This window comes from Moesziomyces antarcticus (genome assembly GCF_000747765.1).
Source record: "Moesziomyces antarcticus DNA, scaffold: scaffold_v10007, strain JCM 10317, whole genome shotgun sequence".
Lineage (NCBI taxonomy): Eukaryota > Fungi > Basidiomycota > Ustilaginomycetes > Ustilaginales > Ustilaginaceae > Moesziomyces > Moesziomyces antarcticus.
The window spans coordinates 1-127,728 of record NW_014639003.1 but is presented as its reverse complement, the minus strand read 5'-3'; the positions used below and the strand labels follow the sequence as shown (position 1 = coordinate 127,728).

The following is a 127,728-nucleotide window of genomic DNA, read 5'->3' as shown; positions in this document are numbered from 1 at the left end:
CTTTCTGTATTCTTCTCCAACGTCGGGCTGGTCCCCACTCAACACTCTTTTTCAACACTTCACAGCCTTGACGGCTCTCTTACTTCAAAATGCGTGCAACTCCTGCTCTCGCATTCCTTGCGGCGTTCCTGGCTTCGTCGGCGGTCGAGGTGCTTGCTGCTCCCCAGGCTGGTCTTGGGCTCGCTGCTGTCGACCGTAATGGCGGCTACAAGCACGATGCGGCTATTCAGAAGCGCATTCTAAAGAGGCAGGCTGAGCCCGACTGCGCCGCGGAAAGCTACCCTGGCTCGGCCCCGAAGCCGGTCAACGCTGCTTCTAGCAAGCACCACAGCAGCGGTCACCATGGCGCCAACAGCCATGTCGTCAAGCACCACAGCAGCGGTCATCAAGGCGTCAAGCACACCAGCGGACACCACAACGCTACCGGCAACAAGGCTCCTAATGCGGTGCCGGTAGGATCGGTCATTGCTCCGCCTGGCTCGGCTCCTGAGGGATACAGCCCTGCTCCTGGTTCTGGCTCGCAGCCCCAGGGCTACGGTCCCGCTCCTGTCAACCAGCCTTCCAGCCAGGGCAACAAGCCCTCGAATCAGGGAAGCCAGCCTTCAAGCCAAGGCAACCAGCCTTCAAGCCAAGGCAGCCAGCCTTCGAACCAGGGCAGCCAGCCTGCGCAAGGTGGTGCCGGTGCGGGCTCTACTCCTGAAGGCTACGGCCCCGCTCCTGGCTCCAAGCCGGATGCGGGCGCTGGCAGTTCGCCCGCCCAAGGCGCTGCCGGTGCACCCGACAAGGACGGCGGCGTTCACTGCAGGGGCGTTCTGGGCAGCACGACGCTCCCGTCCAACGGCCCTGTCAAGCACGAGTGGTTTGACCCTGGGCTTGTGCATCACGGCCCGGGCACGTAATTCGGCGGCCCGACCGGATTCTGGGAAGGCGGAGCGTGCATGCTCGACTCCCTCCCCCACGCGAACCTTCCCTCCGTCGCCATGGATCAGACGTTCTTCCAGGATGGTCTTGCGTGCGGCACCTGCGTGGAGATCGCCCCCACGAGCGCATCGCTCTTTAGCAACGCTGCGCAGTGGAACGTCGAGCAGCCCAAGCGTGGCACCCTCCCCGCGGGTAAAAAGACGATTGCGATTGTCAGTGATCTATGCCCCGGCGTAAACCAGTGCTGGTCGGGACTGGATATGCACCTGGATGCGTGGAACAGCGTCACGAGCAACGCTAATGGCAGCAAGCTGCCGATCAACTGGAAGTTCGTCAACTGCAAAGAAGCTTTCGCCTCGTCGGGAAGCGGAGGTAGCTCGCTGCAGGTGCACTGGAGAGAGGGGGCCAACCCCGGCTTCTTCCAGGTCCAGATTCGTGGTGCCCACGAGGCGGTGGTTAGGGTCGAGATGAAGATCCAGGGCGAGACGTGGAAGGTGGCGACGCATGTGGACAACAACTGGTGGAAGTGGGACGGTGTCGCCCAGGAGGCCGGTACAAAGTCGGTCGTATTCAGAATCGTGGATTGGCAGGCTCAGACCATCACGACCGAGGTGCCCACCAAGATCGGTACGGATGTGTTTGTGCAGGCCAACTTTGACCGTGTCGAGTCGTCCAACTAGAGCGCGCCTCACCTTTGGGCCTGCGCAATATCAAACCCTCGACCCCGCTTTTTTCTCTCACCGAACGCAAACTTGTGCGTGTGTGTTGTAGCTTCCAATGAGTCGACGAGGTGGATAAGGGCAAGTCGGGGTGGTCTGACGGGTAGGTGCACGATGAGTTGTGCTTCTGCTCGGCGGCGGATGCGCGGGCTGTCAGGCAACGCTGTGTGGAAGCGGAGTTGCGAGGCATCGCTTGTTCTAGCCTTGCATGCCCTCCTTGGCCTGAAACGCCACCTCGCAACCAAACCCCGCAGCGAACCCATACCATTCGATCTCGCTCGTTGACGGGGGGGCAATAGCACTTTTGTGAGGGAGGGTGGCCAAGATCACGCGGTCGCATGCTTTAAAGCGATTGCCGAACGGGGATCACGCTTTCGGACCGAAGCCAAAACGCATGCCCAAAAGGGAGCGAAACTGGGTGGTGGCGGGGAGCTTGGCGCGGCTCGCGTATGAAGCGTCGGGACTGCCCAGACCCGCCGAGTAGCGAGCTCATACTCATACCCACCGGGGAGCGGGCAAAGGTGCGAAGCCTGTTTCTCTTGGCACAGCGAGGTGGGGGTGCGCGCAAGAGGCAAAAAGCACGCGGTCACGCTCGCTTATCCGCGAATCTCTTCCAAAAGTCACAACCGGCTTCCAGATGTGGACCCTGTCGGAGCGACCCGCTTCTTTTCCGCGGGCGAGTGTTACGGTTGGGTTCTAACAGTGTGCAGCGACGTGCAAGGGGTTGGAAAAGGGTCCACGCTCGCCGGGGGCTTTCGATCTGGAAGATTGCATGGCGCCGATGCGGGGTGATGTCATCCTGCGATCGACGCTCTCCATCTCGGCAGCTCCATCTCGAGATCCGCTCGACCATATACCCATACCAGCAAGTGCATTCCAGTGTACAGCATGTGTCATATATTGAGAGCTGCTTTCGGCGATTGCACCATCGAGACGACAGCGATGGGTATGGAGCGTCGATTCGAAACTGATTCGAGACAGCGTGCAACACTGCTGAGCGATCTCGAGAGCAGTCCGAGCATGCACCGAACCAACGCAACGGGGGTATTGACCCTGAAAAAAAAGGAAGCGCATGCTATTCTAGGCTCTCGACTCGTCCACTCGGCTGTTCTCCAGAGGCGAAAGAGCGATCATGACGGGGTGATTCGAAGATGCTGGAAAGGATCGGCCGGGTAAGCACGAGTGTGCATCGGGTAAGCGTCGAGACGGCACCGGCCAAGTTTGAAAGCTCCGAATGGCGAGCATCACCACCACCGAAGATCGACGGTGCTCGGATCGGAGCGCTCGAGGTGATTTTTTTTTGGCATGGCCATCCATGCTGGTAGCAAAGCTGCAGGCTGATTTGCGGATGCAGCGGCGGATTTTTTTTCTTGGCTGTCGGAGGATTTTTTTGGCACTTGCTGCTGCTGCCAGGAGCGCGAATTTCGAAAAGCAATCACGCTGGGCTACCCTAGCCACCCAGACTTTTTTTGGAAGCGCGCAGATCCGCAAGGTGAAACCTCACCTGCATGTTGCGATTGACAGCGACTTGCGCGACACTTTGCTCGGTCCAACGCGGCCCTGCCAGCCTTGAGGGCAGAATCGCAATCTTACATGACGGTGCAGCGCAGCGCGGCGCGTCCCCCCATTGTCCCCGGGCCGAAGCAAGATGCGCGAACCCTTGCCACCCCCGTCGCCAGAATAAGCGAGTCCCCCTCCCAGCTCGGTACAGTAGGGCGTTGGAGTGGGCTTTTCCAACAAAAAAGTCAGGCCGCATGTGGTGCCCGAACCTTTTTTACGAGGATCAAGGGGCGTCAGAATTGTTGCCTTTTTGGCGCGGCGCGTGCAAAGAGTTCAGCGAGGATCCAAGCGGGACAGTCGTGGATTGCGATATTTCGGACGCGTCGAGCTTTTTGGCCAAGAAGCCGCCTCGTTTTTTGGAACAGACGGCATTCCGGGGCTTGGCTGCGCTCGCTTGCGTTGGGGAGGTTGGCCGTGAAGGCGACCGATTTGCGTCTCCGCCCCTCTCCGCCCTCGCTCTCCCGCCTTCCCGGCCTTCTCACGGGCAGTCCGCTTTTGCTCTCCAAGCCCTCAGCTCTCAGCTCTCAGCTCTCAGCTCTCAGCTCTCAGCTCTCAGCCCTCGGATGGCAGCCGTTGATGATGATGCGCGATCGGAAGCTTCCCGTGGCCAGAGTGCCGTCCGTGCTTTGGATTGTCGCTGTGGATTGGGATTGGGATTTGGGAGGAGGAATTTTCTGGATGACTGTGGGTGGGCTAGACGGCACTTTGGCCGCATTCCATGCAGCAGCAGCAGCTGTGGTCCAACGCTCAAACTGGGTGCGGGCGCCTCAAAGCTGGGTTCGCGATCGTGGGCTCGCTTGGCGGATTTGGATGGCATGGAATGGCGCCAGATTCCAACGCAACGCAGCAGCAGCGCACCGCAGCCCAACGCAACGCTTTCGGACCACCTGGGCCGCAGCTCCGGCGTCGTACAGCTGCTGCCCGCCCATTCCCCCCTCCTTCTTTCCTCCACCACCATCCTCTCTCTCCTTTGCTTCCGCGGCTTCCATCTGCTTTGTCTGCTTCGCCATCACCAACCGTCTTTACTTCCTTGCCAAGCCCGCTCTCTACCATTCACTCTTCAAGGACGTACAGCCAGCCAATACCCGCCGCGCACCTCGTGTCGCTCCCAATACCCTTTCCAGCACAAGCTCACAAGCTCACACGCACACCCTCGACATCCGCTACCTTCGCCAACGTCTGGAGGCTCCCGACGACATGCTTCTATCAACCTAAGCACATCTGCACCGCGCCAATCCAAACCTTGTTCTTTTGCTCAATATTCACCCCCCAACCCGCCGCAAGCTTCTCGCCAACCAGCCTCAAAATATCGCACACTCCACTTCAGCCACTATAACCATGCACCAATTCGAGCACTCGGCGGCTGCACACGCTTCCTCCTCACGAACGCCTGCCATGCCCAGGATATCCACCGCGGTGGCCTTTCCGCCCTCATCCACCAGCTCGCCTGACACGCTCGCATCGCCCGCTACTTCCACTCCCCGCGCCACATCGCCGGACAACAATCCCAGCGAGTTGATGCCCATGCCAGCCGGAATGGCCGGTCTCGCGCTTCAGGTCCAATCCGCCGTCTCGCGCAACGTCACAGGCCCGCTCGTCCAGGTGCTCACCGACGCACAAGAGGCTTCGGCGCTCCATTGCGCACAACACGACGCCATCCGCACTCACTCTGCAGAAGCAAGCGCTTCCAGCTCCAGCTCCGGATCCGCATCCAGCTCCAGCTCGCGTATCGCTCCCATGCCACGCCAATCCTCCGCAGGCTCCAAATACGTCTCGGCGCTCAGCTCGCCAGATCTCGTGCCTTGCCATGTCGCGGCACAATCCTCCGCTGAGGCGCTCATGGGCACCGATGCGCAAGCAACAGACGATCCGCTCGCCTCCCCCTCGCCCATCGTCGCACCACTCCTCCAACAGCGCGATAGCGGCAGCAGCGACGGCAGCGGTAGCGGCAGCGCCAGCGGCACAGAAGCTTCTCTAGCGCAGTCCGACATCTGCCGCACGCCATCCACTTCAACAACAGGCTCCAGCCATGCAGGCAGCCTCGACACCGCCATCAGCTCCGTCCCCTCCGGCACCGAGTTCGAGTCCAACTACAAGTCCCACGTCGAGGAGCAATCAGCAGACACCCTCCGCGTCAACGTCGCCGCGTACGACCCCACCACCGCGCCCAGCCAGGCATCGCCCATCTCGCTCAGCTCCGAGGCCGACAACGCCCTGCTCGACTACTCGCCCCTCGCACACGACGCTTCCGCCGACGCCAGCCTCGTCGAGGCAAAATTCGCCACCGCAAAAGTCCGCCGCTACGCCGCCCTCCTCGAGCTCATCGACACCGAGCGCAACTATGCAGACGACCTCGCCACCCTCGTCCTCGTCTTCTTCGACAACCTCTGCATGATGCCCTTCTTCAACGACCAGCCCGCGCGTCAGGCGCTCGTCATGCGCAACTCCGAAGACCTCCTCCGCACCCATCAAAAGCTCTCGGCAAAGCTCGACGCCATCCTCGTCGACCTCGGCCTGCGCAAGTCCGGTCAGCGTCACGCCGACGACCAAAAGACCGAGCTCGAAAAGGCGTTGAGCCCACAGGCGGACGAGGCGGTCGTCCGCGCCGCAAAGCTCTTCAACCACATGATGCCGTCCCTCCAGTCCTACAAGGCTTTCTGCTCCAGGCACGGCGAGGCGCTCGCCCTCATCCGCGAGGCAGAGAAGCGCCATGCCGACTGGGACGCCTTCGAGAGGCACTGCGCCGATATCCTCCGCCTCACACAGCGCGCCCACAAGCACAACTCCTCCCGCCCACCCTCGGGCGCGACCACGCCCAGCGTCTGGGCCACCAACAGCCCGGCGTCGTACTTTGTCCCCGTCGCCTCGTCGTCCGCAACGCCCTCACCCAACCTCGCGTCCGGCTCCACCTCGACCCTCACCGCCACCACCGCATCGGGCTCCAACCCGGGCAGCGCCGCCGTCACGCCCGGCACGGCGCCCAGCGTCATGCGCCAAAATTCGTCGCGCCTCCTCTTTCGCGATTTCCTCATCAAGCCCATCCAGCGCCTGTGCTTATACCCGCTCGTTCTGCAGACGCTCCAAAAGCACAGCTCCGCCACGGGCGACTCGGTGGATGAGCTGGCCCTCGCCATCTCGCTCATGCGCGAGGTCGCAGATCAGGTCGACGAGGCCGGCAAGCGTCGCGAGTCCGAGCTCCGCGCCGACCTCATCTCGTCGCGCATCGAGCCCAACCAGGGCGTCACGCTCTCCTTCCTCAAGTCTCTCGGCGACTGCCAGCTCTCGGGCACGCTCGACGTCTTGCACCACCACCGCGTGCTCAATCCGCTCACCGCGCCGCTCCGCTTCAAGTACTTTGGCGTGTTTGTGTATCACAGCTTCCTCCTCATGGTCAAGGTGCGCAAAAACTCCACCTACGAATCGCGCCACTGGTTCCCGCTCTGGGCCGCGCGCCTCTCCAACGTCGAGGACGAGCAGAACCTCATCCCCAACTCGTTCCGCCTCTCGGTGCGCGATCACCACTTTGAGCTCGCCGCCTCCAACGCAAAGGAGCGTCAGCTCTGGATCGACATGCTCTCGCTCGCCATCTCGCGCGCCACCTTCTCGCCCCCCGGTTCCGAGGCCGCCTTCCCGTGCAGCCTCTTCTTTGGCGATGCCCAAGATGGCGAGTCGCTCGAGGCGTCCGAAGCGCCCACGCCCAACGCCAGCCGCCCCGCCGAATTCCAGGGCTACTTTGAGACCGCAAAGGCAGGCACCGTCGACCCGCTCATGGAGTTTTTGGCCATGCATGCCGCCGGAGCCGCACAGGCCACGGGCACCAACAACCGCGGCCAGCGCGCCTCCTCGTCCGGTCCGTGGATGCCCACCGAGATCCTGCTGCGCCACGCCTCGTCCAACTCGCGAGCCATCGTGGACCGCGGCATGGTGCTGTCGGATGCCGTCATCTCGGCGAGGATCGCTCGTGATGGAGGCGCGCTTTCGACCTTGTATGCAGCTTCGGGGTCTGGCATCGGCTCGGCCGTCGGATCGTCGCTCGGTCTCAGTCGCCTTTCGGCCAAGGACACGGCGACGGTCAAGATCCAGCGCCGCAAGAGCTGTGCCGGTCTGCTCGAGAATGCCGATGCCGAGGATGATTCCAATAACTTGGTGTTTACCGCGACGCTCGTGCAGCCTGGCTCGCGATCGCGCTCGTCGACCAGGGGTCAGTTGGATGCAGTCTCGGAGCGCGAGGGTTGGAAGTCGTCGCTGCTCAAAAAGGCCAACCGCGTGCGACCGACGAGCATCTTTGCCCCTACGGGGCTCAGCGTCAACACGGAGGGATTGGCGAGCCCGGTGTGGGGCCCTGGGTCGGTGTCGACGCCTAGTTCGCCCATCACGGCTGGACGCGATTTGCTGGTGCACGAGTTTGGAAGCTTTGGGATCACGGGTTCGGTGCCGTTGAGTCCGACCACGCCGACGTCGCATGTGGCGGGTGTTGGTGGGGCCGAGCTGGCGTCGCACTCGCTCACGTCGTCGCCGAACTCGGGGTGCAACTCGGCGGCCAATTCGACGGCGAATCTGCGCGCCCAGGGCTATGCGATGCCGACGCGCTCGCGCACGAGTCTGTACAGCATGAAGGACTCGCTGACCATGACGTTTGGCAAGCGCGTGCGCACGCGCTCTGTCCAGGGGGGTATGGGGGAGGCAGATCCGATGCACGAGTTCGGCGTGGGATCGGCGCTGTCGTCGGCGGCGGCGTCGCCCATGGCGAGCAACGTGAGTCTGCCGCATGGCGGGGTGGTGGATAGCAATTCGAGAAGGCCGTCGGCAGACGAGCTGTATCGAGGCCAGAAGGCGCGCTCGCGCACCAACTCGATCTCGTCGGTCACAGGGTCGATCCGCCGAGTTTTTACCGGTGCATCCCTGGCCACGCTCAGCCACAAGCGGGGACAGAGCGAGGCAGTTAAGGTCGGTGGGTCGGTGCAGGCTGAAAGACAGCTGGCGGGGACGGTGGTGGAGGAGGAAGCGCCCAAAGCGGGAGGCACGCTGCGCAGGTCCAGGACAATGCTCGATTATTCCAGGAGCTGGTTCCGCGGCTCAGCGACTAGTGTCGTTGAGCGTGTGAATGCGCAGGCTGTTGCACCTGCTGCATCACCGGAGCAGGAACACAAGCCACGCAGCCTGGGTAATGAGGGCGTTAGGAGGGCCTCGGATACCCAGATGGGCACGGTCAACGCGCAGCCGAGGGGTGCAAGACAGTCGTCGAAAGTGTATAACAAGTTGAAGTTCTTGCACAACAACAAGCTCAGCCCCATGCAGTAGGTCGAACTGCCCCCCGCGCAAGCTAGTAGCACAGCCCCAGCCGACAGTAGTATGCATAAGCACAAGCCGGGTAGCTAGCACCGTAGGCCGTCGCAATCGCAGTCGCAATGCATGCTTTTGTTCTCCAGTCGCGTCCGCCAGTAGGCCATGTAAGCAAACACACATGTGCGTTCCAGCCAGAGTGGCGGATCCCCGTCGTCGTGCGGATGTCTGCCGCTGTAGGCATGGTGGCTGTGAGGCGGTCTAGTATGTGCGCGATCACAAAATCAGCCCCATCGGCGGACTAAACAGCCCCACCCCGACGCGCCAGGTTGCACGCACAGCAAGCAGTCGCATTCGCAATTTTTGCTTCTGTTCTCGGCCCCTTCCGCCAATAGAACGCAAAGTAAGTAATAGCGGTCGCAGTCGCCATGCATACTTTTGCTGTTCAGTCGCGCTCGGGCAGAGTCAAGGATCATCGTCGTCCAGCAGCACGCACAGCACGCACAGTACGCAAGCGCAATTGCAACGCATGCTTTGATGGTTCAGACGCATGCACCAGTAGGTGCAACGGCCGCAGAAGCCAATCAGCACGCACAGCCGCATGCACCAGTAGCACGCTCAGCCACATGCACCAATGAACACGCACAGGAAGCTATCGCCATACATGCTTTTGTTCCTCAGCGGCGTGCTACAGAGCCAAGGATCGCCGTGCAGAGCGTGTGCAACGCTCCAAGGCTTGGACGCGACAAACATGCTCAGATCCATGCACCAGTAGGCCAAAACAGCAAGCAGATGCGTGATTCAGCCAGAGCCGCGATCCTCCGTCGGCGTGTGGATGCGCGGCGCTGTAGAAATGACGGCTGTGAGGTGTTCTAGGGCACAACCACCAATCAGACTCATGCCTGGCATGCGCTCTGGGGTGTAGAGTGCGCATCGCATGCTTGCTTACTGGGAAATGTGGGCCATTTGGAATAGGAATGCCCGTGGCGAGTGTGCGAGTGCAACGGCGGGAGTCTTGGTTCGCAGTTTCGACTCGCGCCGCGTAGAGGGTTGCGCTGTGAAGAATCGCCATCGTCGACTCGAGGTTGAACACAACCTATGCCCGCCAGACCGCACAGCGCTCTGGACACGATATCGTGCTCGACACCATGCGTGCATTCCGTCGTTCAGATTCGCCATCTTGTAGACTCACGACCGTGACCGTGGCAGAGGCGTCGGCAGAAGTTCTTGTTTGGGCACGATAAAGAGATCAACGCCCAGCTTGAAACACCCGTTTGGGGAGGATGGTGAGCGGTGCGCATAGGATCGCTTGCGTTGGGAAGAGTGGCTGTCGGGCTGAAGGGGTGGCCTGGGGAGTGTATGCGAGTATACCTGCGGTCAATGCATGCATTCGTCGTCGCTCACAGTCCCGATCAAGTGTGGCAGATGTCCGCGCGCTGCGAAAGGCCGTCGTCCAGAGTACGTGCATGCGACAAGCCCAAGGCCAGCAAGAGCAGTCCATGCGACGCATCCTTCGGTCCATGGTCTATATTCGCGCCGTGTAGCTGGTCTACATGCCCAAATCGAAAGTCATGCCTGGCTTGGCGCGCTGGGAAAAGTAAGGTGTAGAATGTGCGTAGCAAGGCATGCTTGTATTGCGAAAAAAGTGGCCGCCATCTGGCAGAGTAAAAGGATGAAACCCCTTCCCCCTTGCAGAAAGTTGTTGGACCCGGACAAGCTCAGCTGCGTTTACCAACCCACCCGACAGTCCTACACGGCGCAACTGGTGCAGATGTGGTTCAATTCCTCGCACCGGGCTTGTTCGAATGCATGCGATCTTGGTTTGGAGAGGCTTGAAGAGCAATGCTCTGTGAAAGAACTACCGTGCTCTAGGGCGTATGGCGTGCGGCTGCCAAACCAGCGATCCGACTGAGTGCTTGAGCACATAGTCAATCGAATTGGCACAGCCGACCGTGGAGCTACAAGCAGCTCAAGGCAGGTAGGAGTAGCTCAGCGCACCAGGCTTAGTACAACGCACATATTGGCCGTTCGGATCAGCACAACAGGCGTGCTTCAGCTCATGCATTCGATCGCTCCCAGTCTCGATGCGCATCTTGCACAAGTTGCTGATTTGGAAGGTGGACATGTGGATCGGCTCGGCGCACAAGGCTTCCTTCAAGACATGCGCTTGCTGGTCAAACCAGCGCACCCGGGCTGTTGCGGCCGCTCACAGTCCCGACTCACGACTGTGGCAGAGAGATGCGCTGGTTCAGTGTGTGTGACGCGACAAGCTTTGGAATGCAAGCTCATCGTGGCTCGGAGCTGGAACAGGCTGTGTGAGCGTGGCAGTCAAGTTTCTCGCGAGTCGAAGCCGAGGCGTAGCTCGGAAGGATAGAGTAGGGTCTCGTAGTGAACGTCGCGTGAAGCGCAACAGAGTGTTTATGATCACCGCTTCTGTTGCTGTGGCTCGTCTCGATCAGCCAGCGTCTGGCCTTGCATCACTGGTGCCTCCTTCTGGCGGCACCATGGCAGCCACGTCCAACAGCGCCAAAGTGGAGCCCGACGGAATTACGTCAGCACGCCAAATGCGCTCGGCCCCCAAACAGGGTCCATGCTCGGCTCTTCGAGTCGAGGAATTCCTGGGCATCTTGCACACCACCTTCATCGTCTCTGCCAACACCACTTTATCTTTCAGACAAGCAACGCTCGAGCAGGCGCCCGCTGCAAGGCTGAAAAGCTTCCGTGCCATGTCGCACTTTCGACCACGGGCGCGGGGATGGACGTCGTTTCTGCGGCGGCCGCTGGTGGTGCGTGCCGCGCGCACATCAGCCGCGACGCTGCAGGTGGTGTGTGCGATCCACCTGATCAACGAGCACGTGTTCGAGATCCGCAACTCGACGGGCGCATCGATGCTACCCACCCTCGCGATGGAGGGCGACTTCCTCCTCCAGCTCCGTCTGCCCTTGTCGTCGTTCCTCACCTCGCTCACCTCGGCCTTTGGCGCGAGCTCGGACGATACGGTTAGACATCCATACCACGGCAGGGAAAGGATAGGCGGCGCGATGTTTTCGAAGAACGATCAGGCGCAGGGAACCGGGTTGAGGGTGGGCGACTTGGTGGTGGCACTGTCGCCGTTTGATCCGACCAGGACAGTGTGCAAGCGGGTCATTGGGTTGCCGGGCGATACGGTGTGTTTGGATCCGAGGATGAGGCCGTTGCCGATGCACGCTTGGCGTGGGCGTGGGGCACACAAACCACAGCCGAAGGATGAAGGGCTGGGTGGGAAACACGTGCGTTTCGAAGACATTCTTTCGGGCGGCGACTCCTCGCCCACCACGACGAGCGCAGATGCAGAAAAGGAGCTGGGAAGCAAGATGGTGAAATACGAAGAGCTGCTTTCGAGCCTGGGCGTGCCGACGCAACCGGCTCGGGGCGAGGTGGACGTGTTTGCAAGTATGGACACCGACGCCGCGCCGACGCAGGCGGATACGGTGGCGCATAATACGGCGGCGCTGGAGGATCTGGAGCATTCGTACGTGCGCGCGCGCGGCGACGTGCAGTACGTCACCGTACCCCTCGGCCACGTGTGGCTGGCGGGAGACAATCTGGCCAACTCGACGGACAGCAGACACTACGGACCCGTCCCGCTCGGCATGGTGCGCGGCAAAGTCGTTGCGCGCGTCTACCCCAACCCGCGCTGGCTCGGCAACAATCTCAGCTCCATAGACTAAGAGCCCCAATTCCCAAACCAACCTTTGCGAGGAATGCGGGTGCGAAATTGAAGTGTGGGTATCGAGGTATGCAGTGTAGTGTACAAGAGTGGGGGAGTTAGGACCAGCCACATGATCGGCGGAGGGAGGCGGACCACGAGTGACGCTGCCAGTCGAGGATGATGGGCACCATGTCTGCAATGCCGAACTGGGGCCAGAACTTGTCGACAAAGTGAAGGTGGGTGTGCTGGGTGCATTGCCAGAGCATAAAGTCGCTCAGCCTCGACACGCCCGATGTGCGCACGAGGATGTCGAGCGGAGGCGAATGTGCCAGCTGCATCGCCTCGCCCAGCTCCTCGGGCGACACGTGCAGATCCACCTCGTCCAGCACCTCCTCCAACTGCAACTCCTCCTCCGAGGCCAGGCGTGACTTTTGGGCCACGGCGACTTTTTCGAGCGCACGCAGTTTGCGGTCGAGCACGCAGCGTGCTGCACCCGTGATCTCGTCTCTGCTTGCATAGGGCATGCAGATGTTGAGCGTCGCCTTGGTATTGTTGCGCGTCATATGCTCGACCTTCTCCACTGCCTCGCGTACGTCGTCGGGCAGAAGCGCCTTGCGGCCTGCGATGCGTACGCGCACCGAGTAGCGTGCAATCAGCTCGCCGTGCCCCGCGAGCTCGATCAGGCGCGTCTTGGCGATCTGCATGAGCGCATTCACCTCGCTCTCGCTGCGCTTGAAATTGTCGATGGCGAAAGCATAGACAGTGACCGTGTCGAGCCCGCGCAGGTTGAGACACACCTCGAGCACCGACTTGAGCGTGGCGAAGCCGGTAAGGTGACCGTGCTGGATGGTGTGTTGGGACGTGCGTGCCCAGCGACGGTTGCCGTCCATGACGAATGCAATGTGGCGCGGGATGGGGCCGAGCGAGAGCGTGTGCAGTAGCAGCTGCTGCGGCGTGGGGATGGGAAGCAGCGACAGGAGCGAGAGCGGCGAAAGCGCCGCCTGCTTGAGCATGTCGCGCTTGGAGGGTGGAGCGGTGCGTGTGGAAGAAGCCGAGGTGGCGGTGGAAGCTTGGACGTCGACGGACATCGTGGATATGATGCGTGCACACCGCGATGCCCTCGAGATGGTGGTACCGTGCTTGGTCGGTGGTGGTGGAAGCGCACAGAGAGGACAGAGCGCCAGGGTCTAAGTTAAGCCCCCGCAGCGCTGAATCTTCTCAAGCTTGGCTTCCGACTTCCGACACTCGCCAACCCAAATTTCGACGCTCGACACCTCCAAATCCAAAAAAAAAAATCGCATCGGGATGGGATCGGCGCACGGCTTTGGGAGAACATGGCGCGGTCGAGCCACCGCGCCTTTGCCCATCGGCGTCCTCGTCATCGCCTTGATCCACGCCCACCATCGCCCCCCTTTCATCACGCGAGCGCGTTCGCACACCACCATGGATACGGACCCTTTCGCGGTGTGGGACGATCCCCAACCGGCATCATTATCATCATCATCCACACAGCCGACGGCTAAAGCTCAAGGGGCAGCAAACGCAGCAGACGACGCGCGCATCTCGCTCGAGTTTGAGCAAGAAGATCCCGGATGGGGTGTCGCTTCGGCATCGACGTCGAGGGCGACTAGTCCCGAAAAGTCGCGCAAACCAGCAACCCAACGATCGAGGTCGCAGGCGAGCATCTCCCCAATGGCGACCGCAGTGCCGGACACTGCATCGGAGGTGCCGACGCTCGTAGAGGCCGCGCAGCCTTCGAATCAAGCAGACTCAGCAGAGGAGCCGAAACCTCAGCGAGCATTGAGGGCAGAAGATGCAGAAGCAGCTTCGAGCGCTGCCGGACATGAAAGCGAAGAAGACAAGGATGTGTTCGAGGATACAGAGGACACCCTGGCCACACCACAAGACCCACACCCGGCGCAACCAGCGCAACCAACGCAGACAGAACCGGTGCACGAAAATTTTGACGTGGAGGACTCGGCTGGAGGCGAGGAGAAGGGCGATGAGGACGACGACGGATTCGACGACTTTGGCGAAGCTGCGGGATCAGGAGGTGGAGCAGCGGAGCACGACGATTTCGGCGACTTCGACGACTTTGAAACGGGCGACGCACCGGATGATGACGCTTTCGGCGACGACGGCTTCGACGACCAAGACTTTGACGAAGCAGCAGACGCTTCTGTCCCAGCACCCTTGCCGTTGCAGGCTGCTGCGCCGACGCGCACATGGACGCCGCTCGACGTCACGCCTACATCGAATCGGCTCGATCTTGCTGCGGGCGTATCTGCGCTATTGCCGCTGTCTTGCGCAGCGGAGAAGGAGCTGACGAGCACGGCGTTGCGGCAGGTGGAAGGTGCGGCGCAGGTGCTGGTGAGCGGCGGCTCGCGCGAGATGTGGACGGAGCTGTCGTCGGTGCCCTCGGTCAAGCCGATCGACTGGGTGCGCAGCAAGACTCGACGCGACTACCTCATCTCGATGGGCGTGCCCGTGAATCTGGACGAGATCCACTCCTCGTACGATTCGCAATCGGGCCGGTCAGGACAGCTTCCACCGCTGCAGCTCAAGTACGACTCGGGACGTGGCGGCGAAGGATTGCAGAGGAGTTCGAGTCTCAAGCTCGCGGGGAGTGCGGCTGGATCGGCTGTGGCGCAACGCTCGGCGTCTACATCCAACAGTCCGCGCGATGGCAGCTCGCCGGCTCTTGGTACGAGCACGAATCGAGAACGTATGGCCGAGCGACGTCGGGAGGAATTGGGACTGGGTCCAGCGCCGCAGGTGGATCTGCGTCGTGCCGAGGAGCTGGTGAAGAAGAGCGAGGATCAGCTCACGCTGCTGTCGTTGCCGGCACTGCAGGCGATGGTGCGCGAACTCAACACGCTCACCACGTCGACGTCGAGCCTGCTCACGCACCACCTCACGCTGCGCGAGAGCTTCCAGGCGGATTCGGAGATGTACAATGCCATGATCAAGGAGCTCGTCACGGGCGCCGCCACGCGCTTTAGCGGTGCAGGTGCAGGCACCGGCTCGGGCGGCAGGGGCGATATGAGGAGATCCACCACCATGGGTGTAGCTTCGTCCGGCGCCGCAAAGACCAGGGTCAACAGTTTGCCCCCGCCCGGTGCGAATGGAAGGTCTAGTCCCTCGCTCTCGCTCAGAGGCGGTGCGGGGTCAGCCGCCAGTCCCCGACGTTAGGGTGAAGAGGTGCAGGCAATATTAAGCTCTTCATCCCAGCTTGACTCTGACCAGCCGTGTGGCGTGGGTGAGAGAGAGTCAATGCCATGTGCACCACCAACGGCAGGCGTGGTCTCTGGTGTGTGGGGTGCATGGCGTCAACCAATGGATGGACCAACCCCAACCGCGACATGACCATACCCGCGGGTCGGGTCGGGTCGGGGCTGGGCTGAAGCTGGGCCGACGGAACCAAAGCGGCAGGGCAGCGATGTCGGGTGTGTTTTGTTTTGACAGCTTTGTGAGAGGCATGAAATTTCGTCTCGAAAATTGCTTCCAACGAAGAAAAGCAAGTCGCACCAACCCCGCATGTTTCACACGAAACCCCTCTGCCAACCCCCTGCTTTTTTGGAGGCGGAATTGTGTGATGCGCTGTCATTTTTGGCCACCACACTGCCTAAAATCGCCTAAAATTAAAACGCGGCAAAGGGAAGAAAATTGCCGCGTGTTTACAGCGCTGGCAGAATCTACACCACCGCGTCCAATCGCAAAACACCCCCCGCTCACCACGGCCAGCCTGTTGGAAAGTCTGTAGACAGGCCTGTGTTGAAGAGAGAGAGACGATCGTGCGGCGTGCCAATCTCCCAACTCCGACCCGAAAATCTGCATCTCCCCCATCCCAACGATGATCGTCGGCTGCCAGTCTGTGCCTAGGTGTGCACACAGAGCTTCCCCGCCCAGTGCGATGGCAGCAGCTCGGCTATAGGCTCGCTTCCAACCTTGCAGATGGTCTACTGTACTGCTGGCTGCATCTCATCCGCTTGCCCCCCCCCCCCCCCCTCCCTGAAGGACCCTCCCTGAGTTGGTTCCTCCTCCGAGTGTCTCTGAATGAGGATGGCGTGTTTGGCCCCGCAACCTTCCCTCTTTCCGTCCTACCTCCATCCATCCCTCCCCCGTCCACGCGGAAAGTCTGAAATATACCCCTGTCAACCCGTGGACCCTCCCCTACGCTATACCTTCCCTTCGCCTAAAACCTCAGCCAAGAGCGAAATGCCCACTGCTACTCGAGCAAGGCCAACGGCGCCCTCGGCGAAGCGCAGACCGTCGGGCGCGGCTAGAAGCGAATCCGGATACTCGCGTCGATCGTCGCTGGGATCGTTCAAGACCGCGGCGGGCGCGTCGGACTACAACCAAGCCATCTCGGCGTCCGAGCAAGACGACGACAACAATGACGACGAAGACGAGCTGGCATCGGACGAAGATGCGACCATGATTCGCAACCACCACACTACACGCGACCTCGAGGACGACGACGAGACCGAGACCGTCTCGCACCACGAGCCGGCGTCCAAGGGACTCGTGGCGCCCAATGCAGAAGATTCGTCGAGCATCGACTCGCAAGAGTCGCCGGCCATCTTCAACCACAATGCCACCAGCGATAGCGAGACGATCAACAAGTCGCCCCCCACCTCGCACGATGACGCGGTCGACCAGCGCAGTCCGCTCGACAAATCCAAGCCCGCCAGACAGCTGCTCACCCCCGACAGGGCGCTGACACCCAAGGGTAAGGATCGCAAGAATGTGCGTGCCAGCCATGCGAGCCATCTGACGCTGCCCTACCAGCGATCCGAAGCCGGCGATATGGATGCGTCTAGGAGGCTTAGCAAGATGACCATTCAAAGTTACGGCAGAAGAGCCCCTTCGCGCGCAGAGAGCTTTGTCGATGACATCCCCGACATGAGCATGCGCGACGCGCGATACCGTTCCGTATCCGAACGCGGCGGCGGTTCGAGGGCGAGCAGGCTGGCCCCGCCAGCATCGGTGCTCGAGTTTGGAGGAGCATCGGCGCGATCTTCGTTCCAGTCGCAGCGCGGACCGGGCTCGCGATACGCGAGCAGCTACATTGAGCCGCACTCGCTGCGCTCGCCCTCGAAGCGCGACTTCGGGTCGCCCGCAGGCATCCATCACCGCGATTCGGACCGACTCAGCATCAGCTCGCGTCGCACCGCAAGGAAGCCGGCATCGGTGGTGTCCAAGATGCTCGATGCCGACACGCAGGTGTACCCGGGCACGCGCATCCGCAAGTACATCGAACCGCAGCTCAACGAGGCCATGCGCCGCGTCATGAAGCAGTTTTCCGGTCACGGCCTCCACGACCACCGATGCGACGGTTACCCCATCGCCGTCTTTGTCGGCGCCACCGCCATCGATACCGGCAGCATCATTCAGCCCCACGTCTCGGGCGCAGTGTCCATGTACTTTGGCCCAGGACATCCCAAGAACATGGCAACCCTGCTCCCCGGCGAGGATAGAGTGCCCAGCCACATTCCCAACCCCAAGGCGCCCACGCCCGCATCGCTGTCGCGCCGCGCCGAGTTGCGCTCGGCCATCACGGCGCTGCATACGATCTATGAGATGTACCGCGGGCGCGCGTGCGCCCACGTGTGCATCGACTCGGCCTACGTCGCCAAGGCGTGGGGAACCTGGATCCCCACCTGGGAACTGCGCGGCTGGCCGGGCGAGGACGACCAGGAGGCCGGCGATGAGGAGAGGTGGGAGGAGGAGTACTACGAGCGCAGGAGGAACCAGCGCAGGGTGTACGACCGTTATGGCGCCAGGTACGAAGATCGCAGGGATGGATATGCCAGCGATGGTGGAAGGTTCCGTCGTGATGCGCCGCGACGACGATATGACGACGACTGGCTCGCCAGCGATCCGTATGCCGACCGCGACCGCAGCAGGAGGCGTGGCGGTGGACAGCGAAGGTCAAGGGCCGCGCACGATTACTCGTCCGACGAAGACGAGTACGACCGCAGGGACAGGAGGAGGTACGACGAGCGCGACGATCGACGCAGGAGACCCATGCGCCGCGCGCCCGGCCGTCGTCTGGTCGACGAGGACCTCCTGCGCGAGCTCGCCGATATCCGGTACGAGTTTGCGCGTGCCGAGCGCGGCCGCCACGGCTCGGCGCATCTGTACCTCATCGACCGCAGCAACAACCCCGCCGACCGCATGGCGCGCGCGGTGGCCAAGTCGGACGGCAACCTGCTCCGCCAGGAGCTCGAGGCGCTGCATGTGGACGATGCGGCGTTTTCGGACGACGAGCTGCTCGACCCCGAAGAGGAGGAGTGGGAGGAGACCAGGAGCCGCTTTTCGAGCACGTCCAACACCAAGGGCCGCATGAGCAGCCGCAACAGCTCCAGGGGCAGCATCATCTCCAACGCCACAGGCAGGCTGCGCGCCAGTGCCTCCATGCCCTCCGGCCGGCTCAGGGAGGGCGCCAGAAGACAGCTCGATACGTTTGCAGAGGAGGATGAGGACGAGATGGACGATGCGCGTTCGGTGCGCTCGGCAAGGTCCGCCAAGTCGGCCAAGTCGGCGAGGTCCAAAAAGTCGACGCGCGCCGAGCGCGAGCGCGACGAATACCTCGCGAGGCAGGAGAGGATGGATGTCGAAGCGCTCGCGGCCCAGCGTCGGTCGGTGGCGGGCAAACGATCCGCGTCGCGTGCGAGCCATCTTGCGCCGCCTGCTTCCGAGCGCGGTGGTGGGTCGCGACGCTCGATGGAGTCCAGGGCCGGCCGAATGTCGACCGACATGCTCTCGCCCGAGGCGGCGTCGAGGCGCGGCTCGATGGACACGCGTCGTGTGTCGGCGGTGCGATCGCAGCCCGACATCCGCGGCAGCGGGCGTGTGTCGGTTCGCGGAGCGTTGGCGTCAGCAGCCATGCGTGAAGACGACGAGTACTACCGATCGTCAATGCAGGTGCACAGGGATGTATCGGGTGGACCGAGACATCCGAGCCACATGGAGTATCCCGAGATGGACGACCTCGTGCCGCCCGCACGCGCGTGGGATGGCGCCTCGATGCGCTCGCGCTCCAGCGTAGACTCGCGCAGAGGAGGACTCTTTTCGCGCAAGCAGGAGTCGCCCAAGCCGGAACGAAAGTTCGGCATGTTCTCCAACAGGTCCACGCCCTCGCTGCGTGCTCCGGCACCCGAGGATCCCGACTACGAGTGGAAGGCCAAGCGCAAGGCGGGCAGGAAGCAGAGAGACTGGAACGCCACCACCGCCGACGACGTCGCTCAGAGGTCGCAGTGGGATGCAGACGAGCGCGGAAAGAAGCCTGGCTTCTTTGGCAGGATGTTCGGACGCAAGTAAGTAAAATGGAGTGCTTTGTATAGGTAATGGACTCTGTTGGATCATGGACGAGTGGACTGTGGCCGCGCGAGTGATGAGAGGACGGATGATTGAGCGCGTGCGACGAGCAGATCCGCGGTGGCAAAGCGGCGATGGGTGGTCCAGCGACGAGAATTGCGTCAGTCCCGATGAGGTTCATCTTCGAGTCGGCGCGCAAAAGAGTGCTGGTGGAGCGTCTCGAGTCGGACACATACGAAGGCGCGCGCGACCCTCTCTGGCATCCTTGCCTTCTTCCCTACTGCACCCTGGGCTTTCTGCTTTCTGCTTTCTGCTTTTGCTTTTGCTGCTGCTTGGACAACAACTTGATCCAGTGCCGTGTGGGCGTCTCTATCGGCACTGCTTGGTGCAGCGTCGACACGCGGCCCGCCGCCACGGCGTTCACATTCGCCTCAAATGGGCATACGGCACTTCGTGGAGTCAATGTGTCGACTCAGCGATCGAGCAGTTGCTATTGGCCTGGTGAGCATCTCTGTCCGCAGTGATGCCGCAATGCCAAGCGATGTGCTTATCCGGAAAGCATTGCCATCCAATCGGCAGCATGGAATCTCAACGGCACTCTCATGGCGTTTGCAACGGGCAGGATGCTGGTACACGGCAAAAGGCGGCACGCGCTTGTATGCGATCGAATTGCGAATGAGATGCGACGCTAGCGTTCGGCGACTGTGCGAGTGAGAGCGAAGCCAAATGAGGAGATGACGGAGACGTGGGCACACCTTCCAGCGCAGTGTGGCGTCGGCCAAGTGGCTCCAACGCCAGATGCGGGCGTAAATTTACATGGAGCACCGCGCTGGACAGAGTCACAGGCCCTTCGACATCTCGTATGAAAGAATCTCCTTGCGATCGCACACCGCGCACTAGGCATTGACGAACGTAAAAGCGCCCACCTATTTTGGCGTGCAGTAGAGTACACTAACCAGCGATGCCGAGGGTGAAGATGCGAAAGTCGTCAGCGCCTCGCCAGTCGAACGCGACGACAGTAGCATCGCCGGTTCCGTCCGGCACAAGCGCATGTGGGGCAGCGGGCGCGACTTCGTGTGCTCCACAGCTGCGCGCGTCCAGATCGGCAGGAGGCAGCGTGAGCAACGGCCCGCACAGATACTCCAGCTCTTGACCCAGGCTATCCGCGCGAACCGACGTCCCTGCCCCAGGATAGCTGCCCGCCTCCGAAGAGACGCTCGAGTGGCCGCTTTCGGTCTCGACGTGCACTCGAGAGTATGCAAGGTCCGATACGGGCACCAGCTCCAGTTCGGTCTGCGCCGACAAACGAAATCCTACAGAAACGGGAAGCTTGAATGATACCTTGCGCGATTCGATCCGGCTCGCAAGGAATGCTACACACGTAACACCCACGTGCAATACAAGCTGCTCGTCGCGTCTCCCGCCCTGCGAGCCGCTTGGACGCTCGGAGAAGCTCGATTGCAAGCCCGCGGGCTTGAGGTGGTTCAGCGGCATCGCCCCCGTCGAGCTGGCGCGCTCGACGCCCAGCACGCGCGCCCAGCCCGACACCGCATTGGGCGTGTTGGACCACTGCATCACCGCCAGCGGCACACTCGATTCGGCCGCCACAAGCGGCAGCGCCAACACGTGAGTAAAGTTGGCCTTGGACGCGATCGCCATTTTGGCAGACACTAGTTCGGCATCCGGACACGACTGCGAGCGCTTCGTCTGCTGCGCACGCCGGTCTCGGCGCTGCATAGGTCCAGGATCGGTTAGTTGGTACTTTTTGCCGATTGGGTGCGGATAGTCATCATCGGACGAGTCGGAGCCACTGCCGCTGCTGTCGGCCGTCTGGATCGCATCGTGGTACTGCGCGTTCTGGTCAGAGAGGTGGATACGCGAAAGGCGTTTTTCGAATGAAGCGTTCTGGTTCACAGGCGCGAGCGGAAGCGCCTTGTTCACGTCAGCATGGCCCAAGCTCGAGGTGCTCGAAGTGGGCTTCCTGAGTGAAATGCCCGTGGGGGACAGCCTTGATGCCGACTCTTGGCGGTAAGGGCCTGCAGACGCGGGATCCTCGATGTTGGCCTCCCGTTGAACTCGAACGAGGATTCGCGCCTCGATGGTGGAGAATCCGATCCAGTGATGCTTGTTCGAACGCTTGTCCAGGATCGCTTCGCGGATCCTCTGCTCCACCGATCCCTGGCGGGTGTGGCCGATGGTGCTGAGAGCTTGAGCGTCTGCGCGCGTGGAGCCTTCACTCGGAACGTGGAGCAGTCTCGCGCCATCAGCATTGACTTGCGTCTCGGGCCTTTGAGCCTGCAGTGACAGCTGCGGTGGTGGTAGCCCGTCAGAGCCATCGGCTGCCGCTGTGAGCTGCGCGAGAGGCGTGAGGTCAAAGTCGCGCACCTCTGAATCTCGCAGCCGAATCAGAGCAGCTCGGCGGCCAAAACTGAGCAGCAAGCACAGATCGGCCTTGCGCCAGGAAGCGGGCGCTGCGCTACCTCTTGGTACTCTTGCCGGCCCCACGCCATGAATCCCCGGCGCAGCGCCGGCAGAGTAGCTCAATTCTCGCTGCGGCCCTTTCTTGGACGTGAGCAGAGGCCCGTGAGGAGATGCAACCCTGAGTTTGGTTGGGCCTTTGCCTGGCAGAAGAGCAGCTGGTGATGTGGGATTGAGCGGATCGTCGGAGACCGCGGCGGGTGCGAATGCCACCGCTTTGATTGGGAAAGGTGCATAGAGTTCCTTGACAAACGACCATGCCCTTGAAGTGCCAGTGGTGGGCAGTGGAGCTTCGTACACCAGGACGCTCCTGGCGTAGGTGATGGCCAAGTACCATGTGCCGGCTCCTTTGGTGTCGGCGGTTGCTTCGTGGACGGAGAAGAAGAGAGCTCCCTGCGAGCCTGTGTCGCGTTCTTTGGCTTTGTGGCCAGCCTGTCGGCCGATGGAGGAAGCGGTGTCTGCAAAGCTGGAGCTGGAAGCATTGGAGCTGGGTGAGACCGAGGCGGCGTGCGAGGGTTGCTGGATGGGCACTGAGCCCATGGCCAAGGAGAGAGCAGCTGCGTGTGCTGCGTCTGCCTGGCGGCTTTCGGCGGGAGATAGGGGTGGGCGACCATGCCGAGTGGGACCAGCGCTTGCCTGGCGGTCAGTGTAGGAGGCTTGCTGCTGGTGCGCGTCGAGCGACGACCTTGTCGAGGAGGAGCCCGACATCCTCTCACGTGCAGAATCAGCGTGGGCATTTGGCAGAGGCATTGGATCGATGGTATCTCCAAACGATGCACTGGAGCCAGCGCGACTGTGTTGGCTGGATTTGGCGGTGTTGCGCACCTTTTGCCTGGAGAAAGTCTTTTTGAGAATGGTGCCGAGGCCGTCTCGTTTGAGGGGTAGTGATTCGGCTGGCGTGTCGAGGTGGATGGGAGTGTTGGCGTGGGGAGTGTCGAGCGCGTAGATGAGAAGCTGCCTGATGGCCTGGAGGTGCCACATGCGGACAAGCCCTGTGCCTGCCGGGGGCACGGCGCGGCCCGAACCTCCGCCGGTGGCTGGACCGAAGTTGGCGGCGGCGATGCTCTCGTCACCGACGGGCAAGGCGTGTGCGGAGTGAGTGGAGCTGGACGAGGTGGATGCGGTGACACCGGCAGCGGCGACGCTTTCGAGAACGGAGCCAGCATGTGCGCTGAGTTGCATCAGAGACGAGGAGAGGAATCCATCCTTGGCCGAGGATGGACAGGTGAGTGCGAGCAGGACGCCTGAAGGCGGGGCGCTCGGGCGCGGATTGGCGTTTCGTGTGGTGGCGCCGCGATCGTCGGAGGCCAAGAGACACATCTGGTAGACGGCCAAGCCGGACCAGATGTGAGTGCAGCGGATGGCGTCGTTGGCTGTTTGCGAAGGAAGGGATTGGGATGGGTAAAACTCGACGGCAAAAAGGCCGAGGTGGGTGCCGAGGAGAAGCACTTGGCGGGGTGAAGAGTGGCTCGGGGATGGCAAGCTGACGAGGATGGAGCACAGCGGTTTGGCTGGCAGGTGCGGGATGAAGCGGGAGCCAAAGTGGTGGAGATGGAGAGGAGGAGCGTGCGTGGCATGGCCTGAGGCCTGAGGTTGGGTTGTGCTGTGCGAAGAGGCTTCATCGTTGATAGCGTCGGGCCCGTCGACCCAAGCGCCCCAGCTCTTTTTCCTGCGGTTTGGGAGCTCGTCGCTGATTCTTTCTGGATGATTGTGCGCAGAGAGTTGCTGATCGACGTCGGCGTAGTGACGTTCGAGCGCACGCTTTTCGAGCCAGGTGCCCCATCGAGGAAAGCGGGAGCCGAAAGCTCGCGGTGGTGAAGGTACATTTGCAACGGCAGGATCGGTCGACAGGCCAGGATTTGCAGGGCTGTGAGGATTGAGCTGGAAGTAATCGTGGGAGGCGTGATGTGTGGCTATTGCGGGCGGAGTTGGTGGGAACTGATGCGAGTCGTATCGAGGGGGGAGCTCGTGGCTGGAGGCTGATAGCGGTTGGGGCGGGAGCAGCGGAGAGACGAGTTGGTCGTCTGACCGAGACTGTGGGTCGGTCATGGGCGAAGGAGCCGATTGACCAGGCTGTGCGGAGGGCGAATTGTGAGGATGCATGGTTGTTCAGGCGGCGCGGGGCGTAGGATGCGTGGATAGCATTTTGAGGGTTGGTGCCGCTCGGTGCGTCGATGCGCTACGACAGACGTGCGTGCTGGCGAGTGGAGAGCATTTGTGTGTCCAACCGCGCTGCGAATGGGATGGTGGTGGTGGTGGTGAGCAGGAAGGCCAGCAGCGGGGGTCCGCGAGAGAGAGAGAGGAGAAGGGTGTCCGTGCGTCCAAAAGCGCTGCCCTGCATTTCACACCAAAAAATCCACGCCTCGGAATTCTCAGCACAAAGGGCGGCGAAAAAGTGACACTACTTTGGCGCTCCTCCACTCGAGGAAGGCTGTGATGGTGTGACGAGTTGCAGACAAGAGTACAAATACAAGGTTGCGAAGACGTGAGACTCAAAAGTTGAGACGCATGTGGAGCGCATCTTCTCCGTCGGCGTAGTAGCCCTTTTCGACGCCGTGCACCTCGAAGCCCAGCGTATCGCGGTAAAGGCCGATTGCGGCGCGGTTGGTCTGTCGCACATGGAGCGAGACAAACTTGGCGCCAAAGACGTCGCGCATGGCCTCCTCTGTGGTGGCATTCGAGGGAGAGTGGTTAGACGGGTGTGATGCGAATTTGGGATGATGGTGGGGCACAACTCACGACTCTGCTTCATGAGCTTGTTTGCGAGGCCGAGACGGCGGTAGGAGCGGAGGACGCTGATGCTGGTGACGTGACCGTGCGGGATGCCGTCGGCGGGCTCCTCCTCCATCTTGCCGAGGATGTATCCGACGACCCTGTGCTTCTCGTCTTCGGCGACGTACGAGAGCTGGGGCCATGTGAGCGCATGGTAGAGGTAGTATCGGAGCGTGTAGTTTTCGGGCAGGTTGTGCAGGTTGCAGTTCTGCATGCCCAGCAGGTCGTCGATCTGCGAAGTGGTAGAGCATCGAGGTCAGATTTATCTGAGCAGTGAACTGGTGACTCGTTGCTGTGTCTGCTTACCGTCGCTTCCCTGATGTTCATGATTGCGGGATGGTGATGGTGGAAAGGCACAACGGCTCGTCGGACAGTCGCAGTAGCCGACGGCAGCTTCTTCCAGCTCCGAAGCGAGTCACGTGCGGCGAAAAATCGGGAGATTTTGTCAAGATGTTGGGGATCTCACATCGTGTGAAATTCGGTGTTGTTGGACATTTTGTTGGAATTTCCCCCTTTGTGCCGTGGTGGGTTGGGGCCGACGTCAGACCCCTGACGTGTGTGTGTGTGTGTCTGAGAGAGGCAGAGAGTGGGCGGTGGCTTGCGAAATACGACACTCTCTCCCAGCCAAGACGCGGCGGAGGTCCCGGCGCATCAATCGCGCACCCATCTTCCACTCAGCACCAGCAGCCGGCGCCCACCACCAACACACACTCTCTCTCTCTCATTCACTTGCCCACCTCATCTCGTCCATCATCCGCCCAGTCGACGCTCGGACCCCCCCCCCCCCCCCCCCCCCCCCCTTCTGGCCTTAAAACAGCCGCACCCGCCTCACCCACGCCCATCACACCACCACAGCATACACATCTTTCTCACCCGTCTACACGCTCCACCCACACACACGCATGTTTCGCAAGCACGACAAGGACTCCTCCTCCACCACCTCCAAGGGATCCAAGAAGCAATCCAAACCAAAGCCAGCCATGACCGACGCAGCGAAATCAGGACGCCCCGGCAACCTCGACGCTTCCCAACAAGAGGCGCTCGACACCTTCCGCACAACCATCCAGCACAAGGGCCTCTTCAACCCGGAGCGTCACGACGATGCCTGCCTCTGCCGATTCCTCCGCGCACGCAAGTGGGACCAAGCCGCCACCGAGGCCATGTTCACCGAGGCCGAAAAGTGGAGATCCGAATTCAACGTGGAGCAGCTCTACCACAACTTTGAGTATCCCGAAAAGGCGCAGGTAGACCAGTACTACCCGCAATACTACCACAAGACCGACAACGACGGTCGCCCCATCTACATCGAGCAGCTCGGCAAACTCGACCTCAAGGCGCTCTACCAGGTCACCACCCCAGAACGCCAGATCCAGAAACTCGTCGTCGAGTACGAAAAGTTCCAGCGCGAGCGTCTCCCCGTCTGCTCCGCCCATCGCGGCGAGCTCGTCGAAACCTCGTGCACCATCATGGACCTCAAGAACGTCGGCATCTCCGCCTTCTGGAAGGTATCCACCTACGTACAGCAGGCCTCCAACATCGGCCAGCACTACTACCCAGAGACCATGGGCAAGTTCTACATCATCAACGCTCCTTACATCTTCACCACCGTATGGTCCGTCATCAAGGGCTGGCTCGACCCCGTCACCGTCGAAAAAATCAAGATCCTCGGTCACAAGTACCAGGACGAACTCCTCCAGCAGATCCCCGCCGAAAACCTCCCCGAGGCGCTCGGCGGGAAGTGCAACTGCCCGGGTGGATGCTCCCTCTCCGACGCCGGTCCCTGGAACACCGAAGAGGGCCGTCAGATCATCGAAAAGGTGCGCGAGGAGGAGAAGCAAAAGAGGGAGCACCACGAACGCACCGCCTCGGCTGCCGCTCCTGCCGCCGATGCCAACGCTGCGCCTGCTGCGCCTGCCGCTGCTCCTGCCGCACAAAACGGCTCGGCTCCCGCCGCCTGATCCATCCCAACCCCCCACCTTGCTTGCTCGTACATACTTTTGTGTCTCTTTTCGCCCCTCCTTTCGTGAACTGCACACTGGCTTTGAAATAGAGTCGATCCTCAAACATCACTCTGCGTGTCTCGCCTGCCTCAACCCAAGTCTTGTCCCTTGCTCCGAGATCAGAGCCACGCTGAACGGGTGAGCATGAATTCCCGGCCTCGTGCCAAGTCATTTGAGCGTTAATATTGCATATATTTTCTTAGCGCGATATGCAAGGCTCCATAGCTCAGTTGGTTAGAGCGTAGCACTGTTAATGCTGAGGTCGGCGGTTCGAGCCCGCCTGGGGTCGCTTTCCTTTTTTTTTTTTTCTTTTCGCAAAAAAACCCATACCCCAGCACGGGCGCACCAGTCACCTTTGGCCTTCATCTAAAACCAGAGATGGCGGCGCATGACACTGCACGCCATTCATCGCCGCTGTCAGCCCAGCCTCAATCCGCATCCACAAACCTTTGGTCTGAAATAAGAACAATTGCGAGATTAAACACAGAAGAAAAATGCTACTTTGGCTCGTCCGCTTGGTCGGCTGAGCTGCTGTGCGCCTGCTCCGTCGCTGGCTGCGACTCGCCGGGGCTGTCTTGACCAAAAGGGCTTAAGATGGGCGAAGCGTTCGAGTCGGACCGATTGCTGTTGCTCTGTGACGACGACCGAGTGGGCAACGGTCTTGCCTGGCCCGCGTTGCTCTGCAGTCGTTCTAGCGGGCTGTCCTCTGCCCTGAGCAGGTGCGGATCAATCGCTGCCGTCGAAACCAAATGCGCAGGCCGTGCCAGACTCCCAGCACCAACCGACTGCATTTCCGGAGCTCCGAGCTCCTCTGCCTCCATCACGGCCGAGCCACTACTGCTTTGAGACGATCCCACAGCGCTGGGTGTCTCGCTCTGCCGCGTAGGACCCGACCTGAGGTACTGTTGCCTCTGATTCGCGCGTGCCGCTCGTCGATCCCCCGTCTCGGTCCAGATCAATCCGCTCGTAAACTCGTCCACCGATCTATCCCTTGCCAACCCCCTCGGTTCAGCCATACCGCCGAGTGGTTGCGGTGGGACAATCTGGATCGAGTCGCGGTTGCGTGGCGAATGCGGCAGGTACGATTCTCTCCGCGACGACGCAAACGAGTGCGAAGAAGGTGATCGCAGATACGAGCGCTTCAAAGTCATTGTAGACGACGAACTTGACATCACCGATGTACCGCCAAATTGCGGTTCGTAGCCGCCCGGTGTGGAGAGCACAACCGAGTCCAACGGTCGGATCGAGGGAGACGGCATCTCGCTGGTCGAAGTCGAAACAAATCCATCCTGCGGCGATGTGGATATCGACGAGGCAAGGTGATCACTCGATCCATCGCGCCGATACGATGGTGCAGCGATGGTGGGCAGCGTAGCGACGACCACGCCGCCGCGGTACGCCGTGGGTGGCTGGCTGATGGGTGGAAGCTGCTCGGCCCGATGCATGCAGTGCCACAACTTGCAGTAGACCTTGTACGACACAATGATGAGCGCGATACCGCCAAAGATGGCGCCCACCGCAATGGCAGCCGTATTGGGCTGCGACATGGTAGCGAGCGCAATAGTGTAGACCCGAGTTGAAGCTCCAAATTATCAAAGCGAGAGCTGGTTGCAGATGGAAGCTGCCATGCTGAATCGGATGATGCTGACGATGTCGATGACTTGGAGGCGAGAGGTGGCTAGGCGAGTGCTGATGGCCGCCGTCGGAGCTAGGCGTGTGTCAAGGGGTCGCCGTGCGCGTTTGGATGTTTCGGGGATCTAGAAAGCTTGCAGAGAGGCCACGACTTGGGATGCGAAGAGCGTCTGGATGCGAATGCGAGAAAGGTAGTGCAGATAGAGGCGCTGAAGGGTTAAGCAACGAGAAGAAAAGGATGGTGGAGGCTCGAGGGCAAGATGGTACCGAGCTGATCGGAGGACCTGAACGGACCGTCGGAGTTGCAAAGGGCGGCGGTAAGAAACAACCGGCTACGGCGTCCGTCTGCCAGAGTTGACCGATAAGCTTACGAGGCGGCGAAAGGGGGAGTGGTGAGGCAGAAGGTGGGAGCTCAAAGCAGCGCCGTAACGTTCTTCGCGCCGATCGAAGCCAAGACGCTCGGAAGTGCTTCTCGCAAGGGTAACTGGATGGGCTCAGCCTGGGATGGGGGAGTGCGAATAGACGGAATCGGAACGACGGGATCGACAAGGACATTTCAGGTGTCCACGGACACACGGGAGGCCAAGGTGTGCCAAGGGTGCAGGTGCAAGCGCTCATCGGCAGGGGGGGCAAACTGACACACAGGTGCCAAGCGCAGCCCACACTAGCATGGCGTGGCATGGCATGGCGACTGGAGCATCAGCCAACGCCCGTTTCTTTGGGTGCAGCTCACGATGGCGGGCGGGCGGGCGAGGGAGCGAGCGAGCAAGTTGCGTGCCAGGAACCTGGCATGCCGTGGCTCGTCGAATGTGTGGGACGAGTGGGCGGGGGGCTGTCTGCGCGGCATCGCCTTGCATCGCATTGCACTGCATCGCAGCCGCCCCTCTGCTTTGGCCAAACGGACCCAAGTGACAAACACAAACGGATGCGCTCTTCCATCGAAAAGGGCTGCCTACGAAATCTCGGCAACGCGCGGCGGGCGGGATTGCGAGCACATGCTCGCTCGCTCGCTCCATCGCAAGGATCGTCACTGCACAGATGCCAGAGCACTGACATCATGGTCCGCCTCGCTTGGTGCGGAATTCCAGCCTTTTGGCGAAATTGTCCAAAATGTCCCGCTTCCGGCACACCGCCTCCGAAGCTCATTTCTCCAGCCAATTCTGGGATTGGCCGGCAAAACATTGCGCGAGCGAGTTCAGGGTGCAGCCAGCTGTAGATCGATGTCAACCCGTCGAGATGTCATCGCCGATCTTTCAACCGTTGAGTCGCCCCGATGGTGATCCCTGGAAGAAAGTTGTGTGAGGAAGGTTTTGGGCTGGACCCTGAGAAGCCATCGTCCTGCTGTCCGAGATGGCCAACTCTGCCTTCCACACCGCTCGCAACCAAGCGCGGCATGTCCGTATCCACCGACTTCCTGCCAAGTCGCGACCTGCGCCAACTGAAGGCGCTCGACTTGGCCTCGCCCGAATGCCTAGACGATGTGACCGCCAATCTCGACAGTCTCGCCACCGTGCTCGGCGCCAGCGGTGGCCAGATTCTTCACGCTCCCCCACAACCTACGCACAACGACACGCAAGCTCACGATGACTTGCAGTCTTCCGTCGAGGATCCACCGCAAGAGACGGATGCATTCGAACAGCGTTACATCACCCGCTGGCTCACCCGACTCGTCTCCGAGTTTGCTATGACCAGCGCCGATTCGCAAGAAATGCAGGACAGGTGCGAACTTCTCTCACAACAATGTGCCGAGCTGCTTGCCCTAGCAGCGGGCAAGATGGCTGCGGGTGCTTCGATTCAGGACCACATCTTTCAACTCTCTGATGGCGAGCTCACCGTCAAGCTCCGAGACGGTGCACTTGTACACGACTCGCTAGGCACACATACGTGGGGGGCTGCCCCCATCCTTTCGCAGCTCCTTCTCCCCATCGACGCAGATCCTCAGCGCGACCTCGACGTTCTCGAGCTCGGGGCAGGCACCGGTCTGGTCGGACTCTCACTTGCGCGATGGTCGCGGCAACACCGTCGCGATGCAGGCACTCGCGTGGTGTGCACAGATCACCATCCTACCGTGCTCGAGAACCTGGCGCACAATATCCAGCTCAACCGCTGGCCAGAGAGCGTCGCTCAAGCATCGCAAGCCCGGGTTGATGTTACAGCCCGCTGTCTGGACTGGCAGAGCGTGCACCAAGCTCGCAGTGGCCAAGCTAGCTCGGCGTATCAACTGTTGACATCGCAGACCGTGCCGAGCCATCTAGTCGCTTCCGCGCAATCCGACTGGGCGCGAGACCTTGACATTGGCACCTGTCAGCGTAGCTTTGACTTGATCGTCGCAGCAGACTGCATCTACGATCCCGTCCATCCTCTGTGGATCCGCTCGGTGGCCGAGTCGCTTCTGAAGCCTGCCGACCCCTCGAGCGGCGTTCAGCCATTGCTCCACATCATGGTGCCGCTGCGCCCCACGCACCAGGCCGAGATGCAGGCAGTGTATGAGGCCTTTGCAGCGGACCGTCCAGGCGACCGCGGTCTGCGTCTCGCCATCCAGGCCCAGAGCGACTACCAGGGCTACGAGAACTTTGGCGCCTGGAACTCGGTCGTCCGTGCAGCCGGCCCGGTCCAACAGAGCCAGCCAGAAGGTGGACTGGCTCGAACCTATCGCTGGTTCATCATCGGCTGGCAATCGGCGAGCATATAGTTGATCGGCACTCCCAATCGGTGATACAGAATACTGCGCAAGGATCCACACCGAAACACCAGCGATCTTGAAGCCTCAGAGGCGGCCGAACCCGATTCGAAGCCTCGACTGAATTGGATTTGAAATGAGCCTTGAAGTCACGTTCTTGCGGGTCGGTGGGTCCGTGCTGGACAGCCGCAAGGTTTCGCCGACTTTTTTAGCGTTTCGCACTTTCGAGCTCGTGCAGGTTGGGCCGATGTGCCCGCGTGAGCAAACGAGCCTCTCGCCTGGTCGAACCTTGGCTGCTCAAACCATGCATCCAGGCTCAGCTTGCGCTCAGCTGGCTCTCGGCTGCGTTCGTCGGGTGCACGCGCTCACCCTCATTGTTGCGTCTCGGCTTCTCGCCCGCCGTCGAGAGGCTTGCCCTCCCGGATGACCCGTGCGGCTTGCAGTGCAGTGCTGGGCTGGGCTGGGCTGGGCTGGGTTGAGTACAAACGCTGCACTGCACCTCGATTGGGTGGGCACCTCATCTCGCCGAGGTGGTGCGCCCAATTCCAAGCGTCCCGAGCCGCTACACCCCCCTTCGCTCCCACCACCACCGCTCCTCTGCACTCTGCGCCCCTGTTGGTTATCAACAAAAAGGTACGTTGCCTCTGTCTCTGCCACTGCTGTCCTGTGCCCTCGCTCGCGCTGGCGTGCATCAATCGATCTCCTCTGCCCACCTGCGCCACCCTCCACCGCCAACGCAACCATCCCAGTTGCCTTCTGGCTTGCCTCCGCCATTGGCTGCGTCTGGCTCGGGTAGAGCCGCCCTCGTCGCCGTCCGTTTGCCCTCCTCGACACCGTCCAGCCGCCGCCCACCGGCTCCTCGCGGCATCTCCTGCCTCTGTATTGCTCCGACTGTGTGCGCCTGCCATCTGCCCCTGCCCTCTCCCTCCCTCCCTCCCTCCCTCCCTCCTAGGTGGGCCGCGTCTCAGGTCACCATCGCTGCCTGCTGCACGAACCCGCCTGGTGGCTGCCGGCCAGGCCACCTTTTTCGAAACTTCATTTTGCAAGTTTTCAAACGCTCCCTCTCTGCTTGATTGCCCTTGCCTCGCACTTTGGCCCTCGCCGCGCTCCTCGCCGCTGGACAAAGCACCACTTTGGCGCCGCTCGCACTCTGCCTCAGTACTACATCACATCTTTTCGCCTTGCTCCTCCCCCATTTTCCCCCTTTACAGTCACACGCAGCAGCATCCGCGACCCACCGAGCACTTCATCCGCAACTCTTCTGCGAAGGTAAGTCGACTCGCCTTGTCCCCCTTGTGCTCTCCCTCCCGTATGGCCCCCGTCCCCTGCTGCTGCTGCTTCTGCTGCTGCTCCTGCTGCTGCTGCCGTGCTTGCGGTTGCCACTGCGTCAGTTGCTTTGCGTATCCGTTGCCGTTCGAGCCTCTGTGAGCGAGGCCCAGCTGCCATCCTGCCTGCCTGCCTCTTGTTTCCGTCGTCGGCCGCTCGTCCTGTCGTGCGCTGCTCCTCACCATCCTTGGCAGCTGCCACACACCGGGCGGCTGTTCCTGCGCCATGTCGCATCTTCGAGTTCGGCTGCGATTGTGCGTCGACACGAGCTCGTGACAGCCTGTCCGTCCTCTATCGTCGGCGTGCACATCCAACTCAGGCGATACGCTCTCGTGTCATTCGTCGCGCCCTCGCCCGCCTGCCCGCCGCCTACCTCCGACACGCACACACACGTGGTGGTACAGAGCTGCACGTCGAATGCACAAGCTCTTCGTCCCGTCGCGCTTTGTTCGCCGTAGCTTCGACGGGAGGCGCAACAGCAACCATTCGTCTCGACGCCACCGGCCGGATGGATGGATGGATGGCTGCCCCGCTCGACGGCTCAGTCGCGCGCGCGTGTGCCCCTCGATCGCGGCTCAGTCGCCAACGCGAGTGGCGTCGATCGGGTACGCTGCGGTCTAACACACTCCGCATGTGCCGATCGCGCTGGCCGGGGCGCACGATTTTGATCCGGCCTTTCCAAGCCAACCCGGCGCGTTGTTTTTTTTCCACGGGCGGCCAGGCTGCGCTGATGCGACGCGTCGGCCAGTGCGTCGCTCACTCGCTCGCTCCATCCATCCATCCGCGTCGCCGCACGCGCCTGATAGGCACGCCCCCACTTCATCGCGCGTCGCATCCATCCATTCCTCCTCCACCTTTGCCTCTACTTCCGGGTCTCTCACCACCGACCCCTTCCCCGCCTTCATCTTTGCCTCGGTCGACGCAGTCATTGACCCGTCACCACCTCGCTGTCTCCACCCCTCTTCGACTCACTGGCAGGCCTCACCGTCGCCACCTGATTCGTTCCTTCGCTCGTGCTGTCGTCGTTCGAGTTCACTCCAGACGCGCGTAAGTATCCCTCCGCGCGCGTTCGGGCGTGGTGACGGCGCGCCTCGCTCGAACATCGGCGTCCCTGACACCTTTTGCTACTGCCCCTGCGCGTCCCGTCACCGCGTCGTCGTCGGCGTCCGTCGCGCTTCCGCGTCGCGATCTGCAGTTGCGACTTGAAGTGGTCCGCGAGACGCCACGCGACGAGTCCATCGTCCTGACGAGCCGACCCTTCCATGGCCTCGCAGCACCTCGTCTCGCCGCAAGAAGCGGCTGCACAAGCTCAGGCGCGAAGGATGCAATCTTCTGACACTCACCACAATCATCACCATCACCCTCACGCAGGCTCCGACGACGCTCAAGGTAGCCAGTACTTCAACCCAGCAGCTATGGTACGTTGCCCGCGCGTCAGAGCTCCCACTCGTTGCATCCCTGCAAAAACACTGGCTGACTTTGTCTCGCTCCCTTCGACGACCTCCTTACTAGCACTCACGAAACCTCGGTATGGACAACGGTAACGCCCCGTCTCACTACGGAGGCATGCAGCTTCCTCCCCTCGGCGCCGGCCAAAGCAACGGCGGCCACGGAAACATGGGCCACCACGCCTACGGCTCCCACTTTGGCGGCCAAGGTCACGCCATGCCTTCCCAGCTCTCGTATCCCCAGCACTCGCCCAACCCTTCCCATGCCCACATCTCCGGCGGCCAGAACGCCGGTCCCATGTCGATGTACGGATACGGCGTCCACCACTCGTCGCCCCAGCAGCACTACTCGCATGTGCCCGGCCAGGCTGCTCACGGAGGCATGGGTGGCATGGTCGGCGGCGCCGGCTCCAACCCCATGATGGGTGCGCCCGGCGGCGGCTCTTCGGGCAACGACTTCAACCACGGCTTTGGTCAGCAGTCGCACTACCACCAGTACTTCCAGCCCCAGAACCTCCAGAGCATCTCCCCCAGCCAGGCAGGTGCACCCCCTGCGGCGTCCAACGCCGCCTCGGCTCCTGCCCCCAACGCGGCCGGCTCCGCTGCTGCCAAGGGCTCCGCCAAGGCCGCCAAGGGTGCAAAGGCTCCCAAGGCCCCCAAGGCCCCCAAGGCTGACAAGAAGAGTGCTGCCGCCGCCGCGCCCCCTGCCAAGGCAGCCCCCGAGCCCAAGGGCAAGGCCTCCAAGAAGGGCGCGAGTGCCGACGCTCCCAAGGCCAAGTCCAAGGCCCATCCCTATGCGCAGCCCGAAGCCGCCGCCGACACCAAGCCCGCCAAGAAGCAGAAGAAGGAGGACCCGCCGAAACCGTCGGCGCTCAAGTCGCGCCTAAAGCCGCCCAAGCAGGCGCCGTCGGCTTGGCAGATCTTCTTCACCGAGGAGCTCCAGAAGATCAAGGCTCAAAGTCCCGACGAACGCCTCAACGTCGCGCACGTCGCCAAAGATGCAGGTCAGCGATACGCCGCGCTTCCCGAGTCCAAGAAGCAAGAGTTCCACCGCCGCAGCCTCGAGGCCAAGGAGCAGTGGGAGCAGGAGATGGCCGACTGGAAGGCCAAGCTGACGCCCGAGGACATTCGCCAGGAGAACCTCTACCGATCCGCCCAGCGCAAGGCCGGCAAGTCGAGGAAAGGCAACCTCAAGGACCCTAATGCTCCCAAGAAGCCCCTGTCCGCCTACTTCCTCTTCCTCCGCGCCATCCGTGCCGATCCCAACATGACGCAGGCGGTCTTTGAAGGCGAGCAGGAGACGACCAAGCAGAGCGTGCTCGCCGCCGCCAAGTGGCGCAGCCTCAGCGAGACAGAGAAGCAGCCTTACTTGGATCGCGCCGAGGCCGACAAGGCACGCTACGAGCGACTCCGCCGTGAGTACGAGAGCAGCAACGGCCTCGAGTCGTAAGCGCCCGCCCCTTGAACGCCTCTCTGCATGCGCCGGCAAGCTACTCCACGTGTGCTGGTGACCTCTCAGGCTCGATCCAAGGAGGCCCTACACCTGCCCAGGTCGGACGTCTTTTGCCTCCTATACCACTCGCTCGTCTCGTCCATTCCGTGTCCTTTGTAAATCCCCCGTTCGCCAGGCCTGCGGACTTGCTTCCCCTGTCGCCTCGTCGTCCTCGTGTCAAGTCCATCCCCGAACCCCCTCAGCAGGCCTGCTGGCTCGATAGCCCTCCGTCCCGGTCTTGCCTCGTGTATTCTCACTTCACTTGGCGACTCTGCCAGCAGCTGATCTGAATGTATTTTTCTGTGATTCCATGATTTGCATCTGGCGACGCGCGTGATTCTGAACGAAGGAACCGAGGATGACGATGCGGAGGATGGCCTGTCTTGCATGAAGGCCAGGGATGTGAGCCGCTTTTTAAGAGATGGTCGTCGGCAGTCATTGGGCAAAGCGAATGACCATGATGGAGGTGTTGTCGGTGCTGAATTCGCTGAGAGCGTGCTGGACGAGCTTTTCGGCGGCTTGCTGTGGATCTTGGATGTCGCGGATCCTGTCGACTGCTTCCTGGTCCTCTGCCACGTCCCAAAGCTAGTGAATGAGGGAATGTCAGCAACGAGCGATTGGCAGTTTGTGGGAACGGTCGGTACTTACGCCATCGCATGCAATGATGAGGAAGCTGTCTTCGCTACCGAGCACGGTCTCGGTAGTGTAGGGCGAGCCGACGACAAACTCTTTCATATTGGAGTCTCCGAGCGACCGTGTGACGGCAAGCACTCCGTTGACGCGGTTGTTCATCACGAAGCCTCCGGCGTCCGTGATGCGCTTCGCCTCTTGAGCGTCCGAGCCCTTGTGGTCGTACGTGAGACGAACGGCCTGGCCATTCCGACTGTGGAACGTCAAAGGAGTGTCAGCAACGTGAGCGTGTACAGCGAGTGAACGATGTTTTTGCACTTACCAGAGCACGGCCCGAGTGTCACCGACATTGGCAGTGTACAGCACCCTCCTGGCTGCTTGGCTCGGCTGGGCCTTGTCGGCGTGATCACTGGATTCGAAGCGCTTCGAGATCTTGCCCCACAGACCAGTGCCGGACTGGGCTCGCTCGGTCGTACCTTCGGCAGCGGGAGCCGTGTCTTCTGAAGATGCCTGGTCACCTTTTGAGCCGGCGTCGTCTTCGACTCGCAAAAACGCCACGGCAGCAGTGCAGCCGCTCGAGGTGCCCGTTTGCGCAGCAAGGTTCGCGAGCTCCTTGTCGACCGAATGGAATGTGGAATTGAGCAGATCAGGCACGGGCTTTTCCGGGCTGCTGCTGATGTTTGCCAGAAGTTGCTGTGGCAGACAAACGTGAAAAGGGTCAGCAGCGTTTTCGGTTGGGCCGTCGGGGCGAATCGGTGCCGCATCCAAGGACTCACCTGATGAAAGTTCCGTCCGCACCATTCTGCCGAATCTTTTCCCGCATGTCCATCGAATATACCAAAGAAGCCTTGGCCCGGAACATCGCCAAAGTCATAGACAAAGGCATGTGCATCTTCCATCGCCCTTCGGAATCGTGAGTTGGGATCCTCGGCAAAGCCTATGCGGAAAGCGGGGCCCGAGGGCACTTCCGGCTTGGAAGCGCCACTGCCATCGCTCGAGCCTTGGGACCGGAATGAGTTCGGATGTTGGTTGAGCACCTTTTAAGAAAGGATCGTGGAGCGGTCCGTGTGACAGGAGCGACAAGTTTAGTGGTCGAACGGAATGAGGCTGGTACCGTTGCTGCAGGCGATACTTACACCATGGGTATGCATGCCCTCTGCCACGGTCACTGGTGCAGACTCGGCATCGACCTGCCTCCTGTCATACGAATGCGAGTCGTGAGTGAGTACGAGTTCAAGCGATCGAAAGATTCGGTAGGAGCACGACTTACTTTTTGCGTGCGGCCATGGCTGCTGGCGACTGGCCTGTAGAGCTGCGAGCGGACGTGCTGGTGGGGCCCGAAGCGGAGAAGCAGCGGTGTGGGTGATGGTGATGGTGGAGGTGGGGACGATGGCCGAGTGCGTTGGCGCAGTTGCGGAATTTTCCTCGTGAATCAAACAGCCTCGCCGGCGCACGTCACGCTCGTGTTGCGCTGACTGTGCTCGACAGGTCGCGGTGTGGAGGTCGATATCTGAAAAAGCAAAAGCGTGTGACGTGCATGGCCGTGCGCGACACCGTTCCAGCCGCACACTGGTCCAACACACGCGACCGCAACACAACACACACCTGCGCCCTCCTGCCGCCTTCCCCGCTCTGATCGACACTGCATCCTCGTGCCAAGTCAGAGCCTCACCCTGTGTCTTGCTGTCGCTGTTTCTCGCTGGCACGAGTCCATCCACTTTCGTCATGATGCTTCGGATGCGTTCATGACCTTCACGTTTCATCACAGATGATGCGTGCTTGTAGTATGACTCCAGCCATGAAAACTACAAATGAGATATGAACGCTTGAAATCTTGACACCTCATGACCATAAAATCACAATGAAAATCCCCGTTCTGAAGAAACACGAGCTGGTGAATCATGAATGTCAGCCAGGTCAGGTGGGCTGGCTGCTGCCAGGCTCATGTCGGACAGCCAGCTAGCCACCTTGTCGCGGAGATTTGTCCGTCATTCAAATGCATCACTTACGATATTACAGATCGTGTAGGACGATCATTTTTCGTGATTTCTGTCTCGCTAATGGGCCTGTTCCGTCAATGGGCCACTCGCGTGATCCATATGACGCTCACAGTCAATCCTCGCTGCAAGCCCACCACAAAGCGAACGAACTTATGTGTGCAGGACTGACTAGGCCTTGCTTTTGAGCGTGCAAGCGTCCATCGTCTATGATAAGATTCGTGTTTTATTTTTATGGCGCGACTCGCGACCCATGTTAATGAACTTAATTGTGGAATTTCATTATAACATCGATCTTTGAGCCACCGATGACCCGACACTCGAGCCCTAGGTGTTTCATGATTATTTCTCAAATCACAGTTCTTTCTGAATTCCGTGAGACATGAATGATGTTGTCGTCGCAACTCTCTGTCACTAAAATCAAGTTAAGTCAACCAGTGTGTACTGAGTAGATTTGGGAATCCATGATTTCTCCGAGGTGATTCGCTTTGATGATTCTCAGATGATTCTCAAGCCGTGACCAAAGGTAGCGAAGATGAGGTGCGTATTAAAATCGATACCAAGTACGGCGCTCAATAAACAACGACACAAAAACAAAGGTAAGTTAGCGGCAAATCAAATCCTAACAAATGGGGTGGGTGGCGACGAGCAGCCACCCATCAGCCACCCCGGGTGGCTGTTTGGGATCAGCCGCCCCACAGCCACCCACACACACTTGGGTGGCTGATGGGTGGCTGCTCCCGAGAAGCCACCCCGGATGGCTGCTGGGTGGCTGCTAATTACCAGCCACCCGGGGTGGCTGCTGGGTGGCTGCTCCTCGCCAGCTCGCGTTTTCTTAGGATATGAATTACGACCCAAGCGGGCAAACAGACATTTCCTACCATAGCGATGCCGGCAACATGAGCTCCGGCTCGCCCAAGGGAAGCGACAACAACTCAGACGGCATTGGCGACTCTGACGGTAGTGACGACTCTGACCTCGAACATCGACGCCGCGAGGTGCAGGTGATCAGGGGGTTTGACACTCAACTATTCCTTGGTTGTCACGCACTGTGTGTAGGCAATTGAGTTCACGGCATTTGTCGGGCATGATTGATAACTTAACTTAACTAACTTATCTTAAATTGAAGAGAAAGGCACAGCAAAAAATTGACCCAACTGACTTAACTTACGAGCCGCACTCATGACATCCTTTCTAGCAACCAGACTAAATTTTTCTGTCTGCTGAAGCGCATCATGCCTGCTGCATCTCAACCCGACTGATACCACAGATCTGTTACAAGCGCCATTTGATCGTTGTTTGCACGTGCGCAACTGCATAACTTTTATTAATCATGATTCGCGGTTGGCGACTACACTTTCGGAATAACTTAACTTATAAACTTTCTCGCTTCGGTGTCATTGCGAGCTTGCAAAAGACTCAGATGAGGTCGTAAGTTAGCTTGTCAATCATGGATGTCATGAACGTCTGCGCCTGCGCAGGAGCGGGAACAGAAGCAGCTAGTCAATGTGGGCACGCGTTTGGCTCGCTGAATGATTTCGGGTGCCTTCTGTGACTTGTCTTGAATTTGCCATTCATGTAAATTCACATCCCCGATGTTTCGTGATTAATTATCTGCAAGGCAAGGCAATCATGCAGGTCAAATCATCAGTTGCGCAGTTTCGACACCGACGGCTTAAGTCATGTGCGACACGAATAGCTGCTTGCTTCGGCGTGATCTGGACAAAAGCACGGAACTGAGCAAACCGAAATTCGCAACTCTAAGTTCGTCAAATCGTGATATTCGAGGACGTTCAATTCTCGACATCCTTCCCGGCTATGTAGCCCATAAGCACCCCCGAAGGACTCTGAACTCTAACATCGTAGATTCCTGAAACAAATCTCTTGCGCAGGCATGACTCACATAACTTAATGAATGAACCTATGAGATCCAAGAATTTGAATTGATCATCGTGTAACTTAAATTGACCTGTGAATTGACCTGCGCGATCTGAAGGTTTTTACGACATCAGCCGCCATGTGTGACCGTGATGAAAGCAATGTAGCTTTTTGCAAGCCAACCGCGAAGCCAGCGGAGGTCCTACCGGCTAAACTCCATGGCAAGTCACGGCGTCATATCCAAGATCAAAGCTAAGCGCGTACGCGGTTGTTTTGAGTATGATGTGACGTGGCTTGCGATTAGTCTAGAACATGCAGCGCTCCTTTTGATGATGTTGGCAGCAACACGGAGCCACCCGCAAGCAAGACAGATCAGCTCACAGCATGCTCTGCTCCTAATTTCAACGGTCTGACTTACTGCATGAAGCATGAAGAGCAGCAAGTTCTAGCTCGCAATTCATGCACATTGCGGACATCATACATGTTGCCTTCGTTCAGATGTCAGCTTTGATGTCTCCAGGTGTCGCACCATTGACCCTCACGCCTTGATTGATGTGAGCTGGATTCCCACATCAAACATCGTCATGCGTGAGGATCTAGACACCCCATACGACTTGGTGAAGCTTCGTGCCTAGCATGGCCGCCAGGTGACCAGCAAACGTGACACCCGCAATAGCATAGCGCCACCTTCCCCGAGCCATGGAATTGCGTCCGCGATTCGTGACGACGTGCAGAGTGCAGGTGATCACGCATATGCCAGTGGAGCCCGAATCATGGATCGCGAATCACGCACGAGGTGTAGTCGTGAACGTTCTGTTCCCCGTCTATGAGCCGTACATGCATGGAGGGCAGGACTCATGAGTGTGAAAAAGTGCGAGTTATACGTACGGCGCTAGAAGTCACCAACGAGCCACCACGGGTGACCAAGGAACAAGGCATCAGAACCACGAAGGGAACGGAGCCAACCAGCAAGCCAATCCGGTTGGATCGGTCTAGAAGCCGATGTGTAAGCTCGGGCCGGTTTTGGCCTGCTCCCAAGGCCGCTGAGCATGCAGCCGACCGAAGCGTGTCCAGAGGCCAGTCATGAATCGCCAAGCTAGCTAGGGGTGTGTGCTCGATTGGGTCCTGGTCGGCTTGGGAAGGCTTTCCTCCATGTGCCTTCCTTGTGATCAGAGGAAGCCCGCGAAAGAGCCGATCATGACCACGCATCACGGGTGATGAGTCGGGATGGCTAGGTGGACAAGCCCACCCGAGCCCGATTTCAGCGACCATCAACGTCAGAAAGAGTAAGAAATCTCGGTTGGCTTTTGATCGTGAGGGAAGGGCGATGTCGGAATAAGCCACCTCGAACAGCCGCTACGGCTGTTCTGTTCTCTAAGCTAAGCCCAACCCGCGCGCCAATCATGATGGACTTCTTCTCGAGCTGTCTCCCATTAGCTGTCAACAGACCAATTTTCCTGCACCAAGGCATGAGTCGTGGATGGATGCGTGTCATTCGTGAATCGCGTCGTGCTGGCTGCTCCTGAGCCAGTCCTCAACCGCAGGCACAATTATCGATGGGTGTCAGCCTTCAGCCGCCTTGCTTGGTAGTCTTGGGCGAGCCATTGAGGCGACTCATCATGAGTGGACTCGTGTTGCTCTGGCTGGGGTTGTCTCCTCGAAATCGCTCAGCAATCCTCGAATGATGACTCAAGAGTCGGTGGCTTTAGCTTCTCGCGTAGCTATTGCTTCAGCTATCCAGGTCTATATCCCGAAGACATGCGAACCGACGACAGCAGCTAGGTATCGGGCACACAATCTGGCTGATCATCCAGCCAGCAGCCGTTCAATCGCGAGTGACTGGCTGGTAGCTGGCTGCTACCAAGCTGCTCATCGCCTGCTATCGTTTCCACAGCACGAATGGAGGCGTGCAGCCCGGGCTGGCATGATGCACTTCCCTCCACCACATCTCGTGCGTCTGAAAAGGAGAGACATCTCGAGCAGCCGCCCGTCTCTACTTGATGAATTTTCACTTCACGACACGCATTGGAGCGCGAACATTCACTGTGCTCGTCCTCTCTCCTCGCCAGCGTGAGCTTCAGGAGGGGCCAGCGTCATCACTCACGCGCGCAATTACAGCAACCCCATCAGTCGAAAGCGTGCGTACAAACGTCCTTGCTTCCAAGTGCGCTATTGTTCTGGCTGGTGCGCGCCTACCACGCGATTTGGGCCGCCCAAACGGCGAGTGTATTCCCAAATCCGTTGCGCAGCGGTCCCTCGTCGACGGTATCGATGGCGTCGACGGTGACCATCTTCTCTACGCCGACGGTATTGAGGTTGAGGACCCATACGTTGGCTTGCGAGTCGACGTTCTCGAGCCAGAGGATCCTCTTCTGTGACCGACGATTGGAGACCTGGGCCTGGTTGTAGTTGTCAAAGAACGAGTAGAAGCCGGCGCCGTAGACCAAGATGTTGCTGCTGTTGGCGATGCGCATGCCAAGGCCGCGGTTCTCGTAGGGATCCGACGGATCCGCAAAGGGCGAAGTGGGCGACTGCGCCGACGAAAGATTAAAGTTCGGATCTTTGTACCGCTGAAGCGAGAGCGGCTCTTCTGCGCTGGCGACCGCGCGGCCTGCGCCCTGGAAGTATGCCGTCTCGGTCTGGGCGAGAGAGATAAAGATGTTGCTGGCGTCGACAATGTTGTACTGATACAGCACAGAGTGCTCCGACGCGCCGCCGTACATCCACACGGGACCCTGCTTGGACTCGACAAGGATTCCGCGCCCGGACAGGAGGTTGACCTGGGCGCGCTCGCCGTAGTCGAGATCGTGGTCTGCCGTCCACACCCACATGTTTTCGATGTATGCGCTCGAGTTGGCAGTGAGATGGAGGTTGATGAAGCTCGCACGACACTGCTCGCTCAAAGGCTGCTCTCGCGCGCACTTGTCCGCCTCCAGGTTGGTGCCGGCGAATCCGCCGACCCTGATGTGGCTGTCCCAGACAGCGGCGGAGCCTTGCTGTCCGTCCAGCTCTCGAATGTTCCATTCGACAACGATGGCGCCGGCTGCGGGCCCTCGGGTGGAGAACACCATGTCCGAGATTTCCATGACGCCAGAGTCTCCCGGCGATCCCACGCGGATGACGGGCTGAGGATTTGAGCTGTTTTGGAAAAGCGGCCCACCGCCCATGAGGACGGGCCAGACCTCACCCACCATCCTTGTGCCTGGCGGCAAAGTGACCGTGGATTCGAGGTAGTAGGTGCCGTGGGGCACGTAGACGATCTTGCTACCAGCGCTACTGTTCAAGATCTGCTGGAGCGCCTTCGAGTCGTCGGTGGTGCCGTCTCCTGCACATCCGAATTCCTTGACGTTGACAAAGTCTGAGGCAGCGGCTCCTTGGTATTGCGGCCGACTGCGGCTGAAAAAGGGCTGCAAAGGCTTGCTTGCATCGACAAGCGACGAAGGGCGCCGAATGTTGACGTCCGAGATGGCCTGTGCGTCGTCGAGCTGCTGCTGGCCCTGCACGACTGCGCCCTGAACCCAGCTCTTGATGACCGAAGGCTCTTGCGAGCCATCGAGAAGCACCACCTGCTCGTTTGCACCGCCAGCGCTGACCGCAGCGCGCACATGGTCGATGGCAATGTTGTCGAGAATGACGGTGCCGGAATCGGGGGTGGTGATGTTGAAGGCGGTATCGACGTTGGTGAGGCTCCAGTCGTAGGCCAAAACGGAGGCAGCGCCCTGGTTGCCCGAGGCTGGATTTGGACTCGTGCGCATCTCGTAGCCCAGGGTGCAGTTGGAGATTCGAATGTCGTGGTAGGACCAGCCCCAATTCCATGCCTGCGAGATGGCCGTCTGGCAATTCTCAAACGTAGCGTTGCGGACGGTGAACTGCTGGTTGCCGAGATAGGCGCCGTATTTGCCGCCGCGGAAGGAGAGATCGGCCATGAAGCCACCGCTGCCATTCTCCATAAAGATGCCCTGCTGAGCGTTGCCGTTGGGATCCTGGCGCATCTCGACGTGGACGTTGAAGAGGCTCGTGGCCTGGCTGACCTGGTGGTGGATGCCCGTGCCGGAGGAGGCAGGCATCTGTGTGAGGTCGATTTTGAAGTTGTAGACGGCGCGGAAGAAGTTGTTTTGGTTGATGTACCAATTGGAACCGTCGGGGCCGTAAGGATCCTCATCGATGACGGCTATGCCCTGGAAGGAGGGAGCAGCGAGCAAGGTAGGGCGGTCTGTAGCGCTTCCTACGAGCTGAGTGTAGTAGAAGGAGACGATCGGAGACGAGACGAGATAGGTGCCGGGTGGGAAGTAGACGAGAGCAGGGGAGATGGTGGAGCTGCCGCAGCCTTGACCGCATCGGTTGCCCTGGCTGATAGCCTGGTTGATGGCATCTGTGTCGTCGGTTACTCCACTAGTTCAGCAAGAGAGGGCGTGCGTAGTCAGTGCGCATGCTCGAAAGGGGATTTCGTGTCGGGTTCTGGGAAGCGTCATACTCACTCGCCCTTGGCTCCAAAGTCTCGGACGTTGCGGAAGACCTTGTAGGTGTTTGGGGTGGGATTGTAGGTGGCGGAGCCATTGTGATCGACGAGTTCGAGCCAGAAGGTGGAGTTGGCCTGGGCGGCATTGTTCTGTCTTGAGGAGGAGGAGGGAGGCATGGTGTCGTTGAGCGTGAGCTGCCAGCCGGCTTGGCTGATCTGGTCTCCAAACTGATCCGAGAGGGAGTCCTGGAGGATCCTGGTGAGGTTTGTAGCGTTTTGAAGGTTTGCCCAAGCGACCTGGCTCTGTTGGAGCACTTGTGCGATGCCGTCAAAGAGGTTCTTGCCTGCCTCTGCGATGCCGGTGAGACCGCTAGCTGTGACCTGGAGCACCTTGGGCAGCATGTATTGGGCAGGGCCCAGCTGGTGTTGGTCGAGCAGTTGGAGGGGCGCAGGGTCCAGGTCGAGAAACGCCGACGCGTCTCGCTTGACAGGGTCCACATCCAGAGGGGCCGAGTCGAGCTGGGCGTCTTGGGCGGTGGCGGCTTGATGCTGCTCGAGAAACGACTCTGCGGCTGCCCTGGCGATGGCATCTAGGCTGTGAGGCGAAGGCACCAAAGCGTGCCGCTGTTCAGAAAGAGCCGGCTGGACTTCCACGGTGTTAGCGAGCGTGCAGGCGCAGAGCAAAAGCAAGAGCAGCAGTCGAAACATGATGATGGTGACTGAAGAGGCCGTGAGGCGAGCGCTGGCTCTAGCCGACGGCGTGATGGAAAGCGTGCAGGCAAGTCAAGGTGTGGGCTGCGAGATAGGACGAAAGACTGGTAGTAATGGTGGAGACTCATCAAGGACCAAAAGCCAGCAGGTTGGAGAAGGCGGTTCTTTTCAGGGCAGGGTTCGTTCTGCTCAAGGCTGACCGAGGTCCAGGGTCGATAAGAGACTCAAGCGTATCTTTGTCAGTCTGAGGCAAACTGGGCATGGTCAGCGACTGGATTCCGACGAAGAGGGGTGATGCGGTGTTGCAGCCGGCAGGAAAGTTTGTCTGCATCGAACGACAACAAGCGGTGCAAGCCGATCGAACTCGCGACGGCGTGAGCCAAGGCGCAAGGCTGATCTTGGCGAAGGTCTGCGAGCCGTATGGACGCCGCGATGCCGGCCACCGCGTGACGAGCGGCGTGATGGGAGCGGCGAGTGGGTGGGGTGCCAATCAGCGCAACATGTCACTTTCTTTTTCAGACGGCCGAGCTTGGCGGCACGCGTTCCGGGACTCGACTGCATTTAATATGAGAATCTATTAAGCGCCGAAATGTCACTGATCGCCCAGGGCCGGCGAGCCAAACTAGCTAAAATCGACGTCCCTTTGCTCAGGCACGGTGAAACCGAGCTTACCGGTTCGGAGGCCCTGGAGAAGGTTTCGCAGACAGACGGCCTCCATCTCGGTCTGTGTTTCGAGCGTGAGGGTGCCGACGTGCGGTAGGAGCTCGACCTTGGAGTCCTTGAGCGCCAAAAGCTGCTCGTGGATCTTGGGCTCTGCTTCGAAGACATCGAGGCCGGCGCCGGCGATGACGCCCTGTTCGAGGGCTTGGGCGAGCTCTTGTTCCTTGACGACGGGTCCACGGGCGGTGTTGATGAGGATGGCGGATTTCTTCATCTTGTGAAGCTGTTCTGTGCCGATGAGGCCCTTGGTGGCGGGAGTGAGGGGGCAGTGGAGGGAGACAACGTCGGAGCGCGCGAGCAGTTCGTCGAGCGAGGCGACGTACTCCATGCCACCCTTTGCAGCGTCGGCTTCGAGCTGCTGATCGAGACGGTTGCGGTTGTGGTAGATGACCTTCATGCCAAGCGCGTGCGAAGCCTTGTAGGCGAATGCGCGACCGATGCCGCCAGCGCCGACAATGCCGAGCGTCTTGGCACGCGGATCGTGGGCTTCGAGGAAAGGGAAAGCCGAGTTGAAGCTTCCCTTGTCCATGTGGGCGCGTGCGAGCGGGAAGCGTCTGATGGCGCCGAGGAGGAGATAGAGGGCGACGTCCGAGGTGGCGTCGTCGACGGCGGTGGGGACGTTGGAGGCCTGGATGCGTCGTTGCGAGAGAGCGGCTATATCGAGCTGGTCGTATCCTGCGCCGTTGTGCACAATGTATCGCAAGCTGTTGGGCAGCTGCTCGACGAGCTCTTGGTCGAGGCGACCGGTGATCTTGACGGAGCGTGCTGCGCCAAAGTGACGATAGATGCCCACCACGTCGGCGTACTCTCCGCCCGTCCTGAACTTTTGGATGAGCTCGGACCGCGTCGTTGCGCTCGACTCGATCACTGTAGCGGCGTTGGAGAGCTGGGCGAGCTGCGACTTGGCCAGCTTCACCTCGTCCAGCAGCAGCACCTTTGGCTTCTGCGCCACAACGCGGCTGGTCGAGAGCAGTCGGCTCGACGCCGACGCCTGCAATCGTAGCAGGCGAGGTGCGCCCGTCGTCAGCTGGCCCAACAAAATGTGCATCGCTCGATCCGATCCCAAGCCAATGAGGGTCAAGGTGGTTTGGTGCATGAATCCCCAGCCTCGAGCCCGTGCGCTTCCGGTTCACTTCCGACCCTCTCCACACCTTCGGAAGAGCCGCAGGGTGGAGGCGATTTTCATCTGTCAGCATGACTCGCCCGCCACCACCTTGGTCCGGCTGAGCCGCCCCATCATTTCAAGGGTCTTTCTTTTTCGGCTTTTCAGCGCAAAGTCACGCCGGCGCCTTTTTTCGCGTTTGGCCACGGCACTTGACCGCAGGCAAAATTTGGCGTGGAGACTGTAACTCCACACGCAGCGATTCTTGGAAAGCCGCGGTTGGAATTTTTGTTTTTGCAGCGCGAAATCTTGCACCACCACCACCACTCCCCATCCGACCATTACCATCAAACGTGCGCCTGCTCGTCAGATAGAGGCCTTTCAAGCCACTAGTATCGCTGCTACCTCGTGCTTCATATCGCCACCCTCTACCGCCATCCTGCGCCGCTTCTTCGCCATCAAAGGGCTGCCATGGCCGGCTCGCACTCCCAAACCTAGCACCCGCATCCAACCGTCCACCTCGACGCACCGTGCCAAGTCGCCAGCCCGCAGCCCTCAGCCCATCCCACCCTCGAATACAAATTCTACCAAGATCGCCCACTTCATCCTCATGAAGCGCCAACATCCCACCGCCACCGCCAAGCCTGCCAGTGCCAAGGGCGCAGGCAGCAACTGGAAGGCGCTCAAAAAGACGCTTCAGCCCGAGGCTTCGTCATCCACCTCGACTCCATCCCAACAAGGCCGCCGCAAATCCCTCTCGTATCAATCCAAACCAAAGCGCCCAAGGTTCCATGACGACGTCTCGCCCAACGAATCCGGAGGCAGCAAGTCCTCCAGCCCGGCGCCAACCTCGTTACCCTGGTTTGCCGAGGACATTTCGCCACAGGATCTCGAGCTCGTCCGTCAGAGCGCTTCCGACAAGATATCGCGCAGCGGACAGTGGGAGGGTATCATGGACGTAGACCTCAAAAAGAAGGTCATCCTAGGCGGCCTGCCATCCGACGCCAATCCAGCCAAGAAGGAGCCGGGCAACTACCTCGCCATCGACTGCGAGATGGTCGGTGTCGGCGACAAGGGCTCCGAATCTGTACTCGCGCGCGTCTCCATCGTCAACTTTCACGGCGCCACCATCATGGACCGCTTCGTGCGTCCACAGGAAAAGGTGACCGACTACCGCACCTGGGTCTCGGGCGTTCGTCCCAGGGACCTCAAGGGCGCACCTTCCTTCAGCGAGGTGCAGGGCGAAGTGGCTGCTCTCATCAAGGGCAAGGTGCTCGTCGGGCATGCCATCCAGAACGATCTCAAGGCGCTCTTGCTCTCGCATCCTAAGCCACTCACGCGCGATACCGCCACCTTCCAACCGCTGCGCGACTTGGCAAAGACAAAATACCCAAGTCTCAAGAAGCTCGCCAAGCTGGTGTTGGGCATCGACATCCAGCTCGAGGGCGAGTCGCATTCGTCGGTCGAAGACGCGCGTGCCACCATGGCCGTCTTCCGCAGTCAAAAGTCCAAATGGGACGAGCAGCTGCGTGCAAAGGGCCACGGCGGATTCGGTGGCAGCTCCGTTGCCTCGAGGTTGGGCTCGCGTTCGGCACGGCCCAACAAGGTGTGGAAGGCCCCTGTTGACGGCCAAGCCGTCGACCCCGCTTCGCCTGCACTCGACAAGCGACCCTTCTCCACTGCGGGCGACAACAGTCTCACCGACACCGTGCGTCTCAAACCGCGCATGGCCGCCCAGGCCGACTGGTGGAAGGAGTCCATCTGAACATTCCCCCACGCTTCAACGCAGCAGCATTTCGTCCATCCCCGTTTTACGTAGCTTCTTCATCAATTGTACTTGTAGACCTTTCTCACGCAATCGCCATCCATGCCGCAAGATGCGCGCGTCGCAGGTTCCGGATGTGACGTGGGTTGCAGAGCTCGTACAAGTGGGTCACGACCATGGCGCGGCGCCAAGAGGCGCGGATCGATAGAGCCAATCTGCGTAGCCGAGGTGGTGCAGGTGGCGAGCCGGTTGCCTCCGGGTTGGACAAGACGCGTGGAGAGGTAGGAGGGCAAGTCAAAGGAGCAAGGGCAAGGAGATGATCCTGACCAGGAGGTATCGAGACGGGAGGCTGGTGAGGTCCCGACGTGTCATGCGACGTCCTTCTTTGTGAGGTGAGAGCCGATGAGCTTGGCCATCTCGAACGAGCTGTAGCAAGCAAAGGCGGATGGAATGCAGGGTCAGCCAGAATGTACTCGGGGGTTGCACTCCGATAGTTGCGCTGTTGGAACCTACTCTACGGCTTCCTTGCCAAAGATGTCGGTAAGCTTGGCGTCGCAGAGGATCTGTGTGAGAGAGAAGGGCAAGAGATGTGTCAGGATGCGGGGCAGTTTACGTGCGGCCAGGAAAGGGAAGGGGGGACTCACCTGACGCTTGTTGCTCTCGTTCTGGAGGTTATTTGACTTGATATACGCCCACAGCTGCTTGACTACGGCGTGACGAGGCATCTGGGCGCGGGAAGAGAGGAGCATCAGGAGAAGCAAGCGGTGAGTATACGGCGCGGCAGCAGGAGCGGAATGGGCGGATGAAGTAGGAATCACTTACTTCGTCTCCACCGCAGACGTCTGCGAGCTTTGGAGAGAGGATGAGGGGCCTGTTGAAAGGGTTGTTGGGGTTGGCAGCCCTCTTTTTGCGCGGCTCTTCGTCTTCGTCGTCGTCGTCTGCGGCGGCACGCTTCTTGGTGGCCGCCTTCTTCTTGGGCTTTGGTTCGGCCTTGGCCTTGGATCCGTTGGAAGCGGGCGCCGCTTTGGGTTTGGAGGGCGTCGACTTGGCGGGGGCGGGTTTGGCGGCGGGAGCGGAGGGCGGGGTGGCAGTGTGTCCGCCACGAACGCCGCCGAGGCCTGGGAGAGCCAGGCCTCCGGAAGCGGGTGCGGAGGCGGTGCCGTTGTACGAGTTGGTGGGGGGTTGTGGTGGAGCGGGCATGCCTTTGGAGATGTGGTCGAAGCAGTCACGGATGACTTCGTCGACGGCCTTCTTGCTTGCGCTGAGGTCGAGGCCTGGGGGCAGAGCGGATGGCGGGAGGGAGGCGAGCTGGGCGCGGACCTTTTTGGCCGAGATGGAGCTTAGGTCGGCATTGTTGAGGATCTGGATGATGGCGGGACGGAGGATGGCGACGGTGGCCGGGTCGAGAGGATGTGGCTGCGACATGCTTGCAAGAGCGGACGAGTGCAAGGCTCGGTGTGGGATACAAGTAGTCTAGTGTCGAGTGCGGAAGCGGAAGCGGAAGAGGCCAAGGTGCGGGAGTGTGTCGGAAGAGCGGCTGAGTCTGGGCGAGAGTGGACGAAGTGTGTCGAGCGAGGGTGGGCGCGCTGCGGAGCTGTTAGACGATGCGGGTGCGTGCGGAAAGGAGTGCGGATGAGGTGCGAATCGACGGATGGCGACGACGACGAGGAGGAGGTGGATGCGGGTGGTGACGAAGAAAGCGGACCGAGACTACGGCCTTTCCGCTCCTGGTTGAGAGGCGCAGACAGCAGACGCAATCACAATTGCCAGACGCAGAGAAGCGACCGACCGACCGACAGCCGCTGGCCGATGCAGCCGCCGCCGCCGACGCCTCCAATTAATGAATCAATTGATCTCGGGCAGCAAGCAGCAGTCAGGTGGACCAAGCGCGACGCACAATTCTCGACGCATCACACAGTGAAACCCTGTTGCGGTGCCGGTGCTGTCGCTGCTGCTGTTGCTGCTATTTTGACGCGCCGCACCGCGATTTCGAGTGGATGCTCGCCGACGGACCATCCGAGCAGCGGCAGCAGCAGCGTTGGATGCCAAGCCAGCCAAAATTCGCCGCACCACGCCAGCACAGCACACACTCACGACGCGGCAGAAAGAAGCGACGCGGCTCTTCCGAACGCTGAGACTGCCAAAACACACGCAGCGTCGTGGGATTCCCCACGCCCAGAACTCGACAACCTTGGTGATGAGTAGGTGCTGATTGTACAGCGACGGTGCTTCCGATGCATACCTCCCCCCGCGGTCGTGAAAGCCAGCTTGGGCGAGAAAGTGGCTACGATCGGGGTGCAAGCGCTGCGTCCAGATTTGGATCGGCAACACCGACGCGAGAGCCGGCGCGTCGCAGCCACAAGAGTGGAGGCTAAGCTCCACGCCAAATCCGCGCGAGAGAGGGGCAGGGGACAGCAGCAGCAGCTCTAACACGCTCGTGGTCTGTGCCCGCGTGCTGCATGCCGAGCCAGTCGGATGGCCCGCACTCGCTCTCCTCCTCGCCTTCTCCCCATCGCCCTCACTCCATCTCAATCAACCTCGCTCTCTCCTCTCTCTCTCTCTCTCTGTCGGCAGCCAGTATCGGCTCAGCATACGCTGCAGCGTCGCCTCCTCCGAAATGCAGACGCTCTGATCATCTCTTCCTGCCCAGTCAAGAGTCACCACCATGTCGTTGCCAGAGTCGTCAACGCGCACTGCGCCTCAGCAGCAGCATCCGGGCATCGACAAGCCCCTCCCCGGAGTGGCGCCGTCTGCAGCCATGCGTCCAGACCTCGATCAACGCAAGGACGACCTCAACGGTAGAGCGCAAGACACCGCTCCTCGCATCTACGAACCGCATACCAAACCCAGAGAGCTCTTCCTGCGCGTGCGCGTCCAGTCGATAGAGAGGGCCAAGAAGGACCTCGTCGTCCGCATCGATGCGCTCACCAACCTGCCCCACTTCCGCGCATCCTCCTATCCGGGCGTCACTCGCTCCTACCGCGAGCTCTGCCTCTACGCACTCGCGCTCTCCCTCTCCAGCCCGGCCATTATCGTGCCGGCGCTGCCGCTGCCTTCCACCACGGCCAGCGGCGTCGAAGATACCCGCATCCTGCGTCTCATGCTCGCAAGATGGTTCTCCCGCATCCTCGCAGAACCGAGCCTCCGAGACCATCCCGAGACACGCAACTTGGTCGAGGCCGACTTTGCCTATGCTCCCACGCCACCCGGCACCGGCAGCTCCTCGGCCGCACGCAAACGCTTCGCCAACGCCATGGCGAGCGCCGCTTCGGTCGCCTACGGCGGCGTCGATGCTACAGGCGGCCTCCCCAATGGCGTCCTCGCCACCTCCGCATCCGCAGGCTCGCGCATCTCCAGCAGCGGATTCAGCATCCTCGGCCTCGGCACCAGCTCCAAGGGCCTCAGCACCTCCCGAAGCGTCTACGACGACGACGAGGATCTCGTGGCTGCGCGCGCCGAAGTCACGCGCCTCGAGATGCAATTCGCCGACGCCGCCGAAGCGTCCGAAAAGCTCGCAAACGCACGCCGCTCGCTCAACGTCGCGCTCTCGGATCTGTCGGTCAAGCTGAGCAATCTTGGTGCCGTCGAGGAGATCCGTCCACCGTCTCTGCGTCTCGGCTTGCCCTACGTTCTCAAACGCACCGCCTACACCGCCCGCAGTCTGGGCGAGCTGCAAGATGCGCTGAGCAATACCGAGCTGCTGACGCTGGGCGACGCAGTGGCGTATCAGTCGATCAACGCTCGTGCCGCCAAAGAGACCATGCTTGCGCGCAATGCGCTGGTGGAAGAGCACCACACGGCGCAAAAGGCGACGGTCAACAAGAAGCGCGAGGCGGAACATCTCAAGATGCAGCGCAACCTGCGCGCGGATCGCGTAGACGATGCGCTCGAGGAGCTGCACGAGGCGCAGCGCCACGAACACGCGCTCGCGCAGCATCTCAAACGCATCAGCCACGAGCTGCACGCGAGTCTGCAGAGCCACTCTCGGCATGCGCACCACGATGTGCAGCAGGCGCTCATCGAGCATGCGCGCGGAAGCACCATGTTTGCCAAGCAGATGCTCAAGGAGATGCATGCGCTCAGCGCCGAGTTGGACGCCTCGCGACGAGGTGAGGCGAGCAAAGTGCAGACTCCCACACGACCCACCCACACGCCACGCCAGAGCTCCGTGTCTCGACCGCCATATGCCAGCGTGGATTCGGGATGGAGCACCCCCGCTGACTCGCCTGCACCGCCACGGTCGGAGGTTGCCGAGCCATCGCGGCCATCGCTCGGATCACCGAGGGCCAGTGGTCGTTCTGAATCCATGGCGCCCTCGCTGTCGGCTGAATCCAACGCTTGGTCGCGCGCTCCATCGTTGGATGCGCCATCGATGGCACAGTCCATGCATGCTGCCGCCATCCCACCGTCATCGCCATCACCATCGCAGCGTGCGCCGCCAGTGGCCCAATCCATGTTCCTCGACCGTCCCACGCCCGCGCGCCCCAACCCTTTCGGCACGCTCAACTCCGGCAGCTCCGGTACTGCCAGTGGTCGATCGCGCATCTCGGCCGCTGACGCCGCACGCTCCCTAGCAGGTACCTTCTGACACCCTCCCTCACCTCTTTAGAGCGGCACAAAGAGCATCGGCCAAACCCAGCGCGGAGCACACGCCACCACAGCCGGTCGAGGGAGACTCCCCGGGGCAAAGAGAGATCCGAATCTGCATTTCCAATCTGTTCCATCCGGATGAAAAAATAACAAGAACAAAGAGCTGCATAGAGGTGTTGATCCAGCGAGAGAGAAAAGGCTCCTGGTGGGCATGAGAAGGGTATATCGTATCCTAAAAGTGGCGCGGGTCGAGTGATGTGAGGGGGGCGGCTTAGCTGTACAGAGCTGCACCCATGCGTCGCGCGCCCGAGGTCGGTGTCGTAGGCGAAGCGGGCGGGGGCTGTCGAGCGTCTCCGGACACCTGCCTTCTGTGTCCGCCGAGGTGGGGCGACGCGGGAGCAGGGCCGTGCGACGCGTATCCCTGCGGCGGCGGATGGAGCGGCGGCAGCTGTCTCGACGACGTCGACAGCGGCGAAGGCGGCGGATAGTGCGCGCGTCTCACCGCCGACGGCGTGTGCGACGAGTACGGCGACGACGGCTGCATCGACGGCGACAGCGGGCCCGCGGCGTGCGGATGCGACATCATCCTCGCATGCGTAGGTGTCTGCGACGACGGTGCCGGCAGTGCCTCCTGTCGCGGCGTCGGCGAAAACTGACCGTACACGCTGCCCGCCGGAGCAGGTGCGCCGATCGAAAGCTTGTGCAGCGGCGTCGAAGTCGCGCCCGCCTCGCCGTCGGCGCCTCCACTGCCTCGCGAGGCACGACGCACGTGCGAGCCGCTCTTGCGTCGACTGCTCGAGCTGGGCATCTGCGAATCGTGCCCATAGTCGGAATCCTGCGACTGCTGATCCGACGCCGACGCCGACAGACCCTGCCCGCCATCATCGGCATCCGCCTGCGCCTTGGCTGCCGCCTCCTTGCGCCGCATGAGCAGGTATCGCTGGCGACACTGATGGTACGAGCGCGTTCCCACGGCGCGCGAAATCAGCTCCCACCTCTGCCCATGCTCCTTGATCGCCGCACGCAGCTTGGTGTCCTCCTCGGCGGTCCAACGCACATAGGGCAGCCTCTTCTCGGGGTTCTGGTTGCCGCCAAAGCTCTTGCCCTCGCTGGCGCGCGACGACGAGCCCTGCGAGCCGTTCTTGCGCGAATTGTCCTGGGCGCGCGGCCCGGCGGATCGCGAGCCCGACTTGCGCCTGGGTTCGCCGTCGATCGTCATCTCGTCCTCGCTGCTCAAGCTACCGATCGGACTGACGCCCTCGTAGTCGGCCGACTTGTCGCTCCCCTGCGACGGGTTCTGGCTCGCCGTGGCCTGGTCCGCCAGCAGGTCGAGCGCACTCAGCGCCTGACTGCCGCCTGCGCTGGGCGGGCCGCTGGGGCCATAGTCGTGGTAGGGACGCGGCTGTGCGAACGGATCGGCGCCCTCGGTCTGGGTGCGCACGCGCGGCTGACGCTCGCCCAGGAACGGCGACCCGTACGGCTCAAAGTCGAACGCGGCCGAAGAGACGCGACGGCGCTTGGGGCTCTCGTGCGCCATGCGCAGTGGGCTCGACTGGATCGGGTACGGCGCTGCGCTGTATCCGTACGAGTCGTAGTCGGCACCGCGCTGCGTGTTGACGGCGAGCTGCGGCGGCGGCGGCGGGTATGGCATGGCGCGGTGCGGGGCCTCGCGTGGGTAGTAGCCCGGATCGGCGCTTGCGGGCGGGAAGGGGCCGGTGGGTGCGCGGGAGCGAGTGGGCGAAGGAGCTGCGGCGCCAGGGTTGAGCGTCTCGGCGGCCTGGAGCAGCTCGTCGATGCCGGTGAAGGAAGAGGCCGAGTCGAGACGACGGTGTCGTGCGGACCAGCTGTCGCGTCGGTCGTCGGCGCGCGCGAGCTCGTTGAGCTCTCTGGCGCGCATGCCGGTGCGAGGGGTGTTGGGAATGCTTGCGACCGACTTGGGCGTCTTGGGCGGTCTCTCGGCAGATCGGGACGGAGGCGTGTGTGGCTCGCGCGGGTAGAGAGCGTCGCTGTCGACAGTGGTCATGGGACCTTCGCTTGCCTGGCGCTTGATGGGCGATGCGTGGCCGACGGCAGCGTGCAGCTCGGCAGCAGGCGCGAGGACACCGTTGGAGGTTGCATCGCGAGCTTGAGAAGCCGGCAGCGAGGCCGAGTCGGCGGGCGATGTCGAGGACGAGGCAGCGGCGGCTTGCTCTTTGCGCAGCTCGCGCAGTCGTCGAGCCGCGAGCATGAGATGCTCGGTCTCGGCGTCGCCCATGGTGACAACGCGCTTCTTGCGATTCTTGTCGCGACGGCTGCCGGAGCGGCTCGGGGTGGTGGGTGCGGTGCCGGGCTGGCTCAGATCGCCGGGAGTGGCGACGGTCGCGGCCGAATCTGGGTTGGAGGCGGGCGCGGGCAGTTCGGTGGACTTGATGCCACCGGATACGAGGTAGGGCCTGAGAGCCTTGAGCTCGTTTTCGAGCTTGTACACCTGCGCTTCTGCGTCGCGGACGCGCGCCTTGAGATGCTTCTTGTCGGTGAGCAGCTTGTTCCTCTCACGCAGGAGGGATGCGGCGGGGGAGAGGTCGGTGTCGACTTCGGCGAGGCCGGTGCTTGTGATGCCGAGGCCGGTGGTGCCGGGAGAGGCGGTGACGGCTGCTGCCGCCGCGTCGTGGGAAGACGAGAGGAGGCTGGGGCTGCTGAGGATGCGTTGTGCCGAGTCTGCGTTGGAAGTGGCGACGGCTTCCGACTTGAAGGAGGCGACGCGGTGATGATTTGGCGAGGAGCTGGGAGCGGCAGCCTTGGCCCTGTCTGCAAAGGTGACGAGCGAGGCCGAGTTGGGTGCGGAGCGCCTTTCGTCGAAGCCGCGTGCTTCTGCGCGGGTGAGGAGTGCGCTGAGCATCTTTGCCTGCGCCTTCCAGCCGTCGAGCTCTGCGTCGAGGCGGTCGGTGGTGTTGCGGTGCGCGGCGAGGGCGTGTGCATGAGCCTGCTTCATGGACGAGATGACGGAGAGGGCGGTGAGGCGAGTCGACTTGAGCTGGGACTGGGCGCGATTGCGCGAGTCGGCGAGGGTGGTGCAGCGCTCGGCGAGCCTCTTGACCATGCCTGCGAGCTGGCGCTCCCTGTCGCTGGCGGAGGATTGGGGCAGAGGATCGAGGCCCATGTTGGCGAGGGAGGTGAGCATGGACTCGATGCTGGCGGAGTCTTCGGTGGGGGAAGGAGGCTCTGGGACGTGGTTGTTGGCGGCGTTGGTGCCGTAGACGAGCAGTTCGATTTCGTCCTTGGTGGGACCGACGCCGACGCCGAGCATGGGGAAGGAGAGGTGTCCAAGCTTGAGAGCGTCGTGTTCGTCGTGGTCGTGATCGTCGTGGTCGTCGTCACGGACGGCACGGAGGGATCGAGGGAGGTCTGCAAAGACGGGACCGAGGATGGGCGATGGGGTGAGGGAGCGTGCGGGCGAGCGGGAAGGGGAGGGCGTTGCGCGGGATCGGTAGGAGCCTCTGCCGAGTGGACGTTCTGCGGCAAAGGAGCGGTCGTCGTTGCGGTCGATGCTGGAGCGCCTGCTGGCTCTTCGGTGTGAAGAGGAGAAGGAGTCGTCGGCGGCGGAGGCGGGGGCATTGCGATCGAAGGAGGAGCTGCCGCCGCTGAGACGAGCTGCGGCCCTGCGCGGGGCCATGTTCTCGGAGGCGGTGGTGATGGGGCTAGCATCGGGCAGCTGCTCGTCCTGATGGAGCCTGGAGGAGGATGCTACTGGGTTTGGCGGTGGCCTGAACTCGTTGTGGGAGGTGGGGGGCGTTGGCAGGTCGGCGTTGGCAGCGGGCGGTGGAGTGGAGAGGGGGGCGGGTTGGGATGGAGGCTGCTGGTCTGGCCCACTGGACTGCGCATCGTCGGATTTGGCGACGGCGGCGGAGGCAGCGGAGGCAGCGGCGCCAGCCGAGCCGGCCGAGCCAGCCGCACCATCACGAGCGTCGGGTACTGCGGCGCTCGGACGAGTCATGTTGGGATGATGGCGGCGAGGGCCAAAGTGGCGGTGGTGTTCCGATGGTGTTCCGATGGTGTTCCGATGGTGTGCTCGAGGCGTGTGCCACGGACGAGCCGACGAGGAGAGTGATGGGGTAGCAGCCGAGAAAGGCAAGGCAAGCGACGATGCGGAATGGCGTGTGCGGGTCGACTGGATGGGCTCGAGTGTTGGAGCCAGACGGATGAGCCGATGGTGAGGTGGGAGAGTGACGGAGTGACGAGGCGAAGGAGCGACGAAGCGATTATGGAAGATCCGACGAGACGAGGCAAGGAGAGGGAGAGAGCGAGAGAGCGAGAGATGGAGCGCGAAGGACCCCGACGTATGACGGAAGAGAGGGCGTGGGAATGTGCCAAAAGGACGGCTGCGACTGTGGAGCGCCAGAGAGAGAGTGGACGGATGTCTGCTTTCGGAGGGATGGATGGACGGATGGACGGATGGATTTCGGGAGCCATTGCCGCCGCTCCCAGCAGGCAGGCAGGGATGGATGACTGCGATGCGAGGGCGAAGTGTTGGTCTGCAGGCACCCGCAGCCACTCGAGGAATTGTGCGCATCATTTCAATTGTTGCGAACCAAACACCTCGCTCCTGACCTCTCTCTCTCTCTCGCTCTGCTGATGGACCCGCGTGCCTTTTTTTGTGTAAGTTAAGTTTATGCAATTTCCGTGTTGATTGCCCTGCCTGCTGCGAGCCCTGAGCCGCCGCGCTGAGCACATCCAACTCGGGATTTTCTTTTCTTTTCTTTTCTTTTCATTTTCTGCGCTGAAATCGGCCGCTTTCGGTCAGCGCATCGAGGTGCCGATCTGGTGGGCGCGCAGGGAGAGAGAGAGTGTGTGTGTCGAGTTTGAGTCACACCACATCAGGCACTCTGACAACAGCAGCGCGCGCGGCAGAGAGAGAGAGAGGCGAAAAAGAGCAACACATCGCCTCCTCGCCTGTGACTGCCGATGCACACCGAGTCGAGCGTCGCTGCTCGCGATGCGGTCACCGCCATCGCCGTCCGTTATCTGCCTCTCTGCCTCTGCCCTTGGCAATGCCTCGCTCCTCGCTCCTTGCTCGTCCCGCCATCTCCCCTCTTGTCCAGTCGTATCTCACATTGCCATCGCGAGCGTTCCCCGGGTGGCAAGAAAGCGTGAGTCGAGAATGATGAATTTGTACCGAAGAGGAGCCATGCCACTGCGTCGATGCCACTGCCAACTGCATTCAGCGAGCGAGAGGGGGTTGCATGATTCGGCCATGGCGCCCAAGCAAAGCAAAGCAAGGCACGCGGCCAGCTCGGTTTCAGTGTTTGGCGGGCGAGCGGGCGAGCGAGCGATTCGAGACGCGCCGCGAGCGCTGACGCTTTTTCCTTCAAGATGTGAGATCGTTGGAAAGCCTACTCGACATTTCTTCGCGCTCAATCCCGGCCGGATAGAAATTGACAGAGACGTGTAACATTGTCTCTCTCCTGGCAGAAAGGCACACCCACCCACCCACACCGCGCGCTCGACTCGGGGAGCTTTGCAAGGCCAACAAGGCGCCAGGAAGGCTTGGCTCGCGGGTTGGCTCGAGCCCCATTCGCACAGCATCCACAGCCAGCCAAACCGCTGCATCGACGCACGCTCCTTCCTCTCTCTCTCTCTCTCTCTCGACATCATCGCATCAACCCCCTTCTTCTCAACTCTCACCACAGCCCATCTTGCTGCTGCAGTCGACACCGCTCGCGACAATCTCGATCCGAATCTCGGCGGCCTCGGTGGTGCTAGAGCGCTCTTCGCCCCGCTGCTCAGCAGCTTAACTTCACCATGCCCATGCTTCTCGACATCCAGCGCAAGCTCTTTGCAAAGTCGGAGCGCGTAAAGTCGCTCGACTTTCACCCCACCGAGCCATGGCTCCTCGCAGGCCTCTACTCCGGCTCCGTCAACATCTGGAACTACGAGACCGGCGCCATCGTAAAGACCTTTGAGGTCACAAATGTGCCCGTCCGCTGCGTCAAGTTCATCGCGCGCAAAAACTGGTTCGTCGCCGGCTCCGACGACTTCCAGCTGCGCGCCTTCAACTACAACACCCATGAAAAGGTCATCAGCTTCGAGGCGCATCCAGACTACATCCGCTGCCTCACCGTACACCCTACGGGTCCCTACGTGCTCACCGGCTCCGACGACATGACCATCAAGATGTGGGACTGGGACAAGGGATGGCGCCTCATGCACACCTTTGAAGGCCACACCCACTACATCATGAACCTCTGCTTCAACCCCAAGGACTCCAACACCTTCGCCTCCTCCTCGCTCGACCGCACCGTCAAGGTCTGGACGCTCGGCTCCAGCGTCGCCAACTTTACGCTCGATGCGCACGACAAGGGCGTCAACTACGTCGAGTACTTCCACGGCGGCGAGAAGCCCTACATGCTCACCGTCGGCGACGACCGCACCGTCAAGATCTGGGACTACCTCTCCAAGTCGTGCGTACAGACGCTCACCGGCCACACCTCCAACGTCTCCTTCGCCGTCTTCCACCCCTCGCTGCCGCTCATCATCTCGGGCTCCGAAGACGGCACCGTCAAGCTCTGGCACTCCAACACCTACCGCCTCGAGTCTACGCTCGACTACGGCCTCGAGCGCGTCTGGTGCGTCGCCTACAAGCGCACGGGCAACGACGTCGCCATCGGCTACGACGAGGGCGCCGTCGTCATCAAGCTCGGCAAGGAGGAGCCCAGCGTCAGCATGGACGCCGCCGGCAAGGTGGTGTGGGCGCGCAACTCCGAGGTGCTCAGCGCCAACGTCGGCACCACCGCCGACGACGCCGTGCCCGACGGTCAGCGTCTGCCCGTGTCGGTGCGCGAGATGGGTTCCACCGAGGTGTATCCGCAGCTGCTCCAGCACAGCCCCAACGGCCGCTTCGTCACCGTGTGCGGCGACGGCGAGTACATCATCTACACCGCGCTCGCATGGCGCAACAAGGCCTTTGGCTCCGGTCTCGGCTTTGCCTGGGCGAGCGACAGCAACACCTACGCCGTCCACGAGGGCGGTGCCAAGCTCAAGGTGTTCCGCAACTTCAAGGAGCGCCCCGGTCTGCTCACGCTGGCGTACAACGTCGAGGCGGTGGCGGGCGGTGCGCTGCTCGCGGTGCTCGGCGGCGGCTTTGTGTGCTTCTACGACTGGGAGACGGGTGCGCTGGTGCGCCGCGTCGACGTCGAGGCCAAGGCGATCCACTGGTCCACCACGGGCGAGCTGGTGGCCATCGTGTGCCAGGACTCGTTCTACGTGCTGCGCTTCGACCGCGACGCCTATGCCGCCTTCCTCGACACGGGCGCCGAGGTGGACGACGAAGGCGTCGAGACGGCGTTCGAGGTGGTGACCGAGGTGAGCGAGAGCGTGCGCACCGCCAAGTGGACGGGCGAGTGTCTGCTCTACACCAACTCGACCAACCGGCTGCAGTATCTGGTGGGCGAGCAGACGCACACCATCACGCATTCCGACCACGAGATCTTCCTGCTCGGCTACATCCCGCAGCACGGCCGCGTGTACGTGGTGAACAAGGATCTGGCCATCTTTAGCCATGCGCTGTCGCTGGCGTTGGTCGAGTACCAGACGGCCATCCTGCGCGGCGATCTGGACGCGGCGGCCGAGCTGCTGGAGCAGGTACCGGCGGACCAGCGCAACCGCGTGGCGCGATTCCTCGAGACGCAGGAGCTCAAAGAGCTTGCACTGGAAGTGTCGACGGATGCCGAGCACCGCTTTGACCTTGCCATCTCGCTCGACGACTTTGAGACGGCGCTCGAGATTGCGCGATCGGGGCCGCAGGTGGGCTCCGAGTCGCGCTGGCGCACGATTGGCGACAAGGCGCTTGCGCGCTGGAACGTGGCTCTGGCCAAGGAGTGTTTCGAAAAGGCGCAGGATGTGTCGTCGATGCTGCTGGTGGCCACGTCGACGAACGACCGGGCGATGCTGGCGCGGCTGGCGGAGCTGGCGACGGCCAAGGGCAGTACCAACGTGGCGTTTGCGGCGTTGCTGTCGCTGGGCGATGTGGATGCGTGCATTGATGTGCTGCACAAGGCGGGGCGCACGAGCGAGGCGGCGCTGTTCGCCCGCACCTATGCGCCCAGCCGGGCGGCCGAGGTGGTGCAGACGTGGCGCGACGAGCTCAAGTCGGCCAACCGCCACAAGCAGAACGAGATTGCGGCGAGCATCGCAGACCCGACGCGCGACGAGGCGGCGTTCGAAGAGGGCTGGAAGCAGAGTCTGGAGCGCGAAGCCAAGCTGCGTGCGCAGAGCAAGGTGAATGGCCGGGCGTAGGCGAGCCCATCCGCATGCCCAAATGACAGAGTGTGTTGCATTTGATCTTTGCCTGCTGTGCGTGTTGCATTGGTGAGTGGAGGAGGTGCGGGGGCTGCCGGGGAAAAGATGATCCGCGCGGCGTCGAGGATCCGGATAAAGCGGGAAAAGGATGAGCTCTCGTCTGAAGGGCAACGTGCGGGAATATAAGCTTGCATCTTTCGCTTTGCCTTGGCCACTCTTTTCCACCAACCACGGTATTCCTTTCAGATCTTTACACGATGTCGGAGCAGTTCAAGGCGGGGGAGAGCGGGTTGCTGGTGGTGTTTATGCATCCAGGCGATGAGTCGCTGCCCACTTTCCACGACTGGTACGACACGGAGCACGTGCCACTTCGCATCGAGCGCTTCCCCACCTTCCGCTCGGCGGTCCGATACGCGGTCACCTCTACCACGCTCTCTCACTCTTCGCTGCCGGAGACGACTTGGGGTGCGCTGTATACGATTTCGGACAACTCGGTATTCGCCCACACGAGCTACACCTCTCTGCGCACACAGCGCAGTCCACGCGAAGCCGAGCTTTTCACCAGGCTCGGTGTGGTGGATCGTCGAATCTACCGTCTGGAATACGATTCCGACACCGACCCCTCGCTCAGCCCACCCTCACCTCTGGGACTTGAACCCCAGCTGGCAAAAGATACACCTTCGTATTTGGTGTGCAACAGTGTCGATATCGCGCCCGAGGCCGAGAGCGAATTCAACGCGTGGTGGGAGCAAGAACACGTACCCATGCTTGCCAAAGTGCCCGGTTGGCGCCGAAGTCGACGCTTCACCCTCATCGACAACGGCTTGACCGGCACCCACGCAAAGCCAGGCGATGCCGACCAGGTGCCCAAGAACCTAGGTCTGCACGAATGGCATTCTCCGCCCGAAAACCACCCGGCCTACAAAGCCAGCCTCACCACCCAATGGCGCGCCAAAGTCACGGGCGAAGACGAGCGCAACGTACTGCGTCGCGAACGCAAAACCTGCACCGTCTATCGCGCCTGGGATCCCACCGCCGCCCTCTCGCACGCTTGAAAAACAAATCAACCAAATCATATCGTATTGCAGCTGCTCACACACGCTTGGGCGGCATCTTCATACTGTTCGGCAGAGCCTGTACAGGCGCCCTACTGAGCCTTTCCGCCCCCCTAGCCCTAGCATCCTGCGCCATGACAGCGTCCATGACGACCAGCGCCGCCATGGCCTCGACGATGGGCACCGCGCGCGGCACCACACACGGATCGTGCCTGCCGCGCGTGTTGAGCGTGCCCGCCTTGCCCTCGTACGTCGCCGTCGCCTGGTCCTGCGAAATCGTAGCGGGACTCTTGAACCCCACGCGGAAGTAGATATCCTCGCCATTGCTGATCCCGCCCTGAATACCGCCACTCCAATTGGTCACCGTCCCCAACCTTCCGCCATCCTTGAGCACAAACTTGTCATTGTGCCTGCTACCCGCCACCTCGGTGCCCCGGAAGCCAGAGCCGATCTCAAACCCCTTGGTGGCAGGGATGGAGAGCATGGCGTGCGCCAGCTTCGCCTCGAGCTTGTCGAAGCACGGCTCGCCCAGGCCGCTGGGGACGCCGCGGATGATGCACGTCACCGTGCCCCCGATCGAGTCGTTGTTCGCCTTGGCGAGCAGGATGCGTTGGCGCATGCGCTCGGCCGCGAGCTCGTGCGGGCATCGGATGGCGTTCTCGTCCACCTTGGCGCGCGTGATGGTGGCGAGCAGCTCGCGGAACTCCCTGGACAGCGGCTCCTCGGCCTCCTCCTCGGTGAGCCCCTGCGTGTCGATCACATTGTCCACCTTGGTCTGCGGCGGGCCATCGGTGGCCGACTCGCCGTAGAACGACTTGCCCTCGGCAGCGTCCGTCTTTGCAGCGGCGACAACGACATCCTTGGCCAGCTGTTCGCCCGGGTAGCGCGGCACATGCACCTTGCCCACACTCGAGACAAACGCCACAATCTCCACGCCAAACGCCTCGGCGAGATACTTTTCGGCGAGAGCACCCGCGGCCACCCGACCGATGGTCTCGCGCGCACTCGAGCGTCCGCCGCCGGAGCTCGCCTTGACGCCGTACTTTTCGAGGTAGGTAAAGTCGGCGTGCGAGGGGCGCGGGTAGGCGTCGAGCGTGTCGTCGGTGTAGTCGTGCGGGCGCTGGTCCTGGTTGCGCACCAGCATGGCGATGGGCGTGCCGAGCGTCACGCCGCGCTCCACGCCCGACTGGATCTCTACGCGATCCTTCTCGTCGCGCGGCGTGGTGAGGTTCGACTGGCCGGGGCGGCGGCGCGAGAGCTGCGTCTGGATGTCCTGCGGCTCGAGCGCCATGCCTGGCGGCACACCGTCGACGATGCAGCCGACGGAGGCGCAGTGCGACTCGCCGTACGTGGTGACGCGGAAGTGCGAGCCGAATGTCGACATTCTGTTTCGCTCTTTCGATGAGGGATGGGGGGGGGGGGTGGTAGAGAGGTGGTGGTGGTGGTGGTGAGGGTGGTGAGGAGAGAGGACGCTCGACTGCGCTTTCGACTGCAATCTGGAAGAAAGTCGACGCTCGGATTTCATTTGGCTTTGCGTTTTCCCACTTTGCACCGTCACACTGCAGTCTGCTGTGGGATTTTGTAATCCGCTGCAAAAAAATCGCGAGCAAGCGCCCACTCTCTGCTCTTCTGCCCCACTCCACCGAGCCGAGTCATTCTCTCCCAATCGACGATGGCCCACCCCGATTCCGACTCTCTTTTCCCGATTGACACCCTTTCGTGCCGCTCCGGGTCTTCTTGTCGAAAGGAGACGAACAGCGGCCAAACGGCTGTCGACGTGCCCACCACTCGCAAGCGTCGTCAATGGCATCCACATCGTCGGTGGGAGCGGCGTCGCTCGCGAGTGCGTCGTCCGCAGCCGCCTTCTACACGCGCTTCATCCAGGCCACCGATGCGCTTCGCACGCACATCGGCGATGCTGCGGATACGGCTGCGCTGCATGCGGCTCTGCAACGACTTGCGGCGCTCAACGCCGAGCTGACCGCAGCGGTGGATAGCGGCGTGCTGCCCGCGCACGATCAGGCGCTCCACAGGCGTGCGCTCGACGAAATCACCGCAACGCTCGATCAACGCAGGCGCGCCATCCAGCCTGCCAAGACAGTGGGTGCAGGCTTTGCGTTTCGCCGCAAGCCTGCCAAACCCACACCATCAGCACCACAGCCGACCATTACAGCCACCGAGCCGACATCCACGACATCTGCAGAAGACACGGCAGATGCAGATCGTCTGGCCATCACATCGCTCTCCGACACGTCGTACATCCCTCCACCGCAACAAGAAGCGGTACGACTTTCGATTCACGTTTGCGGCGTGACCAATTCGCTCGTCGACTTGCGCTCGCTCAATGCCAGCGTAGTGTCGGTGCAGCTGCGCGACATCAGCGACTCTATCCTTCTCCTGCCGTGCATCGAAGGCAGCGTGATGGCGCACGACATCGTACACTCGCTCGTGAGCATTCCTTCCTGCCACCAATTCCGCATGCACACCTCGACGCGCGTAGCCGTGCAGCTCGCCACGAAACGATCGAGCATCGTCGCCATCGAAGCGTGTCGCAACCTCGTCTTCGTTGCCGACCCGCACGCGCTCAAGGTGCAGGACTTTGACGATCTCATCGGCAGCCACCAGCTCGCCTCCTCCACATCGCACGTCGCTGCAGCCTCTTGCAACTTTCGCACAGTGCAGGCTTCCATATCCATCGACGCTCCGGGCGCAACACAGACGGTCGCGGATCGAATCGACGAGGCGCTCACCACGTTGGGTGGCTAGCCTAAATTGTCATTTCTATCCGCCCTTTATTGCGTGCGCATGATGAGGCTGACGCCGTCGCGCACGGGGAGCACCACCACCTCTACGCGCTTATCCGCCCTGACCACCTGGTTGAACTGCTTGATCGCCTCGGCATTCTGCTTTCCGATCTCGAGCGCTTTTTCGTCCACCAGTCCCTCGGTCCAGGGCGTGCCCTTGTAGAGCGTGTTGTCCACCACCAGCAGACCGTTGCGCTTGAGCAGTCCCTTGTCGAGGATCGCCTGCAAATACGTCTTGTACGCCGGCTTGTCGGCGTCGATAAAGATGACGTCAAACGCCTCTTGATCGTCCAAGATGTTGAGCGCAATCTTGTCCAGCTCCTCGACTGCATTGCCCACCTTGACATCGATCTTGTCGCCCAATCCGGTCTTGTCGAACAGCGGACGCGTAAAGGCATCCAGGTAAGGGTCGATTTCGAGTGCGGTCACTTTGCCACCTTCGGGCAGCTGGTTGGCGATGCACACCGTAGTAGTGCCCGTGAACATTCCGATCTCGAGCACCTTTTTGGCTTGCATGAGTTTGGTGAGCATGCCTACAAGATTGCCCTCGTACGCTCCCGCCGACCACGCGGCCGACAGGTGGAAGAGCGTCTGCTTGTTATCCCACGCCGCCTGCCAGTCGTGCTCGGCTGTAGCTTTGAGGAGAGGTCGTTGGACCGCAGGAGCAGGAGACGACACCGAGTCCAGATACGCGTCCATACCAGACAGCAGCGTCTGGACGAGCTGCAGCTGTCGAAGCTGCTCCGCAGTCGGCGCGCGAGTCGAGTCGAGCTGCGACAAGACGCCCGAGAGCAGCTTGGACGCCGACGTCAGCGGCGCCTCGACGGGAAGCTCGATCGTGTCGCTCATCTTGTCAAAGGTTTAGGGATAGGGGATTGGATGGGCAAGAGCAACGGACATGCCCCCGACCCAGTGCACTTATATAGCCCGCCTGCACGCTTTGCTGAGCGTAGCAGCATCGCAGAAGCAGCTGAGCATCGGAGCTGTCGCGACTGTCAGTTCAGCCCCTCGAGGGAGTGATTTCAGGGTCCACCTCTGCTGCTGCCGCTGCTGCTGTCGCTGCTGCTGCTATGCGCCGGTCTGTGCGCGGCGATCCCACAGATCGGAAGACTGCCGTTTGCTTGCTCAGCCGTGCATGAGCGCGGATTTTCTTGAGAAATGTTAAGCCGTTGGGCTGGATCGGCAGATGCGTGGCGATCGGGAAGCTCAATCACGCGAGTCGCGATGGCGCCGGCATTTGTGGGCGGGAATTGGCCGGTGCCGACGCTCCAACGCTTGGCATCCTCCTGTCCACCTCTCCATCACTATCCCCTCAGCGCGCCTGCTCGCGGCGCTCTTCCATGCTGTAGTCATACGCCCGCGCCTGCATACTGAGAGCGCCTCGCATGCCTCTCTGCAGCATCACCAGCAGCAGCAGCGCAACACGGCGACATGGACCCCTTCGCCAGCTATGCCGCCCTCGACAATCCAACCACCTTTTGGGCCGAGCTCGACGACATCCTAGACACGCCATTCCATCCGCCTCCACCACCACCATCACACGACACTAAAAGCAGCTACGATGCGGCGCTGCTCGACGCCAAACGCATCTACGTCGCCAGCGTGCTCGCCAAGTTTCTGCATCTGTGCGCAGCGTCGTTCAGCGACAACCTCGCCTCGGAGCACACCCAGGACTTTTGCATCAATCGCTTGTTTGCCTCCACCGCCTTTCGCGACGATGTTGTGCCTGAAACGGGCGCGATACCCATGCACCAGCTCGCTGCCGAAGAGGCGATCCGCATCATGCAGACCTCCACCTCGATCCCCGTGCTGCTCATGTCGTACGAAATCGTGCTGCTCTACGGCGACGCCTTCCCCGCCACGTACAAGTCCATCCAGGCCTCGGCATCCACCGTGTCGTTTGTCGGCGTGCGCGCCTTTCTCCACCGCCTCGTCCACCAGATCTGGGCGGGCAGCTACGCCGCACAGGCCGAAGCCAAGATCGGCATCTCGCAACACGCTGCGACGGGATGGAACGGCGCGCACTGGGACGAAGACTACCAGCCCGCACCTCCCGCAGCAGCTGCCTCTACTGCTCCTCCATCCGGCTCGGCATCCAAGGACATTGCCATCCAGATCAGCCTGCGTCAAAAGGCGGTGCGCATGCTGTACGAGGTGTGCCGCGTGCAGAAACTCGAGCCGGGCCATCTCAAGGCGTTTGACGAGCGCTTCATCCACCACCTCTTTGACCTCGTCGAAGAGACGCGCCACCACCACGACGAAGACTTCAACTACCGCCTCATCAAGCTGCTCGTCGCCATGAACGAGCAGTACATGGTCTCCACGCTCGCCTCGGCACCCGCGTCCGGTGCAGCACTCGCAGGCGGTGCGGATCAGATCAACTCGGCGCCACCCACCACCCGACCCGTCAATCTGGTGCTGAGCGTGCTGCAGCAGCGCCTGAACGCAAGCAAAACGTTCGGGGAGAATCTCATCTTTATGCTCAACCGGGCGAGCAGTTCGGATGCGGAGGATGTGTGCATGCAGCTGCTGGTGCTCAAGCTGCTCTACCTGCTCTTCACCACGCGAGAGACGGCGTGCTACTTTTACACCAACGACCTGCGCGTGCTCGTCGACATCTTCATCCGCGAGCTGCACGATCTGCCGGACGAGAGCGAGTCGCTGCGCCACACGTATCTGCGCGTGCTCCATCCGCTGCTCACCAACACGCAGCTGTGCACATACGCCTACAAGCGCCCGCAGATCCGACGCCTCCTCAACGGCCTGCTGGCACATGCGCATCTGCGCGATATTTCGACCACCACGCGCCGGCTCGTCGAGCGCTGTTTGCGCGCAGAGTGGTGCGTGGAGCTCGATCGGCTCGACGGCACGAGCGTCGCCATGGTCGAGCCGGTGGGTGGCGGAGATGTGCACGCCAAAAAGATGCACGCCGGCGTCACCTCCGAGGGCCTGCCCATGCTCGCCACCAAGATCGAGAACAACACGCAGGTGAGGGCGACGGCCGACTCGCTCGCGGTCACCACCGAGGACGAGGTGGCGAGCCCGGTGAGCATCACCACCACCTACTCGCCCGACGCTGCACCTGCCTCGGCCGATCGCCCACGCACATCGGGCTCGTTGAGTGTGCCGCCTCCGCTGCGCACGCGCGACAAACGCGTGGCCTCTCTCTCCAGCCCTCGACCGTGCGACGACGGTGCGGCACTACTTCGTACCAACTCGGCCGCTCCCGCAAGTAGTAGCAGTGGGAATGCGGGTCGTCGAGCGGTATCGGCCCAATCGGCACCATGCACACCTCCACGCACAGACTCACCCTCGTTGGGGGCGCGTCAAAACTCGCGGCTGTCCGAGCTGTCGACGGACGACGATGCGCTTTCGACCAGCAGTTCGTGGCACGCGCACATGACTGAGGAGACGCACACACACGAGGCCTCGGACTCGACCGCACCCAAACGGCGCAAACCTCCGCAGCCACCGAGCGCACGCCGACTGCAGCTGTCTAGCAGCGAGGTGTACAGCGCGCCGTCATCGCGTGCCGATTCGCCGTGTGCGGCCAGTCCTGCCTCTGAAGACGCTGGCGAGCCACTGGCACCCAAGGCAGGCGCAAGGAGAAGACCTCCGCCTCCCCCACCGACAGCAGCAGCAGCAGCAGCAGCAGCAGCGGTGGTGGTACCGACGGTGACAGCCGACGACGAGCTGGAAGCTGCACAGAGCTTCTATATCGCCGAGCGTCTACGACGTGGCTTGCGCATACGTTAGCCGCCCGATTTCACACTGCCATCCATCCCACCTGTGTGTGTGAGTGTTGAGCGGAGGGGAAGCGGACCGTGCGCTCAATTGATGCATGACAATGTGGAGGGAACCATGTGACAGGACAGATTGGTTTTTGTGATGTTGGGGGGGGGGGTGCGGAGGGACGTGCGGGGTTGGGATGGTGGAAGCGACGAAGTGCAAGCGGGGAGCCGAGAGCGGCCGTAGTAGTGTGGGCGTTTGGATGCGTGGTGGCCACCACCGCATGCGCTGCTGGGCGGCGATAAAAAACTAAAAGCAGCGAGGGGAGCAGCGGCTTGGCGCCAGTCTTTTCGCCATTTCACGCGCCAGTCGAATGTCCATTTTAACAAAAAGGTGCCACCAACCTAACCGCGGCTGTCAACGATTCACCTTTTGACAGGCGTCTGCCTCGCCTCGCCGCACGACCCCACAAAAATATATAACCTCCGCACCCTCCCCCACTTCTTGTCTTTCGCCTCGCACACACAGGGTCCACTCCCCATACTAGATCCTCACAATGTCGACAACCACCACAACAACCACTCGCACTCGAACGAAGTCCACGGGGATGGAGGACAAGGTGCCCAACCGAGGCCGCATGACCTCGTCGTGGCACCTCAAGCCTTCGTCGCAGTACGACTTTGCCGAGCGCATGCTCGTCGCACTGGGCATTGCACCCGAGACATCGTCCAACCCCCGTCCACCTCCGCCCGTCTATCCCAAATCCACACCCGTGCCCGTCTACCCCGTCTGGAAGATGCACCGCCTGGTCGCCCCGCAAGCCGCCGCACCCTTGCTGGTGCACCACTTTTTCACATATTTCACCGGCATCCAGGTGCCCGTCTACGTGGCGACTACGCTGTACCTCGCGTACTTTATCTGGTACGGCAACGGCGTGTTTCGATGGTGCAACGATATGGCCAACAAGTTTGGCACGTTCGACGGTGCTTCCGCTCGCGACGGTGTTCCGGACGCCGACACATGGGGCGTTGTCCTTGGCCTTCTGATGGTCGTCGTATCCCGCTCGCTCATCGCCGTACCCTACCTCTACGACCCCTCTACACCCTTGCTCGATCTCAAGACGGTGTTGATGATGCCGGTGAACATGTTTATGTTTTCCACCGCTGTGGATTTCTGGTTCTACTGGTACCACCGTCTCATGCACGAAGTAGACCTACCCTACCTCAACCTCTGGCAATACCACAAGAAGCACCATCTCACCAAGCACCCCATCGCCGCTTTGGGCGCATTCGCCGACCACGAGCAGGAGTTCTTCGACATGGTCGGCATCCCCATCCTCGCCTGGCTCACGTGGCGCATCAACTTTGCCACTTGGTGGTTCAGCACCTGCTACATCTTGTTCATCGAAGCCGCTGGCCACTCGGGTCTGCGTGGGTACTTCCAGAATCCCAGCACCTGGATCCTGCGCTACTTCGGCGCAGAGCTGTGTCTGGAGGACCACGACATCCACCATCGACAGGGATGGAAAAAGTCGGGCAACTACGGCAAACAGACCCGACTCTGGGACACCATCTTCGGCACAAAGAAGGATCGCATCGAGGGAACGCCGGACAACATCAACTGGGACGACCCCATGGACGAGCCCCAGCCTGTTCCCCAGGAGGAAAAGTAGTCCCACTTAGCATTGTGTATAGTAGCATTTGGAACTGTTTATAATTGGGTATCAACGTCGTTGAGAGCGTTGAGGGTCGAGTGCTTTGCGATGGCGATCGTCAACACGTCTTCCGAGGCAACAGTTACCTGGGACTGCATTGGATTGCTGCGTTGGCAAGTGGGGGACTTGGCTTGATAGGCGCGATATTTTGCTCCGGTGGGTCGCGACTTGAACATCGATGCCATCGTGCAGTCAAAAGGGCCGGCATGAAGAGAAGAGGAGGAACGATTTCGCAGGCCCAACCGTTTATCGCTGCGGGGTTGGGTCGGACGAGCTGCGACTTGCGCTGCTCCCGCACGTTTTGACTCAGGTTCCATCCAATGTCGATTCGAGTGACATTCTCGCCGAATGGTCCGCTGAAGGACGGCGTCAAAGTCAGGCCTCGGCCTGTGAGAAGGTGAACACGCCTCGGTGGACAGACTGGCGACGCAAGTGCAGCGGCGCTGTGAGAGCTCGAGCCGACACTCTGCGTGCAGCACAGAAGTGAGCGGGGTGATGACGCTGGAGCTGAATCGGTCAAGACTTACAACTGGAGCTCGATGCTCCGTCGAACTGAAGGCCTCGGTGCAAGTTGGCGTTGCGGTGCTGAGGCTTTGACTACGTGCGCTGTCAGGAGGGCGATGAGTTAGCGGCCCGCTCTCACACAGCACTGGAACTGCCGCTCAATTCATTCCACCGCGTTGGTGCGGCTTTGCCTGCATGTGATAGACGTTCGACCCCAAAGTGCGCGGTCGTATGTAGGCGTACCGCGCAAGCAAGTGCGGATCAAGCAACGTTTTTCCTCCGCCCGGAAGCGCATCGCGTCGCCAACCGAGTTCAAGCAAGCTTCGATCGGTTGCGCTCATGCTCTCGTTCCCGCACATCCCACTCACGCCCTTGTCGAAATGCGAAACGAAGCTCGATCGTTGTGCTTCTGCGACTGTGCTGTCTTTGCTTCTGTACCGAATGGCAGAAGAGTGGGAGAGCGGAGAGGTTGCACTTTGCCGCCCACGCGCGCACTGCGCGTCGCCACCACAAATGTCCGACCCAACACCTGCGCAGGTCGTTCGCGGCTTGCAGCATCCTGTAGGCTCGCCTGCGTCGCTGCTCAGTCCGAGGCCGAAGCTGAGTTACTTGCTGCAGCTTTGGTGGTGAGCGCTGCAGGGTGCAGCAATTGTCCGCGTGAAAGAGCGGGGCTGCATCGCCATGCGCGCCTTCCCCGGCGACTCGGTGTCGCACTGCTCGCCCGAGCCTGATGGCAGACGTTCTGCAGCTGTTGCGTCTTTGCCTCATCGCCGCTTCCGCTTTCCAGCCTTGGAGCTCGTGCGTGCGTTCGTTTCCCGCACTTGCTCGTGACTCGTGGTGTAGCTCGCTTGACTCGCCGCGGACTATGCTCGGCGACCCAAAGCTGCACTGCTCACCGTCGAGTCGCGCTCTTTGCCGTCTGCCATGCTCACCGCACAAGCCTCGCACTCGCACACCGAATCAACGCCCACTTTTGGATTGCTCTACACCTTGTTTCTTGTGTCTTCTTCTTTGTGGGGAGATTCGTCTACTTTGTCTCCGGCAGGGGATCGGGCACGGGAGCAAGGGCGGACACGTCCTCGACCTCCTTCTTCTTCCTCCTCCTAAGCTCCTCTCGATCCGAGTCGGCATCGGTGGTAAATCCACTCGCCATCCTCGCCGCGCCCTCCTCCTTCCTAGCCCTCCTGCGACCGCTCCTCTTGTCGAGCGCCTTGCCGAGCCCGTTCTGGAACGCGAGGATGGCGACAGCCGTGACGATATGTCCATAAAAGTACACCGCCTTCCAACCGGCGATACTGGCGCGCAGTTCGAGCAGCATAAACGGTGCCACGGCATAGTTGAGCGTCGCCTGCGAGACTGCCACGCTGAGGGTGCAGTACGCCAGCTGACCGGCACTGAACGTATGCACATTGCTGAACGTCGGATTGGGCACGTTGGGCTGTGCGAAAAACACCGGTCGCACATGGCGACGCAGCATCTTGGCTGCCGACTGCATGAATCCCGCCAGGATAAACGAGAGGTAGTAACCCGGCTCCAGCCCGTGCCAGAATGCCGAAGTAAAGAACGTGGTCATGGTAGATTTGAAGCCGGGCTTCTTGCCCGGGCGCGCGATGCGCTTGTACACGTTGTTGCGCAGCCACACATTGGTGTTCATATTCCAATGGTCCAAGAGCTCCTTCCAGTTGTTGGCCAACTCGATCTTGGGGATATCCACATTGCTGCACCTATTCCAGCGGGTCCTGCCGTTCTGCACGCCGTTGTATCCGAGGCCGGATAGGATGCATGCGCCGTCGGTGAGCGACCAGATGCCGTAGTACTTTGTACGTGCCATGAAGCCGGCCACCTGGATCCAGCCGAGCTTCTGCCACCACTTCAAGTGGCCCAATCCGCCATGCAGACCGATCAGCTTTTCGTACGAATAGGCCGGCGCAAAGATCGAGTAGATGCCCATGAAGCCGAGGCCGACCAGCAGCGTACGCACCGCCGCAGCCACGCGGCCACGCGGCATCGAGGTGTTTCCCTTGACACCGAAGAGCTCGCCCGTGCTCCATGCGCGGTAGTCCGAAAACCTGGTGGATGGACCCACAAGCACACCCGGGAAGTAGAAGGCATAACCCAAAAACTCGAGCAGGCCAGGCATCTTGGTGATCCTCGTCTTCTTCTGCGCATCGTCGCATTCCTCCTCGCTCCGCACCTGACCATCGAAGCAGTCCCACGCAAACGTGGTCAGATTCATCACCGCCACCATCTGCATGGCCGTGATTTCGATCGTCGACAACGGAATGCCCCCAAACTTGCGCACGGCATGGTTGTACGTCAGATGCGCCATCTGCATACCAAACACCAACCACCCCATATTCCTCCCGCCGACCCTAAACCAGCAGATTGCATAGGTGACTAGCGCCGAGGCGAGGAGCTGGAGGAAGCCCGAGTAGAGGTGGAGGATGGGCACGAGAAAGGTGAAGGCGACCGCGATGCTGTACACGTGCTTGAGCGCGGGGGAGGGCAGATGGACAAAGGCGGACGCGAGCGGGAATGCGGAGAGAAGACAGCAGAACAGCTTGATGTAGTCGACGGGCGCACCCGCCACGCCCGCCACTCGCTCAAAGTATGCATCCAGCATCCTAGACTCGTAGAAGATGGTGGTAGGGGTAGTCGTACAAGCAAACGCGCCCCCCAAAAACGCGGGGTCGGTCGCTTTTTCCCCTCCAGCGTGAAAAAAGAAAAGGCGCCGCCGTCGATCAGAAAAAGGTGTGGAGGCGGGTGGCCCTTGCACGACTTCTGTGCGTCATCGTCCTTTCACCTCGCCTGCCCGCATGCACCCGCTCACCGCGCTCCCACTGCACACGCTGCGCTCGAAACCAGGATAAGATTGCAGGCCGGGGCTAAATGACAAACAGCAGGTCCATGTCGATGGGATGCGACGACGACAGCTGCGGTTTCTGCGAGTACTTGGACGCGAGCACGTCGCGCACCGCATTGAGCATCTGCTTGTACGTCAGCTGCGGATACTGGTTCATCACAGTCAAAAACGCAAACGAGCACGCGCCCGTTGCCTTTCCCGCCTCGGTGGCATCGGCACTCGTCTGCGAGTCCTTGCATCCACTCAGCATCACCACATCGGCACCGCTCGAACGCGTCTGCTTGGTCATCTCGTCGGCGCCATTGGTATTCTTGGCCGTCGTAAACGTCGAAAACAGCCCCTTGGCCATGCCCATCACGTCGCCACGCGCATAGTTCATCGCCGCACCCATGAGGCCCTTGCCGACACCCGCCATGACGTTGGTCTCCTTGATGTTGCCCGAGGTGGTGTAGACGTACGGCAGATCCAACGCGGTACCCGAGTGGCACGAGTCAAAGATGGCGGTCAACCTACATCCGACGGGAAGCGGACGCACCATGATAGCGTGCAGCTCGTCGTCTTCCATCTGACCCGTCTGCTGGTAGTCGACGGGGATGATGGTCTCGTTGTACCCATCCGCCTCGTCGCCCTGCGTCGCCTTGGCCTGACCACCGTGCCCGCTGTAGTGGAAGAAGAGCGCGTCTCCGGGCTGCGCACCGCGCACGAGCCAGTGCATGGCGGCGGTCATGTTCTGTCGTGTGGGGATGCTGCGCGCATCGCGCTGGTCGTCGGTGAGCACCACCATGTCGTCGTCCTTGTAGCCGCGCTGGCGCAGGAACTGCTTGACGTTGTTGACGTCGTTGATGCAGCCGCGCAGCTCGCCGTTCTGGCCAAAGTAGTTGATGCCGATGAGCAGCGCCTTGCGCTTGCCCTGCATCGACGAGTACTCGTAGCGCACGTTGCCCATCATGCCGCCCTGCGGGCGATAGTTGACGTGGTTCGTCGCGTATTCCGAGGGCCCGACGGGGCCGGAGGGAGGAGCGTAGCCGTAGCCCATCTGGCCCTGGACGCCGCCCTGAGGAGGCTGCATGGGCGGCGCATAGCCTCCGCCCGACGGGTAGCCCATGGGAGGCGGGCCCTGTGGTGCGCCGTAGCCGTATCCTCCGCCGGGTGGTCCGTATCCTCCGCCGGGAGGACCGTAGCCTCCACCGCCGCCGCCGCCGCCKTGGCTCTGCTGATAGTGGTGTCCGCCCTGACCTGGATAAGCCATTGTTTTTGCTGGATGTGGATGCGAGTAGTGCCGTAGATGGGGTGGTGAAGATGATGGAGGTGGATGGAATCGACATGGCGGGCGCAGTGGCCCAGTTAAGCGCGCGGACCGTGCGTTTGTGGAAATGGCCGGCTGTGCTCAGCGCTCGCTTCTGAAAGCCTTTTCTCGTGCGACAATTATCGGCACGTGACCGTTGCAGCTTCTTCTCAATTTGCTCAATTCCACCCTCTCGACTCCACTCCTCCACCACCACGATTCCTCATCTTCGACAAGGGGCATCACGATGAAGGTGGCACCGTCGTCGAGCGGGGTGTCTGCGCTCAAGGCGCTGCAGTGCAAGGTATTCGGAACGACGTACAATCCCACACAGGCACGCACAGGAGCCAAGGTGCTGCGTCAACGACTCCAAGGTCCCTCGATGCTGGCGTACTATCCACCCACGGTGAACCTGCGCGCGATCGAAAAGCTGGCCCCCGGACTGGGCAGGCTGCAGGACGTGCGCGAGATCCAGCGCGAGAAGGACGTGGAGCGCAAAAAGATGCTCGGCAAGGGTCCTCCAAAGAAGGGTAAGTCCGCACCACACAACGATGGCATCGCTGAGAATCGTACTGACTTGGCAATCTCTGCGTGTGTTCGGCGGGTGGATAGGCGAGGGACGACGTGCGGCCATGAAGGGCAAGCGCAAGTAGACACGTTCGCATTCACAACCACCCAACTGTACTTTTACGCATCCCACACCCACCAACATCGATGCACCATTTCACCACAGCTGCCCAGACACGCCGCGATACAAGAGTCCAAGTGCAAACTGGATCGGCACGATTCAAATCTGCTGCATCGGGCTTGGTTGGGATGAGGGTTGAGGGTATTCTATTTCCAGCCCGTCTATGTTCGAGTGGCGCAGGGTGGTGGCCTCCGCAGTGGCGTGCATCTCGAGATCGCCACCCAAGGTGCCACAGTCGGAAAGATCGTCGGTAGTGTGGGGGTTGGTGGTGTCAGTGTACGCAAGGATGTGGAATGTTCTCAGGGACGGCGAAAGAAAATAATGCGCCGGCCATGCCGGTCTCGAGAATTTGTCTCGGGAAGTGAAGCGACTCGCAAAGATAGCGTGGGCAAAGCCGGCATGGCGGCATGTCTTTGCGCCGCGCATCCAAACACAAACAAGCAAAGCGTGTCTGGGTTCGTGTTGAAGACTCGTTGGCCAATGTTGGTGCTGGCGTGGACGGATGGATGGCAGTAAGGAAGGGGGAGATCGGGCCGCGATCGCGCTCCGATCCGAGTCCGATCCGACTCCCTGGCAGCGTGCAAGCTTGAGCTCGAGCTCAAAAACCAAGTTCCACCGGACGCGCTCCTGCATGTGCGGGATGACGACAAAGGCTTGGATTTTCGACCGGCATCGAGCTGGAAAATTCTTGTCACTCGCCAGCCGGAGATCCTCCGTGTTCGGGACGGCCTTGATTGGTTGACCACACTCAGAAGCTGCAATCCGATGCAAGCGTGGAGTGCAGGGGTTGCATTCCATTCTAGCCGCCAGTCCATGTGCCACTGCATCTCGCAGCCTGCAAGCTATGATTGGTGGGGGCATGGCCGACTTTGAGCCGAATGTGCCTCCACGGCCCGACTTCCTGAGCGACTCTGCTGGCGTGTGACCGATCACTCTTGTCGCAACGCAGCAACTCAAGAGTGTGGGAAGGGTTTGTGGTACGGCCACTCGCTTGCGGCGACGGCAGGCCGCTTTACCGGTACAACAATCGACTTGCCGAGTATTTCTGGCTTTGCGGGCATTGGGACCAGGCGGTGTTCCAAGCAAGTGCCAAAGCGGCGACCAGGGTTCGCCTCCCGTCGCGCCCGACGCTGCGCAGACACACTCTAAATTCGGCCACGCCGGCATTTGCAACTGCGCGTCGCGGCGAGTCGCCACGCCATTCATTGCCTTTTCCTGCATTCATGCGGCACAAAGCCCGTCTGGTCTTCGCTGGCGACGAGAGCGATGGCGTGTCGGAGCATCACCGCCCGCTTTCTCCATCTGGCTGCTGACGGATGCAAACGTGTCGACGGGAAGGCGGCTGCCAGAGTCGCTTTCCGGAACACGTCCGGGCGAAAGGATTTTTTGGGGCAGGGAACGAGGCGGAGGCTAGACGGAGCTTCCGAGTTTGCTTGGTGAGCCGTCTCGGGAGCGGGCGAAAGAACCCTAGCACGACCCTGATTGACCCTGGGGTTTTGTGAGATTGCGACGCCGGCCAAGCTGTGGCATCGGACGGGCAGAGAGCGGTGCGGGATGGGGCTCGCCGGATGGCATGGCGGTGGGCAAGCGAGTCACGCGCCACCGCAATCTCGCGAGGGGAGAATGGGAGCGCTGATGCAATCTGTCGTGCGGCCAAAAGCTTGAGCGCGAAAAATCGGAAAAAAAAGCAGCGACGACCCGCCAAGGCTCAACTCGGATTCCCCATGCGAGCGGGCCCCGAGGTCGCGGGCGTCGGTTGGATGCATGTCGTCATTGCGCGCGCATGCATGCCATCGCTGCCAGATCCCAGCATTTGGCTTTTTTAGGCTCATGCAGAGGGGCACACTGCAGCCGCGCCCCCTCTGCACATCCTCAGCTGCTAAGAGAGGCGCATTCAAGGTCAAAGCGCCAATCAATGCACGCTGCGTACTCGCTGTCTCTCCCCCACCAATGCTCATGCTGACATTGCGATTCGGATGGTCATCTTGAGGGGAGCGAACGCGCATGTCGGTCAATCGTGTATAGGCCCATTCGAGCGGGGAGAGTCGTTGCGTAACTCCGACAGCTCAAGGAAGGCCCCTTCTATCGCTGACCTCAGCCGACTGCGCGTTGGACCGCTTCTGGAAACGAAAAGGCTGCAACACTCACTCAGGGTGGCCGGCTCCCTTCGTAGAGCATTTTCGAATTTGACGACGAGCGCGACGCCCTCGCCTCTCAAACGGACACAACCCGAGTCGGAGGCTCGTCTCATGCGCGCTCTTTCCTGCGCTTGAATCGGATTTTTGGCTCAAGCTTGGCTCGCTGCGCAAATCACAAATCACACTCCCACGATGGCGTTGCCCAGTCATCCGTTCGGCACACCCGTCGGAGCACTCCCGACGAGCGTGTGTGTGAGAGAGGGAGAGAGAGCCAGCAAAAAGAAAGAGAGAGAGAGAGAGAGCGGGCGGACGGCGTGACCAGAGAGAAAGGGCCGCCGCTGGGCCGAAGAACCAACAAACTCGACGCGGCTTTGGCCACGCCCTCGCGCACTTGACCGCCACTGCGTCAGTGTCGCTCGCCTCGCCAACGCCTCTCGGCTTCTGCCGCGCTGCACGCTCGACTGCACTCTCGCCATGGCCTCACTTCGGCTGCCCAACTGCCGTCTCTGCTTTGGCCTGTCGGCAGGGCCGGTGATGCGCTCCTGCCCCTCCACCCGTCTGCCTGTCTGCCCGTCTGCCAGTCTGCCCGTCTGCCCGTCTGCCAGCCGCTGCCCAGCCAATCCACGCCACTCGTCCTGGCCAGTCCAGCGCCCTCCCCTCGTCATTGGCCTCGTCGCCCTCGTCGCCCTCGTCGCCCTCGCCTCCCACCATCTCTCCATCCCCCCCATCGCCATCCGGCTTGGTCCACACGACACCCAGCATCAACACAGCATACATCGCATCCGCACACCAACACCATCAACTCACCAGCTGTTCCAAATCACATCCACCCTGCATCGTCTCGCCAACACCCATCCCGCCTACATCGCTCCATCGCTCCATCGCCACATCGTTCGTCGAGCTCACCTCATACAGCAGCCTAAGCTACAGCGCTCTCTGAACGTGCATTGTCTCTCCGCATCCACTTCATCTGCCTCTTCCACCACCCGGCGTCACCCTGCCAGTCAGTGCGCGTCGATCCTTCATCATCGACCTCCGCCTTAAACCCACAAGCCACATCCGACTCCGGGGTTCCGTCTCTCTCTGCATCCCCGTACTTACACGACCGCCTCGCTGCTATTGTCTCAACCGTGCTACCTTGGCGTGGTGACCAAATCTCGCATTTCCGCTCGGCTGGTTGCGTAGCTAACATACTCACGCCAGCGACAACCAACATCCCTCTACCGCTCCCACCTCCTCTGCATCCTCCTTTCGAAATGTCGCATGGCTCCTTCGCCTGACCTCCTCAGTGCAACCTCGCGTCACTCCACCGCCACCACTTGCTGCGCCAGTCTCAGCTGCTTTCCTCGGCGTCTTGGCAACCACCCACTTTGATCCGTACAGCATGCCCACGAGCACTTCCAGCAGCCAGGACTCGCACCCTTCCATCCCTGACTCGCTTCCTTCGCTCGACGGCCACGACTCGGTCGCTTCCTCTGCCTCCTCCCACTCCTTCCACTGGCACAACCCTCCAGATCATCGCTCCACCGCGCTTGCTGCGGAGCCATCGCACTCTAAAAGAATGGATTCCTCCGTCTCCATACCCAACACGCCCGGCCCGCAGCGATCCACAACCATCAAGGCATCCAACAAGCCTGCATCCTCGGCCTCGACTCGCACAGCAGCCTTTGCCTCCACCATGGCCCCGCTTCACACCATGCTCGATCCCAACACCTCGGCCGCTTCCGATCGCGTCATCGCTTCCTCGGCATCGCCGCCCGTCCTCCACTCGCTTGTCTTTGCCGATCGCAAGCCCGAGTCATCCTCCTCCGCCAAGTCGCTGGCGCCGTCGGGCGTCGCTCGCGATACGTACCTCGCGCTTGACGAGGCGGCGCCACGCCTCTCCATGTCTTCCACCGGCAGCGGCTCCACGTGCGAGCTCGCCACTCCGGAAAATCTCCACCAGTCTTGGCCATACGATGACATGGAAGGATCCGCACTCGCAGCGTTGCGTGCGTCCGCATCACTGGACCCATCGCAGACCGCAAAGACCGTGACCGAGCAGCTTCGAGCCATCGATCTACATGCCACCAGCCCTATCGACGAGACGCCGCCAGCCACCGGTCAATCCAACGTGTCGGGTCTGGCTCCTCAGCGTCCTGCAAGGCTCCAACGTCTCTCGTCGGTAGCCACCAACGCAACCGCCACCAACTCGACGCATTCCGACGAGTCGCCGCAGACTGCCACCCAGTCACCACGCAACGCTGACGCGCACGACCTCACCTCCTTCCACGCGCCCTCAGCAGCCTACACTTCGGCCTACGGCCTCGACAGGACGAACCGCGCTGCCTCGTCGTCGTCGTCGTCGCCCAGCTTGGACATCGACATCCTCAATCGTGCCAGCATGACGAGCCCCGACTCGTGGCGCTCGCTCCTGCCCGAGCACGACCCCTACTTTGCCTCCGAGGGCCAGCTGCGTGCCTCGCAACCCCAACGATCCGCATCGCCACAGAGTCTGCGCCCCTTCTCGGCCACCGCAGACCCAGATCCGTACGTGATGGCCAAGACGTCGCCGCGCGCTCCCGTGTACGATCGCATGTCCAATTCATCGCTCGACACCACGCGCACCTCGTTTAGCAGCGCCATCAGCGGCTACTCGACCATGTCGATGTCCGGTGCGAGCAAGCCTTCGCTACAGTCGCAAGACTCGGCTCGATCCGACAGCTGGCGCAGCCTGCTCCCGGACGATGATCGCTACCACACCTCGCGCGACGCAGCCGGAGCACATTGCGGCGGCTTGGACGCATCGCCCAACCTCGCATCGCCTTCGCTCTCGGATCATCTCGATTCGCCAGTGTCGTTCGACGGTCACAACCATCGATCCGCCTTCTTTGCCCTCGACGCGCGTCCCGGCAGCGCATGCGTGCCAGGCGACATGGATTCCGCCACGCGCCGTCACGCCAGCTTCTCCCAAGTGGAGCCCAACAACTCGCAGCAGTATGCCGCCACTCGTGTCATGCTGGCGGCCATGCAGAATGCGTCGACGCGACCTCGCACACAAGCATCGAGTTCGTCCGAAAAGCTCCCCGCTGTGCGTGCCAGCAGCCTGCTCCAGCCACGAGGCGGCGATGCGATGGAAGCGCCGAGCATGACGCCGGCGCTGTCGAGCTCCAACACCGACGACACGAGCGAGCGCGACAGCTGGCCCACCAGCCGCAGCAGCGGCGGCCGCGATGGCTTGGCAAGGGCTTCGCCCGTCTCTTCGGGCCCCCTCACCCCCGAGGCGGGCGAGACTCTCGAGCCGCCATCTTCGCTCGCCGCCGTGCTCAGCCAGGAGGCGGGGGGCGTGGCGCGCGACGACAGCCCCGCGCACGTCACCGAAACCTCCGAGAGCTTCGTGCGTGCCACGCAGGATGGACTGCTGGCAACCACCACAACCACCACCACCAAGACCACCATGTCCACCACCACGCAGTTCTTGGCCGACGCGCAGCCAGCGAGCAAGGCACGCTCCGAGGCGGGCGGCCCCGACTACGCCGCACCGGGCTATACGGAGCACTTGGGCGACGGCGGCGAGGACGACAACGTCGACGGTCCCCCGCACCTGCAGAGCCAGCCGATGAAGGCGCGCACTTCGTCGTGCAGCGTCTCGACGCCCATCAGCCCGCCGTCGCTGCCGTTCCTGGAGCGCAGGCCCGCACCGCCCGAGACGGATCTGGTGATCGAGACGGAGCGCAGCCGGTACACGCTCGTCACGCGACTGCCCGGCTTCTCGCTCGACTGCATCACGCTCGCCACCAAGCAGCACAAGCACCACCGAACGCTGCACATCGTCGCGGACAAGTGGGACACCGAGGGCGGCGGCCACTTTGAGCGCCGCATCACCTTCCCCGACCGCGAGTGCGACCTCAAGAACGTCAAGGCCGAGTTCGACGGCACGACGCTCCGAGTGTATGTGCCGCGCAAGTCGGCCGTGAACCGGTTCAGTTCGGCGAGCAGCGCCACGTTCTAGTCGCTTGCCACCCATATTGCATTTTCAGCTTCCTTGTCCTCATTGTCCTTGTTCCCCAAACCGGGGACAACCACAAACACAGATCCACACACACGCATCGCTTTCTCGACCTCCTCCATCTGTACTTGTCCTGCATATGCACACGCACCCATCCATCCAATTTGACTCTTGCGATTCACAATGCATGCGCCGCGACCAAGTTGAAGTGAGTGGGATTTCCCGCTGAGCAGGCAGAGGCACGGTGAGATTGTGGATCGCAGTGCGTCACGCATGCATCCAATTCGACTCTTGCGATGCAATCTGTGCGCTGTGTGGCGATCCACTGTCCATGCGCTGCTGAAGAAGAAGTTGAAGGGTCAAATCGAGGCTTGGTGATGTTCTGGAATCAGAGGGCATCGTGCACGCATGCATTCCGACTCTTGCGAGCCACTGTTCATGCGCGGCGACCAAGTTGAAATGGCTGGGACTTGTCGATGAGCGCAAGACGGAGGGATGGTGGTGTTGTGGATCCGAACGCCTCACGCACGCACTGAAAACGACACTTCTTTGCCCACGCCGTGTCTTGCGATCCACCGTGCACGCACTGCCTTGCGATCCGCTCTCGAAGCGTTGTCGAAGAAAGTCGAAGGATCAATCCGAGGCTCGGTGGAGCACTGGAATCAGAGCTCATCAGGCACGCATCCAACACGACACCTGCGATCCACTGTCCACGCACTCTGATCCGGACAAGTTCGAAGTCTGTGTTACTTGCGCAGTGGGTTCAGAGCAGAGGGAGTGCATCGGGCTTGATATCGGTGCCTGCTTTGCGCTGGCGGTGCGCAGGGCACAAGGCGTGGCAGCTGACACTCGTCTGCGAAACCCCCGAGATTGCAGTTCAACTCGACTGGGTGTGAGCGCCGGTTGACGCAGAGCCTGCATGGAGACTCGGCGGTATTGTGGATCAGCCTTTGTGCAAAGAGCGAGTCACTCTGTGTGTGCCAAGGGCGAGCTCCTGTCGCTCAACTTGCTCGACAGCGTGAAAATGGGTGGAACAAGGTGCAGAGTGTCCAAGAGAGGCTCTGGTGGTGGTGTGGATCAGAATGCATCACGCACGCATCCACCGCAATCTTGCGATCAATCCTTCGTCGTCTTTGTCTCCGCCGAGTCTTTCCAAGCCACCCTTCCACTATAATTCTCTGCAGCCGTTGGTTTATCGATGGACAAGATGCCAAAAGATGTTAGCCACGTCGGCTGGGGGAGAGCTACACCATCTTGTCCCCCGCAGCAACTGCATCCGCCTGGTTTTGGCGAGGCTCTGCACGCGCTGCTTGATCCTCGTCCTCGTGTCACTCGTCAGCATCAAGAATGCCTGCTCTGTGGCTTGTTTCCCAGCTCTCATCAACTTTGCCCATCGCCCGACAAACTTTTGCCCGTACGAGCAGATAGAATGTCTTGATGACGCAAGCCGGATCCAGTGATCCGACCATGTCGTGGTATTGGTGGAGAAGCCATGGCGATACAAGCTGTGCAACTCTTCAGCATGTTGCCGCTTGCGATTGGTCCTGGAAGTGCGAATTGGCCATGTGCAGTCGCAAGTTGGCTCCATCCCCAGCCTCACATTCGAAGCCGACGATCACGGATTGAAAAGAGGACCCAGGACGTCGAGTCCAATAGAGGTTGGTTGGGTGGATCATGTTCGACGCCACGGTTCGCCTGCTCTGTCACAGCCCCACACAGCACACTTGACGACGTTAACCTATGTACATTGCTAGAAGCGGCCTACATCTCGACCGAACAACAGATTGCTTGCCCAGTTGGCAGGAACCAGAAATCTGTTCCTCCAGCTCATGGCCATGATCGTATAAGCGCTTCTCCACAGCAACCATGCCAGGGCACCCTTATCCTTGCCAACGGGCGAGTCGATCAACGCCTCGTTGCTGCCGATACTCGCCATGCTACCTTTGTCCTTGAACTTGAATGGCTGTTGTGCGGTCGGGTTGGTCGGGCTCGCGTTGAAGACGGATGCCAGGTAGGATCCCTTTTGGTTGGCCACCTGGGCTGTTGCCGGTAGCGGCGTGGCTTGGGAGCTGCAATCACCAATCGCCCAAACATTGGTCATCGGCACCACGTCGCCTTCTTCCTTGTCTGGGGTAGGGTGGTGAATGTTTCCGCTGATCTCGCCTCTGTCCCGGGCGGTTTTGTGGACGAGCAGGTTGAGCTTTGCATCGGTGAGCCACTTTTGCGAGCGGTCTTCCTTTGCCACCCCCTTTAGAGCTTTTACAATCGGAGCAGCCGTGATCCCCGTCGACCATACAACCATGCCTGCACGCGTGAGCTCTGCCCCACCATGGGGGTTTTGGACCCACACCCCCTGGTCGGTAACGCTGTTGATGCGTGCATTCAGCACCACCTCGATCCCATCGCGTGCGAATTTCTGCATGGCATACTCGGCCAGCCCCCTGTCGAAGCTGCTCAGGATGCTCTTGCCTGCATCGAGCAGCTTGATGCTCGCCAACCGCGCCAGATGCGGGTATAATTTCGTCAAGTCTTGTCGAATGAGGTCGTGCAGTTCGGCTGCAAACTCGGCACCCGTAGGTCCCCCGCCCACCACTACAAATCCCAACCTCGCGCGAACTTGGTCCTCATCCTCGTTCGATAGCGGCTGCGAGAAGGCGGCATTGGTGGACTCGAAGGCGCTGAGGATCTTCCACCGAATCGCACGTGCATCACTGACGTCCTTGAGGAACAAGGCATTCTCCTTGACTCCCTCCGTTCCATACGTCGCGTTGTACGATCCCACCGCCACCACCAAATAATCGTACGCTATCGAATACGTTCTTGCCGCTTCTTGCGCTCTCGCAGGGCTTGTAGGGTTGGCAGGGGAGAGGGGATCGGCAGGTCGAAATTCAGGCTTGCTGGCGGGAGTCACCTCGATGCGTTGCCTACACAGGTCCAGCGCATCACACCATGCATGGTGAAACGCAATCCCCCGAGTGGAATGGATAGGCTCCAGCGCAGACCGAAAGTCAAGCGTCCCACAGCTCGCCTGCGCAAGCAACGGCGTGAACGAAAACGACGTCGTGGGCGAAACCACCTTGACGTCCAGCTGCGAAAGCGTGGTGCGCGAAAGCGACTTGAGAAACGCATATCCTCCCCATCCTGTACCCAGCACCACTAGTCGCGGCTTACCCGCCGTAGCCATCCGAACAATCGTTCCCCTCATCGTTGCCGTTGTGGATACTGTCGATGATGGTGGTGGAAGGATGAATGAACAGCAAGCGCCCCGGCTATTGACTTCCGTGAAAGACCCTCGATCCAGTCATGTTTCACACCCGCCCCAACCTGTCCATTAATGCAGCCGGCTGCATGTGGAGGTCATCATCCGATCTCCGTGCGCACCCGCCCGCGTCTCGGCGTCTGCCCGACCTCACCCGCCCACACCCCCCGCACAGGCCCGCGATAACCTAGCGACGATAATAATTCATTCAGGCGGTCATTTTACGTGCTACTTCTCCTGCAGCTCGATCTCTTCTGCGGCTGTGCTTTGCGCCGCCGTCGTCGCGGGCACGGGCTGCGCAAGCACGGGCTGGCCAAAGTGGCTGCGGAGCTGTTCGTCCGCCAGCCTGTGCACCTCGCGCCCCACGGCGCCCACGACGCTCGCGAGCGGACCGGACAGGTTGAGCCGCCACACGACATACGCCGACGCGATGAGCACGAGCAGGAAGGCAAAGTACACAGGGCTCGAGATCACCGCCATGAACTCGTTCCAGCCCAGCACGGCCAGCACGCCGTACATCCACAGCGGCACCTGCGCGATGCTCGACACGGTGGACCGCTTCGCCTCGACATAGAGCGCATCGGCCTCCTTGCGGAAGCGCGTGCCGATCTCGGCCTTGCGCGCCTCGCTGAAGACGACGAGCGTCTGTGCAAAGTCAAACTCCTCCTCCTCGCCACGGTCCACTGCTCCCTGCAGCTCAGCGTCGTCCTCGGTCGACGCCAGCTGCACTGCCACCGCCGGGTCCTTGGGCTCGATGCGCGCATACAGCGGGATGAGCGCCAGCGTCTCGTCGCGCGCCTTGCGGAAGGCACCGTCCATATCGTCTTCGGGCTTCCACACGCGCGGCGTGCCTGCATCGTCGTACCTGAACCGATCCTCAAAGCACCCGCGCAGCCGCGCCGCCAGCACACTGTCCGCCGTCTGCTCGTCCACCTTGGCACGCAGACTGAGCCAGCTCTTGCGCCGCAGCGCCGCCAGCGCCGCCGTATTCTCCTCCTCCGTGCAGTTGAAGCTCTTGGCCTTGCGCACGTACGTCGCCTCGGCCTGCTCGAGCGTGCGACGGAACGCCACCAGCACCTGATCCCACATCTCGGGCCCGGGCGCGTTGAGCGCCATCTCAACCGGCTCGCCAATGTTCTTCTTGAACGTGCGCTCGATCTGCGCCACCATCTTCTTGGTCTCCTCGACGCGCATCGTGTCCGAGATCGCCTGGATCTCGGCATCCAGCTGCGCCACCTCCTCGTCTACGGCCCAGTCGGTGTCGGCCAGCAGCACCGCGTTGGCCGCCGCACTGAACTTGGCGAGCGCGGTGCGCTTCTCGCTGCTCACGACGAGGCCGAAATCGTAGTTGGGCTCGGTGCGCATGCGGTCGAGCACGCTGCGCTTGAAGTTCTGCAGCATGTGGCGGTGCAGATTCTTGAGCTGGCCCAGGAAGAACGGCGAGAGCGAGCTGTTGAGCTTTTCGAGCAGATCGACGCGCTTGCGCTTGTACACCTCCTGGTGGTATCGGCTCGCGTCGCGGTCGAAGCTCGCGAGCGCCGTGGAGCGATGCAGCGCCATATCGGCGCCGAGCGTGTCGAGGATGGAGCCGCCTTCGATGTGCTTGCGGAAGTCCTTGATGGAGGTGGCGAAGAGCGCAAATGCAGCGTTGGCGATCTCGTCGCAGCGGAACTGGGCGAGGAGCTCCTGCTGGGTGGGGAGGTCGAGGTCCTTGTTGGTCATGACCTGCTCCCAGATGGACTCGAGGTAGTGCGGCAGGCCGTCGGCGGGGATGCGCTTGTGGTACTCGGTCTTGAAGACAAAGTTGGGGTCCTTGGGGTCGACGAAGCGGGTGCGCAGCGCATCGACGGCCTTGTCGAATTCGGCGGGCTGGAGCACCTTGTGCGGGAGCGTGGTGAACATGAAGTCGAAAAAGTCCGTGATCTGCGACGCCTCGAGGCCTTCTGGCTTTGCGAGCGAGAGCCAGATCTTGGTGAGGTCGGCCATGATGGTGGCCGAGAGGTTCTCGAGCGGGGTGACGCCGATGTGGTCGCGGATGACAAAGAGCAGCAGCGTCTTGTCCTTTGCGCCTGCGGTCTTTGCCTTGCTTGCCTGGAAGAGGCCGAGGTTGACCTCGAAAACGGTCTTCAGCAGACCCATGTTGGCGCCCTGGTAGAGGCCCACCTGGTGTTCCCAGAGGTTGACGATGAGCACCTCTGCCGAGGCCATGGAGAAGAGCGCCGACTTGCGCTCAAAGTCCTGGTCCTCGCCGCGCTCGCGGCCGTCGGTGCCTTCGACGTCCATGACGAGCACATTCATCTTGAGGCCCTTGCACATCCAGATGCCCTTGGTGGTCTGCTGGCGGGCGGTCTCGCTCATGACGTCGAAATTGGTGCCAAAGAGCTTGTTGAGCAGCGTCGACTTGCCCGTCGACTGCGAGCCGAGCACGGCGCAGAGATCGTAGCCAAAGCCAGCATCGGCAAGGCCCCATTGGTCGAGGCTAGGGCCAAAGTGGGCGCTGTTGAACTTTTGGTTCTCGTCGATGAGCTGCATGCGTCCTGCTGCGTTGGAAGACTGCGACGACGAGACGAGGGTGCTGGCAGGTGCGGCGACAGGAGCGACAGGAGCGACAGCAGGGGCCACTGGGGCAGGAGCTGCGGGGGCAGGCGCGACATGAGACGCGGCACCGTTTGGTGCGCTGGTAGCCGCGGTGATGGGCTCGTCTTTGAGCGCCTGGAGCTGCTGTGCGTGCGCCTGTTGCAGCTCCTGTTCGGACTGAGCGAGGAGCTGCTTGGCGCTGTCGACGTTAAGTTCCATGATGAGCGGCGGGTATCCAGCGGCGGGGTATGGAATCGGGAATCCGGGTTCTAAGGGACGACAGGGCACGGGCACTGGGGTGTGCGGTGCGGTGCTGCGGCTGCGACTGCGGCTGCGACTGTCGATGTCGGCGGCGGATGGCAGATGGCAGATGGCAGATGGCGAGGAGCGGATGGAGCGTAGCAGCGACGGTGGTGTTGGAGCGTAGAGGGCAGCAGAGCCGAGCCGGGACATCTCCAATCGAGTCGAGTCGAATTGGGCATTCACGCACGCACGCTCTCTCGCTCGCTCGCCCGCTGCTCCACTCGGACCTCCCGCTTCCACGCCCCTCTCACGCCTTTCCGCCCCGCCTCGTCTCGGTGGCCCCCGCCCACGCCAGCCGCCAAAGTGTTGTTCTTTTGATTTTCGTATTTTGGGCTCGGCTTGGCAGTCACACAGTGTGGCTTGCTCTAGCCTACTCACCGCTTCCGACTCGAGTAGCAGCAGCAGCAGCAGCAGCTGACCCCGAGCTCGAACTAGAAGCGGTCGGTCGGATGGCACCGACAAGGCTGGATGGCTTGCCTTGCCTTGGCAGATCGGACATGCCGAGGCGCGAGACAATCCCACCATCCGCTCGGACGAACCGATGACGGCACGCCTCCCGCACAGCTCCACCGCCCAAAACAGCAACCGAGCAACGTGGAGTCGCGCGATCTTGATCCATGTGAGATCCACCGCACCCCACAAGCTACCGCGAAAAAGAAACGATTTCAACAAGAAGCTACAGGGTTTGTAGTGGCGATTTGGAAGCGATCGAAGTCTCATGACCGTCGACTACAAAGAGCGAGAACAACACTCCTCTCACCGCACGGCCCTGAACCGGAAGAATCTGCGATGCGGGGTGGTGGCGCTCGCTGCATCACTCGACACCGATCAGCGTCTCTGTTCAGCCTAGCCAGCCACACGCCAGCCAGCGGACCACATGAACGCTGCGACGATAGAGCAGAGGTGTGTGTTCGTCTGCTGGTCAAGATGGGTCGATGGGGTGGCTGCTCGGTTGATTCGTGGTTGGGCCGGTCAGTGGTTGGTCGTTTGAGCTGGTCACGCTGCGTGCTCGGTGCTTCCGACGCTTTCTTCCAAATTCGCGGCGCGGCCAATTTCTCAAGATCACCTGGTGCCTTGCGCTGCTGCCTCACTCTGGGACGCACCGGTTGCCACGGCACCCATCCGATGCCCACTCTCTGCTGCTCCTTCCAACCCAAGCCGCCGAGATGACAAAGGACTGCAGCCACATTGCTTCAAGCTCTGGCTCAACGTGATGAAATGAAGAGAGAAAAAGCCAGCATGAGAGAGAGAGAGAGAGAGCCAGCCAATGCGCAAAGGGAGCGAGGGACCAAAGGAAAGCAGTCGTAATTGGTCGGCCGGCCCGACTGCTCTGCGACAGAGCCAGGATCCTCCACCCCGGCCGTCCGTCGAGGCCGTCCGTCGAGGCCGTCCGTCGAGGCTCGGCTCGGCTCAGCGCCAACCGCACCGCAACGCAGCGCGATCCTCCCGCTCATCACCACCATCTCAACTTTCCCTTTCGGCGCCCTTCCGTTCGTCTGTTTTCTGTCAGGTTCTTTTCTTCATTGGCACTCAGTCTGGCTTCTCTACAACAACAAAAAATGTCGGCCGTCACCACTAGCAACGCGGCTGCTGCCGCCACCTCTTCGTCGTCGTCGGCCAATGCACAAGCACCCAAGCCGGCCGTGCAGGCGTCCGAGGTGGGCTGGCTGTTCGTCACGCAGTACTACACCTTCCTCAACCAGAACCCCAGCCGGCTGCACTGCTTCTTCACCAAAAAGTCCACCATGGTGCACGGCACCGAGCAGGAGGAGTCGTCGCCGTGCTTCGGCCAGCAGCAGATCCACGACAAGATCACCAGCCTCAACTTCAACGACGCCAAGGTGTTCGTGAGCAACGTTGACACGCAGAGCTCCGCCTCGGGCGGCATCCTCGTCCAGGTGCTCGGCGAGCTCAGCAACAACGGCGCAGGATGGCGCAAGTTTGCACAGACCTTTTTCCTCGCCGAACAGCCCAACGGATACTATGTGCTCAACGACATCTTCCGCTACCTCAAGGACGACGATGAGATCGAGGCCGAGGCCGAGGCCGTGGATGAGGCCATCCAGGACGAGATCGACCAGGCCGACAAGGATGGCGTCGTCGTGCCGCACCAGCTCGAGATCACCAACATCACCGCAACCAACGCCGTCCCCAGCCTGCCCGCGCCCGCGTCCAAGGCGATCGAGACGGCTCCTCAGACCGACGAGGCTGCCGCACCCGCTGCCGTCGACGAGGCCGTGGCCACCTCGAGCGCCGCCGAGCCCACTCCGGCCACCGCTGAGGAGGTCGGCGTCGACAAGAAGGTGACCGCCGTCGAGGCCGACGCTGCTCCTGCCGTGCCCAAGGGTGTCAAGGACGCTGCTGCCGCCGGCGCTTTTACTGCTGCGCCCGCCGCCGCCGCCGCCGCCGCTCCTGCCAAGGCCGAGACTCCCGCTGCTGCGCCCGCCGCCGCCGCCGCCCCCGCCGCGCCGTCTGGCCCGCCCAAGCCCAAGACGTGGGCCACTCTCGCCGCGTCGGACGCCACGCGCTGGGGCTCCAACGTCTCCGCCGAGGCCAAGGGCGTCTCGTCTTCGCGCCCTGCCCCCACCCCCGCTGCGGCAGCTGCCAAGCCCGCGGCCAAGCCTGCGTCGAACGGCGCTTCGTCGGCAGGTGCGGCTTCTGCATCGGTGTACATCAAGAACGTGGTGGCGGAGCACGTGAGCGAGTCGGCGCTGCGCCAGGCGCTCGAGGCGTTTGGCACGCTCAAGGAGCTCACGATCAATGCGGCGCGCTCGTGTGCGTTTGCCGACTTTGCCACCGTGGACGCGGCGCGCAAGGCGGCCGCCAAGGGCTCGCTCGCCGTGGGCAAGGAGTGGACCGTCACAGTCGAGGAGCGCAGGAAGCCCGCGGGCGCTGCAGGTGCGGCTCGCGGCGGCAGTGCCGGTGCCGGTGCGGGCAGGGGTGGTGCGGGCGCAGGTAGGGGCGCTGCGCGTGGCGGTGCGCCTGGTCGTGGTGGTGCCGCTCGTGGCCGTGCTCCCGCCAGCTGATTCCTTCCTTGACTCTTTTCCCTCACTTGAAGCATTGATCACATCCACCATGGCTGTTCAAAAGCCCTCACTCTCCCTCGAACTTGCTTCTCTACTCGCATGTTTCGATATTGCAATGCCAGCGCGGTCATCTATTTCTCTCGGGGGGCTTAGAGTTTGGCCTTGGTTTTGTTCTGGTTAACTGCGAACGGGAGCACCAGGGCGGTCTGTCTGGCAACGGCGAGGATCCAGCTGCGTCTCTCTGTGGCCTGTTTGCTGTTGAAGAGGTGTTGATCGTCGGGATGGGACCATAGTTCGGTATCCGATTCGTGCTGGCCATTGATCATGAATCTTCCTTTCGACAGCGTTGCGGTCCTCGTGACCGGCTGCTTGGGGAGGGCTCTTTTGAACTCGACTGTCAAATGGAGCGTGGGGTACCAGTGAGCATCGTGATGGCCGGGAAGCATCATTGGTGGGGACAGGAACATGTCGGCGAAAAACGGGATCAGATTCTTCCCATCCGCCACTCGCCCCTTGGCCACTTTGTCGGCATCGAGTGAGAGCCGAGGTTGCGGGGTGAGCGCATAGTACGCTCCGGCAGAGAGGACGTCCGAGGTTTTGGTGGCGTGGATGTGTTTCGGATCCGCCGAGACGGTGATCAGCTCTCCAAACGCAAACGTCTTGCCGCTCTCCGCCTTGTTCCCAAACGGCCTTGGCGCATGGCACTTCTCCGGCGCACTAAGTGGAAACTCTGGCGCCCACTGACTCTTATCCGTAATCGTATATCCATTCTTCGCAGGATCATGCTCCCCTCCCTCCAACTTCATCCTATCCGCTGCGGTTTTTTGCGTTTCAAAGTCGGTAACGAGCACCTGCGTCGTAATCCTCAAAACCCCGTCCTGGTACAAATCCGCCTGAAGATTGCTTAAACTCTTGCCGCGTTTGAGCACCTGCACGCGGACCTCGTAGGGGGTCCATGTAACCGCCTGGATATACGTGGCGGAGAGGAGGAGCGGATCATTATGCGCGATGCTCTTGATGTTGGTCGCAGTCACCTCGGGCGTGCGCATAAAGGCCAGCACCGCATTGAGGATGATCGAGAGCGAGTAGCCGCCGTTGGGCACCGAGCCGATGCACCACGTCGTGTCGATCTCTCCGCGGTACACACCGCTGCGCGAAGTAATGGACGATTCGTCGAGGTGCGACACTGTCGCTGCTTGCAGTCCCGGCATCGTGCTTGCGGACAAAAATGGAGAAGGTGGTTCGGAAGCAAGCCGCGACTTTCCCACACCCCGGTTAAGGGAGCGCAGACGCTGCGGTCGGTACATCCGCTCTTGCCGGCCTACGATAGCCGGTGCGCCGCGTTCTTCTCAATGATGTTAGATCGAATCGCGAAAAAAAAACTCGGATCTCGGAGGGGACGCTAGAAGGGTTCGGCACCAAAAAAAGTTGGCATGGTGCTGGCTTCTTCCCGCCCTACCCCAACACCCTCCGCAGCATCTGAAGGCAACATGGACACCTCCTCCTCCTCCTCCGCTACAGACGCGGCAGCGACAATCACAGACCTGCTGCCGCCCTCACGCGTCGCCCGCAATCTCGAGCTGCACCTCGCTGCCGAATCGGGCGACCTCGCACTCGTCCAATCGCTGCTCTCCTCGTCTCCCACCCCGGGCGACTCGGACGACGCGGGCGGAGTGGACGTATGGTACGAGGACCCGTCGAGCGCCAACTGGTCCGCCCTGCATTTCGCTGCCGAACAAGGCCATGCTGAGGTGGTCAAGCTGCTGCTGCGTCACGGTGCGCTGTGGAATGCCGTGGACGCCAACGGTGTCACGGCGGCGCAGGTGGCGTGGAGCATGAACCACGAACGCTGCTACCGGCTTATATTCGAGGAAGGCGTCAGGCAGACATTTCTGCTCAGCGCACTGGGCGCACAAAGCGAAGATCAGGATGACGAACCCGACGCAAAGCGCGCACGCACCGAAGGGACAGCAGTGACAAGTGCAGACGGTACCACGATCACGCTCAAGCCGTCTGCGAATGACGTGGCGAATGATACAGCCAAGTACCTCTCTACGCGGTTGCGCTTTGTTCCGGACCCGCTGGGGCAGGTTCGATGTCTGGATCAGGACGACAACATGGTCATGGCCCCCTGGGAGACCGATATAATGTCGCTCTCCGCTTCGCTGCTGTGCGACAACCAGCCTTCGGGATTCTCGGTTCTCAACGTCGGATTCGGCCTGGGCATCATCGATACCCTGTTGCAGAAGTACAAGCCTGGGCGGCATGTGATTATCGAGGCGCACCCGGATGCAATTGCATATGCCAAGCAGCTCGGCTTCGACCGCATGCCCGGCGTGGAGCTCTTCGAGGGCCGGTGGGAGGACTGGATCAAAGACTCGGATGCCGACGAGGATCTCGCCAAAATGGCCCAACTCGGCTCCTTCGACGCCGTGTACTGGGACACCTACAGCCAGGACTACAAAGACATCAAACGCTTCTTCGACGCTCTACCCAACCTCCTAAACGGCCCACAAAGCAGGTTCTCCTTTTGTAAGTCCCCCCTTTCCCTCTTCTCTTCTACACTGCAAGTCGAAACTGACAAGGTTGGGTATTTGATCAAGTCCATGGATTGGGTGCGACGAACCAGTTCTTCTACGACGTCTACACGCGCATTTCCGAGCTGGACCTGCGCGAGATTGGGCTTACGACGCAGTGGCACACCATGGCCCCCTCGATCCGCGACGAGGAATGGGCGGGCGTCAAACAGCGATACTGGCAGTTGGCGCTGTACTACTGTCCAATCGCACAGCTCGATGTGTGGGACTGAGCCCGTCGCCGGCTTGCGAGGAATACATGACGTCGACACTGATGCGCGTGTTTTGCTGTGGGGCTGAGGGCTGAAGTGGCGAACTAGTCGTCGGCTTGGGAGAAATACATGACTTCGACACCGACGCTCTTTACGATGCCCGCCTTGCCACCAGGGTTAAGGTTGAGGGTAGCCGAGGGCGAGAGGTCTGCCTTGACACCGAGCGAGACGAGGCAGTGCGATAGACGGCCTTGCCAGAGGAGGCGGATGTCGGAAGCCGTCGAGATGCGCGCCTTCAACACGCCCGTAATCGGCGACAACAGCGTCGAGAGTGAAGAAGGTACTCCAGCTGGGGTAACGAGGCCGGGTACGGTAGAAGGTGTTGAAGGGGGCAGGGGATAGTCGGTGGGGTGGGGTGCATCGCGCAGAGACATCGTCTTGGATACCGCTTCCTTCTCCGCTGGTGGAAGTATTGCCGGTGCGGGGGTCTTGGCCGCTCGCAACCAGTACTCTGCCCCCACGGTCCATTCGGACTCGTAGCTGTAGACATTAAAGTCGAAGCGCGAACACACCACCACGTCCCTCGCCATCCTTGCCGCATAGGCGGTACTCAGATGCCCCATCATCGGATTGAGCGTGGCGGTAATCACCGTCGGTGGTTGCGATGGCGCTGCATCCGGTGCGATCACCGGCGAATCTGGCAGTGTCGAAAACCTGATCCCCGTCGACAAGCCGGCCGACTTTTCCACCGTGCTGACAAACACCTCGGCGCCCGCACTGAACCTCCCCCTCAACCCCCCACCTGCATCCGCATCACCCTCACCCTGCCCCGCGGTCGAGTCAATCCGACCCTGGCCTGAAGTGACGATCTCGGTGGACGAGGAGGGGTGCGGTTCCCCGGTATCGCTAAGGCCAAAGTTGTGCAGCACGCGGAATCCCCACAGCGCATCGTCGACGGAGTAGCTGTACTCGGTGAACCATCGGCCGGTGTCGCGCTGCAGCGTCAGCTGGAGGTTCGTCGATCCCGCCGGCCCCAACTCGCTCGCCGCTGCTGGTTGCTGTGTAGTCGTGGAGCTGCTGACCGTCGATGCTGAGAGTGTGCCCGATGCATCGAGTCGATCCACACCACCCGCCATGCCCGCCTTGGCACCCGAAGCGTATGCCGACTGCGTAGCCAGCGCTGCACTATGCAGCGCATTGATCGGATACTTTGGCGGCGTCGATACAGCCGTCAGAATCAGCTGCCACGTCGGACTGAGCCGCTTGGTCCACAGCGCATCCAATCGCGCACTGGGTACGTGCATGCACCCGTACACCAAATACTCGCTCCCATCCGGCCTTGTAGACGGTTCGGGATGCCTCTCCCCGGCGAGCCAATAGTACTCTTGATCCGTCTGCGGTGGCAACTTCCGCGGAGCCTCGACGATGCGGAATCGCTCAATCACCTCTTTGAGCTTGACATCCTTGGACGACTTGCCAAAGTTGATCGGCGCATGTGTGCTCGCATAGATATAGCCGATCCCCGCGCGAAGATTCGGCAACGCCCCCAGACGGTACGTTGTAAAGAACGGCGGTGTGGGCGAGGCGGATATCGACAGCGTGAGTCCCGTCGGGATGGGAAAGTCCAGGATGGAGGCAGAGGACGAGGTGAGATGCAGGTACGAGTTGTACTCGTTCCACGCCGTCGCCTCAAAGTAGCGCCGCAGCACGTGCGAGACAAAGTCGTGCATCCCTGCGCATGCTCCTGCTGCCCAGCAGCACACCCAGCCGTCGTGCAAAGTGAGAGAGAGAGAGAGATGGTGGACAAGACGAAAGGTGGTCCAAGCGGAGACCCTTGGATTTTCGCTCTCCTTTTTCCGCTCCCATTTTCTCAATATCATTTTCTTTTTCGGCGGCACCTTTTCGCTTTCCTCACCTTGCACAGTCACAGACCATTCACATCTCTTCCAAGCAGCAATGCAACCACGTACAGTTCGATGGCAAGCATGTCATTACTACCTGCGTGGAGCTTCACGACGTAGGGGAAACGCTGCTGGCGAGGGCGTTCATGCTGCCAAACGGATCGCGCACGCTATTGTTGACCTGCTTGTACCACTTTGCATAATCCCTCTTGAGCGCCTCCACCTCTGCGTGCAGCCCAGCCACCTGCGCCGCCAACGCCATGAAGCTTTCATGCTGGGCATGGATGGCATCCGAGATAGCCTGGGGCGTATACGTCTCCCGCGACGAGAGCGACTGCAGATGGTGCTGGATCGTCTCTACGGTGCTCGAGTATCGCACGATCCTCTCGCGGTACTCTTGCGCCAGCTGGGCAAAGAACCGCTCGAGCCAGTCTACGAACGAAGCTCCGTCGGACAGCGCCGTGCTGCGCGGCTCCTTGGCATTCACAATGATGGTGTAGAGCGTCGAGGTGGTGTTGCGATCGCGCTCCAGCAGCTCTCCGACATCTTGGGATTGCTTCTCGTCCGTGTCCAGCGTGGCAGAGAGCGACTTGAGCGCCGAATCGAGCTCGTGCCACTCGGCGGCGCACTTGCGAATCTCGTCGCCAAAGCTCTTCGTTTTGAGCTCGTCGCGCAGCTGCGTCTGCGCCGAAATGTGCGCCTCGAGCTCCTCCACCAGCTTGCGTGCGTCGTCGGGCAGATCGTTGAAGCGCGCCTTCTGAAAGTACCCGAAACGCGCAAACGGCGATGTCGCAGCTGCATTCTGAGGCTGTATTTGAAATCCCAATCCGCCCTGCTGCGCCTGCTGCTGCTGCGGTTGTTGCGACGCTTGTGCAGAGCCGCCAAACGAGAAGAGAGATGTCGAGGGCTGCTGCTGCTGCTGTTGCTGTTGTTGTGCTGGCTGTGCGTTTGTCGAACCAAACAGGCCACCGGTGGATGTCGAGGCGGTATTGTTGGTGGTCGAGTTGCCAAACGAGAATCCACCAGCAGCAGGCGCAGCAGGCTTACCAAACAGCCCTCCGGAAGAAGTCGAAGCAGAGTTGGAGCCAAACAGTCCACCGCCGAATCCGGTCTGCTGCTGCTGCTGCTGTTGTTGCGGTTGCTGCTGGGGTTGGGTCGAACCAAAAAGCCCTCCTGCTGCGGGTGCTGCACCAGCCGCCGGGGCAGCAGGCTTTGCGCCAAAGCTGAATCCGCTCGATGCAGCAGCCGGCTGCGTGGTGGCAGTGCTGGTGGTGGCCGTGTTGTTGGCCGCTGCGCCGCCGCCAAACGAAAAGCCACCCGAGGTGCCGGAGAAGGGCTTGGAGGCGGGCTGCTGCGAGAACGAGAACGAGGCGGAGCGACCGAGTGTAGAGCCGGTGGATCCGGCTGCCGGCGTGGATCCAAACATGGCTCTGAGTGTGTGTGTGTTTGTGCAGGCCGTGGGTGAGGATGGTGGATGAGGACGAAGGAGGTGGAAGAGCTGACGATCGACTCAAATTTAGAGCCGCAAGCAACCAAACACGCGACCCGCGCTGCATCGATCGGCCATTTCCTCCAGCACCAGTGCGCGAATCGGGCGATCCAACTCAGCTCCGCTCTCCGAGTTGTGTGGAGAAAGCGATGCCTCGAGACTGGCCGTCTTGGATCACCACCACCACATCTTCATTCGTCAAGATGGAGGAGCACGCCACTGCGTCCTCGTCGACGTCGTCGCTCGGTGCGCCGCGTCGGTTGCCCGCATACTTCCCATCGACGACCGACAAGCCTGCCTCGCTTCCGCGCGCGTATCTCAACGGCACGCAAGACATGCTGCAGCTCTTCGGACTCATGCCCATCTACGACCGGGCTGTACGGCCGTACAATCCAGACACGATCAAGGCGGAAGCAGCCGCCGCCGCAGCCACTGACGCTCCCGCCGAAGCATCCACCTCGAAAGGCGTCAATGCACGTTCGGGCGCAGGGTCGACTCGCATACCTGCAGGAGCGGCTGCGGGGGCAGCATCGTCGCCTGCACCTGGCGTAGCCTCTGCTGCCTCTGCCACGCCGTCGGGCAGCATACGGCCTGCGACTGGCTCCAACAGTGCTGTTGCGGGCATGCAAAATCCGCCCTCGCATCCTTCATCCGGCACGGGCCGGATCTCGACGCCCGCGTTGCATCTCAACGGTGGAGCATCGACATTCGCACTGCACACGGATTCGTCCGCGATCCTTGCGGCTTCTCCTGGTCAGATTGCGGCTTCGGCTGCAGCGGCACCGCCGGCACGTCGACCCACCAAACCGCCACCGACGTATGCGCACTATGTCGACGATCTCGCCGGTCGCGTCCGCCCCCCTCGCAAGGGCACCAAAGCTGCCCGCACCCAAAAAGGCGATTCACTCCTGTCCATCCTCTTCAAGCCCGAATACACCCCGCAGAGGATCGTACCGCTGGATAGAGAGACGATGACCGCCGCATTCACCGTCCAACCAGGTCCTGTGGCAGAGATCGACCTCGCGCTGCTCGAGCCCGACGACGAAGAAGCACCTAGGCCCAGGAAGAAGAAGAAGAAGCTCAAGCAGGAACCATCAGCCACCATGCATGCCAGCTCAGGTCCTCCTTCGGCTGCACGAACACCTTCCCGACGCTAAGCGCTCCCCCCATCTCTCCCGCTAGGTTGTATTTGTAATTCGATTTGCATTCGTTTCAAAAGCTGTGAAAGAGTTAGACGGCGATACCCATGCGCGTGGTGATCTCGTCGACGGTCTTCCAGATATTCACATGGTCCTGATCCACCGCACCGTCCGCCGAGGGAGGGGTGTTGAGGTACGCTGCGAGTTCATCGGCGCTCTTGCCACGACGACCGGCACTGGCCAGACAGCCCTGCACCACGTTGAACAGGTGCGAGTTTTCCAGCGCCGCAGCCACGCGTTCCTTGTCGTTGAGCTGCTTGTTGACCGCATTCTCGCTCTGGTGCGTGCCCGGACGCACACGGATGTCCACCTTGAACCGCTCCGGAAGCGCACGCAGCAGCCGCACCCGCAGCGACAACCCGATGAGCGTTGCCATACTGCAGTGCGGAATCGTCGGCGTGAACTCGAGCAGCACGTGCGGCAGTGCATTGCGTGCAAGGTCGCCCTGCGAAACGCTAATGTGCGACGCATTCACCACCGCCAGCTGCTCCAGCGTCAGCGGATGCTCCGGATCCGTAATCGACCGAATCAGGTCGTAGATCTCCTGGCTGTCAATCTCGTCGCCCTTGAGCGATGCAGATGGCTGCTGTGTGGCACTCATGGCCACATCACCATCCTTGTCATGCACGTCGCCTTCCTGGCGGTCGTCCTCTTCGTCCTCGTCCTCCTCATCGTCCTCGTCGAGGGTCGACCTCGTGGCTCGGGAGAAGGACGAAGCAAGCCCGGATCCAAATGCGGTTCCCGCGCTGGAAGAGCTGGAAGCGATGGCGCCAGTGCCGGTGCTGGCAGAAGGTGGGCGGATGGAAGCGGCCGACGAGTGGATCGAGTGGTCACGCCACCATTCGGCATCCGCACTCGACGGCGCACGTCGCTGGTTGGCGCTCGCGCTCGACTGGTACACGATCGGATTGGCGTTGTCCTTCTGGTCCATATCGATCTGCGATGGTCGGGGATCGGGTTGGTGAAGGTGGGGTTGAAGGTGGGGTGGCAAAGCTGAACGGTGGAGGGTCGAGCCTGGCTGCAGCTCGGAGTGACTCTGACTCTGACGCCGAATCGCAATAATCGGGAGTAGGCGTAAATCGATCGGTGATAACCAGCCCTCGTATTTCCGAGAAAGGCAGGGCAACAGTGAGACCGCGGGCGAGAATGCGGGCAGGCAGGCAGCTGAGCAGGTCAGCAGGCGAGGGCAGGGCGAGCGCATAAGTTTTAGCCTGTCCACGTTCTCGTTCACATTCCCAGCCTCCGAACCGCGCGACCCAGCAGCGGCGCCCAAGTGGAGCGCACCCGTCCTTCCTCGGCGCCGGTAGCCGCCCTGACGCTCGTAGCTTGCGTCAACTGTAAAGCGCACATGATGCTCGCCTTGTTCATCTCTTGAGCCGCTTTCGGCGTCGTATCGCGTGCGCTGTCAGTCGGAATGTAGAGCCCAAGCGAAGCTGAGTGAGAAGCATGAAAATCACGCCGGCGGGATGCAGGTGCCGGGGCGCGTAAAGGTGCGAGGCGCGAATGCTCGGAAATGGGCGTCGGCGTCGACTCTGGTCTGCCATTTTGGCACTTCTTGCATCCTTGCTTCCATCTGCTCGCTGGGCACCATTCTTTCTTTGTTTCTTCGTGTCTCGCTTTCGTTGACGCTGCTTGTCACGACAGGTCGCTGCTGCTGCTGCTGCTCCGTCGTCGTCTCTGTCTGCTGGATCCTGCTTTCCCACCACCCGGTCGGTGCCTCCGGTCTCGATTCCGATTCGGACCAGCTCCGATCCCTGTCGCAACTCGCGTTGCCACTCACGCGCTGCAGCGGCTATCAGCATCGGAATCGCCGCAACTCGGTCGGCACCATTCTGTCCAGCGCGTGCTGCCTCGAAACGAAAGGGCTTTTCGAAACGTCACATCGGATGGACGGAATGGTTCCGACTGAGCGCTGCTGCTGTTGCCGCTGCTGCTGCTGCTCCCATCGCCGCTCGGTGCCCTGCCTCGGCGCACTCTGAGCAATGGCTCAGTCGCTCTCTGCACTCTCTTCGCCCTCTCGCGCCCATTTCTTCCACGGATCGCCGCAGCAGCACGTCTCGTCGTCGTCGTCGTTGAATACCAGCTTTCCCACGCCGGTCGCAGTGGCTCCGGCCGCACTCACCCCTGCGTCGGCACACGCCGCTTCGCCATCCCACGCTTCCACCTCGGCCATCCACACGCTCTCGGCGCCCAGATTCACACCGCCACGCCACACACACGCCACCACAATGTCGCCACAATCACAGTCACAACCACCGTCGACACCAGCTCCGGTTCCAGCGCCAGCACCGACAAGAGCACCAACAACACCAGCAGCAGCAGCAGCATCCACAATAGCAGCATCCGCAGCAGCACCAGCATCGGCGAGCAATCCAAAGGTGCTGCCGTATCTGTTTGACGATGCGCAGCTCGACGACGTGCTCGTGCTCGTCGTCGACATGCTCGTCAAGCTCACCGAGCACAACGACGGCCTTCCGCTCCACCCTTCGGCTCTCACGCGCTTCCACTCGCGCGCCACGCCCAACATCTCGCTGTCAGCCTACCTGCGCCGCATTGCCAAGTACACGTCGATCGAAAAGTGCTGCGTGCTCATCCTGCTCGTCTACATCGACCGCGTGTGTGAGCGGCTCGAGGGATTCACCATCTGCGGGCTCACCGTGCATCGCTTCATCTGTGCCGCCATCCTGTGCGCGTCCAAGGCGCTGTGCGACGCCTTCAACACCAACGAACACTACGCCAAGGTGGGCGGCATCAGCCTGCAGGAGATCAACCTGCTCGAAAAGGAGTTTCTCCAGATCATCGACTGGCGTCTCATCTGTTCCGGTGCCGTGCTCCAGCACTACTATGCCAGCCTCGTGCGTTCGCACAGCTGCTACGTGCTCGCTCCGCCGCCTGACGACGTTCCGATGCCCATCGATGCGCCTGGTGCTTCGGCCATGGACGAGGACGATCCGAACGCACCCGTGCTCGCCTCGACAAAGCCGCACAGCCACGGCGACCGCCCGTCAGTTTCGGAAACCAACGGCGCAAGGCTGCGTGGTAGCATAGCGATAACATCGGCCATGGCACCACCCAACAGCCAGCACAGCTCGCCGTTGCCCTTGAGCAGCAACAGCGCCAGCCCCTTTACGCCCGCAGCAGCCGTTGCGCCAACTCGGCCGAATGGCGGCATGGTGGCAGCAAGCACATCGGGCTCGTCGGCCAGCCCGTCGTCGGCGATGCACGTCGATGCGGTCAACCCTGCCGATCCTGCCGATCCTCGCTCGGCCGCCTCGGCTGTGCCCTCGCGACGACGCAAGGACGAACAGCGCACGCCTCCGTCGCCGCGCAGCGTCCAGCCCACTCCCATCACTGGCGCAGCGGCAGCAGCAGATGGCGGTGGGATCGACGCACACAAACGCACGCGCTTCGACCATCCTGCACCGCCGTCTTGACCTCATGGACTTTCGTAGACTAAAGTTCGATCCCAGATGGGGGACTGCCCCTAGTGCTACGGCAATAGATGCATGAATCGATGGGCACGAGATCGGAGGTGCATTGTGGTTCTAGATTGCGTGGATGTGCGGGGGTGCGGTGAGCTTTCACGCATGTGCGCACTGCACTGTGCGGTGGGAGAAGGAACGTGGAGCCAAGAGGGGGTTTAGCATGCTAGATGAGGTACCTCGGCGGCGATGGGCTGTTTGATTTTGGTTACCCCGCAAAGAGTCTCAAAGTTGTTCAGGCCCAAGCGAAACTACTCTCACACCACTGGGTGTTGCTGCGTTATGAACTTATGAAGCTGTGGCCTTTTGTTTGCCATTTTCATTTTTTGCCCCGTCCGAAAAACTAGCGCGGATCTGGGGCTGTCAAAAGCTGCTGCCCCGCAATGGAATCGTAGGCGGATCAGGCGGCGGAGTTGGGGCTGAAACCATGCTAAACTGGGCGATGGGAATCTTCGCAACCGAACGCGATCTCACTTGCCGAATATAGTATGGCTTGCTTCTGTCCGAACACTGCCATGAATCGAAAGATTTGGCGCGAGCCTGCGTTCTCGTCTGCCGCGTCGATGAGGGACCGACTTGATGATCGGCGTATGGATCGGTTTCAACGCCAAGGGTTAGGGTCGGTAGTGCATCGATGCTGCATTGCGCGTAGATTTGGGCGAGCGGGTGCGGCGGCGGGGAATCAATAATGCGTCTGCTTCGGCAACCAGTGCCTTGGGCTCGGCGGAGATTGTGTCTAGCGCCGATCCATACGAACCATGCCTTGTGACCTTGGAACCAAGTGGTCCAACGCATCCTCTTGGCGTATATATACTTGCCCGAGTAAACCACCTTGAAAGTCCATCCAGCTCGTCAACCCTCCTCCGCACACGATCAACAATGAAGCTACTCTCGGTATCCGGTATTGTAGGAGTGCTCGCAACCTGCGTTGCAGCCACGCCTTTGGTGAAGCGTCTACCCACCGGTTCGGACCCTGCCTTCTCCCAGCCCAAATCCGTCCTCGACGCCGGCCTAACCTGCCAAGGCACCTCTCCTACCTCCGTGACCAAACCCATCCTCCTCGTGCCCGGAACAGGCACCACGGGTCCGGGATCGTTCGACTCGAACTGGATCCCGCTCTCTACGCAGCTTGGCTACACACCGTGCTGGATCTCACCCCCACCTTTCATGCTCAACGACACGCAGGTCAACACCGAATACATGGTCAACGCCATCACCACACTCTACGCCGGTTCGGGCAATCGAAAGCTTCCTGTGCTTACGTGGTCTCAAGGTGGGCTGGTGGCACAGTGGGGTTTGACGTTTTTCCCCAGTATCAGGTCAAAGGTCGATCGTCTTATGGCCTTTGCGCCCGACTACAAGGGCACCGTCCTCGCCGGCCCCCTCGATGCACTCGCGGTTAGTGCACCCTCCGTATGGCAGCAAACCACCGGTTCGGCACTCACCACCGCACTCCGAAACGCAGGTGGTCTGACCCAGATCGTGCCCACCACCAACCTCTACTCGGCCACCGACGAGATCGTTCAGCCCCAGGTGTCCAACTCGCCCCTCGACTCGTCGTACCTCTTCAACGGAAAGAACGTCCAGGCACAGGCAGTTTGTGGCCCGCTGTTTGTGATTGACCATGCGGGATCGCTCACCTCGCAGTTCTCCTACGTCGTCGGTCGATCCGCCCTGCGCTCCACCACGGGACAGGCTCGTAGTGCCGACTACGGCATCACGGACTGCAACCCTCTTCCTGCAAATGATCTGACTCCCGAGCAAAAGGTCGCCGCGGCAGCGCTGCTCGCCCCTGCGGCTGCGGCCATCATCGCGGGTCCAAAGCAGAACTGCGAGCCCGACCTCATGCCCTACGCCCGCCCCTTTGCCGTCGGCAAAAGGACCTGCTCCGGAATCGTCACCCCCTAAACCCTTCGCTTTCACAACACCTTTTCATCTTCCTACTTCCGCAGCTGCGCACTTTGTTTTCACTCGTAATGGATCCGCACTTTCTTGCTCTACATCGGAACGGCGGGGAGGATGGTGCCGACACACTCTCCAAACCCGATCGCATACTCGCCGTTGCTCGCGGTGGCCTTGCCGGACATCTTGACTGTATCGCCGTCGTTGAGGAACGTCCTCTGCACCTCCCCCACCGTGCTCTGCACGCTGAAAGGCCGACGGCCCATGTGCGACATTTCGAGCAGCGAACCATACCCCTCGGTGCCAGGCGCCGAGAGCGTGCCTGTACCCAACAAATCGCCTGGGTTGAGGGGGCAGCCGGTCGTCGAATGGTGCGCAATCATCTGGCGCACCGTGTAGTACGTGTGGCGCAGCGACGAGTGCGAAATCACCGCAAAGCCCGAGTCTAGAGCCTCGTCACTTTCCCATGCTGTTCCAAACACCCCCACGAACAAGAGTTGTCAGTCGATCGAGTCTGGGAGGAAGTAGGTCGTGGCAGCAACTTACGGCGAAGGGCTACCGTGAGCGGAATGTCAAAGTTGGTGTTGGTGCCGTCTTGGAGGTAGGGCAGCAGCGGAGGTTGGTGGTCGTACCCCGGGCAGGTGAACTGCTCGAGTGCGTGCACCGGCACGATCCACGGCGAGATGGTCGTTGCAAAGTTCTGTACCCATTGCAATGCTCCAGGCTGTTCGTTAGAGGACTGGCTCACGCATGCAGAGGTGTCGAGGTGGTGCTTACCTTGCTCAGAAACGGACCTTTGCCGAGCGAACCACACCGAAACGAACCAGCATCAGACAGTGAACGAATCTTATGATGCAGCGTCCTGCGACTCACCAAGCGGCACGTATTCCCACGTCTGGATGTCGCGCGCCGACCAGTCGTTGAGCAGCACCGCGCCAAACACGCGATCCGCCGCCTCGGCCGGCGACAGTCGCTGGCCCAGTTTCGTAGGCGGTCCACCCAGAAACTTTGCCCAACCAACCGCATCTCCGTCAGTACTCTCCCTCGCTGTCTACAGGGGGCGATTCTTCACTTACAAATCCGACCTCGAGCTCGAAATCGAGTCTTCTGCACGGAGCAATGACGGGTTGAGTGTCGCCCGGCTTGTCGAGGATCTGTCCCACGGGTCGATGGATGGGTGTACCCGAGGGGACGATCGACGAGGCTCGGCCGTGGTACGCCACGGGAAGATGACGCCAGTTGGGCTGTAGCGCGTTCTCCTTGCCGCGGATGAGCACGCCGCAGTTGTAGGCGTGCTCGAGGCTCGAGTAGAAGTCGGTGTAGTCGCCGATACGGCACGGCAAACACAGCACCGTATCTTGCGCAAGCCGGTCGACGAACAGGCGACGTCCAATGTGCTTGCGCTGCGCAATGCCAGCCTCGACATCCGCAGCTGCCACAGTAGCGTCGAGAGTCAGCGGCGAGGGTTGAGAGAGGAGCTGTTGCAGATGCGTGCGAAAGTCGAGCCACGTTTGCTTCTCCAGGCCCATGAACGCGTTGAGACTCGGCTGGACAGCAAACACATCCCGGTCGAGAGTGGGCGAGAAGTGCGATGTGTACGAGAGCGCCTGGAGGTCGAGGATGTAGTCGCCGATCGCTACGCCGCACCGCTGGCTCGAAGCATCGCCGGCGGTGTAGAAGCTGCCATAGGGCAGATTCTGGATCGGAAACGGATGGTCCTTTGGGTATTCGACGACGCACTTCATCGCTGCGAGTGTGTCGGCATCCAAACTCCAGTGAGAGAGATGGAGGTGCTAGATATAGTCTCTGACGCTTTTGGATTTGCCGGCCAAAAGCGGGGTCTCTTTAGCCGGCAAAATATCGAAGCGGCGCCCCGCATTGCACGGTAAAACCCCCAAGACCAAGGGCAACTCAGAGCTCTTACACCGGACAAGACATCAGCCTACGAATGCCTGGAGCAGCGCAAACTTCAAGCGTTTCTCACCAAGGCCGCTTGCAACATGCGAGTGAAGAGATGCTGTTCCCAACTATGAACACAAGCCGGTGAGGAGGAAGGGGGTTTTACTTGTTGCTGAGGCTGGTGGCCATCTGCAACTCTGTGCGCGACTTTTCGTTTTCGATCCACTGCTCGATCGTCGCCGGGTCGCGCGGGACAAAGCGCACCTTGAACGGCTTAGGCGTCGAGCTGAGGCCCTTGGGGTTGGCGCATCCGGTGGCTGGGTTGATGTCGTACTCCTGCTCAGCAGGGTCTTGCGAGAGTTCGATCTTGAAAAAGTGGATCACCTTGCAAAAGGCAATGTACAGCTCGCGGTTGGCCAGATGCACTCCCGCACACATGCGACGACCCGCTCCAAACGAGTAGTGCGCCTGCTTGTTCTCCTCGCCCGCCTCGAGGAAGCGCTCGGGTCGGAAGTTTTCCACATCGCCATAGCGCTCCTCGTCGTGATGAATCGCCCATGCGTTCAGGAAGACCGTCGTACCAGACGGAATGTCGACGCCCTTGTACTTGGAGTCGCCCAAGGTGGCCTTGGGCAGCGCAAGCTTGAGCACGCTAAAGTAACGCGAGCATTCCTTGTGGAGCGCAGTGATGTACTCAACCGTCTCCTCCTCGGAACTGGGGATCTCGCCCTTGTACACCTTGTACATCTCGTTGTACGCCTTCTCCTGGATGTCCGGTCGCTTGGCAAGGAAGCCCATGGACCAGATGAACGTGTTGGCGAGCGTGTCGAGGCCGGCAGACACCATGGAGAGGCAGATCGACGAGAGCTCGAGGTCGGTCAACTTGGCTTCGGGGTCCTTGAGGATATTGCCGGTGATGCAGGGGATGTCGGTGCCGGCCTGCACGCGATCGCGAAGGTCGTCGAGCAGTCGCTTCATGTACACGTCGCGGCGCGAACGGATGGAGCTGGCAAACGCCTTGCCGTTGCGTCCAAAGTTGGGCAGGTAGCGTACGATGGGCAGATAGTCGGCAGGCGAGTTGGACACCGAGCGAAAGTTGGCCACGTGCGTCTCGACGTCGACGATCTCCTGGAGTAGCTCGTCGCCCACCTTGTCCAGACGCGATCCGTACGTCACTACGAGCGAGACGTTGAGCGCCAGACGTTGAAAGTAGGCAAACGGCGCGATCGCCTTGCCCTTGGCCGAGTACAAATCCTCAACCAGCGAGAGCGTCTCGCGGTCGATGATGGGCACGTAGCTCTGCACAGCCACGCGGTTGAGCGCCGTCGCCGCTGCACGTCGCTTGCGCTTGCACGACTCGTCCCACGGCGACGTGCCGATCGTGTATCCCGCCGTGGAAGAGACGACCGTGTGGAAGGTGTAGAAGAGCGGTCGACTGATGTAGATGCTGCCCAGGTCGGTGAGCAGCTCCTTGGACGCCTGCGCCGAGTTGACAATCACCACCTCGCGCTCGCCCAGCTTGACCTTGTACACGGGGCCGTACTGTTTCGACCACTTGTAGTACGTCTGTGCTGCATCTTCGCCGAGCTGGAAGAGGTTGCCGACGTAAGGCCAGCCCCGCGGTCCGGGCAGATTGATCTTGGGCCGCTTCGTCAGCGAGTAGAGGCAGTGGGCGACGAAGAGCGCCAATCCGAGCCAGGCGACGTGAGGCACGTTGGCCAGATTCTCGGATGAAAGCTCGAACCTCATCGTGTGCCAGTTGCGTTGTGTTTCTTACGAGAGCTGTGGGAGCTTTGGGGACGTTGCAGGAGGCAAGACGGAGGCCGCTGAAAAGGCCCGGCTCGCTATATATCGCACGGAGCACATTCTTGCGCCGGGACGGGTGAGGCGGCGGCGAGGGCCAGCGCAGAACGTCCTGATTGCAAAGCAGCCGAAGCGCAAGCCTAGACTGGCAGCGTCAAAGTCAAGCTCGACACACGGCAAGGCGAGTTGATCCGTACTGGGTTGGTTGGCCTGCTGACCCGCCCTCCGCAATTTCGCAGTCCGTGCCTTCCATCGAAATTCATGCCAGCCAAAGAGGCTTTTGGCGGCAGTTTGCTTTTGCCGGCGAGCGATGAGCAGCCCTTGCCTATCGCTGCCAAGGTTTAAACGGCCCGTCCTGCCTTCCCACCGCCTCCCTCGCTATTCTGGTCGCATCGATGTCGTGGTGCAGTCTCTATCTCACAGATTTTTTCAATCATCGGACATTATGTCCTGCGCATAGTGATGCTGGATGCAGTCATGTGTCTTTTTCTGTGCAGAACACTGTGCGAGGCATGCCAAGATCTGGCGAGGGGTGCGTCGCACTAACGGCTAAATCCCCGGTGCAACCTAGAAGGACACCGAATTCCCCGCACTCGTTCCGCGATTCTACCGCGGGCCATCCTACTGGATATGAAATTCGCCGCTCAAAACCCGGGGGTGTGGGGTGATTAACCGCTCTGCCGCTTGCCATGTCATTTCGTGTGACCGACGAGGCGAGACAAGACAGGCGCTTCTAGGCTGCAGCGTTGCCAAAGGCGTTGATGAACTGCTGCCACACCCACACGTCCTCGCTCGACGCGGGCATCTGGTTCCAAAAGTCCGGCCAGTCGAGGGTCGCTGCTGTATTGCCGGTCTGTGCCCCACCCCCAGGCCCAGCCAGCATTTCTGTGGGGGTCATGGTTGCCGGCATTGAGACCGATGTTGGGTTGGGTACCGCGTCTGAGATGTCGAAAGATGCCAGACCAACGTTTGCCGGAGCCTGGCTGGGACCGCTACCGACAAGCATGTTCGGCGGGTCGAAGAGCAGCTCCTGCGCAGGTGTGGGCGTCGAGGGCCGCGTGATGCGGAACGACTGCGCTACTCGTCGCAGAGTGGCAACGTGATGGCTCGCGCCTCTCCATGTCAGCGACATTTGCTCCAGACTCCGAATGCATTGCTGGAAGAGGCGCTTGCTGTCGTTCGACCGCCGCTTGCTTGCGGTTTCGGCCCCGTCTCGATCCTCGTGGGCCTCTAGCGCTTCGCCATCGAAAGCTGAACTGGGTTCGTCGCGCTCGAGAAAGCTCGAGTGGATCACGGCGCTTTGGAAGATGAGATAGACCCACGAGGATGGGATGCGCCGAACGCTGAATGTCGATCGGTACTTGGGCAGCAGGTTGCAGATCTCGGTCGCAGCGGCTCGCACGAGCTTCGAGCCCGAGATCGCAAGCACGTCTTTCTGCTTGCTCTTGGCCGACGTGTCTGCGGAAGCGCCTGTCGTGGCTTTTCTTGCGCTGTCGTCCGAAGAGGCATCTTGTGCCGATGTTCGAGGCGGCGACTTTGGTGTTACCGTGCCGTCGGATGGCAATGGGAAGATTTTCGTCCTCACACTCTGATCGAGCGCGAGCCTCGGTCGATGCAGGAGAAGCATGCACGCCGAGTACCACGCGCGCATCGTGAGCACCTGGGGCGGGACGTTGTCTTGAGCGTGGCGTTCGCCTTGCGGCTGACTGACCCGGTGTTTGCCTCGGAAGAGCGAAGACGACAGACATGCACCACCGCTGTCCGCCGACGACCACTGCAAATGCGACGACAGATGCTGCCTCCAAGACCGGAGCACCCCGTCGATCTCGACAACTGCGAGCAGGTACGACTCGCAATGTCCATCAGAACGTGCTCGTCGAGCTTTGGGGCTGTAGATGTCGACAAGGATGCGCTCGAGGATCATCATGAGTTCACAAGAAGCGCGGAAGGACGAGATGCATCGGCACTTCACATCGGCCATACCCGCCGCCCTGTCCGGAGCGACAAAGTGGCGCGACTGATCGTTGACAAAGATGTCGTACTCGTCCCTCTCGTCCGTCGAGGGCAACTCCACCTCGATGTCGCTGGCTCGCAGCATCATCGGACGTTCGAGTGCGGCGGCCAGCGTCTTGTCCAGAACGTAGCAGCCCCACAGCACTCTTGAGCGCTCCTGGGCACGACCAGCCGACTGGTCCGATGACAGTGCTGCAGAATGCCGATGCAGACCCAGATCGATGGCGTAGGTGCAGGCCATCGTCGCGTGCAGATGCGCGTCCGATGACTGGCCCCCGCCGATTTCCACCAGCGCCAGCAAGATGAGCACTTGCACAGTCTCGATGTCTCGCGCCATATGATGCGACTTGACGTGCTGCTTGAGATATCGCACCAGCTTCGAGGCTGTTCCCGGCGGGCATACATAGGGAGACGGCACCGACGAACTGGCGACGCCAAAATGAGTGTGTTGCGAGGCGGAATCGCAACTATCTTGTGTGCCTGCTGCCACGGCGAGGACCGCATTGAAAAGCAGCGGATGAGACTGCGCCAAGACACGCAGACTGCTGAGCGAAGGCAGATAGATGATCGGCCAGTGCAGGTGGACAAAGTACTGGTAGATGGTGAGGAGCTGGTCGACGACCTGCGTGCTGAGCTCGTACACCGGACTCTGCATCTGCGACGGAGCGTCTGCGTCGACATCGAACGAGACAGTGGTGGGCTGGAAGCTGAGGCTGCTGCTATCAGCGTCAAAGGTACGGTCGCCCAACACTGGCGGGGCGAGGTCGGACCTGGCTGTGGACGGCATCGAAGCGTGCTGACCATGACTCGAGAAGGGCGAGTATGCGCTGCTGGTGCTGGGCTGCGATCCGAGCGAAGCCGTCAGAGCAAAGGCGTCGAACGCGAACGTCGAAGGCTCTCGCCGCGGCGACGGTGCTGTCGAGATCTGCGCCATGTCGGCCAGGCTCTCGAGCGCGGATTTGAAGCGAGGAGAAGCACCGCCATGGGCGTGACGATCGAACGGCTCGAAGCGGGCGCGTTTGCCTTGCGTGCTTGGCTGTTCGGTGGCAGCCTGATGATGTTGAGAGATGGAGCTCGACGGTGAAGATGGCGACTCGGAGGGCGAGGCCTCGGTGTCTAGGTGCTGCTTGCGTTGACGTTCGAGTTTGGACGGAGGCCCTCGTTTCTTGGCTCGTGGATAGGCGCACTGGATGGAGCGAGCATCGCAGGCCGAGCAAGGCTCGAGGCCGTTGCACTTGATCTTGCGTCGCGAGCAGAAGGTACAGGCCTTGGAGCCACGCACACGTTCGTAGTCGTCGGGCTTCTTGCGCGGCATGTCGAGCCGGATGAGCGGAAGGTCGATGCTGCTGAGTTGGAGAGCGCCGGCGAGGGCGGTCAAACATGGCATTGAGATCGAAGTTGGTCTCACCACAACATCCTACGAGCGACGCAGCGCCAAGTCGGCTGGTGGTGCTGCGGGTGAGTGCGAGTGTGAGAGAAGGAAGGACTTGGCACGAGGTGGATTGCGGAGCATGGATGGCGGCGTCCGTGATTTGGTTTTGCCGAATCGACGGTGCGGGGCGGATTGTGTGAGATCTTCCTGCTGGAGCCCCAACTGCCACCAACTCGACCGTTGGACCCTGAATTCGACGCTCGGCCAGAACACTGTCCGGCCGAGCTTGAGCTGCCTCTTGCTCATTCGTGAGCGATGCTGACTGTCGCACTCGCACGTGTCAGATGCAACTGTACCCGCTTCACACGCGCTTGCAATTGCGCCGCCGTCACTCGCCGTCCCTGCCTCCATCGCGGATGTGTGAGGCATGACTGAGCACGCGCGGCTGCAACGACAAAAGTGACTCAGGGTCCAGCGCCACGGTGCGCAACGCCTTTGTCACTCGACGACGCTCGCGTGCGTCCATCGCAGCAACGGCTGACCGAGTCACGCGACCGCAGCGATGCCACTCAGCGCCGAGCCCATGAGTACACCGGCCGTCGAAGAAGCAGCGACGAGCTGGCAGCTTGACGATACGAGGCGATGATGACTTCGCACCGATCATGGGGCACGAGGGATGCCTAGCCACATTCGCATGCTGCCAGCTTCGCGGCTCTCTTTCCCGGATCAACTGCGCTGCCGTCGGATTGCCAACTCAAGCGCTGTGATTGGTTGAGCGTCTCTTACGCTGAGCATTGTTGCCAAAGACGTCGCCGTGCCAGACACCGGCCAACAGCCTCAGGACCTCTTTCGTCGTTCTGTCAGCTTTGTTCTCTTGCTTCCTTGCCCCGGACTAGCCATGGCGCTCCTTGAAGCAGACAGCTAGGGCCAAGGCCTTGCTGTATATAATCGCACCTCGACTGTCGCTCTCCAACCCGGACCCCTCCCACATCGCCATCTCACCATCTGACTTGGCCCTTCGTAGTATTGCTACTCGCAACACTCGTCTTACTCTCGCACGCACCACTCTGCCTCCCTACAGCTTTCGCATTGCAATCCGACGAACCATCGTCACCGCCGCCATGTCGAACCTCAACCTGATCAACGAAATCAAGGTGAGTCGCTACGCGCAGCCGCACAAGCACTGGCACTGACGCTGGATGTCTTGGTGGGATGCAGGTCGATCACGACAACATGCGCGACCTGCTTGATCGATTCAAGGATGCCCATCAGAAGCGCAACGACGCGCTCTGCACCGACAGTAAGACCCACTACGAGCTCGGGATTTTGCCTGCTGACTTACTGACTGCTTGCATTATACAGTCGCCAATACGATCATTCACGAAGCTGCCGTCCACTCGGATGCCGAGGTGCGTCCATTTGAAGCGACACCCAAGAAGCTTTCCGTCTGACTTGTCGTCTTCTGGATTCGGGAGGGTAGGAAATGTCGATCTACACGATGATGGACCAGCACGGTATGCACTCTACTGCCGAGCAGGACCGCAACGAGCATCAGCAGGTCAAGCAGCTCATGGCCAACCTCGACTCGCACGGCATCTCGACCGTCGGTCTGGACGAGTATGCCAAGCGCGTCGTCGAGGCATGCGAGCTCTTCCTCCGCCACGCCGACGTATGTACCTTTTCTCACACACACCGCTTCGCTGCATACGACACTCACACACACTTTGTTTTGACGACACGATAGGAAGAAGAAAAGGAGCAGCTGCCGCGCCTGGTCGAGGCGCTTAGCGACAACGACCAGGCCAAGGCGGTTAACGACTTCCTGCGCGCGCGTGAGCTGGCGCCCACTCGACCTCACCCCGCCGCTCCTCAGTCGGGTGGCATTGCGCAGAAGACGATGGGCGCAGTGGGCAAGGCCGCTGACGTGGCCATGGATAAGACCCGCCACTTTGTCGAGCTTAGGCACCACCATCGCGAGGTGCACGCCGCCTAAGCAGTCTCCTTGTCAGCACAGTCGCTGTACGTCTGCATTCTGAATCGGATCTGGAATTGCAAGTGTCGAAACCAGGCTTGTAGGTCGTCGTCGACTTATCCTTGGAAGTTCTTTTTGAGATCAGCCCACGCCTTCCAATAATCTTGCTGCACCTTGCCGCTCTCCCTGTAGCGTTGGGCGTCGATCGTAAGCAGAAGCAGAGAATGAGAATTTGGGGCGTCAGCAATGGGGCTCGGATCAAAGTGGCCGAGGCAACGGCGACGACGACTTACTCGATGGCATATTTGGTGGTGGCCAGCTGATAGGCGGATTCGAACATAAAGCTCATGCTGCCCTCGCCGACTTTGGCTGGCTTGAGTGGCGCATTGGATGCCTTTTCGAACGTCTCTGCATCGGGACCATGTGCCGAGTTCATATTGTGCAAGCTCGCTCCACCAGGCACGAATCCCGTCGCTTTGGCATCGTAGACACCCACAATATTGCCCATGAATTCGGACATGCAGTTGCGGTGGAAGTAGGGCGGGCGGAAGGTGTCATCGGCCACAAGCCATCGCGGTGGAAAGATGACGAAATCGCACACGGCCGTGCCGTGCGTATCGGTGGGACAAGTGAGCACGGTAAAGATGCTCGGGTCCGGATGGTCGTAGGAAATCGAGCCGATCGTGTTGAACTTGGTCAGATCGTAACGGTAGGGGATGTAGTTGCCCGAGAAGGCCACCACGTCGTACGGCGAGTGCGACTGGTTGTAGCAGAAGAATCGACCCATAAACTTGTTGATCACCGTCCAGTCCTCCGAAGCGTCTTCGTACAGCGCTGTGGGCGTCTCGAAATCTTCCGGATTGGCCAGACCGTTGGCACCAATGGGTCCGAGGTCGGGAAGCTCAAAGTGGCCCTTGAACGTCTCGCAAATGTAGCCGAATGCAGGGTTGGATGCGGACACAGAGTCGGCAGGGTCAAAGTCGACCGAGAACTTGATGCCACGCTGCACGACGGCGATGTGGAGCGGCGGAACGTGGAGCAGACCGAACTCGGTGCGGAGGAGCAGCGGCACGCGCTGCGGCACGATCAGCAGATCGCCATCGGAATTGTAGAAGCTTCGACGGCCCATCGACTTGGAGGCAGTGTAGGTGTGGATGGCAATGCCGTTCTTGAGCTGCGTGTCGCCAGCACCGGCGAGCGTGACCATGCCATCTACAAAGTCGACATCCGCGCCGACATTCTCCACGAGCGGATCCCAGCGGAGCTGCTGCGGCGTGGCATGGATGTCAGGCGAGTGGGCATGGAACGAGCCCAGCACACGATTCTGTTCGTAGCTGCGAAAGGGCTCGTGGTTGACCGAAGGACGGATGCGGTAGAGCCAGGCTCGCTGGTTCTTGGCCCTAGGCGCAGTGAAGGCAGTGCCGCTGAGCTGCTCGGCGTAGAGGCCGTGGTTGACCTTTTGGGGCGAGTGGCCAAACTTGGGCAGCGTGTCTGGCTTTGCCTCGGAGGTGAAGTGGTTGCCAAAGCCTCTCTGATACTTGATCTGCGACATGGTTCGTTTCCTTGAGCTTGGTGGGTAAGAGGGAGCGGTTGATGAGCGATCACGAGCTCGTCCTCAAATAGTCACCGGAGCCTGTCATGCGTTGCAGCACACTTCAAGTCGAGGACCCTGCAGGGGTAACTCTCCTGACGTGCGAACGAGCCAGGCTAAAAGTGAAGCGCTTCCCCGCCTTGTTGAGGCGATTCTTCCGACGGCTAAACCCCCTTCCTTCTTTTCCGCTTCGAAGGGTCGCACAGGGATGACGGTTCTTCCGTGCCGACCAAATCGCCGTCCATCGGCCCGGCTGGCGAGGCACTATCGGCGATTGCACCTGTCACATCGGGAATCTACCCACTTGTGCTCTCCCTCTCTCTCTCTCACACCTCTTCTACGGTCAGCAGCTTCAAGGGGCTCGGCAATGTCGGACATCTCCTAGACCGCCTGTGTCGATGCCAAGTGCGCTGCCGAGCCCATTTGCCCTCGAGGCGCGATGATGTCGGCTCGCCTTTTAGCGCCCCTCGACCATTGGCAAAAGATTTCCAGCCGAGCTCGCTAGTGGCCCCACTTACCCCACAATCGCCGACGCACCCCAGAATGCCTTCTTGACCAAGGCCGCTTGTTGGCGTGAGCGGGGTTATCGAGATTTCCGAGCTCCGCTGCTGCCAAACAACGCTGGGCGTGCTCATTGAGATGGCCGACGACGTCCGCAAATGAACATGCTACCCACATGGCAGGACCACCAGGAGTCGGACGGCGTCTGTGGGCACCGTGGGTGTCCCACTCGAATCCGCAAGTGGGATCCGGGAAGAGATCTCCGAGACTGGCCATCCTTCTGCGGTCTATGAGATGCGTCGCAAATGAAGCCCATCTCGAGCGTGGTCGAACCCATAAAAGGGACGTCGGAATGGCGGTCGAGCTTTGGCCGTGCTCACAACACCGTCCCCACCCCAGTCTCCAAGCTGCCATACCCCCGCCTTCAAGATGCTGAGCGTGCAAGTGAAGCTGCTACTGCTGGTCCAGCTGTGCCTGGCCGCCTTTGCCGCCTCGCGGCCCGTGTCTAGCGTGCCCTCGCTGATGAAGCGCGCCTCGGACAAGGTCGGATATCTGTTCATCCACTTTTACGACGACTACAAGGAGCCGGGGGTCTACACCACCTACCCTGCAGGCGAGCAGGTATTCGGACATTTGTCCAACGGCAACGATGCGCTGTCGTACAAGCCGCTCAACGGTGGAGCGCCTCTGCTCACCTCGACGGTGGGCACCAAGGGCGTGCGCGACATGTATCTGGTGAGCAAAGGTGACGAGTCGCAGCACTACATCATTGCTACCGACCTCAACCAGACTGCCGTCGGCGGGTTCAGCAGCCCCTTCCTCAGCCGCAGCCTTGTGGTTTGGGAATCCGAGGGCGCGAGTTTGACAAAGTGGAAGCCTTCGAGGCTGGTTGAGGTGGTGCCCGACACTTTCCGTATGGCTTGGGCACCCGAAGCGATCTGGCTGGATGACGAACAGCGTTTCCTGGTGTACTGGTCGTCGAACAAGTATGCGGATGCTTCGCACACGGGTACGCCCGACTACGACAAGATCTACTCGTCCTACACCACCGACTTCATCACCTTTACCGATCCCGAGGTGTTTATGGACCTGGGCAACAATGTGGGCGTGATTGACCTCACCATCGGTCGAGGGCCCACGTCGGGCACCAACCAGTACGTGCGCTTCTTCAAGGACGAAAGCGTATACAAGGTGCGCGGCCAGGTGAGCAATTCGGGCATTCAGGGACCTTGGGTCGACATTGGCTCCGCCACCGAATACGTCGACAACAACAACCAGGCCGAAGCCCCGATCTACTTCCAGGAGAATACCAGCAACAGGTGGTTTGTGTTTTTGGACCAGTACGGCCGCTCTCCCGCAGGCTATTATCCCTACAGCGCCGACAACGGTATTGATCAGTACGGCTACACTGATCTCGGCTTCCCGTCGGGCATGCCTACGCAGCTCAAGCACGGCAGCATCAAGCCACTCACCCAGTCGCAGTACGACGAGATCAGCGCCGCCTGGGCGTAGTCCTGCAGCCAAGGGCGCATTGATTTGATGTACAGATGCAAGAATTATCGATACAGATGTTGTCTAGTGTCTATTATGCTAGGAGTGAAGCTGAAGGGAGCGAGGTTACTTTTCCAGTGGGGGAAGGATGCCGACGCTGACGCCGAGACGCTCGAGGCCCTGCTTGCGACGGGTCTCCCACTCGTCGGACTGCCAGTAGCTCTTGTTCATCCAGGCCTCTTCGTCGGTGCCTTGCCTCTCGCTCTCGAGTCGGTACTGACGCAGAAGCGCCGCCTTCTTGATGAGCTTTGCCTCGACCTTGGCCGAGATGGATTTCTTGCCCGACTTTGCGAGGTAGGCCTTCTTTTCCTTTTCGAGGTAGTAGGCACGGAGCTTCTCTGCTTTTTCCCAGTTGGAGCGCGTGGCCTCGTGGGTTCCGTATCCGGAGGTGGCGATGGCGAGCCAGGGCGGGATGGTTCGTCGGCCAGACTTGCAGACATAGCGCGAGATCGAGGTGCAGTAGAGCTGTTCTCCCGGCTGCAGCATCTCGGTGACGGCGTTGGTGGGAGCCGAAGCTGTGGCGTTTTTTGCAGAACCTTTGGCGGGGGCGACGAATCTGCCGACGACGTAGAGCCACTTGTCGTCCCAGGCTTCGAGGCTCATGCGGATGGTGTAGCGAGCGAGCAAGGGGATCTCGCGGTGGAAGTTGAATGCCGAGCCACCGAGTGCGACCCAGCCGCCGTCATAGTAGAGCTTGAGGAATCTGGGCGAATTGTGGGCCATGCGGGTGTAGTCGAGGGAGCGCGAGTAGGACGAGTTGGAGAGGTGACCGTTCCAGTCGCACTCGTCGAGCGTGGCGACAAAGTTGTGTGAGGAGGTGTCGAGGAAGACGTCCTTTCCGAGGGGGAGTTTGCTGGTCTTGAGCTGGGGCTTGATGGCGGCGTGGGTGAGTGCGTGTGGCTCGGGCGTCGAGAGCCAGGGGCGTGCACGGAAGACGGCCTTGAATGCCGGATAGAGGACGCGGATGTGCCAGGCGAACGGCGTGGAACGCACGTTGGCGAGCACGACGAGGCCGAGGAGGATACGAAGCCAGACAGGCGGGTTGATGCGGATGGGCTCGAGCAGAAGCGCCTTGAGCGTCGAGAATCCCCATGGCGAGACCATGACGGTGAGTGCACCGAGGGGGGCGAGCGTGGATACTTTGAGCGCGCTGCCCGCAGGCTTGGCGGCGGGTGCTGCCGTCATTTTGTTTGTCGTGAAGATGGCGAGTCGAGGCCAAGCTAGAACGGGTCCCGTCTATATATTGCAAAGTGTGTCAGGGTCCAGCGTCAATGCCGAGCCAAGCAGATCGGCGGCGGGTGGTGGTGGTGGTAACAACGCAAATCAGAACGGAAGGACCAAAAAATGCCGACCTGCTTTGCGCCTCCACTCAATCAGCGCCCCAACTTAATCGCGTGGTTCTGTGCGGCACAATCGCACTCTCGTATCCTCTTGCTCTTGCTCTTCCGGCCCCGGCAACCATTTCCGGACCGACTTGGGAAAATCTTTCCTCTTGTACCCAAAAAACTTGGAATTTTGGCACGGCCGAGCTGAGCGAGTTGAGCCCCGACTGCAAAATGATCAGCGCAGCTGACACTTTTTTTCTTCTTCCAAGCCTCCGCGGAAACCAACGCTGAGGAATAGCCGTCCGAGCCTGGCTTATGTCCATCCTAAAGCCGTCTGCCGGTGGTGCCTTGGCTGGCACTGCCGTTGCTCCTAGACAGACTCTGCGGCTGATCAGCATATAACACATTCCACGCGAGCGGATCGCAACGGATCCCTGCAGATGCTTGCATACAGCCGCTTCGGCATTCGGGCCCCAACAATTGCAACATCAGCGCGCTCTCCTCCTGTCTCCGGAGCATTTTGGCTTCGGAGGTTTTCTTTGGTCTGCAAGCCCGTGTGGTGAATTCGGAAGCTCCGAGTGATAACTTCGCTCAGCGCACTCTCTCCGGCTTGGCACACCTTGGCAGGCCGAGATCCGCTCTTCCTTCAGAGTCGGCCCTCGGATCTCGGATCCTGGCCAACATGCGCACGACTCCGAGATCCGGCTCTGCACACGTCAAGGATGTGATGCGAATCGTAGGATTGAAATGCACTCATTGCGGCGGCGCTTGGGCGTGGCGGCGTGCGTGGCGACGTAAGATGGCCCTGCCAGCGTACCACACGATGAGAATCGCCGCAAAGCCACCCACGATGCACGCGCCAATGATGCCCGACGCATCGTTGGCCTGCTGCCAAAAGAGCCACCATCGTCCTTCCAAACCGCCGTCGTGCGTGTCGTCCTGCTTCGCCGCCGCCCTCGCGCAACGATCGCAGTTCTCCCCGATCAGTCCCATGAGCGTGATGATCGAAATCGCAAACGCCAGCAAAATCGACAGCAGCGTCAACAGCTGCGACAGCATCGATCCGGTGCCGCGTTCCGAAGTCGCATCCAAGTCATCCTCGGCATCCACCTTGCTCGTCGTGACGTTGCTCTTGTCTCCAGTGACCTGAGACGCATCTTCGAGGAAGCGAGCTCTCTTCCACCATCTCCATCCACCCGAATCATGCTCGGATCGAGGTGCGAGCAGCTCGCCCGGTGCATATGCGTTGATCATCAGCACCGAATCCAGACTGTCCACCAGCGTCATACCTGCCGTAAACAGCAGCGCAAGAAGCACAATCGAAGCATCCGATCGTCGCGTCGCACTTGCAGGGAGAATGTTGTCCCCCGAACCCAGATCGGTATCCTGCACCTGCGTATTCGTCGCGCCGGCAATGCCCAAGAGCGCGATCGAGGACGCCGTGTCGAAGCCCAGTCCAAACAGCACGCCCACCGGATACAGCTTGTACGGTCGATCCACCAGTCGGAACAGAGGATAGGCGATGCGCGTAAAGATGCCTCGGAATCGGTGGTCGGCCGCCTTGCCGTCGTCCCTTGGCTCCTCGTCCGCATCCATTGCCTTGGTCGGCAGCTTTTCTTCGTCGGTGGGGCTTGCGTTGGGTGTCGATGCTTGCTGTGTGTTGCGAGAGGATGCGCTGCGTTGCCTGCGCGATGCGGCAATGCTTTGGTACAGCAGCACCGAGTTAACCACCGCAAACAGAAACAACGTCGAGCCAGACACAGCTGCGCCAATCACGCCGCCCACCGAACTGACCTTTCCAAGCCGATCGACAATGCCCAAGCTGATCGCAATTGCGCAGATCACCGCCACTACAATCGTCGAGTGGCCCAGCGAGAACCAAAGTCCACACGTCACCGGACGTCGAGGCCGCAGAGAGTCGGCATGGCTAAGCGAGACGATCCGTCGCGTCGCATTGTCGATCACCGAGATGTGGTCCGCATCGAGTCCATGTCGCAAACCCAGTGTCCACGCCAACAGGCACAGCGTCAGAAAGCGAGGGCGTTGGCGAAAGACGATCGCCGCTACGATCCACAGCAACGCATTCACCGCCAGCTCGGCTGCGATCAGCACGCAGCATCGCAACAGCAGCGTAGGCCGCTTACCACCGAGCTTCAGCCAGCTTGCCATCGTACAGTCTCCAGCTATTGCAACTCGACGTCGTCTTGAGATGGATTGAGGAAGAGAACAATCGAGGCGCCCCCTCCTTATCTTATAATTTTGCCCCGAGATTTGAGCGTCTGTGCGCCGAATCTTCGATCCGAATTCGGCAAAAAAGAGCCCATTCGGTCGGCAAAAAAAAAGAGATTCTATTGGACCCTGCTGTTCATCATATCGGTCCTGCAGTCGATACTCTATGCTCTTGCAGATCCGCGGGTCTTGGCAGCGTTTGCTCTCCGAAACAACAACGCCCGTCTTGCACACCGAGCGAATCATCGACGCGGCGTCTGCATTGCACGGCCATACATCGGTCGGGTTCTCGGCCGTGCTCTGCCGTCAATCACGGACTTGGCCGAGAGCTCATCCCACAGCCAGGCAATCACGGCCTTCCAAATGACATTACTCGAACCGACTCGCCTTGAGCACGCTCTGAACCACCAGATCCGACCCCTTGATGCACCCTGGATCGCCGATAAAGAAGCCCAAGATCGGATACACATGAACGCCGCCCGTGCCTTCGATGAAAGTGCAGTCGACCTGGTGTTGTTCGCATCGCTTGGCAAAGTAGTAGGCGCAGGCGTACAGAATATCTGATGTGCCGCACGACAGAGTGACGTGAACCTTGGCCTCTTGCAGCAGCTCGAACAGGGACGAGGATGCGATCGTGTCCAGCATGGCATCATCGGCTTGCAACGGCAGAACTTGACGCCATTTTTCAGCCGCAGCATCCACTTCGGAGGCAGATGCCACTTGCTCCACAGCCGTGTCCTGCACCGATTGCGATCCCACCCACAGCTTGCAGAGCTCCTGCACCCGCTTTCGATCCAGCCACCAGTCTTGCGCCTGCATGCGATCCATATGCTCCACAATGTCTCCTGTGACATTGCATGTGGTCACGGGTGCAAGGAGGATCAACTGATCTGGCTGCAATTTGCCGATCTCTTCCGTCGATAGCGCTGGCTTGGCAAGAAGCAGAGGTGCAAATCGCTGGATGCACAGTGGCATGCTGGATGCGATCGAACCACCCGCACTGTCGCCTGCAACGATGATCTCGTGACCCAAGCTTCGAGCGTGCGCCGAGATGGCAAGGTAGAATGCCGTCAGTCGCGGCAGCTCGCTGGCAGCAATCCCGGCTGGCGCAAGTTCGTAGGGGAACATGTAGACAACGGCATTCAGACGATGCGCCAGCAAGCTGCACATGTAGCTATGCGCCGTCGTCGCTGGCTGTACAAACCCGCCGCCGTTCAAGTAGATGATCGTGCGCTGCGCATTCGTCGCGCCCGCTTTGGGCTGGAATCGAAGCACCCGGATCGCACTCCAGTCGAAGCCAGACATCGAGCCAAATAGCTCCGACTCGGACGCAGGCAGGTACCAGTCCAGCCGCACACCGTGCTGTCGAGCATACTTGTTCTTGCCCGTCTCGTACTCTTTCAGAAGCTCGGAAAAGTCTTGTGGGCCGGGCGGATGGAGGTTGCCGTCACCAGCTTGGCGCGCTCGTCGTTGGCGAAGCCAGATTGCCGCTCGCAGCAGCACGTGCATGAATACATAGCTGCGCCACGACGACGCCGGGTTGTGCGTCAGCTTGCGCACGCTGCTGCTGGCGTCCGAGGGCTGAAACAGCGTCGACGGATCTGTCATCTTCATTGATGGTGGAAGTGAGCGGAACGGATGGATCTGAAGCACGAGGCAGGCCCGCTCCACACATGCAGCTCAGCGTCGGCAAGTCGTTTCGAAGTTTCCATCGTTGCGGCTATCCACTGGCGGTGTGGAGGAGGATCGTTCCGCCGGAGAAACGATGCGCGCGCTCCACCATCGACAGTCGGCTTGCCGAAAGCAGCTCACTGGGTCGACCCGTGCTTGCGAAGCTTGAACGGCAGACCGAAGCCCCGCCAAACGAGCAGTCGAGCACTAGCCCACACAAGGGACTGGCTGGCGGCGACCGCTCGCCTTTTCAAGAACATCCCGGGGTGGAGGTGGTAACCTCACGCGGAGATTCGCAAATAAGTTACCGTGCGGGGGAGTCCAGCATGAATCCATAAGAGCAAGGGATGGTTTCGCTCTACGTAACGCTCCTCTCGACACCATCGCTCCTCCTAAACATCACTGATCTGCACGATGACTACTACATCCGACTCTCACCGCCCCTGGGCAATCATCACCGGCGCATCCGAAGGGCTCGGCAAGGAATTTGCATTGCAACTCGCACAGCGCAAGACGCACAATGTCATCCTGGCCGCGCGTAGCGTGAACAAGCTGGAGTCGGTGGCCAAGACAGTGTCCGAGCAGGTGCAGTGCAAAGTGATTCCGATCGACCTCTCTGTTGCTGGAGCGGCTGAAGAGCTTGACCAAAAGACGCGCGAACTGGACGTTGCTCTGTTGATCAACAACGCCGGCGTTGCCTTTGGCGGTCCCTTTGAAGACATGGAGTACAAGGACGTGCAGTCCCTCGTCGCGATCAACATCGTAGCGCTCACCGAGCTCTTCCACATCTTTTTGCAGCGGATCAAGCTGCAGCACAAGAAGCTCGGCGAGCAGCAGAAGCAGTCCAACCATGCGCTGGCAGGCATCATCAACATTTCGTCCATGTCCGGCTTCATGCCCATCCCCTCGATGGCTCTCTATGCCGCTTCCAAGGCCTTTGTCCTCTCGCTCACCGAAAGTGTCTATGCCGAGCAGCGCAACGAGGCAAGCGATCTACGTATCGTCGTCAGCTGCCCCGGCGCAACCAAGACCGAGATCTGGACCAAAGGCGGCGCCCACGAGAAATCTGTAATCGTGCCAATGGGTACAAAGGAGCATGTCTGCGCCACCACCTTAGCGGCTCTCGACGCACGCGACAAGTCAGTGATCGTACCTGGCTACTTCAACAATCTTTCCGTGGCCAGTCTGCGACTGGCTCCGCGCAGCTTGGTCCGCTTCCTCAGCCGCCGCCTCATGGGACAAGACCCCTCGCTCCGGGATCCTCAGGAAGTCCAAGACACCTTTGCCAAGTTGGGCCGCTCTGTACCCACACGCTCCTGATCGGAAAATGTCACGAGTGCGATACACTTGTGGGTGCGGATTTGGTGGTCGGTGCCAGCGGAAGCGAGTCAGTCCCGCAACGGCACGACAGCTTTGATAATGGCAGTGATGTTGATCAGCGAGGGTCGTGGGCCAAGTCCATAGGCCCCCGCTCATGCTTCGCTGTGCATCTTGTTTGTTTCACTCGCTTGACATGTTGAGCACTGGACTCGACGCTTGTTAGGACATAGACAATGGCAATGCTGGGACGCTTCGCGAGACGGTTTCGAAGACGCGAGCTTCACTTTCGCCCTAGCTCTAGTCCCATGGCGTGGTAGGGAAGAGCCAAATTGGCCGTGCATCGATCGACGTCGATCTACTTGGTGCCGACTACAGGCGAGGCGGCGCTGAAGAGCAGCCATGCGATGGCACCGTACGCGTCGGTGAAAGCTTCTGTCTTGGTGTCGCAGTGCGTCTTCAATTGCAAGCATTGCGCTCACAAGCGGCGACACGAACGCCCAAGATGCATTTTGCCTAGTCTTTCAGCGGACAAGGCCGACGGTGGCAATCACGATGTGCTTGCTGCTATCGAATGCCTCGGAGGCTGGTCTATGTTGGTACTGACGCGTTTTGGCGATACGTGCTGTTGATCAATTGGAACCTTTTGCTTGTTCTTTCTCGGCTTGGCTGAGGAGTCGACCGACCTGTGCTTTTTCCTTTCTTTCGCTCCATCGAGTCGCAAAGGTGTCGTCGCGACCGTAGAAGAGGCACGAGACCTTGACGAGCTCTTCGACGACATCGACGAGGCGTTCGCGATTGGAAGAATCCATCATTCGGCCTTCTGGAGTGAACTGGGTCCATGCTTTGGGCAGAGACGCCTGGTTGGGGATGGTGAACATGCGCATCCAACGACCCAAGATGCGTAGCGAATTGACGGCGTTGAAGGATTGCGAGCCGCCGTTGACCTGGGAGACGGCCAGAACCTTGCCCTGCGTGGGACGCACGCTGCCGAGACTGAGGGGGATGTGGTCGATCATGGTCTTCATGATGCCGGTAAGGTTTCCATGCTGCTCGGGCGAGCACCAAAAGTGCGCCTCGCTCCATGTGACGAGCTGGCGCAATTCTTGCACCTTGGGATGGGCATCCGTCCCGACCGTTTGGCCATCCGACGTAGGGGACAGGAACGGGCGCACGGTGTCGTCGTCATCCTTTAGCGGCAGTCCGTGAGGATCGAAAACTCGTACTTCGCAGCCAAGGTGATGGAGGATCCTGGCAGCCTCGAACGACATGAGTTTGGAAAACGAGCGCTGACGATTGGAGCCGTACAGCACGAGCACTCGCAGCGGTCGCGGCAACGCTTGGTGCATCTGTCTGGCCTCCGAGAGCTGGTCAAGCTGGTCTTGGCTAGCGATCTTGTACGTCCAGTCGTCGGATACGTCGCCGGTATAGAAGGCGGAATCGAGAAAGGGTGTGTACGCCGATGCCGATGCCGAGCTGAGTTCGGAGGTCGATACCATGGTGGAACTGGTTCGAGATTGACGCAGCGAGCGAGGGGCCAAGACTGCGGCTCGTGGAAGGTCAGTCCGAGAAAGTGAATAGAGCAACGAACGCGGCAGCCATAGCCGTGCAGACATGGTGGTCGGGAGTGTTGAGCGCAACAGTGGACAGCCGACTCAAGATGGCTTTTCAGGATGAGCGAGAGCTCTAATTTGGTGCACCAATTGCCGAACTGTTCGGTGATTCTTGCCTTTTTCCCGACGTCACTGGGTGGAGTTCTCCGAAGTACGACGGAGTCGCTTTGGCTCGGCGGACCATGCTCAGCCGTAAGCCCAACCCGGAACAGCATCAGATGAGACAGGTGTGTGGATTGACGCCATCGACGCATCCGCTTCGGCGACCACAAGCCGAATTTGAAATTCAAACAGGCAACAAGAAACCCAAAGTCACCGACGGACCTGACCGGGTCCCGACGTGATCATGCTACGCCGTCATAGCATTGCGAGCGTTGAGGACCATGGTTTCAAAACCAACATTCGCCGCTGTTCATTGGAAGCAAGGTCATCTGCGCACTGACCGTGTGCATTGCAACGCCTGCGCGCCGTCAGCCTTGCCCACACTGTCGAAGGCTTCGACGTCCGCAGCCAAACCAACCCCCCCCCCCCCCCTCTCTCTCTTCAAAACTGCTCGACGTTCTTACACCCGTCCGAGCATCAAAGAAATTTCCGAGTCTTGGAGAATCAATCTGCACACGACGTCCGTCTGACGTCCGTCTGACTCGATGCCAAATGACTCGACGCCAAAAGACGCAAGTTGCGAGTCATTGCGAATCGGATCAGTTTCGACGAGACGCAGCCGCAAGTCACCGAGCGAGCGCAGGCAACCACAGCTTGTCGCACGGCTTGCTCAGCCGCCATTAGCCACGGACGCTGCCAAGACCTAAAAAAGAAAGGAAGAAGGAAAGGAAATCATTAGAAAGGAAGAAAGGAGACAGGAGCAAAGAGCGTTGCAGCCGAGGCGGACCTACAGCCGACCAGGGACCCGTACGAGGTTGGCGATGATGCTCTTCGGATTGCACAGCAAACACACGTGCCTCAGACAGCTCCGCTCCGAGTTTTGACAGGGTCACACTCGAGTCAGCTCCGGAGCGTGCGCCGTGTCAGTGGTCGAGCACCGCTGGCTCATTGAAAAATATAAAACGGAACCAGACACAGATGAATGCAAGGACTTTCCGCCGCTTTCGACACGATTTCCGGCACTATCCCACCACGTCAGACTCCGAACGGCTATGAACAACCGCATAGCACTAGAATTCCGGTCTGCGTTGAATTATTGGGACGGAATTTGGCGCGCTCGTGCAATTTCCACCACATTAGCGCATCTTCGCTTTCGCCATCATCCGGCCTACACCATCTGGCCGTGTCCTCTGCGCTCCTCACCGCAGCAGACACTACCATTGTAACCCGCTCCGGAATTGCACCGTCGCTCGGGGACTTCGTCGTCCTTCCCGAACAGAGCCCGTAGCCACGCAACGAACGCGCTTCCACTGTCCTTTACGGAATTGGCAAACTTCCGTAACCCTGCCGGAATTCCAGTCCCCTGCCGGTACGAAGAGGCTTCCGTTGCACTTCCGGAACGGTGTAACCCGCTCCGGAATCGCAGCGTCGCTCCAGGTCTTCGTCGTCCTTCCGGGACGGAGCCCTTAGCCATGGTCTTTACGCAATGAACGCACTTCCACCGTCCTTTACGGAATTGGCAAACTTCCGTAACCCGGCCGGAATTTCATCGCCCTGCCGGTACGAAGAGGCTTCCGTTGCACTTCCGGAACGGTGTAACCCGCTCCGGAATCGCAGCGTCGCTCCAGGTCTTCGTCGTCCTTCCGGGACGGAGCCCTTAGCCATGGTCTTTACGCAATGAACGCACTTCCACCGTCCTTTACGGAATTGGCAAACTTCCGTAACCCGGCCGGAATTTCATCGCCCTGCCGGAACGAAGAGACTTCCGTTGCACTTCCGGGACGGTGCGAGCGCAACAACGCTGCGCCTATTTTGCTCATCAAGAGCTGCAGTGGCCTCGGTCCTGCTGTCACAGCACCGCAATAGGAATGCAGACGATACTGATGCGCACACCTCGTGACTCGGTTCGCCAGCTCACCACAGAATCTGTGACTCAGTATAGCGAACCGTGCTTTCGGAAAGAGATGCGAGAGAGACAAACGAGCGGTCTTCGAGGATCTGATCAGATATTTATAATGCTGAGGATGGATCGTGAGGGATGAGATATCCGTACGCCGTCATGGCTCTCTTCTCGGAAGGCTAGGTAAGGTATGTGATTCATGCTCGCCTCGCTTTCGATCTCACGATCGGTACCAGTCGGTTGGGCGACGGCGACGAACGGGGCACCCTTTAGCCATGATGCAAACAGAAACAGGCGACATCGTCTTAAGCCGAACAGCGGTGACGACAACGTATAGGATCAATCTTTGCTGAAAGCTCAGTGTCTGAGCGACGAACGAGGGCCACTTGGTTTCGCTGCCTGCAAGCTGTTTTTGGGAGCTCCTTTACTGACACACGTCGTCACCGGTGCTCATCTTACGTCTCTGAATTGCCATCTGCAACGGACTTGCTCAAGTTGTTACAATAGGTTATTTTTTGATCCAGAAAACGGCCAAGAATCTGCACTAATTAGAGTTGTGTCAGGGGTCGTGCGCCTGAGAAACCCAAAATCGGTGTAAGAGGCTGTTTCGGCGATTCTTGGATGGAGAATCTTAGGGTTAGGGTTAGGGTTAGGGTTAGGGTTAGGGTTAGGGTTAGGGTTAGGGTTAGGGTTAGGGTTAGGGTTAGGGTTAGGGTTAGGGTTA

General features: G+C 60.8%; 54 protein-coding genes and 1 non-coding gene across 55 annotated transcripts; 28 read left to right on the top strand and 27 right to left on the bottom strand.

Moving 5' to 3' along the window:
* Positions 1-89: 89 nt before the first annotated feature.
* On the top strand, positions 90-899 carry PAN0_007d3129 (uncharacterized protein; the record flags this gene model as incomplete). Its single annotated transcript, XM_014801214.1, has 1 exon — positions 90-899. The coding sequence occupies one exon, from the start codon at positions 90-92 to the stop codon at positions 897-899; it is 810 nt and encodes a 269-aa protein (XP_014656700.1).
* Positions 900-980: 81 nt separating this feature from the next.
* On the top strand, positions 981-1,601 carry PAN0_007d3128 (uncharacterized protein; the record flags this gene model as incomplete). The annotated part of the gene is made up of 1 exon (XM_014801213.1): positions 981-1,601. One exon carries the CDS (start codon positions 981-983, stop codon positions 1,599-1,601), a length of 621 nt encoding a protein of 206 aa, XP_014656699.1.
* Positions 1,602-3,233: 1,632 nt separating this feature from the next.
* Positions 3,234-4,415, top strand: PAN0_007d3127 (uncharacterized protein; the record flags this gene model as incomplete). Its single annotated transcript, XM_014801212.1, has 2 exons — positions 3,234-3,350; positions 3,621-4,415. The coding sequence occupies 2 exons, from the start codon at positions 3,234-3,236 to the stop codon at positions 4,413-4,415; spliced, it is 912 nt and encodes a 303-aa protein (XP_014656698.1).
* A 123-nt stretch (positions 4,416-4,538) lies between these two features.
* Positions 4,539-8,501, top strand: PAN0_007d3126 (dbl-like domain-containing protein; the record flags this gene model as incomplete). Its single annotated transcript, XM_014801211.1, has 1 exon — positions 4,539-8,501. One exon carries the CDS (start codon positions 4,539-4,541, stop codon positions 8,499-8,501), a length of 3,963 nt encoding a protein of 1,320 aa, XP_014656697.1.
* Positions 8,502-10,903: 2,402 nt separating this feature from the next.
* PAN0_007d3125 (mitochondrial inner membrane protease subunit) lies at positions 10,904-12,193 on the top strand (the record flags this gene model as incomplete). The annotated part of the gene is made up of 1 exon (XM_014801210.1): positions 10,904-12,193. The coding sequence occupies one exon, from the start codon at positions 10,904-10,906 to the stop codon at positions 12,191-12,193; it is 1,290 nt and encodes a 429-aa protein (XP_014656696.1).
* Positions 12,194-12,290: 97 nt separating this feature from the next.
* PAN0_007c3124 (di-trans-poly-cis-decaprenylcistransferase) lies at positions 12,291-13,262 on the bottom strand (the record flags this gene model as incomplete). The annotated part of the gene is made up of 1 exon (XM_014801209.1): positions 12,291-13,262. One exon carries the CDS (start codon positions 13,260-13,262, stop codon positions 12,291-12,293), a length of 972 nt encoding a protein of 323 aa, XP_014656695.1.
* Positions 13,263-13,617: 355 nt separating this feature from the next.
* PAN0_007d3123 (uncharacterized protein) lies at positions 13,618-15,366 on the top strand (the record flags this gene model as incomplete). The annotated part of the gene is made up of 1 exon (XM_014801208.1): positions 13,618-15,366. The coding sequence occupies one exon, from the start codon at positions 13,618-13,620 to the stop codon at positions 15,364-15,366; it is 1,749 nt and encodes a 582-aa protein (XP_014656694.1).
* A 1,026-nt stretch (positions 15,367-16,392) lies between these two features.
* Positions 16,393-19,500, top strand: PAN0_007d3122 (uncharacterized protein; the record flags this gene model as incomplete). The annotated part of the gene is made up of 1 exon (XM_014801207.1): positions 16,393-19,500. One exon carries the CDS (start codon positions 16,393-16,395, stop codon positions 19,498-19,500), a length of 3,108 nt encoding a protein of 1,035 aa, XP_014656693.1.
* A 948-nt stretch (positions 19,501-20,448) lies between these two features.
* Positions 20,449-24,078, bottom strand: PAN0_007c3121 (uncharacterized protein; the record flags this gene model as incomplete). The annotated part of the gene is made up of 1 exon (XM_014801206.1): positions 20,449-24,078. One exon carries the CDS (start codon positions 24,076-24,078, stop codon positions 20,449-20,451), a length of 3,630 nt encoding a protein of 1,209 aa, XP_014656692.1.
* Positions 24,079-24,467: 389 nt separating this feature from the next.
* PAN0_007c3120 (ard1 family protein) lies at positions 24,468-25,074 on the bottom strand (the record flags this gene model as incomplete). Its single annotated transcript, XM_014801205.1, has 3 exons — positions 24,468-24,640; positions 24,715-24,979; positions 25,054-25,074. The coding sequence occupies 3 exons, from the start codon at positions 25,072-25,074 to the stop codon at positions 24,468-24,470; spliced, it is 459 nt and encodes a 152-aa protein (XP_014656691.1).
* Positions 25,075-25,649: 575 nt separating this feature from the next.
* On the top strand, positions 25,650-26,705 carry PAN0_007d3119 (sec14 cytosolic factor; the record flags this gene model as incomplete). The annotated part of the gene is made up of 1 exon (XM_014801204.1): positions 25,650-26,705. One exon carries the CDS (start codon positions 25,650-25,652, stop codon positions 26,703-26,705), a length of 1,056 nt encoding a protein of 351 aa, XP_014656690.1.
* A 257-nt stretch (positions 26,706-26,962) lies between these two features.
* PAN0_t007d0001 lies at positions 26,963-27,036 on the top strand. Its single transcript has one exon. It is a non-coding gene; the product is annotated as a tRNA-Asn (tRNA).
* Positions 27,037-27,244: 208 nt separating this feature from the next.
* On the bottom strand, positions 27,245-28,294 carry PAN0_007c3118 (uncharacterized protein; the record flags this gene model as incomplete). The annotated part of the gene is made up of 1 exon (XM_014801203.1): positions 27,245-28,294. The coding sequence occupies one exon, from the start codon at positions 28,292-28,294 to the stop codon at positions 27,245-27,247; it is 1,050 nt and encodes a 349-aa protein (XP_014656689.1).
* A 1,478-nt stretch (positions 28,295-29,772) lies between these two features.
* Positions 29,773-35,283, top strand: PAN0_007d3117 (uncharacterized protein; the record flags this gene model as incomplete). The annotated part of the gene is made up of 10 exons (XM_014801202.1): positions 29,773-30,990; positions 31,374-31,414; positions 31,503-31,692; positions 31,809-32,011; positions 32,271-32,328; positions 32,844-32,990; positions 33,107-33,132; positions 33,192-33,432; positions 33,660-33,803; positions 33,898-35,283. The coding sequence occupies 10 exons, from the start codon at positions 29,773-29,775 to the stop codon at positions 35,281-35,283; spliced, it is 3,654 nt and encodes a 1,217-aa protein (XP_014656688.1).
* A 477-nt stretch (positions 35,284-35,760) lies between these two features.
* Positions 35,761-37,242, bottom strand: PAN0_007c3116 (protein serine/threonine phosphatase 2C; the record flags this gene model as incomplete). Its single annotated transcript, XM_014801201.1, has 6 exons — positions 35,761-35,910; positions 35,974-36,208; positions 36,278-36,648; positions 36,732-36,992; positions 37,092-37,152; positions 37,226-37,242. The coding sequence occupies 6 exons, from the start codon at positions 37,240-37,242 to the stop codon at positions 35,761-35,763; spliced, it is 1,095 nt and encodes a 364-aa protein (XP_014656687.1).
* Positions 37,243-42,022: 4,780 nt separating this feature from the next.
* On the bottom strand, positions 42,023-44,997 carry PAN0_007c3115 (beta-1,3-glucanase; the record flags this gene model as incomplete). Its single annotated transcript, XM_014801200.1, has 2 exons — positions 42,023-44,222; positions 44,309-44,997. The coding sequence occupies 2 exons, from the start codon at positions 44,995-44,997 to the stop codon at positions 42,023-42,025; spliced, it is 2,889 nt and encodes a 962-aa protein (XP_014656686.1).
* Positions 44,998-45,622: 625 nt separating this feature from the next.
* On the bottom strand, positions 45,623-46,816 carry PAN0_007c3114 (2-hydroxyacid dehydrogenase; the record flags this gene model as incomplete). Its single annotated transcript, XM_014801199.1, has 1 exon — positions 45,623-46,816. One exon carries the CDS (start codon positions 46,814-46,816, stop codon positions 45,623-45,625), a length of 1,194 nt encoding a protein of 397 aa, XP_014656685.1.
* A 98-nt stretch (positions 46,817-46,914) lies between these two features.
* On the top strand, positions 46,915-48,587 carry PAN0_007d3113 (exonuclease; the record flags this gene model as incomplete). Its single annotated transcript, XM_014801198.1, has 2 exons — positions 46,915-46,937; positions 47,123-48,587. The coding sequence occupies 2 exons, from the start codon at positions 46,915-46,917 to the stop codon at positions 48,585-48,587; spliced, it is 1,488 nt and encodes a 495-aa protein (XP_014656684.1).
* Positions 48,588-48,955: 368 nt separating this feature from the next.
* PAN0_007c3112 (SWIB/MDM2 domain protein) lies at positions 48,956-50,012 on the bottom strand (the record flags this gene model as incomplete). Its single annotated transcript, XM_014801197.1, has 4 exons — positions 48,956-49,013; positions 49,101-49,150; positions 49,232-49,312; positions 49,410-50,012. The coding sequence occupies 4 exons, from the start codon at positions 50,010-50,012 to the stop codon at positions 48,956-48,958; spliced, it is 792 nt and encodes a 263-aa protein (XP_014656683.1).
* A 1,240-nt stretch (positions 50,013-51,252) lies between these two features.
* PAN0_007d3111 (vacuolar protein sorting-associated protein vps17) lies at positions 51,253-53,175 on the top strand (the record flags this gene model as incomplete). The annotated part of the gene is made up of 1 exon (XM_014801196.1): positions 51,253-53,175. One exon carries the CDS (start codon positions 51,253-51,255, stop codon positions 53,173-53,175), a length of 1,923 nt encoding a protein of 640 aa, XP_014656682.1.
* Positions 53,176-53,448: 273 nt separating this feature from the next.
* Positions 53,449-57,726, bottom strand: PAN0_007c3110 (uncharacterized protein; the record flags this gene model as incomplete). Its single annotated transcript, XM_014801195.1, has 1 exon — positions 53,449-57,726. The coding sequence occupies one exon, from the start codon at positions 57,724-57,726 to the stop codon at positions 53,449-53,451; it is 4,278 nt and encodes a 1,425-aa protein (XP_014656681.1).
* A 1,229-nt stretch (positions 57,727-58,955) lies between these two features.
* Positions 58,956-61,448, top strand: PAN0_007d3109 (ER to Golgi transport-related protein; the record flags this gene model as incomplete). The annotated part of the gene is made up of 1 exon (XM_014801194.1): positions 58,956-61,448. One exon carries the CDS (start codon positions 58,956-58,958, stop codon positions 61,446-61,448), a length of 2,493 nt encoding a protein of 830 aa, XP_014656680.1.
* Positions 61,449-61,708: 260 nt separating this feature from the next.
* On the top strand, positions 61,709-62,506 carry PAN0_007d3108 (uncharacterized protein; the record flags this gene model as incomplete). Its single annotated transcript, XM_014801193.1, has 1 exon — positions 61,709-62,506. The coding sequence occupies one exon, from the start codon at positions 61,709-61,711 to the stop codon at positions 62,504-62,506; it is 798 nt and encodes a 265-aa protein (XP_014656679.1).
* Positions 62,507-62,543: 37 nt separating this feature from the next.
* Positions 62,544-63,890, bottom strand: PAN0_007c3107 (chorismate synthase; the record flags this gene model as incomplete). The annotated part of the gene is made up of 1 exon (XM_014801192.1): positions 62,544-63,890. The coding sequence occupies one exon, from the start codon at positions 63,888-63,890 to the stop codon at positions 62,544-62,546; it is 1,347 nt and encodes a 448-aa protein (XP_014656678.1).
* A 419-nt stretch (positions 63,891-64,309) lies between these two features.
* PAN0_007d3106 (TBCC-domain-containing protein) lies at positions 64,310-65,272 on the top strand (the record flags this gene model as incomplete). Its single annotated transcript, XM_014801191.1, has 1 exon — positions 64,310-65,272. One exon carries the CDS (start codon positions 64,310-64,312, stop codon positions 65,270-65,272), a length of 963 nt encoding a protein of 320 aa, XP_014656677.1.
* A 26-nt stretch (positions 65,273-65,298) lies between these two features.
* PAN0_007c3105 (caffeoyl-CoA O-methyltransferase) lies at positions 65,299-66,159 on the bottom strand (the record flags this gene model as incomplete). Its single annotated transcript, XM_014801190.1, has 1 exon — positions 65,299-66,159. The coding sequence occupies one exon, from the start codon at positions 66,157-66,159 to the stop codon at positions 65,299-65,301; it is 861 nt and encodes a 286-aa protein (XP_014656676.1).
* Positions 66,160-66,741: 582 nt separating this feature from the next.
* On the top strand, positions 66,742-69,066 carry PAN0_007d3104 (uncharacterized protein; the record flags this gene model as incomplete). The annotated part of the gene is made up of 1 exon (XM_014801189.1): positions 66,742-69,066. One exon carries the CDS (start codon positions 66,742-66,744, stop codon positions 69,064-69,066), a length of 2,325 nt encoding a protein of 774 aa, XP_014656675.1.
* A 529-nt stretch (positions 69,067-69,595) lies between these two features.
* Positions 69,596-70,711, top strand: PAN0_007d3103 (fatty acid hydroxylase; the record flags this gene model as incomplete). Its single annotated transcript, XM_014801188.1, has 1 exon — positions 69,596-70,711. The coding sequence occupies one exon, from the start codon at positions 69,596-69,598 to the stop codon at positions 70,709-70,711; it is 1,116 nt and encodes a 371-aa protein (XP_014656674.1).
* Positions 70,712-72,284: 1,573 nt separating this feature from the next.
* PAN0_007c3102 (endoplasmic reticulum protein) lies at positions 72,285-73,880 on the bottom strand (the record flags this gene model as incomplete). The annotated part of the gene is made up of 1 exon (XM_014801187.1): positions 72,285-73,880. One exon carries the CDS (start codon positions 73,878-73,880, stop codon positions 72,285-72,287), a length of 1,596 nt encoding a protein of 531 aa, XP_014656673.1.
* A 262-nt stretch (positions 73,881-74,142) lies between these two features.
* Positions 74,143-75,369, bottom strand: PAN0_007c3101 (metacaspase; the record flags this gene model as incomplete). The annotated part of the gene is made up of 1 exon (XM_014801186.1): positions 74,143-75,369. One exon carries the CDS (start codon positions 75,367-75,369, stop codon positions 74,143-74,145), a length of 1,227 nt encoding a protein of 408 aa, XP_014656672.1.
* Positions 75,370-75,652: 283 nt separating this feature from the next.
* PAN0_007d3100 (mitochondrial ribosomal protein of the small subunit) lies at positions 75,653-76,058 on the top strand (the record flags this gene model as incomplete). The annotated part of the gene is made up of 2 exons (XM_014801185.1): positions 75,653-75,935; positions 76,018-76,058. The coding sequence occupies 2 exons, from the start codon at positions 75,653-75,655 to the stop codon at positions 76,056-76,058; spliced, it is 324 nt and encodes a 107-aa protein (XP_014656671.1).
* Positions 76,059-78,705: 2,647 nt separating this feature from the next.
* On the top strand, positions 78,706-82,222 carry PAN0_007d3099 (uncharacterized protein; the record flags this gene model as incomplete). Its single annotated transcript, XM_014801184.1, has 2 exons — positions 78,706-79,234; positions 79,521-82,222. The coding sequence occupies 2 exons, from the start codon at positions 78,706-78,708 to the stop codon at positions 82,220-82,222; spliced, it is 3,231 nt and encodes a 1,076-aa protein (XP_014656670.1).
* A 1,747-nt stretch (positions 82,223-83,969) lies between these two features.
* Positions 83,970-85,424, bottom strand: PAN0_007c3098 (NDE2, mitochondrial exteRNAl NADH dehydrogenase; the record flags this gene model as incomplete). The annotated part of the gene is made up of 1 exon (XM_014801183.1): positions 83,970-85,424. The coding sequence occupies one exon, from the start codon at positions 85,422-85,424 to the stop codon at positions 83,970-83,972; it is 1,455 nt and encodes a 484-aa protein (XP_014656669.1).
* Positions 85,425-85,706: 282 nt separating this feature from the next.
* On the bottom strand, positions 85,707-88,508 carry PAN0_007c3097 (root hair defective 3 GTP-binding protein; the record flags this gene model as incomplete). Its single annotated transcript, XM_014801182.1, has 1 exon — positions 85,707-88,508. One exon carries the CDS (start codon positions 88,506-88,508, stop codon positions 85,707-85,709), a length of 2,802 nt encoding a protein of 933 aa, XP_014656668.1.
* A 1,409-nt stretch (positions 88,509-89,917) lies between these two features.
* PAN0_007d3096 (ubiquitin protease cofactor Glp1) lies at positions 89,918-91,384 on the top strand (the record flags this gene model as incomplete). The annotated part of the gene is made up of 1 exon (XM_014801181.1): positions 89,918-91,384. One exon carries the CDS (start codon positions 89,918-89,920, stop codon positions 91,382-91,384), a length of 1,467 nt encoding a protein of 488 aa, XP_014656667.1.
* A 149-nt stretch (positions 91,385-91,533) lies between these two features.
* On the bottom strand, positions 91,534-92,595 carry PAN0_007c3095 (uncharacterized protein; the record flags this gene model as incomplete). Its single annotated transcript, XM_014801180.1, has 1 exon — positions 91,534-92,595. One exon carries the CDS (start codon positions 92,593-92,595, stop codon positions 91,534-91,536), a length of 1,062 nt encoding a protein of 353 aa, XP_014656666.1.
* Positions 92,596-92,874: 279 nt separating this feature from the next.
* PAN0_007d3094 (arginine N-methyltransferase) lies at positions 92,875-94,193 on the top strand (the record flags this gene model as incomplete). Its single annotated transcript, XM_014801179.1, has 2 exons — positions 92,875-93,916; positions 93,988-94,193. The coding sequence occupies 2 exons, from the start codon at positions 92,875-92,877 to the stop codon at positions 94,191-94,193; spliced, it is 1,248 nt and encodes a 415-aa protein (XP_014656665.1).
* Positions 94,194-94,276: 83 nt separating this feature from the next.
* Positions 94,277-95,902, bottom strand: PAN0_007c3093 (mitochondrial distribution and morphology protein 10; the record flags this gene model as incomplete). Its single annotated transcript, XM_014801178.1, has 1 exon — positions 94,277-95,902. The coding sequence occupies one exon, from the start codon at positions 95,900-95,902 to the stop codon at positions 94,277-94,279; it is 1,626 nt and encodes a 541-aa protein (XP_014656664.1).
* Positions 95,903-96,182: 280 nt separating this feature from the next.
* Positions 96,183-97,499, bottom strand: PAN0_007c3092 (uncharacterized protein; the record flags this gene model as incomplete). Its single annotated transcript, XM_014801177.1, has 1 exon — positions 96,183-97,499. The coding sequence occupies one exon, from the start codon at positions 97,497-97,499 to the stop codon at positions 96,183-96,185; it is 1,317 nt and encodes a 438-aa protein (XP_014656663.1).
* Positions 97,500-97,765: 266 nt separating this feature from the next.
* On the top strand, positions 97,766-98,719 carry PAN0_007d3091 (uncharacterized protein; the record flags this gene model as incomplete). The annotated part of the gene is made up of 1 exon (XM_014801176.1): positions 97,766-98,719. The coding sequence occupies one exon, from the start codon at positions 97,766-97,768 to the stop codon at positions 98,717-98,719; it is 954 nt and encodes a 317-aa protein (XP_014656662.1).
* A 73-nt stretch (positions 98,720-98,792) lies between these two features.
* On the bottom strand, positions 98,793-100,563 carry PAN0_007c3090 (transcription-related protein; the record flags this gene model as incomplete). Its single annotated transcript, XM_014801175.1, has 4 exons — positions 98,793-99,803; positions 99,889-99,972; positions 100,046-100,194; positions 100,389-100,563. The coding sequence occupies 4 exons, from the start codon at positions 100,561-100,563 to the stop codon at positions 98,793-98,795; spliced, it is 1,419 nt and encodes a 472-aa protein (XP_014656661.1).
* A 180-nt stretch (positions 100,564-100,743) lies between these two features.
* PAN0_007d3089 (cyclin-dependent protein kinase regulator pho80) lies at positions 100,744-102,195 on the top strand (the record flags this gene model as incomplete). Its single annotated transcript, XM_014801174.1, has 1 exon — positions 100,744-102,195. The coding sequence occupies one exon, from the start codon at positions 100,744-100,746 to the stop codon at positions 102,193-102,195; it is 1,452 nt and encodes a 483-aa protein (XP_014656660.1).
* A 927-nt stretch (positions 102,196-103,122) lies between these two features.
* Positions 103,123-104,151, top strand: PAN0_007d3088 (lipase; the record flags this gene model as incomplete). The annotated part of the gene is made up of 1 exon (XM_014801173.1): positions 103,123-104,151. One exon carries the CDS (start codon positions 103,123-103,125, stop codon positions 104,149-104,151), a length of 1,029 nt encoding a protein of 342 aa, XP_014656659.1.
* An 89-nt stretch (positions 104,152-104,240) lies between these two features.
* Positions 104,241-105,890, bottom strand: PAN0_007c3087 (fumarylacetoacetase; the record flags this gene model as incomplete). Its single annotated transcript, XM_014801172.1, has 5 exons — positions 104,241-104,614; positions 104,692-104,845; positions 104,923-104,939; positions 105,019-105,118; positions 105,222-105,890. The coding sequence occupies 5 exons, from the start codon at positions 105,888-105,890 to the stop codon at positions 104,241-104,243; spliced, it is 1,314 nt and encodes a 437-aa protein (XP_014656658.1).
* Positions 105,891-106,206: 316 nt separating this feature from the next.
* PAN0_007c3086 (cytochrome P450 phenylacetate 2-hydroxylase) lies at positions 106,207-107,793 on the bottom strand (the record flags this gene model as incomplete). The annotated part of the gene is made up of 1 exon (XM_014801171.1): positions 106,207-107,793. The coding sequence occupies one exon, from the start codon at positions 107,791-107,793 to the stop codon at positions 106,207-106,209; it is 1,587 nt and encodes a 528-aa protein (XP_014656657.1).
* A 787-nt stretch (positions 107,794-108,580) lies between these two features.
* On the bottom strand, positions 108,581-111,247 carry PAN0_007c3085 (uncharacterized protein; the record flags this gene model as incomplete). Its single annotated transcript, XM_014801170.1, has 1 exon — positions 108,581-111,247. The coding sequence occupies one exon, from the start codon at positions 111,245-111,247 to the stop codon at positions 108,581-108,583; it is 2,667 nt and encodes an 888-aa protein (XP_014656656.1).
* Positions 111,248-111,794: 547 nt separating this feature from the next.
* PAN0_007d3084 (cation-binding protein) lies at positions 111,795-113,225 on the top strand (the record flags this gene model as incomplete). The annotated part of the gene is made up of 6 exons (XM_014801169.1): positions 111,795-111,819; positions 112,154-112,386; positions 112,451-112,532; positions 112,595-112,641; positions 112,713-112,901; positions 112,977-113,225. The coding sequence occupies 6 exons, from the start codon at positions 111,795-111,797 to the stop codon at positions 113,223-113,225; spliced, it is 825 nt and encodes a 274-aa protein (XP_014656655.1).
* A 95-nt stretch (positions 113,226-113,320) lies between these two features.
* Positions 113,321-114,756, bottom strand: PAN0_007c3083 (homogentisate 1,2-dioxygenase family protein; the record flags this gene model as incomplete). The annotated part of the gene is made up of 2 exons (XM_014801168.1): positions 113,321-113,390; positions 113,498-114,756. 2 exons carry the CDS (start codon positions 114,754-114,756, stop codon positions 113,321-113,323), a joined length of 1,329 nt encoding a protein of 442 aa, XP_014656654.1.
* Positions 114,757-115,725: 969 nt separating this feature from the next.
* Positions 115,726-116,808, top strand: PAN0_007d3082 (glycoside hydrolase family 43; the record flags this gene model as incomplete). The annotated part of the gene is made up of 1 exon (XM_014801167.1): positions 115,726-116,808. The coding sequence occupies one exon, from the start codon at positions 115,726-115,728 to the stop codon at positions 116,806-116,808; it is 1,083 nt and encodes a 360-aa protein (XP_014656653.1).
* Positions 116,809-116,913: 105 nt separating this feature from the next.
* On the bottom strand, positions 116,914-118,032 carry PAN0_007c3081 (uncharacterized protein; the record flags this gene model as incomplete). Its single annotated transcript, XM_014801166.1, has 1 exon — positions 116,914-118,032. The coding sequence occupies one exon, from the start codon at positions 118,030-118,032 to the stop codon at positions 116,914-116,916; it is 1,119 nt and encodes a 372-aa protein (XP_014656652.1).
* An 893-nt stretch (positions 118,033-118,925) lies between these two features.
* Positions 118,926-120,341, bottom strand: PAN0_007c3080 (nicO-domain-containing protein; the record flags this gene model as incomplete). Its single annotated transcript, XM_014801165.1, has 1 exon — positions 118,926-120,341. One exon carries the CDS (start codon positions 120,339-120,341, stop codon positions 118,926-118,928), a length of 1,416 nt encoding a protein of 471 aa, XP_014656651.1.
* Positions 120,342-120,770: 429 nt separating this feature from the next.
* Positions 120,771-122,015, bottom strand: PAN0_007c3079 (esterase; the record flags this gene model as incomplete). The annotated part of the gene is made up of 1 exon (XM_014801164.1): positions 120,771-122,015. One exon carries the CDS (start codon positions 122,013-122,015, stop codon positions 120,771-120,773), a length of 1,245 nt encoding a protein of 414 aa, XP_014656650.1.
* A 471-nt stretch (positions 122,016-122,486) lies between these two features.
* On the top strand, positions 122,487-123,909 carry PAN0_007d3078 (oxidoreductase; the record flags this gene model as incomplete). The annotated part of the gene is made up of 2 exons (XM_014801163.1): positions 122,487-123,374; positions 123,694-123,909. The coding sequence occupies 2 exons, from the start codon at positions 122,487-122,489 to the stop codon at positions 123,907-123,909; spliced, it is 1,104 nt and encodes a 367-aa protein (XP_014656649.1).
* Positions 123,910-124,021: 112 nt separating this feature from the next.
* On the bottom strand, positions 124,022-124,888 carry PAN0_007c3077 (arsenate resistance ArsH; the record flags this gene model as incomplete). Its single annotated transcript, XM_014801162.1, has 1 exon — positions 124,022-124,888. One exon carries the CDS (start codon positions 124,886-124,888, stop codon positions 124,022-124,024), a length of 867 nt encoding a protein of 288 aa, XP_014656648.1.
* Positions 124,889-126,590: 1,702 nt separating this feature from the next.
* On the top strand, positions 126,591-126,970 carry PAN0_007d3076 (uncharacterized protein; the record flags this gene model as incomplete). Its single annotated transcript, XM_014801161.1, has 2 exons — positions 126,591-126,664; positions 126,766-126,970. The coding sequence occupies 2 exons, from the start codon at positions 126,591-126,593 to the stop codon at positions 126,968-126,970; spliced, it is 279 nt and encodes a 92-aa protein (XP_014656647.1).
* Positions 126,971-127,728: the final 758 nt, after the last annotated feature.